At 33.1% G+C, this 144,179-nt stretch overlaps 2 protein-coding genes across 10 annotated transcripts; both read left to right on the top strand.

Annotated features, from left to right (window-relative positions):
* The first annotated feature begins 30,541 nt into the window (after positions 1–30,541).
* On the top strand, positions 30,542–54,698 carry LOC143063088 (1-acyl-sn-glycerol-3-phosphate acyltransferase alpha-like). The gene is made up of 6 exons (XM_076235045.1): positions 30,542–30,786; positions 41,458–41,591; positions 42,726–42,901; positions 49,326–49,421; positions 52,762–52,834; positions 54,134–54,698. The coding sequence occupies exons 1-6, from the start codon at positions 30,596–30,598 to the stop codon at positions 54,286–54,288; spliced, it is 825 nt and encodes a 274-aa protein (XP_076091160.1). The 5' UTR covers positions 30,542–30,595; the 3' UTR covers positions 54,289–54,698.
* A 17,054-nt stretch (positions 54,699–71,752) lies between these two features.
* On the top strand, positions 71,753–117,427 carry LOC143063086 (uncharacterized). Of its 9 annotated transcripts, none has more exons than XM_076235040.1 (39): positions 71,753–71,914; positions 74,951–75,125; positions 75,429–75,569; positions 77,085–77,212; positions 81,120–81,393; positions 81,847–82,112; positions 82,506–82,579; positions 83,174–83,341; positions 83,684–83,725; positions 84,446–84,482; positions 85,640–85,732; positions 85,942–86,040; positions 86,279–86,512; positions 87,125–87,253; positions 87,542–87,755; positions 88,237–88,374; positions 89,604–89,688; positions 89,949–90,137; positions 90,642–90,928; positions 91,218–91,420; positions 92,117–92,193; positions 92,737–93,452; positions 95,020–95,146; positions 95,579–96,154; positions 98,668–98,777; positions 103,033–103,217; positions 103,686–103,905; positions 104,174–104,454; positions 106,382–106,453; positions 106,769–106,930; positions 107,377–107,630; positions 107,887–108,373; positions 109,013–109,237; positions 110,448–110,739; positions 111,190–111,397; positions 112,288–112,405; positions 112,623–112,868; positions 114,168–114,390; positions 116,675–117,427. In XM_076235040.1, exons 2-39 carry the CDS (start codon positions 75,011–75,013, stop codon positions 117,085–117,087), a joined length of 7,908 nt encoding a protein of 2,635 aa, XP_076091155.1. In that variant the 5' UTR covers positions 71,753–71,914; positions 74,951–75,010; the 3' UTR covers positions 117,088–117,427. The 9 variants fall into 9 exon arrangements, with proteins under 9 accessions (XP_076091155.1, XP_076091154.1, XP_076091153.1 ...); XM_076235039.1 differs by having other exon boundaries at positions 86,261–86,512; XM_076235038.1 differs by having other exon boundaries at positions 84,446–84,521.
* The last annotated feature ends 26,752 nt before the right edge of the window (positions 117,428–144,179 follow it).

Below are 144,179 nucleotides of genomic sequence, written 5' to 3'. Positions count from 1 at the left end.
TTCAATGTTGTCATTATGATTAGGTTTCTTTTTGTCGAGCCTGCGACCTTTGTCGCAAAAGCGAGACAGAGCAAACCATTCTGTCGTTAGCATCATCCAGAAGTATTCACTATGTGGTTAAAGGTCTTTAAATTTTGATAACTTTCTTAAATTATCCTGGATTTCTACCAAACGTGAACAGAAGCTTGACTATAATTATGAGATAATTTTCAAGAAGTAAATTTTGTGAAAATAAAATCAAATTTTCCGTATTTTACTTATAAATGGAAATATATGCCAGTTAACATTACATTCACATTGTGGCTAAAGTTTTAACTTTCTCAGAATATCCTGGATTTCTACCAATCTTGGACAGAAGCTTGTTTATGATCATAAGATTATATCCAGAAGTAAATTCCTTATAAATGGACTTGTTTTTCCCCAGTTAACATTACATACACTCTGCGGTTAAAGTTTTTTTTAAACATTTATTAGATTTCATAAACCATCCTGGATTTTAACCAAATTTGGACAGAAGCTTCTTATAGCACTAGTCAAAAGATTTGATATTTTCCCCCATTTTTGTTTAGCCTGTGACTAACAGCTAAAGTAGACGAGATACTGGGTTCTGCGAAACCCTTACAATTTTAAATCTGAATACATCGGTAACCTATCTCCAGCTAGGTGTTGAATTGAAGGTCAAATTATAATTCACTTTTAGCAGTCAATCTGGTTCTATTTTACTGAAATGAGCAGAGAAACATGGTTGATGATTTTTGCACTTGCAAGTGAATAATTTGACCTCATTGAATACGTATTCATGTGACCTTCAATTCAACACCTAGCTGGAAAAAGATTACTATTGAAATCTCAAAACAAACACATTAAGCTGTGATCCTGGTAAAAATATTATAAATAATCATGTTCTTAAAATAAATAACACCATAAAAGAGGGACGAAAGATACCAAAGGGACAGTCAAACTCATAAATCTAAAACAAACTGACAACGCCATGGCTAAAAATGAAAAAGATAAACAGAAAAACAAAAGTACACATGACACAACATAGAAAACTAAAGAATAAACAACACGAACCCAACCAAAAACTAGGGGTGATCTCAGGTGCTCCGGAAGGGTAAGAAGATCCTGCTCCACATGCGGCACCCGTCGTGTTGCTTATATGATAACAAATCCGGTAAATAGTCTAATTCGGTAGGTCACATTCAGGAAAGGGAAGGGGACTGTAGTTACGACGTAAGGAACATATCCGATATCATTTGTGATACGGTTATTCCATAACGGTCAACCAACTCGTGATGGCGTCCGTAAAATTTACGAAGGGATGATTTCAACTTCACCATTTGGAACTCTTGGTTTAATAGCTTCCTTGTGAGCAGCAACCCTCTATCAAGAAAATCATGATAGGAAATGCAAGCACGGGAATATCGTATCAATTTGGAGATATATACCCCGTATGCAGGTGCTGCTGGAATGTTGCTACTTAGAAATGGAAAGTTCACAATTGGAAAGCTGAAATCATCTCTTTTGTCGTAAAGTTTTGTTTTCTACCGACCCTCATTGTCAGTTTCTAGATGTAAGTCAAGATATGAGGCCGACTTAACTGTATCTGTAGTATCCTTTATCTCTAGCTCGATTGGATAGATGCGTTCCATATAGTCACCAAATTTTGAATTATTTAGTGAAAGAACATCATCTATATAGCGAAACGTAGAGTTAAAGGATAGTGCTAACTTCTTATCTTTCTTCCTAAGAAGTTCCTGCATGAAGTCAGCCCCATAATAATAAAGAAACAAGTCGGCAAGTAGAGGGGCACAGTTTGTTCCCATTGGAATGCCGACAGTCTGTTGAAAAACACGTCCTCCGAACGTAACACATATGTTGTCAATCAAGAAATCAAGCATCTTGATAATATCAGTTTCAGAGAATTTTTTGTTCGAATCAGAGTGATCCTTTACAAAGTATGATTTATCCCTCCCTAAGACAAGATACTTGTATCTTCGTTGGCCATTCTTTTTTACGAAGCAAAGCAATACCAACTCTTTCAATTTGTCTTTTAGTTTGGAATGTGGAATACTAGTGTACAGAGTAGAAAAGTCAAATGTATTAATACTGTTACAAGATGAAAGAGAGTTAGATTGTATGTACTCTAAAAGATCTTTTGAATTCTTAAGTATCCACATCTGATTCGCGCCCCCTCTAGAATAGGCAGTTTCACAATAACTTTGAAGCCCGTCTTTGATTGCTGATAAAATAGATGTTAATAATTTAGAAAGAGCTTTCGTGGAGCACTTGGAAGACCCAGCAATATACCGTTGTTTGTAAGGACACTTATGTAGTTTAGGTATCCAATACAGTGATGGCAGATCCAGTTCTTCATCTTTGGTCGAAATTCCAAAGGAACACAGAACAGACCTATGATTATCCAGGATTTCCTCTTTGGTAAGTGTCGTGAGTGTATATGTTGAGTTTCCAAGTGAATTGTCAATACCTAATTCGTTTATCAAGCAGTTAATGTAATGAGTTTTACATACAAAAACGATGTTGTTTGGGGCTTTATCTGCTGGAACAACAACATATTTGTCATGGAGGTAGGTTAGGTGTTTTGCCACATTTGGGTCTTTAAAGATTGACGTAGCATGGGCATTGATAGACCCATTCAGTTTCTTAATTCTGATTTGTATCAACGTAAATGTATCCTACTTCGCCAATTAGTATTTTTGCAGAAAAATTTGCTAGTAGATTTTTGGCAAATTTCTATCTTCAACTTTACTTTGAATGAAACTTACTGCTGATATCAAAATATGGAGATTTGTAATTGCAAATGAGACAACTTTCCAGTAGAGACCAAGTTCCGAAGATCACCCGTACGGCAATCAACAATGAGAATAGTGCATAACTAATTATTGATAGTCAGCATTCAAATCGTCGTAAAGGTATGACAAAGTATAATACAATTCAAAGTCAAACGAAAATAACAGCAGTCTAATATATGAACACAACAATGAACGATAGCAATATGAAATTAAATTGGTAACTAGAAAATAACAACCACGGAATTTCAAACAACTACCCTCCCCTAACCTGGGGCAATTGTGTGACCAATATAAAAAAGTTATGAATGAGGTTGTTAAATTTGATATATGTTTTTTTAACTTCTTTGTTAAATATTTGTTTTGGGGTTTTGTTTTTAAGATTATAACACAATGTTGACTGCTGTACCCCTAATTTTGACATTTTCAGACATAATGACTGGGTTTTGTTATCGCATCGTTGTCAATAGAATAGAATTTATTGCGACTTTAAAAACAGGTTCAGACCACCATGTACCAAGTCAGGATTATGACAGTTGTTATCCATTCGTTTGATGTGTTTGAGCTTTTGATTTTGCCATTCGATAAGGGACTTTCCGTTTTGAATTTTCCTGGGTGAATTTACTTTTTAGAACAAAACAAACATCTAAAGATGCTTGCAGTTACTAAAATCTAGTCCATAGACAATTGCAAATAACAAATAAATAATCTTTCACAGCCTAAAATATCGATCAGTATACATCATTCAAAAGGCATTAGTGTAAAAGTCTGAGATAAAGCATGATCTCGTCGAAATACCAAAATATAAGTAAACATTAGATTAATTGTTCACGAGTTTGTTTTGTTTTGATGACTTTTCAATTTACTTGCCATAGATGTGGAAGTGGTGTTCTTTTTTGTCGCTTCCATCCAACAAAACCTAAAAGTAGAACCTTGTTGTATAGAGCAAAAATATTAATGTTTTAATGACGGTCCGAAATCAATTGTTGTTTTTTTCTATACATCCTGAACATGTTGAAGGGGTTATTGTAGTTTATGGAATTAAGGAAATCCGTCATCATCTGATTCTCTGTGTAATATATTTGGCATTTTTCTGGGTTCTTTGCAACTAAGTGATTGACACCTTTCATCAAAACTTCTGTTATGTAAGATTTATTATGCCGCTCCCCTATCGTTTTAGGTCATTGGACCGTCGTATTGATGTAAACATCACTTTCATTGATTTATCTGTTATGCATATAGTCGACAAATATTTTTAAAGTCTATAAATTATACTGACTGGTCTCAGTTTAATGTCATAGCTTGTACAAAAAGATATTGACATGGTTATTCGAAAACATTTATCTATTTGATTCAGCCATTGTTAGCTGCATTTTTTATTATGGTAAATGAAAGTGTCTGCTCTACTTTTCCCACAAAACATTTACAACTCGAAAGGCATAAAGACATCGAATTATAAACTCGTTTCAGTTTGTTAAAAATTAAGTTCTATCCATCATGCCATCCCTCCTTATTTGTATATTATGTACATCATCTGCTTCAATAGATAATGATAATCTTACTACACCGAATGACACAAAGTTGATCAACTGCACCTTTACTTGTTTTTCTGGCTTGAATGTTTCATGTTGATATTCGATAAAATGTGAGTTTACCCTCAGCATTGGCGTAGCAAATCTTCAGACTTGTAACAACAAATAACGAAGGATTTGCGTTTATATAAGAAAAATACGTTATTGATAGATCATTTGAAAAATAAACAACACGTTCAGATTGAACGCTTTTAGGGTTTCAAATGTTTCATTGATACATTTAAGATTTTAAAATTAATCTATCTCATCCAAATATACTTGTGAATGTTTCTTCAGATTTCCAGTTTACTATAAAAGGCATTTTTTAGTCATTGTTTTTGTTATCCTTTTTATATATGTTTTCTACTTGTCTTTCTGATATCTTTTCCTGTTTAAATAATTTAGGCAGGTACATTTGTTTTATCAGCCAATTATTGAAATGATCAAAGAAATATATCTTTCTCGTCTGCACTTATATCATATCTTCTTATACTTACACACTCCAAAAACTATTTTAGATATAACTTTGATGAATGTCTGCAGGAATGACTCAACCATTTGTTTTAAAATTGTATACGCCATTAAAAGTTGAGTTGAATAAGGACCTAATTTCAAAATATCAAAGTCACCAAGAATAACAGGCTATTATTTGGTACGTCAGACGCGTGTTTCGTCTACAAAAGTCTCACAACTGGCACTCGAATCCAAATTGGATAGGAGCAGTCAGCAGAGGCGTCACTTTGTATTATTTTGTGAGAGGATAAATAGCTGTAGTTTTTACTGTAAAACTTCACATCTAAATTACTGCAGTACATTCAAGCTTATATATAGAAATAAGAATATGCTGTATGAATGCCAGCGTCACAATGTGTATAAAATAAGTAACAATTATAGGTAAAAATACGGTCTTCAAAACGTCACACTGAACAGATATCTTAAGGTAATTGGGTTGTGTCATATATATGTAATACTCAGATCGACATCCGGTCTCTAATCGACGTCTGTTCTTCAAATCGACATCCAAATATGAATTCACAATAAAATATCGTTCCAAATCGACGGCCAATTGTATACCTATCTAATCGACGTCCATTTTTTAGGCTTCTCTAATCGACGTCCAGTTTTTGCTTCTCTAATCAACGTCTGTTTTGGACACAGAATACAACATTGACCAGAACCGACAGCAGCTGAAACTTTTAGACCTTCAAACATATTATGTGACAAAAAGGATCTATTTACAAAAGTGTTTTTTTTTAATTTATAACATACTAGACCAAATAAAAAAATTATGTAAACAGGTTGTGATATCATTTTTTTTTTAATTTTAGACATCACATTAAAATTAAAATTAAAATGTGGTATGACATGAATAATGTAAACAATTCAAATTAGAAAAAAAAATCCGAAAAACAAATATGACAGACATAAACCATCGAATACCACTGCACTACAGGCTCATTAAGAATATGTCGGGATTAAACATATGTGTGAGCACTTAACCTAGAACAGTTAACAACACAACATAAAACATAATGCCAATTTTACGTATATAAGAACAGTTGTGTAACAGCACAACATAAAACATAATGCCAATTTCTTGCGTATATAAGAACAGTTGTGTAACAGTACAACATAAAACATAATGCCAATTTCTTGCGTATATGAGAACAGTTGTGTAACAGCACAACATAAAACATAATGCCAATTTCTTGCGTATATGAGAACAGTTGTGTAACAGCACAACATAAAACATAATGCCAATTTCTTGCGTATATGAGAACAGTTGTGTAACAGCACAACATAAAACATAATGCCAATTTCTTGCGAATATCAGAACAGTTGTGTAACAGCACAACATAAAACATAATGCCAATTTCTTGCGTATATCAGAACAGTTGTGTAACAGCACAACATAAAACATAATGCCAATTTCTTGCGTATATGAGAACAGTTGAGTAACAGCACAACATAAAACATAAAGCCAATTTCTTGCGTATATGAGAACAGTTGTGTAACAGCACAACATAAAACATAATGCCAATTTCTTGCGTATATGAGAACAGTTGTGTAACAGCACAACATAAAACATAAAGCCAATTTCTTGCGTATATGAGAACAGTTGTGTAACAGCACAACATAAAACATAATGCCAATTTCTTGCGTATATGAGAACAGTTGTGTAACAGCACAACATAAAACATACTGCCAATTTCTTGCGTATATGAGAACAGTTGTGTAACAGCACAACATAAAACATAATGCCAATTTCTTGCGTATATGAGAACAGTTGTGTAACAGCACAACATAAAACATAATGCCAATTTCTTGCGAATATCAGAACAGTTGTGTAACAGCACAACATAAAACATAATGCCAATTTCTTGCGTATATCAGAACAGTTGTGTAACAGCACAACATAAAACATAATGCCAATTTCTTGCGTATATGAGAACAGTTGAGTAACAGCACAACATAAAACATAAAGCCAATTTCTTGCGTATATGAGAACAGTTGTGTAACAGCACAACATAAAACATAATGCCAATTTCTTGCGTATATGAGAACAGTTGTGTAACAGCACAACATAAAACATAAAGCCAATTTCTTGCGTATATGAGAACAGTTGTGTAACAGCACAACATAAAACATAATGCCAATTTCTTGCGTATATGAGAACAGTTGTGTAACAGCACAACATAAAACATACTGCCAATTTCTTGCGTATATGAGAACAGTTGTGTAACAGCACAACATAAAACATAATGCCAATTTCTTGCGTATATGAGAACAGTTGTGTAACAGCACAACATAAAACATAATGCCAATTTCTTGCGTATATGAGAACAGTTGTGTAACAGCACAACATAAAACATAATGCCAATTTCTTGCGTATATCAGAACAGTTGTGTAACAGCACAACATAAAACATAATGCCAATTTCTTGCGTATATCAGAACAGTTGTGTAACAGCACAACATAAAACATAATGCCAATTTCTTGCGTATATCAGAACAGTTGTGTAACAGCACAACATAAAACATAATGCCAATTTCTTGCGTATATGAGAACAGTTGTGTAACAGCACAACATAAAACATAATGCCAATTTCTTGCGTATATGAGAACAGTTGTGTAACAGCACAACATAAAACATAATGCCAATTTCTTGCGTATATGAGAACAGTTGTGTAACAGCACAACATAAAACATAATGCCAATTTCTTGCGTATATGAGAACAGTTGTGTAACAGCACAACATAAAACATAATGCCAATTTCTTGCGTATATATGAGAACAGTTGTGTAACAGCACAACATTAAACATAATGCCAATTTCTTGCGTATATGAGAACATTTGTGTAACAGCACAACATAAAACATAATCCCAATGTCTTGTGTATATGAGAACAGTTGTGTAACAGCACAACATAACACATAATGCCAATTTCTTACGTATATTATTCACTCCAAGTGTAAAACTCAGAAATTTGTTGAAAAATATCTCACTGAGTATTAAAAAAAAAATTGGCTGTTCTTTTTTATTTTGTCTATTGTTGAAGATTAAATAATGCTCTCTAGATGTCGTTTGGTATTCTTTGTCATTATGTTGCTTTCTCCTTGACATACAGTTACATGCATGTCATTTATTAACATGAATAGGAATGACACACTACTATATAGATCGATTTGATTAACTTTTTATCAAGATAAACTTTAATATGCATGATACCTAATCGGGTTGACAAAAATCTATATATGGAAAGTATGTATAAATGTTTGAACCCTACAAAACATGTACATGTATGAGTGTTAACAATTAAATCCAGTAATTTATTATTTACTGATATTGGACATCGATTAAAGACGACTACAATCAATCGGGCGTAGTTTTGGCAATACATGCCGTAACATTGGACGTCGATTAGAGTATCAAAATATTGGACGACGATTTGAGAATGTGACGTCAGATTTGGAAGTCGATTTGAGGAACGAACGTCGATTAGAGCCCGGTCATCGATCTGAGTCTAACATATATAATTGTTCAGTATATATTACCGAAGAACTACTCATTGGTCAGACACGTGTGTATATTGTTAGTAAGATAGAAAGTCCTTTGAAAAGTGCTACTTACGTAATTGACAAATGTAAAAGAAAACAAATAATATTTTGAATAATACTAAAAATTTTATTTGCATTTACCGCCTTCAATGTGTTAAAATAAACATTTTTCAACCTTATAAATACATTTGTTATTATTAATAAGGCCCAGTTCTTCCATATTCTCATTGGTAAACGAAAACAGATGGTAAATATCTCACTAAAATCTTCTTGGGAAACAGTTCCTGTCGTTTTCTTTTCTCAATTTAACAAATGAAGTTCTATAATTGGAACTATTTATATGTATACTGACCAATTTATCAGGAACTCAATAAAAGCAATGCAAAATATGTAAGGTGCTGTTTTCATGCATCGTCATAGTGCACACAACAGACCCGTAGTACACAAAGCGTAATGATATAAAAACGATATTGTCTAATATTTCATTTTAAAGTGGTGCAACATTAATCATTATTTTTTTTTATCAACTTACGGTTAAATTCAAAAGCAAAGCATTGTCCGATCGTTTCTGTCCTTCGTCAAATATCCGTATGGTGCAATTTCCGTCTCATCAAGATCAAAAGCCAAGGACTGGTAACTTTTTTAATTTTCAAGGTGTCAGCAGTGTTGCATATAATGTTTTTTTTTATTATTTAATTAATGAATGAAATTTAGGAAAACTTTGAAACAGAGATAAAGTTTCATTTTTGGAGACTCTCGGGAAGATTAGTTTTATTTGATATGATTAAAGTCTTGAAATGAAGGGCAGCAGTCCTTTTGCGTCAATTACTGTTTTTCAGGGGTATCATTTGCGCCAAATTTTGTTTTCCAAATGTATCATTTGCGCCAATAATCGGAACTCATTTGCGTCAATTTACCTGTACACATATCTATCATAAATATTAATGATTAATATGTATTCTTATTTTTGGCTTAAAAAGTATCATATGATCGGAGACATTTCACCATGAAGATGGGCATCTGGAGAGAAATGACTTGAAATGCAGTAGACAGTCCATGTACAGAGAGAGAAGAAAACTTATTGCTTTGCTGAATATTTAATACAAGATATTCTAAAAGAGAAGAAAATATAAGCTTTTGCTGATTATGTTTAGCGAAATACGTTGATGACACAGTGCTCTGCCCCAACCATCCGCATTGGCTGAAACTCTATCTACCGCAAGACGTACTAGTAATGGAGCAGAAGCATTCCGTGGGGAATTATTATTAACTGTTTTATGCATTTCATCCTCCAATGTTTGTATTTTTGCACAATAAAGTGAAGTCATAAGCTACTACGTACATTAAATTAAGAAGTACCCATGCAGCAGCAGTAAGAAGAAAGTATGTTTCAGAAAAGAAAAAAAATGCCGTGTAAACTGCCAGTTCCAAGTCCGAATAAAGGTGGAAGGAAGTCATTTGTCTTCTAATTGGCGCAATCGTATGTTTTATTTTTGGCGCAATCGTATGTTTTATTTTTGGCGCAATCGTATGTTTTATTTTTGGCGCAATCGTATGTTTTATTTTTGGCGCAAATGATACCATGTAATTTTAAAACAAGTGGCGCAAACGTAGCATTGGAGAAAAAAGTTGTGGCGCAAAAGGACGCATTTTTGGCGCAAACGGATCTCTCCCAAATGAAGATTACTTATTTGTTAATTTGTTGACCTACTTATTTTTAAACGTACTATATCGGGTATTCAACAAAACGTGCCTTTTCGACAAATTTCAGTCAAACTGGAAATGAGCTACCATTCAAACGGCGATCAATTGCAAGGACAGTGAAACATATTTTGATTACGAGATCACTTAAGGGAAAGCAGAAAAGTCTTTACATAAACCAGGTAATCTTTTATACAGGTTCAATCTATATTAAATTCGCTATAGAGGGACCTTAGTTTAATGATCTTACATCATGATTTTGCTTAATACATATTGTCTGTTTACCAGGTTTAACTTTACCTAGTTTCAATTTTGAAGCCGATTTAGAGAAAGGTCAAATATCGGGAGGGATGAATATTCAGCTATTGCAGTTTAACATGATGAAAACAAATTCCGAGAGAATTTCCTGTGAAATTATATGCTTTTACACCAATTTTAGAATACTAAAGAATGGAAATTGGGAATGTGCTAATATTGGTTCTTCAACGCAGGGACAAAATCTAGCACATGGAGGTGGGTTTAAGCTGACCCTATTTAATAATGTATACTAATTCAGCGTAATGGACACCACACTCAACTCCGAAACATACCAATAAACCAAATTAAAAAAGAAATTCACACATGACTATTAACGGCTAGAGGTCACTGACTAGAGACGGGTGCAAAAATGTGGCGGGATTAAACGTGTGTTGTTAGATATCAACCCTCCCCCTATACCTCAAGCCAATGTGGAAGAAACAAACACACGGTAAAACACACAATAAATCTCATTTTGAAAGGCATCCTAGTCCAATGCAAGAGTAGGTAACAAAATAAACTAATTAAAATAATGATATAAATAAATTTACAAAGGACTACTAGCATTTGCTGACATGCCAGCTCCATACCTCAATTAAACTAATTATGTCTTCATCGTCCGAACATCAACTACAATCTCTCCCGTTAGAGGTTTAGTATCTTGAATTATACGCGAAGAATATAACCTGTATCATGCCAACAACTGGTTTTAGAATAAATATGTTTATTTCGCTAGTAAAGACCATATGAGTGAACCAACATTCCAAATGCCTTGACATCATCATCGTAACTATATACTTCTTGTGAATAGCTCTATTTATATAGGTTTGGTCAGCTTTTGAGGAGAATGACGACCTTTTGTTCTTTGTTTAAAATATTACCATAAAAGATAGGATGTGAATATCCTGAACGTATAAGATGTCTGCACGTTGAATATTTACAAAGGGTGTCCCTGCACTGATGATGAAATTTGGTAAGTTTTGACAAATTTGTGATATCGAAAACCTTGGTGTGATAATTTTTCAGTAGTACAGCAATTTTTTTTTGTCAACATCAAATACGTTTTACATACACGAGCTTTCGAACAAATTAAGATACATAAACACCATACGAGTGTGACAAGGTAACGTCACTATCTAAGTATAATTGATGTCTGCTGTTTTTATAAATAGTACTAGTAATTAGGTCCGAAATCTATGTATTATTCGTATGAAATTTTCTCTAACATATCTATTGTGATTTATTCTACGTCCATGAGGATAGTGCAAAAATCAAAAAAGTAATTCATGAAGGTATACGCTTCCTTGTACATTTCGAGAGTGTATATCAACATTGTCCAAACTTTACAAATCAACGTAAGAATTAACTTATCTATAGCATATAAGGCCCTAAGTACCGCCTCAGTGGTCTCCTCTTAGCATTTTTTCCCGACTGTGATGTTAGATAGCACCATAAAATTAACAATTAGCAAAATAAACGATACTCAACCATGATGAAATGTAATAAATGAGAACAATTGTCAAATTATCCAAAGAAAAACATTCATTTGCAAAGCAAATACATATGATTTAGGAAATCTTAACAAAGTTAGATAATGAAAACATATCTCGTACACAATGCATGGTCATCTTGCGGAAAGTTATGACAAACACTGGCTATTTAGACAAAAAAAAATATCAAACCATAAAATTACTTATTGAAACGGGGTGTGTGTCAAAGAAACAAAAACCTGACCGATGAGCAGAAAATAGTTGAAGGCCACAAATGGTTTTTCACATTTTAAAAGTTTCAATAAAAAAATGTTGTAATATTCTTTGTATTGTACTTATGACATATCAGAGAAAAATTATGCAACAAAACGGCTGTTTTATTGCCGTTCTGATACAATGTAAACAAACCCACCAGCACAGAATAAGGACCGAACGTTAGGACAACCTTACCCACCGTGTAAATAGTCAACGATAAATTTTACGGGGCAATGGATCATATAATTATGATACAGTACACTACAAAATATAATATATAACAAGTCTAAAAGGGTACAACATCACCAAAAATAACAATAAAACAAACAATATGTTAATTATTTAGGATAACAGATATCCTTCATCAGTATGATCACGATGTAAAATGAATCATGTCAATCTATTATGATTATAGTATCACAATCTTGAAATTTATACAATAAAACAGTTAAAGCGAACATCAGAGACGCTGGTACAATTTTAAAATTTCCAAACACGACGCAAAGATATGCTTAATTAAAATAGTTATTTGCGATATGAACTGGCACAACTCTAAAATTCCGAAGGTGATGACAGTTAAGATGTATAACAACTGCGTGGAATATATAAACGTACTTAAAATGATTAACTTTGTGACTGTACGATCCTTTAGGATAGATATCTTTGCTAATCTGCAATCAATGCCATCTCCAGGCTAGGTTGCCAAGTGGTCTAAGCGATGGACACAGTGCAGGCGGTGTTGTCTCGATTTCTCAATAGCATGAGTTCGAATCCTGGCGAGGGAAGAACAAAAACTTTAACATTTTTGTGCTGATATTTAGAGTAGTTATGAATATATATATATATATATATATATATATATATATATATATATATATATATATATATATATATATATATATATATATATATATATATATATATATATATATATATACCGTTACTCTCACCCGACACCGTCGAATATTTGAAGATCAACGCCTTTAAACAAATGCAACATCATCATAGATATTCCAAAACTAGGAGTTACTATAAACCTCATTATATTTAAAAGGAACTAAATGTTCTTCGTGGTGTAAGGCGAATATTTTGTTATGTACGTTATTTCTGATGATGTAAATAATTAATAATGCGGAATTGGAAAAGTTCACTATTAAAACCTTAGGTTAACAAATAAGGTAGCCATTTCAAACAATTTCAGTTGAATCATTTAGTGTCGATAATGTTCATTTGTTTTCTTTTTCTTTAAAAGGTCTGATGTTTGGAAAGGATTGATTTGGAATACAGCACCACTTACAAACTTTACATTGGTAAATTGTGAACAGCTGGGCGTATGGGGTAACTGGGATTCAAAAAATTTATAAAGGGAAATCTAGAATTGACTTATTTTTGTATCCTATAACATGAAACCAAAAAGTCATAGACAATCTAATTGCACGAAGTCGCTGTCGCTGTCTATTTTTATTTATGTTTATGTTCATATCGTGTTACGTGACCGTCGGTATAGTTTTCGGAAGTCAACTCGAAAGTGTCTTTGATAGTGTCTAGCCTAATGCTGCGTCCAGACGTAAATTCGAATTCGAATTGCAATGCGCGTCAAATTCGCTTTACTGTCCGAACGACGTTAACTGTTAATAATTTGTATAAAACAAAAACGCATTTCTAATGCGAATTGGATAATGCGATTTAGCCAATTCGAATCAATTCGAAATAAAAAAAAAAAAAAGGAGTGTGTAAACTCGATTAGCGAATTATTTGCATTCGATTCGAATTAAATGTACGTGTGAACGAGGCTTAAAATACACACGAAATTCTGATGTACCGGTATATTATCTAGTATATGTATTGTTAACTGTTTATTTAAGACTTGTTATAATTTGGATTTTATTGCAGAGATCAAAGATGTGTGTTCCCTTATTTTGCCAATTACGATGCATCTTCTGCATTACGATTTGTTACTTGATATAGCAAAGCATTCAAACTTCTACAAACATATTTATAGTCATGAAGTGGACCAATTTTTACAGCTCGTAAAAATGCCAAAGTATACTATTTTGGGCGAGTTTGCTGTTCTATGTTAAAATACCAATTGAAGCTTCAACCTGAAAGGGTTTCTATTCTATAAAGAAATCAAGTTGGTATAGTCCTGGAACGCGACTGATACATAATATAGTGATCACCACATGTTCGTCTCGCCACTATAGATGCAATAAATGAGCATATAAATACTATAAATATGAAATTAGAAGATGTGGTATTATTTCAAATGACAATGATAAATCTATTAAACAAAATCGAAATTAAGTGGATTAAAAACTGAGCGGGTGTCTTCCTCTGTGTAGCTCTCATGAGCATGTTGCAATTGTTTTTGATTAAAAAATGTTTACCTAATATCATTCAATATTCAAAAAATACATCAGTAACATGAAATTTTAAGATTAAGCTATACAAAAACTAGGTCTCGTTAAGTTTGTATAACACGGAAGATTTGGACAATTGGAATTGAAAATAAAGGAAATTCAAACAATATGTTTTCATTGCTATAGTGACAGTTTTTTTTTTTTTATCTGTCAAACTTATACCTTTTATACATTATTTGTGTTTAATTAATTCTATTGTTAAAAATATGTTTGTCGTAATGGAAACCACTTTGAAGATAACAAATTAATCTATTGGACACTAATCCTTTTCTATAGATACTGTTGGTTTTTTTTTATATATTATAATATATACTTTTTTCTGAGGTTTTTTAGGTCAGTTTTATGTTTAAGGTCTGGTTAAAATCATATTTGCTTATGAACTGTCGAACTTTTAATATTGATCAATTTTATTTTGAACAGTGTCAGCAACTTTTATAACAAAGAATTGCCCTACTATACAACCACTGAATCAATAACAATTACCGACTTGTCCACCAATATTAAAACCACAGCAAATACACCGACTACAAGTGAAGAAAAAACAACTGAATTGCCCACCACTATTACAACTATGAAGAATGTACCAACTACCAACTGAATCAATGTCAACTGAATCAATTTCATCTGACTTGTCAATCATGACGAGAGCAGAAATGATATCGACCTATACTCTGAATCATATATGTATCATCTAAAACTAACACAACAACTATAACAGAACCTACAGAACAACCTATGTATACCACAAGCAAGCAAAACACATCATTTAAACCAAGTACAGAGTCTCTACCAGTAGGTAATACAACGCTTGGAACTTTTTCAATCAACAACAACCAGTTATGCAGCTGTCAATTGCTCGCTAATCGAACTATGCCGGAAGAAAGTTGGAATTCTAAAATAGACAAACGATTAACGACCGCATACATCCGACGACATACGTCTGCTTATGATGGTCGGCTATCTTCTAGAATCATGGGATATACAGGAGTTTTTATCGTTGATGGAGTTTTATTGTTTATACTTTTTGCTGATTTAACGTCCTTTCTAGATAAGCATAAAAGGGACCAATTTAACTAAATATATACTTAAGAGGCCAGAAAGTCCTCGTCCGTGTGTGGAATTTGCACGCTGCGTTGAAGACTCGTTGGTGGTCTCGGGATATATTTTGCTATTTTGGCTGCGTTGTTGTCTCATTGACACTTTCCCTGTTTCCATTCTTTATGTTACTTTTATCGTTTTCTTGTATTGTTGTTATTCAATATTTTAAGCTGCATTTTATTTTCATTTATTATTGACTAGATGGATTTGTTTGGGTCTTCTCCACACTACAATATATATAACAATACAAAATGTGAGCATGCATTATATAATATAAACAACATAAATATTACTAAACAATACTGAAAAAAGGAGAGGGAATGAAGAAAGAACGACCGAGCTTAGGATGACGATGATAATGATGATGATGATGTGCGTTTTACCTATAGATGTTGATACATCCCTCTGATATGTTTTGCCTCTCATTTACATTTTATTTAGATGTATAAATCCATGGCAGAAATTTGAATTTATGAAAAGAAACAAATTAGTTAATGATGATAATAATACAATTTTGAAAACATATCTAGCAGAAAACATGCATGCTGTCATATTGCTGATCATAGTTGATAAATATAAACACGATTGTATTAACAAATGTAATGCATTATGTATGAAACTGCTCCTTTATTACTAAAAGCAAAACCGGTACATTACAGACTAATAGGGCATAAATACAGGGCCATTATGAATAAACAAGGCTTTTATGAAAAAATAACATTGCCAAGTTATGAAAAAACCGGTACCATTATAATAAATAATCAGGGTCCATGCGGATTTTCAGTTCTTATCATTTCTGGGGAAGAGGACCATTCTATAATGTATTTCAACTTATCTAGTTTTAAGTTTTGGATCTAGAATAGAATTCTATATTGTGAATGCCATAGGCCTGAATTGCTTTGAATAGGACAACAATGAAACTTTTTACATTTACATGTCTTAAATGTTATATCTTATAACCTTGAATGTTTCTTTTATATATTGCATTTGGTATATCAATAAGAAAGGTGGTGTACCTTTCCAGATAAACATTGCCAGAATGGCTTTGAATGGGATTCCGTCTTTGGGAACGATTCACAATGCGGGGTACTAGTTTAAACATAGTTTAAACATATTTATTTATAGTGGATTCGGAAACAAGTTATTGAAACTTATATTAATCCCTTTCCACTTTGCGGGTGCGGGTGCTGCCTTGTAGCGGCATTATCCTGCTCTTTTTCGGTGTCTTTTACGTGCAAGAGATATGGCTCTCTCTTAACACGGGTCAGCCGTTTACGGTTTATCGTTCCCTTCCGATTGTTTCCTCAAGACCATACTCGAAAATGGTGTCAAGGGAGAGCCGAAATTGTAGTCCCTGAAATTATTATCCCGGAACGGGAATCGAACCAGGAACCTTTCAATTGTGGGGTACTAGCTCTTTATTCACACACAAGTCGGCAGTTCAATACAATTAACATATTAAACAAATTGGTAAAGTCCAAATTCATTTAATTAAGTCCACATATAAAATATCAGTGTTACAAATTAGTTGTGTTCAACCAAAAACAATATGTATGATTGCGATGGAAAATCCGACCGCAGTTCATGTGCTCTCGTTGTCATATCCAAACACATGCAATTGCTTCTATCCATTGAAAGACCCACTATCAACTCGTAAATATACGTTGATAGTGGGTCTCCCAATGAATAGAAACATGGGCCTGTATATCCAAACGGAGGCAATGACTATAAAATCTTTCTGTAAATACCAAATAAAGTGTCTATAACAACACAGTTTGTTGGGGTCATGTTGTAAACAGAAATTATATTATTAAGTAATTTAATTCATCAAAGAGAATTACGATAGATGATCAATTCATCAATCAATTGAATTATGTGTGTATTTGATATGTATTTGATATTACCGAATAAAAGTTACATAACGAACTTGTAAGATGTTTGCATAAGCTTAGAGTTTAAAAGGTTATCGACAAATATAAATTTATAATCTTACATGTTTCAGATGTAAACCAATATTTCGGACATTTAAAGTCATAGCGAATTTCGAGATCGTTACATTCATTTTGAATAAATAAAATATGCCTGCTGCATACGAAATGTACACAATAGCAATCGATATAATATAAATAGAAAATTTAGTACCTAAATAATGTGTGACATATCATATATTTATATATGTATATATATATATATAAAGTGCCTAGAAAATCAATCTAACGATGTTAGAGTAGATTTGATTCGTAACTTCCTCCCCGGCGCCGGGGCTATAACCTATACTTTTTGTTCTAACTTCTACAACACCGCCTAGCATTGCGCAGAGACCTTTTTCTCTTGATAAAATTTTATTGCACATATATATTTATAATCTACATCAATTTACATTTACAAGATTAAAAACATCAAGTCCTTATACTATCAGGCACCTCACTCTAATCTCACATGCAGCTCACTCATTCAACTTATTTCCGAAACCTACACAGAATACAAATTAAATTAAAAGATAAAAATGACTGATAAATGTCTTTTGTTTCAATGAAAAGACGAAACGTTAATCGATTAAATCAATTGTTTGTATGGGGTTGGATTCCATTCCACCATGAAAATTCGAGATTAAAATCGTTGATATTCATCGATATGAAACACTGTTTATGAGACTTCAGTCATAAGATATTCCGAATAATAGCAAACTTTCATGCACTCTACTTTACAGATTCGTACTCATATTCTCACCAAATAATTATTAACACATTATTTACAGTTTTTTTTTTTATTTTTAGCATATTCAATCATCATCAGTATTGCCTGGTTCACTTCATCATTCATAAAATTCGTACTCCGAACATCATTGAAATCTTTTTTCAAAACTTTATTGAATTTACGGTAATAGCGATCACCATAAATGAGTTCTTCGTATTTCTTTCGGTGCATACTAAATATTATAAGTCGACCAGTATTTTCTATTTTTCCGATCAGTTTATCATCATCATACATACTTCGTTTTAACACAAATTTAGAGAACAAGTCCGAATTTTTATGAGGGGGGACATGGGTAAGGGAGACAGGGAGAAAGGGGATAGGAGATAGGAGAAAGGAGAAAGGGGGTGGGAGAAAGGAGACAGGGGTAGGAGAAAGGAGAAAGGCTGGGAGAAAGGAGACAAAGTTGGAGAAAAAAATAAAATATGAAAAAATAAAATATCTCTATTTTTTCCGGTAAATTAAAAAAAATAAAATAAGGAGAAGAGCGGTAGGAGAAAGGAGAAGAGGGTAGGAGAAAGGAGAAGAGGGTGGGAGAAGGAAGAAGAGTACCCCCTGTCCTCCCCCTCTTTTATCACTAGACACATTGTCGTCATTGAGTATATCACTGTTGTCTGATTTACATTCTTTTGTACTTAAAGTTTTATTGTCTCAGTTTATTACCGTATCACCATGGTGATTACCGTATCATTACCGTATCACCGTCTGATTAGTCAGAGGCTAAACGTCAGGTTCGGGTAAATCTGTTAACGGTATTTCTGTTATTTCATTGGTTATAAATACTATCTAATGGCTGCTTCGTGGCTGTTTCCGGAATGATTATGGGGGAAATGAAGGTCATTTTAACGTCTGATTGGCTATTAATGAGTGGCATGCATTATATGTTCAACGCGTCCGTAAGTGGGGTCGGATTAAAATCATGATACTAGGTTATAGGTACATATTATGATAAAGTGTTCATTTGCTATAGTGATTAGTTATGATGATAACTCACCACAAACTGTCAATTTGGTACAGATTATATAATCATGTGACAATGTGATGATTTAATCTTGAAATTATGTTGCTATTTTGGTAAGAAACTGTACATTTATGTATTATTGCTATTCTCTAAAAATAGAACAGTAATGTGTATAATTTACACTTTAAACTGCGTATTAAAACGGTTAAATGATTGAGATACTTTTGTGTTAGATTTCTTCGTATAAAGCCTTAGATTTTAAATAGTTAATACACAAAACGCATGCTCTATGTATAAAAATAATAACCATTTATTTTTCATTGCTTGGACATATTGATTAGAAAATATTAAAATCACGGAATTTACCGAAGATGTAATTTCGTTTCCAGCACTTTCATCGCTTCATTGATTTCTGGTGTAAATAAACAAACCCGACGATACTGATTAGAAGAATACAAAAATTACAAGGTGAGCAATATGGTTTCTTATGTGCAAAGAAGCCTACACCAAGCATCACGGTATTGTTATTGGCAAGGGTTTCAGTGCACTATAGGATACTATAGTGTCAGCTGTTGCAAATTATATAATTTAGCTTTTTACAATGCACAGCTCTATATAATTTTGACAATGACCCCAAGGCAATCATTTTATACGATCCTTCGAACCCAAAAAACTTGCAACACAGTGAACTCCCAAAAAGATGTTTGCATGTGGGGTAGACAGTTTGATGATCTTTGATGTACTCGTACATGATGATTTATTCTTTGGAGTTGTCAGGAGGCTGATTTAGAAGGGGCCGGGCCAGGGGGCTTGCCATCCTTTTCTGGGAAATTTTGTGGGCCTGCACTTATGAAAATTTCTGGATCCGCCACTGGTTGTTGGACCATAATAGTCCCAGTATGGACACAGTGGTGATCAGCAGTCATTATAAAAAAGAAGATGTGGTATGATTGCCAATGAGACAACTGTCTACAAGAGACCAAAATGACACAGACACTAACAACTATAGGTCACCGTACAGCCTTCAACAATGATCAAAGCCTATACAACACAGTCAGCTGTAAAAGGCCCTGATATGACATGTATAACAATTCAAACCAGAAAACCAAGGCCTTATTTATATACAAAAATGAAGGAAAAACAAATATGTAACACATAAACAAACAACAAACACTTAATTACAGGCTCCTGACTTGGGACAGAAACATACATAAATAATGTGGCGGGGTAAAACATGTTAGCGGGATTCCAATCCTCCCCTAACCTTGGACAGTGGTACATGTACAAATGTATAACAGTACAACATAAGAACAAACTATAAAAATCAGTCAAAAAAGGCTCATCAGATTGCCCATTGATATATCAAAAGCACTGAAAACTTCATTTGATATGTCTGATTTCAATTTATTCACATCATCAGGTCTAACACTTAGTATATTTTTTCGTGATGAACATTACTATTTGGTTGATTATGTAGGAAATCACTGAAGCATGACTGGAGAAGTCGCCCCCTCCCCCAGCCCCCCCCCCTTATTGTCCCAGCTGACCTGAGAATCTGTCCCATATTAAAAATTAACGTCATACAACAATTACTTTTCCATTGTGGCATCATATATTTTGTATTAAAACATCAAAATTTTACATGGAATATATGTGATGTACATGCATGTACAGTTTGTAATGGCAGACATATACATATTGTAGCAATAAGGTGTATCCAAAGCAAAATAATTAATAATAAATCAACTCAATGGATAGAAGCATACTGGTAAGTCAATTTTTTTTTTCACACAGCATCTGCATAGAGTGATGAGATATAAATCAGGAGATCAATCACTGGTTTTAGAAGTCAAGAATTTTTATATTTTACTTATTTGGGTAGATACATGTTCATGTAACACAACATTTATCTTGTCATAATACCTGTACGCTCAGTGTTCTTCATGAAAACTATCACACTGATTTTAAATCATTATAGGAAAGCACAGTGTATAAGCAAACATTTCAGGAGGCAAAGAGTCTATTATAGGCTGACTGCAATAGTCTGTATATTATCTGAAAAAGCTTAGTTCTTGTCAACTTTCTTATTATTTCAAACATTTAAATAGATGTCTCCCAAATTTTGGTGTATTTCTATTAGCTTTTTTTAAAGTCATTTTCATTTATTTTTCAACCCGGCCCAGAAATATATAATACTTCCATGGTTTAATATAGCTGATTTAGAGAAAGGCGACCTGGGTCACCTCTAACAAAGGCTATATTTATTGTCACTGCAAACATTTTACCTGTTCAACACCAAATGCTGTCAAGTTTGGGGCCCCTGGCCATGGCTCTTTTTTTCATAATTCATCTTACATGTACATCTCCTTTGAATTGTTTGCTTATTTGTTCTATGGTCTATCTATGCATATCTATCTATATACCACATTTTCATGGTCCCACAAAAATGTTTAAAATGTATACATTTGACTTTTTTTCTAGCTTCTCTCATGTGATAGCCATACCTTTTTGGTCACTATTTATGTGTTGCGTTTAAATATGAATTGTAACACTTTACAGTGACTGAACAGGTAAAACAAATACTTCTCAAGAAACAGAAAAAAGAAGACTACTTGAAACAGCACCAGACTACATGTATGTACATGTATGAATAAAAAACTCAGATCGGAATAGCATGGAGGATATGATATGTCCTTGTGAATAAGCAAGGAAAGCTTTTAATAATAGTGCCTATTTTTTAATTGACTAGATTTTTCATTCATTATCTGTGCAAATTTCAACATAATTTGTCATAAATCCTTATCTAACTTTACTCAAACTTTCAGTGGTGGATCCAGAAATTTTCATAAGCGGGAGCCCACTGACTGCCTAAGAAGGGGCCAACTCCAGTCATGCTTCAGTGATTCCCTATAAAAACAACAAAATTTTTCCTAAAAAAGGGGTGGCCCAGGCCCCCCGAAAAACCCTCTAACTCCACCTCTGACTTTAATTTAATATGACAAGTGTTTCATTCACCAAAATACTGGTGCGTTTCTGTGATAAATATCATGCACAATTTTATAAATGAGAGGGGAAAGAAGATCCACATGTGGTGTACCTGCACATGACAATTGCAAACTGTCCCATTTTTCTTATCACAATCAATCAACTGATCATGCTGATACTGACATTACCAGAGAGTACACATCAAATGAAAAATCACAAATAACTGATACATATTATCAGATATTACAGAATTAAATATGTTTTAAATTTATTACAAAAAAATGTGTTCTCAATCTTGTAGATAGATATTACTGGATCTCATATACATGTAAGTACCAAAGACAACTGTCTATTCAAGTCACAATTTATAAAAGTAAACTATTAAAGGTTGTAGTTTGGTCTTCTGACAACGCAAAGCTTGGTTCACACCAAACAGTAATTTTATATAGTCCATATCAATCATGACAATGGTGTTTGGGGTTAAACATGTTTTCGTAGGTAAATAATATTGCCATGGAACTTTTTTCATGAGAGTGTTATAGTCTATAGAGTATTACTTCCTGTTTGGTGGAATAGTGAAATAGAAGTCAATACGTTCTTGCTCAATCCTATGTCGCTTTGAAGGTGTCATGATTGTAATCCTCAGCTTAAGCAATGTGTTACTGTAATTTGAATTTCAAAATGACTGAGCGACGTTTTTCGAAGCACTGGTCAACTCCACCATAGCGAATCACATGACTTTGACAATCAGTAAATTCCAGCGAAAAATATCTCTATAAATAAAGAATTGTCGGATAAACATTAAATAATAGAGTACACAGGAAATGGCAAAGTTCACATAGTCGCGTATGATTAATCATTTTAAAAAAAAACGAGCAAAAAGGGGGGGATGGGGCGTACACACTTTACGTCCCCCTCTGGATCCGCCACTGCCTTCTGTTGTTGTCCATTTTGTCAAGTAGTAATCCTCAAAAGTATGTGTAGGTTATATGCTATTTTTATCAAGTTGATTATAGACACAGAATACATTTTATTATAATATCATTCCCCATTTCCATTCTCAATTTTATTAAGTCTCCTTCCATTATAACACGGGTCCACCAATAATACAACAAAAATGACAAATTAGTAGAAAAAAAGCGCTATGTTTTCATATTGCTTGAAGTGCAATATTCCAATAAAAATAAACTACTCACAAACCACTGATCTCAATATAATCAGCTAAAATACGGCAAGCTTTTTAGAAAAGCTATTACTTGTTGTTATTATCTTCAATATTCACCACGCTACATCCTCTAACTCTAGCTTATGAAAATAAGCTTTCGTTTCGGGAGGTGTTACCTACTTGTAGGAATTAAACAAGGATCTCTGATACAATCCACGAAGTATTCTTTTTTAGTGTACAGAAATGATCATCTACTCCTCTCTTCACTCTTGCAGGATGCTTATCTATTTTTGGAAGCATATTATATTTATGTAATCACTGTAAATAAATATATGTATATATCTGCCTGTGTGTAGCCGTGACAACTGCAAATTGTACCTTGTCCATCGGATTTCTTATGATATATATATATATATATATATATATATATATATATATATATATATATATATATATATATATATATATATATATATATATATATATATATATATATATATATATATATAATATATAAAAGTGTTAAGAAATAGGTGATTTTAAATTGACCATGTTGTTGGTCCTCTGTCAGTAAGTAAGGCCTCCAAAGGTGTAATGTCCCTAAAGCATGCTAAACGTTGGTTCGTGCCATTACAGACATTTTCAACCATTATAACTGACCTTGGACATATAACAGAGCCATTGTGATAAAACCAGAGACATATATACACATGTGATCATATGTCTCTGATAAAACAAAACATCAGCAAAAATGAAAGATAATACAAACAACACATTGACGGGATGCATAAGTATCGAGCCACGTCAAATGGATACCACCAAAAACAGACCAAACAGTAAAAGTTCTATTAATAATAGAAGAAAGACAAATAAAAGAACAATATAACACGTTTTTAAGATGATAAACAGTACGCAGAATCTATACACCAAGACCATCAAAAATTGATAAGAAATATTTTATCAACAATGCATTGGCACCTTCCAATGAACTTTTTTAGAAAAAGGAAGAGACTTTCTTTGACATACCCCTGGTTCCTCAACTGTCTGATCAGACACTTGTGACGTTTTACAAAGTCCGAGTAGGAGCTGCAAGCTCTTGAACATCGAATTATTTGGGAAATGTATCAGTATCCCATATGCAGATAAGGTTTGATTGCAAAGGTGGGGGTCGTTTCGTTTGTCATAGATTCTGGTACTGAGATGACTGTGTATGTCATATTCGAGGCACAAGTCTAAAGATGAGGCGGAGGAAGCCGTGTCTGTTGTTGCTTTAATTAATAGTTCTTGGGAATACTGAATATTTTTTTTAAACTTTTTTGGATTCGAGCGTCACTGATGAGTCTTTTGTAGACGTAACGCGCGTCTGGCGTAAATACAAAATGTAATCATGGCCTGGTATCTATGATGAGTTTATTATTAATGGAACCCAATCAGAAAAGTTCGGATTGGTAATGGAACAAATGGTTGAAAGTCATCATGAATATACCTAAAAGTGAAATTAGATAGTATGACTTATTTAATCTCCTTGGAGCTTTTGACTAGTGTCTGAAGGAACTCCGATTCATATGAAAATAAGAAGAGGTCGGCAAGTAGAGGTAGTGACTTTATTCTGATCTAAATAAACAAAGCCAATACCAATCAGAACCCCTATATATTTTCGAATCCGGGTTCGTTCGCGCCCATTCACGTTCGCACCCACTCATGTTCAATTTTAATTAGTTTTGTGTTTAATAACTTTGTAATCAAGTTTTGGCAAGTAGTATTCTTATAAGTATATTTTTTTTTCATTGTCTCAAATTAAAGTGAGACAGCATTTTTTTTTTTGTGTTGAATAACTCATCATGTTTTGGTTAGTAAGGGGGGGGCAAGGGGTTTAACTGTTATGCTGTTATGGGGCATTTTAATTCTTTGTTATCTGTTATTCTGAAAATATATTTACTGTTAGCTGTTATTGTCTTATTCTTTGTTAGCTGTTATAGGACTATTATCTATTTTGTTATCTGTTATTGTGAGAATCTATTTGCTGTTAACTGTTATTGAAAATTGGAATGTTAGCATTTTGACAGCCAGTCTTCCGTAGAAATTGAAGATAATTGAAAATTGTGATTTGAATGGATAATAGTCTCATTGACACGCTTACCACATCTTCTTACAATGTATATCTATTGGGGTCTTTCTACTGGTAATATCGGGTGGCCCTGCACGATATTTGCAGAAGAATTTCAGTAACATACATCACATAAACATATAAAATTTATTGGACCCAGGACCATTCCAGTATATATTATTATTATCCTTTGTAATAAATTCCATTGTCTGTGAACATGTAGCATTTTGAACAAATTATAATTCACTTATTACTTGTACAATAACTTATAGTATGGATTTTGCTGTAAAAAAAAAGCATTGGTACACCCTATAGATTTTTTTATTCAATGATCACAAAATAATCTTTATGTAATGTACTATTACACCACTGTCCCTGATTAGGGGAGGATTAGACACCAACTAGCATGCTAAAGTTGACGCAGTCACATTCTGTATGTGCCTATTTCCAAGTCAGGAGCCTGGATTCAGTGGTTGTAGTTTGTTACTGTGTTACTAAGTTTCTCGTTCACTATTTTGTGGATAAATTAAGGCAGTTAGTTTTCTCCTTTGAATTGTTTACATTACTAAGTGGTGTGGGTTTGAATTATGGCTTTTGGAATTATACATCATCTTTTTCTTTTAGCATTTATATTATAAGTGCTATTCCGACTCTTTCCAATTAACATGAAAGAGAACCCTGACTAACAGACCACCATTTTTTTAAAAGCTTTTTAACTGCTTCACATGGCAAAAATTGAAGCTCAGAAACCATTAATGCAAATACAGATGTGTCTTCAGTTTAATTTTTCGACAAATACCCTTTTTAGCTCACCTGGCCTCACTTGGCATCCGTCGTCCGTCGTCGTCCGTCGTCCTTGTCGTCGTCGTCCGTCGTCCGTTTTCGTCGTCCGTCGTCGTTAGCTTTTACAAAAATCTTCTCCTCTGAAACTACTGGGCCAAATTAATCCAAACTTGGCTACAATAATCTTTGGGGTATCTAGTTTTAAAATGTGTGGCGTGACCCGGTCAACCAACCAAGATGGCAGCCCGGCTAAAAATAGAACATAGGGGTAAAATGCAGTTTTTGGCTTATAACTCAAAAACCAAAGCATTTAGAGCAAATCTGTCAAGGGTAAAATTGTTCAGATGAATTTTCAGATGAATCGGATAACCTGTTGTTGGGTTGCTGCCCCTAAATTGGTAATTTTAAGGAAACTTTTCCGTTTTTGGTTATTATCTTGAATATTATTATAGATAAAGATAAACTGTAAACAGCAATAATGTTCAACAAAGTAATATTTACAAATAAGTCAACATGACCGAAATGGTCAATTGACCCCCTAAGGAGTTTATATTGCCCTTTATAGTCAATTTTTAACAATTTTCATAAAATTTGTAAATTTTCACTAACATTTTCCACTGAAACTACAGCTACTGGGCCAAGTTTATTATAGATAGAGATAATTAATTGTAAGCAGCAAGAATGTTTAGTAAAGTAAGATCTACAAACACATCACCATCACCATAACACAATTTTGTCATGAATCCATCTTTTGCTATGTTTAATATTCACAGAGACCAAGGTGAGCGACACAGGCTCTTTAGAGCCTCTAGTTAAACGGTCTTACAGCTTCTCCAATGCTATACCCAACTTTTCCATATTCTATAATTTCACATAAGATACATGATTGGTGTTTCACTTGGTGTCATCCAAATTTTCACTAGGTCCTATTTCTATAATACTATCAGAAGTGTCACTTGAGTCAATTTCTATTATCAGAATAACCATAACTGGCATGCGTGTTTCAGTTACATGTCCTGTCTCCACTGATCTGGGTATTTTTGTATTTTATAAGTAAGTTTTATCATGAGGTCATTAAATAAAAAAATATATATATTGTGCATCAATGTTTTTTTTTTATTACTTGTAAAGTATATATATATATTGCTTTTCAGAAGAAAAAAAAATCTAAAAATCAAATTGATAATAAAGTATCACTGGCTGCACTATTTTCAAAAATTAAATAAAAAAAACTAAATCCTTAAAAATTGATCTAGATTAAAAATATCCCTATATCAAAAACAGAAACTAGTAATTTCGTTCAAAAAAATTCAACATCCAGACATTTTTGCGCCTGTCCCAAGTCAGGAGCCTCTGGCCTTTGTTAGTCTTGTATTATTTTAATTTTAGTTTCTTGTGTACAATTTGGAAATTAGTATGGCGTTCATTATCACTGAACTAGTATATATTTGTTATGGGGCCATCTGAAGGACGCCTCCGGGTTCGGGAATTTCTCGCTACATTGAAGACCTGTTGGTGACCTTCTGCTGTTGTTGTTTTTTTCTATGGTCGGGTTGTTGTCTCTTTGGCACATTCTCCATTTCCATTTTCAATTCTATAACTTATTGTACAAGTTACGGAAAAAAATCAACCAAGGCAGAACTGCCTCAACGGCAAAAACGTCTTGTTTACACAAATTACAATTTTCTAGGACCATACCACAAGTTATATATACTAAGATCTACGAGTCATCAACTGGATTGGTCCTGGACAGATTTATTTTCATATTTCATTTACTGTTATCTGTTATTATCCCTTTTCAATTCCTTGTTATCTGTTTTTCACCAAATCAATTCACTGTTTTGCTGTTATGGGGACCCCCCTTGCCCCCCCTCGTTAGTGTATTGCTATAACTTTGTTTCATTGACTTGATTCAAAATGAAGTGAAATTCTGACTACGTTTTTTTTTGTGTGCAGGGGCGGATTTAGGCGGGGGCGTGGCGGGCGTGCGCCCCCCCCCTAAAATTTGCAAAGCATGGGTTGTCCGCACGTAATAAGTTTCCGAAGAGACGACGAAAGCTAGCCTAATGTCGTTGCATTCAATCTGTTTTAACATTCAAACAAGTATTACTATATAAAACAGTAGTTTAACAGAATTATTACTATTGAACTACTAATCAACTGACCTACTGTTTATTTAAGTTCTATAAACATGTTACACTTCAAAGGAAGGTGTCAAACGCGGTACTGCGTTTGATGACAAATATCATAGGCTTTCAGCCGTTAGAATAAAACAATTATTTTTGTGACATTGTAGTTGCAGTTTTAATAAACAATTTCTTTGATAATCGAAGTTCAAAAACATCCCTACATCACTTTCCCACGAAGAAGGTGGAAGTGCCCTACCCGCTATTTGGGTTATTTCATCATGGCACGACCAAGAAAGCAGTCTAAGTTAGATTCTTTCTTAAGGAAAGATAAAGATTATGGTTCAAGCGAGAGGTTAGTTTGTTAATTTGACTCATTATTTAATATCTCTGTAACAATATATGATTCTCACTTGCAACATATAAAATTTGCCGAAGCATGCATAAACGGTCAAGGACCAAACCCGTAGGTACTACAGTATTACATGGGATCCCAAGAAAATAAGCACAATTTTTTAAGGATCTCATTTTCATTTTAGTGGTTAGCGGCCAATTTTTTTTTACAGTAAGTAAAAAGTCTAGTACGACCTCCGAAAATAGAACAAAAATAAAAACACGTATTATGAATTGACAAATAAAATGTACCAGTTATAATTTTCGTTTTCAAAATCTTATATTGGTCAGATGAGCTATCGTCATTTGCTTCGTCTCACTTTGCGTCTGTCGGTCCGACTGTCTATCTGTCAACTCTTCACATCAAGTTCCTTCGTCTTAACCAAGAAATTGAAGTTTGGCAGGGCTAGTGGTTATGGAGAGTTAAAGTAATTTTAAAGTTAACCGATTTAATTCCACATTATTGAAACCACGTACAGTTGGCTTAGACACATCGACTTTGTGCAAAACAAGAGATCATTATTTTTGTGGAAATCCTGTATCTCTTTAGGTCGCAACTACCGGCCGTGTAAGGCCTGTTCAAACGTTTAAAACTTCGATTTGTTGTATTGCCAATGAGACAACTCTCCACAATGACCAAATGACACAGAAATTAAAAACTATAGTATAGGTCACCATACGGCTTCAACAATGAGAAAAGCCATATCTTGCAAGGTTTAGTGTAGATTTTACCTAATATTACTATACAGATGAGTTTACAACAAGTGCTGATGTCATGATTGTAGATTGGTTTGCAAAGGATCACAACATCAAGGTATGCTAGTAGATGGTGGAAGACAATGCGTTTGTGTCTCCCTGTGTTTCATGGCATCTGTTACCCACGAACCATCTACTCCATCTGACGTTGATCATATCCTTCAACTTGATACAGATCTTTACCACTCAATATCCACAAATAGGGGTTATATGCTTATAAATGAAATACCCAGTACCGTTAATCTTGCGGGAAGAAGTTTACACTTTCGTGTTATAGAGTTGAGAGGTGGATAAACAGCTCATGCAATAACTTTGATTATTTTAACCTCAAAAAAAAATTTCGCCTCGCTCCGCTCGGCGAAATTTTATTCTGCGCCCCCCCTAACGTCAAATCCTGTATCCGCCCCTGGTGTGTGTTGAATAAATTTTATCATGTTTTGGTTATAATTGTGTATTAATGCTATATTTTATTGTTTGAAGTTTCATTGTTTCAGATCAAAGCCTGGACCAAGCTGTTAAAAACAATCATCTTTTGTGTTTTTCATTTAAAATCTTCAATCTTTTATACCAAGCTATAAATACATTCAGTATTTACACGAAAGCAATTAAAAACAACAATCCATGATTTTCCAATTATTCAACTGGAATTTGAATTAAAATTGGGTGTGAACGTGTAAAGATCGAACGGACCTTGGGTGCGAACGTGCGAGGTGCGAACGTGTAGGGTGCGAAAGTATATTGGGCGCGAACGGACCTGATACCTATATTTTCCGCAAAATGTCCGTCTCCGATAACGCTTTTACAATATTTGTACTTTGATCCTACTTCCGTTTTTGCGATGAACTTTAAAAAATTGTGATTTTGAGATGTTGATTGGATTAGACTGGTTGCAGTGGGCTGTCATAGCCTGTCTGTTGACTTTACCTATAATTTATGAGTTGAACAACACTTTTAAGTATTATGCAAAGTTTATCTTATATTATATACTTGTTATGTTGGTTGGCATAGTGGTAATGTTCTACTCTTTGCTTCGTCCACGACGACCAGAAAATGCTCGGTAAGTGCTTCTCCGTTTTCTTCTTCCAATAATTTGCATACCACCTCTGCCTCTGGTGTATTATCGCAAATGACTATTTACACATGCCCAAAGGAAACATCCTTCCGACAAACTATGTACACAAATTCAGTTAAAAGCCATTGTGGTAATATATACAATTTAAACTGAAATGTCTAACACGAAGCAATACACCTTATCGCTTATCCCGGCTGACCCGTCCGCTTGAACTTTTGACGTTAACAACAATCACTTTTCCATTGTGGCGTCAGATATTTTGTTTTATGATGTCAAAATTTTACAGCAACCTGTGTGATTTCCAGCAATGGTGGACAAATAGCGATAAGGTGTATAGTCTGAGGTTACTCTGACGTCCAGCGGCTCTTTTGCCAGACAAGCTGGGACCATGGGACGTCAGACCTCGTCCCATATCAAAAAGGGGATATTTGCCTGTCCAAAATAGATGCGCTGCTTCGTCGCTTCTTGTGCCAACTAACGGACTTGGAATTATATAAATCGGGTATCAATTTGTTCATTTTTCATTTATCTCTTTATTTATCATGTTTATGTAAGCTTCACCTACCTGCCACCCTTTGTTTTTGCATATTTTAAAAACACTTTTCACAGTGACCCATCGATTTCTGTGTTTTGCCTTTCATTTTCAAAGATTATCATGTGACCACGAAAAAACAGTGATGATTTATGCAAATGAACATAATCTAACAACTAGTTCATTTACAATGCAAGTAATCTAAATGTCTGAGAGTTTTCGATTGTTATCATGGTTGGCACTAAATGCTTTTAATACCAATCTGAGGGCAATCTCCTGTCATGCCTGTAAAGGAGGTGAAAAATCTTGTTGGCTACTAAATGTTAAACATCAATCTCTTATAAAGGAGGTGAAAGAAGTATAAATATTTGCATATTTGAGCAGACTTGGGGTAATTGTAATCGTTAATCAGCTGTAATTGATTACATTTTTCCAAGTAATCATTGTAATCATTAAAATCAGCCAAAAATCTGATTACATGTAATTTAATTTAATCAATTACTTTTCAAAATACCCTGTAATCATGATTACTTTTTGATTACATTCTGATTACAATGACAAAAATCTTAAACTGTGTTTATGTTCAATAAACATGATAAATGAACCTTTTTGTTATTCTTATTTGATAAATATTGAACATGTTTAAATAGTTTTGTTTACTTTATAAATCATGTTAATTGATCTGTAAACTTCTGTTAAAAAAATAAACTTTTACAGAATTGAAAAGTCATCATTAGCCTAAGAAGAGACATACTACAAATATATGTCTCTAGCCTTAGTAAAAAGATATTATTCATATATTCACAATTTAAAGATATACATATATACATGTATTTGATAATATTTAAGTGAAACCTTTCTTTAACCCTGAATTATAATCTTTTGTTCATATTGTGATTTTTGTCAACTTTGAATTGGTAGGTAGGAAACTAATTAAGGTTTGTTTTTATTGAAATTACCAATTGAGTATAGCTGCAGGACAATATATTTGGACTTGACATGTGAAATGCACTGATTTTAGTAATTGTTTATGTTTACAATTTGATTACACATTTCTATTAAAATTTTACATAGTTTTTAACTGGTAACTTTGTTTCATCCATATTTTAACTTCCATAAACAGAACCTTGACCTACATATAAAGTCTTGAAGAGATCAGAAGGTGAACAGCAAACTGCTTATCAAGCTATATTCAATTGAAGTCAAAATAATTCATAGATCAATGATGATAAAGTGTAATGGGTCATAACCAGTGACACAATGTTCATATATGTATGTAGTGAACTTTTTTGGTTTATCAAATAGATGAAGTTTGAAGTTGTTTATAATATATCAAACAAAATCGTTTCTAAAAATGCTCTAGATATTAAATGTTTATTCATTCACATCATTCAAAATGTTTTTTGTTTTGAATTCATTGTAATCAGATGTAATCATGATTACTTTGCTAATATAATCATTAATTTAATCAGACACTTTCAGAAATGATGTAATCATTAATTTAATTTAATCGTACAAATGACAAAGTAATTGTAATTTAATCAATTACATTGAAAGTAATTGGACCCATCTCTGTATTTGAGTCTCGAGCTCGCAAAGTCTCTGAACTTGACGTTCTTTTGAAAATAAAAGTAAAAATGTCTGAATCAATGGGTCACTGTGAAAACTGTCTAATTATGAGAAAATAAAGGGTGGCAGGTAGGTGAAGCTTACATAAATGAAGAGATAAAAAAAAAATGGACAAATTGATACCCGATTTATATAATTCCAAGGCCGTTAGTTGGCACAAGAAGCGACGAAGTAGCGCAGATATTTTCACACGTTAAATGCCCTTTTTCAGGATTAGCACCCTGCCCTTTTGAAATCGTAGCTTGAACACTGTACTAGTGTGGTATAACATTGTGCTTTGATCTTATTTGGACAGGAGCTGATATTTTTTTTCCAGAAAGAATTGATGTTATTGGCTTTCTTGGTTACTGTACCTATATGGTGGTTCCATGATAAGTTGTGGCTGATATCAAGGCCTAGGTATTTAGCAATTTTTACTACTTCTAATGTCTTTCCATGTATAGTGTAGTTGATGGTTATTGGTTTTCGTTTGCTGGTTACACGTAGTACTTCGCATTTGTCAGGGTTGAATTGCATGAGCCATGTATCCTCCCATTTCTGTAGATTGTCAAGGTCTTTATGGAGTAAGATGGTATCCTGCTCTTTACATATCTTTCTGTAAAGTAAACAATCATCTGTGAATAATCTAGCTTTAGATGTTACTAGTTCTGGCAAGTCGTTAATGTAGATAAGAAAGAGAAGAGGCCCCATTACAGTTCCTTCGGGAACTCCTGATGTTACGTCTGATGTTTCTGACTTCTTTCGATCTAGGACAACCTGCAGTGTTCGGCCCTGAAGGAAACTAGCTATCCATAGAAGTGTATTTCCTCTGATGCTTGCAGAGACATATCGTAATATGAGGAAGGTGCTACCTGATAATCTACAAAATGTATAATTTTTGGTAATCATGTTAACAGATTTGAGTAAAATCAGAACAGTCAAATAGACCGTTAGACAACCTGAAATAAACAATGATAAATAAGCTATATTTAGTTTAGGCATATATTGCATACAAACAAGGCCATAACATACATACACCTTATCACTAATTCCGGCTGACCTGAGAATCTGTCCCACTTGAACTTTTGACGTCATACATCAATCACTTTTCAATTGTAGCGTCAGATTTTTTTTTATGATGTCAAAATTTTAAGAGAACCTGTGTGATGTCCAGTAATGGCGGACAAATAGCAATAACGTGTATTGTAAGCTCTAATGAGCCTTTAACTGACATACAAGACAGCAATTTAACACATAATACACATACAATAATTAATACAACACAAAATGAATCATGCATGGTGGTAAATAGTCCAAATAATTGTGACGTCTTGAATTGTTGTTAATCTTTTGCTTTAATGCCTTACTGCAAAGTCTTAACAAACAAATTATTTTTCAGTTGGACTTTGAGAGAGAATTTACTGCTTTATTAAAGTGGTTGGCTGATCTCTACTCAAGATGATTGAACGTAAAAGTATAGAAAACTTTTGCACCTAACTTGGTAAATCTTGATGAATGATATAATATATATATGTTAGACTCAGATCGACGTCCGGCCTCTAATCGACGTCCGTTCCTCAAATCGACGTCCTTTTCTCAAATCGACGTCCAAATCTGACGTCACATTCTCAAATCGACGTCCAATATTTTGATACTCTAATCTACGTCCAATGTGACGGGATGTATTGCCAAAACTACACCCGATTGATTTTAGTCGATTGTAGTCGTCTTAAATTGATGTCCAATATCAATAAATGGCATAACTAAGGCTGCTAGTTTTCTCGTTTGAATTATTTTACATTGTCATTTCGGGGCCTTTTATAGCTGACTATGCGTTATGGGCTTTGTTCATTGTTGAAGGCCGAACGGTGACCTATAGTTGATAATTTACGTCATTTTGGTCTTTTGTGGAGAGTTGTCTCATTGGCATTCATACCACGTCTTCTTTTTTTATATTAATTGTTTACGCTTATACATGTACATGTTTTATAGGGTTCAAACATTAATACATACTTTCCATATATTTTTTTTTCAATCCGAAATAGAAATCATGCATATATTGTAATAGAAAAATGTAGTTTATTTTATTTCATATGGTTTATTAGTTAATGTATGCGGGTTTTACTTTGTAAACTATTTTACATAGAATTATTGTTTAAATGTTCTATACATTTTTCAAGCGTTGAATATTTCAAATATGTCAAACAAGCATTTTTATAAACCATTCAATTTGTCTGGACAATGAGACTGCAGCAGTTACCAAATTATATAAATGTCTAGTAAAGTTATAAAGAGCATCTTAAAAGTTCGGACAACGGTCAAGCGACGTCTGCAACTTTATTTGCGTATTATACATGTTGTCGATAACTCATAAATCATACATTCTTTTGTTTGTTACTTGCTAGTACATTCAAAACTTAGTATATAAACGTATCAAGCCGCTATGAAATCAATAGCGAGTTTCTTGATATTCTAGGTGAGTCTCTTGATTTTGAAAATAATTTAAATTTAAAACTATTTTTCTTTTAATTTTATTTTGGGAAAAAATAAATAAAGTTTCTAAGTAACTAATATTTTAATTCAGAGGTTTATTTAAACAGTAATCTTTATTGTTATTATTTAATAGGAAATCTGAATTGTTGTACTATTTTATCATTGTTTTAACTTAGTTTGACTTCAAAATGTATACTTTGAAATTATATTGTATTTATCTTAATGCTTTCATTATTAAATTAATAGCGAGTTTCTTGATATTCTAGTTTGGTTTTCTTTCTCGTTGCTGATTCCGGCCTCCTACCGTGAGCCTCCCCCTAGATTGTGCCATAGAGCTTTACAATTGTTGGGACACCAAAACACCACAAAACACCAACACAATATAATTTCAAAGTATACATTTTGAAGTCAAACTAAGTTAAAACAATGATAAAATAGTACAACAATTCAGATTTCCTATTAAATAATAACAATAAAGATTACTGTTTAAATAAACCTCTGAATTAAAATATTAGTTACTTAGAAACTTTATTTATTTTTTCCCAAAATAAAATTAAAAGAAAAATAGTTTTAAATTTAAATTATTTTCAAAATCAAGAGACTCACCTAGAATATCAAGATTTATGTACATCTGTAAATAATTAAAGGCCTTTAGATCATTAGATATATGATATTCATTTTTATATATACCAATATTTAAATTGTACTATATATATGTTTTATTATTCAATGTGTATTTTATGATTCTTGAAAAAAAAAAAAGAAAAAAAAAAGGTGTTTTTATTGAGTGTTTTTCTTTGTGTTTATATATTTTGATTGGTGGAACAATCTCTTTTTCAAAGGGAGAGCGATTATTGTAATAGAAAAATGTAGTTTATTTTATTTCATATGGTTTATTAGTTAATGTATGCGGGTTTTACTTTGTAAACTATTTTACATAGAATTATTGTTTAAATGTTCTATACATTTTTCAAGCGTTGAATATTTCAAATATGTCAAACAAGCATTTTTATAAACCATTCAATTTGTCTGGACAATGAGACTGCAGCAGTTACCAAATTATATAAATGTCTAGTAAAGTTATAAAGAGCATCTTAAAAGTTCGGACAACGGTCAAGCGACGTCTGCAACTTTATTTGCGTATTATACATGTTGTCGATAACTCATAAATCATACATTCTTTTGTTTGTTACTTGCTAGTACATTCAAAACTTAGTATATAAACGTATCAAGCCGCTATGAAATCAATAGCGAGTTTCTTGATATTCTAGGTGAGTCTCTTGATTTTGAAAATAATTTAAATTTAAAACTATTTTTCTTTTAATTTTATTTTGGGAAAAAATAAATAAAGTTGCTAAGTAACTAATATTTTAATTCAGAGGTTTATTTAAACAGTAATCTTTATTGTTATTATTTAATAGGAAATCTGAATTGTTGTACTATTTTATCATTGTTTTAACTTAGTTTGACTTCAAAATGTATACTTTGAAATTATATTGTATTTATCTTAATGTTTTCATTATTAAATTAATAGCGAGTTTCTTGATATTCTAGTTTGGTTTTCTTTCTCGTTGCTGATTCCGGCCTCCTACCGTGAGCCTCCCCCTAGATTGTGCCATAGAGCTTTACAATTGTTGGGACACCAAAACACCACAAAACACCAACACAATACATATATTAAAGTGTATCTTGATTAAAAGTTAATCGAATCGATCTGCATAGTAGTTTGTCATTCCTATTCATGTAAATAAATGACATGCATGTAAGTGTATGTGAAGGAGAAAGCAACTTAACGACAAAGAAAACCAAACGATATTTAGAGGGGAATTATTCAATTTTCAACAATAGGCAAAAAAAGGAAGTACAGTCAATTGTTGTTTTTTTAGTATTATAATTCGGACTATATGTAAGATATTTTTCAACATTTTTTTTAGTTTTACACCTGGAGTAAAACATGTACGCAAGAAATTGGCATTATGCATTATTACACAACTGTTCTAGGTTAAGTGCTCACACACATGCTTAACCTGAACATAATGTTTATGAGCCTGTAATGCAGTGGTTTTCGATGGTTTGTGTCTATCATATTTGTTTTTCAGATATTTTTTTTTAGAAATAAGACCGTTAATTTTTATAATTTTTTATATTATTCATGTCATACCACATCTCCTTATTTTTATGTAATCTCTAAAATTTAAAAAAAAAATGATAACACAACCTGTTTGCATATTTAGTCTAGTATGCAATAAATCTTAAAAAAAACACACATTTTTTTAAATAGATAAAATTGAGAATGGAAATGGGGAATATGCCAAAGAGACAACAACCCGACCATAGAAAAAAAAACAACAGTAGAAGGTCACCAACAGGTCTTCAATGTAGCGAGAAATTCCTGCACCCGGAGGCGTCCTTCAGCGGGCCCCTAAACAAATATATACTAGTTCAGTGATATTGAACGCCATACTAATTTCCAAATTGTACACAAGAAACTAAAATTAAAATAATACAAGACTAACAAAGGCCAGAGGCTCCTGCCTTGGGACAGGCGCAAAAATGCGGCGGGGTTAAACATGTTTGTGAGATCTCACCCCTCCCCCTATACCTCTAGCCAATGTAGAAAAGTAAACGCATAACAATACGCACATTAAAATTCAGTTCAAGAGAAGTCCGAGTCTGATGTCAGAAGATGTAACCAAAGAAAATAAACAAAATGACAATAATACATAAATAACAACAGACTACTAGCAGTTAACTGACATGCCAGCTCCAGACTTCAATTAAACTGACTGAAAGATTATGATTTCATCATAGATCCTATTTGTCACACATATATTTAAGGCTCTAGAGGTTTCAGCTGCTGTGGGTTCTGGTCAATTTTGTACTATGTGTCCAAAACGGAGGTTGATTAAAGAAGCTAAAAATTGGAGGTCGATTAGAGAAACCCAAAAATGGACGTCGATTAAATAGGCATAAAATTGGCCGTCGATTTGGAAGGATATTTTATTGTGACGTCAGATTTGGACGTCGATTTGAGGAACGGACGTCGATTAGAGACCGGACGTCGATCTGAGTCTTACATATATACAGAATTTTTTTGGCTAAATTTCATCTCAAAGACCAATATTCCCTCTCTAAATCCATCCAAAAAACATAGCTTCATCATTATGACGTCGCAATAAGGCGTCAAAGCAGTGAATTAAAACAGCCTTTCAAGACAACATAATTGTTTGGAGTAGGTGGTAATAAGCAGGCTAAAAGCATACTAGGAATTAAAGCTTAAAGCATATTAAATGTAAACTAAGCATGATTAGAAAGCTGGTAAAATTCAAAACATAAAATATTTAAAAAAAGACTAGGTGGAGTTTATATAATTAGTTATCAAAGTTACCAGGATTATAATTTAGTATGCCAGACGCGCGTTTCGTCTACATAAGACTCATCAGTGACGCTCATATCAAAATATTTATAAAGCCAAACAAGTACGAAGTTGAAGAGCAATTAATTTCCAAAATTCCAAAAAGTTGTGCCAAATACGGCTAAGGTAAACTATTCCTTTTATGCACCCCATAAAGGTTATGTGAAAATAATTAAAACACATATTCTTGGAGTTTTGGGGATGTGACTATTCTTCATTGCTCTATGTCATTCTTTTGTATTTTCAAGAAGTATGGTTCCAAATTGTAGATTAATAACATAATAAGTTTTCTTATCCTCATTTAATAAGACTTTACCCAAAAGTTTATTGACACTCTTTGCTGAGTAACAAGAGATGCAACCCAATAGCACAAAAAAAAACTATTTCAGTGAGTAGATTGTCTTCAATTAAAATGCTCAGTGCTAAATTGTATGAGCATGGAAAGTTGACAATGATTTTATAACAGATACTAACAAAGATTCATTGTGTAATTTTCAATAACTTTGTAACAGATTCTAGCAAAGATTTCCCATGTTCTCTTTTTATACGACCGCAAAAATTTTAATTTTTTGGTCGTATATTGCTATCACGTTGGCGTTGGCGTTGTCGTCGTCGTCGTTGTCGTCCGAATACTTTTAGTTTTCGCACTCTAACTTTAGTAAAAGTGAATAGAAATCAATGAAATTTTAACACAAGGTTTATGACCACAAAAGGAAGGTTGGGATTGATTTTGGGAGTTTTGGTCCCAACATTTTAGGAATTAGGGGCCAAAAAGGGCCCAAATAAGCATTTTCTTGGTTTTCACACTATAACTTTAGTTTAAGTGAATAGAAATCTATGAAATTTTCACACAAGGTTTATGACCACAAAAGGCAGGTTGGGATTGATTTTGGGAGTTTTGGTTTCAACAGTTTAGGAAATAAGGGCCAAAAAGGGCCCAAATAAGCATTATTCTTGGTTTTCGCACAATAACTTTAGTATAAGTAAATAGAAATCAATGAAATTTTAACACAAGGTTTATGACCACAAAAGGAAGGTTGTGATTGATTTTTGGAGTTGTGGTCACAACAGTTTATGAATTAGGGGCCAAAAAAGGGCCCAAATAAGCATTATTTTTGGTTTTTGCACCATAACTTTAGTATAAGTAAATAGAAATCTATGAAATTTGACCACAAGGTTTATGACCATAAAAGGAAGGTTGGGTTTGATTTTGGGAGTTTTGGTCCTAACAGTTTAGGAATAAAAGGCCCAAAGGGTCCAAAATTGAACTTTGTGTGATTTCATCAAAAATTTTATAATTGGGGTTCTTTGATATGTCGAATCTAACTATGTATGTAGATTCTTAATTTTTGGTCCCGTTTTCAAATTGGTCTACATTAAGGTTCAAAGGGTCCAAAATTAAACTTAGTTTGATTTTAACAAAAATTAAATTCTTGGGCTTATTTGATATGCTTTATCTAAATATGTACTTTGATTTTTGATTATGGGCCCAGTTTTCAAGTTGGTCCAAATCAGGATTCCATATCAAGTATTGTGCAAATTTTCAATTGCACAGTATTGCACAATAGCAAGAAATATCTAATTGCACAATATTGTGCAATAGCAATTAATTTTCAATTGGAGTTATCTTTCTTTGTATAGAATAGTAGTTGATAATATATGTTGGAAATTTGCCAGACATGACTATGATGTCATTTTCTATTTTTATTTGCCAATAACTTTATGTATATAACTTCATTGGAAATTTGCCAATATAAAATGTTGCTGATGAAGCTTTTTTTCCTTATCTTATCTAAAAAAAAATTTGATAATGTATGTTGGACATTTGCCAGACATGACTATGATGTCATTTTCTATTTTTATTTGCCAATAACTTTATGTAAATAACTTCATTGGAAATTTGCCAATATAAAATGTTGCTGATGAAGTTTTTTTTATTGTTTTATACAATAAACAATGTATATTCACTTTTACTACCAACCAATCTTTACCATTCAGTGATAACAAGCACTTTATTTTACATTTTAATATTTTATGATGTATTTAAAAGAGTAGTTATTGTTGCAAACTCCATTAGAAATTTGAATTGATATCAGTTTTGGAAAAAGGGAAACGGGGATGTGAAAAAAAAGGGGGGGGGGTTAAATTTTTCTCATTTCAGATTTCATAAATAAAAAGAAAGTTTCTTCAAACATTTTTTTGAGAGGATTAATATTCAACAGCATAGTGAATTGCTCAAAGGCAAAAAAAACCTTTTAAGTTCATTATACCACATTCATTCTGTGTCAGAAACCTATGCTGTGTCATGATCAACTATTTAATTTTAGATTTAAAAAGTTTGAAGAAGAAATCTTTAATTGATTTGTAAAATCTTGACATTTGTTTTGTGTAAAAAAAAACCATGTAATGTCAAAAATTTGATCACAATCCAAATTCAGAGCTGTATCACGCTTGAATGTTTTGTCCATACTTGCCCCAACTGTTCAGGGTTCGACCTCTGCGGTCGTATAAAGCTGCGCCCTGCGGAGCACCTGGTTACCATTCAATATCTGATATTTACTTTTCTAACTTTTACGATAGTTATTGACTTTCATTTTCTTTTTAACAGATTGGCCAACTGGTTAGTCAATCATATGAGATGTTTGTTTGGTTTGTCTATAGAAGTTAGAGGAAGAGAAAATCTCAAATACGACGAGGCATATATTATTGTCTGTAATCATCAAAGCTCCTTAGATTTTTTTGGTAAGTAGGTACATTGTATAAAATGAGGGTCCTTATTACACAAGCTGTGTCCTATCATCATCAGATATTTTTTTCAATAGAGGTATTTTTGTATTTTGTAACAAAAAAAAAACAAAAACAAAAAAAGAAAAAATGTTTTTTAATCATTAGAGAAACAAATTCTCGCTGAGGCTCTGACTTTAAAATTGATAATTTAACTATCTCGATTTGATAAATCCAATAATCCACTGGTACCAATGTAAAAATCTATATTTATTCACCTTTTTTTTTAAACCACATGTTTTACTGTCAAGTACTGTTGTCAAAAGAAGCCATAAAAATAATTATCAAAGATTGCAAATTCATGTATTTAATTTAATAATTACATTTTATTATGCACTGGTTACCAAGTAAACAACTGTGATTGATAACCATGATAACCCTGGGTATTAGTTCTAATTTCTATAATGCACTGGTTACCAAGTAAACAACTGTGATTGATAACCATGATAACCCTGGGTATTTGTTCTAATTTCAATGTATTAGACAGAAGGAGCAAATGTTATTTATAATGTGAAAGTTGAAATAAGATAGGAAAATATGAAGCTTAAAAAACAAATTGCATATATTTATTTTACACTAAACTCCAGTATTTGTACTTTTCATTGTTTGCAAATTAGCTATTTTAAATAATTTCATCTGTGATATATCTGATAGAAAGAAACCAAGAAGAAAAATAAGGACAGAATCAGACAGAAAATATTGCAAGCAGAATACTGTTTTAACTAATTCACTGTGCAACATCGTCAAAACCATTATCAGAAGTCTTTGCTAAAACAGATATGCTAATTCAATTGAGTCACAAACCCTCAATGTCTAGGATGTGTACTAGTAATATAAAATAAGGAGATTTGGTATGATTGTCGATGAGACAACTAATCATAAATGACATGGATTTAAGAAACTTTAGGTATATCTGTATGGTCTTCAACAATAACTTAAAAACCCTTACAGTCCACTATCAAGAATATAAAAGACCCTGACAGGACAAAATGTGAAACAATTCATATGAAAAAAACATGGTTCTGTTTTATGACAAAACAATAAACAAAAACAAAACATACTTGTAAACAGACATTTTATATCTATTTTTAGCTATGATGGAGATTTGGCCTGAACGCTGTGTGCCATTTGCTAAAAAAGAGTTACTTTATTTGGGACCATTTGGACTGGCACTTTACTTAGTTGGAACTGTTTTTATTGACCGTGGAAACAGAGAAAAAGCTGTTGATGCAATACAAAAGACATCAGATGAAATTAGAAATAATAAAGTATGTACTTGATGAAAAAATTCATGGCCATGTCACAAACTATATAAATGCCTCACTTTTGACTATAAATACATGTAGATGTTGTATTTTATAGATTCTTGCAATATTTCGCAAGACAAACTAGTTCCATCTGACATGTGCAGCCCTCTAGGTGAAATCAGAATCTGATAGGAATTTTTTAAGCTACATTTTTTCAAAAAGATCTTATTGTGGTGTGTAAAAGTTCAAGATTTATTCCTTTTATTTATGATTAAATAATTTTTAACCGGATTTTTGTGACAAAAATGTCGGTTATTGATTTGGGGATGTACGTCGGGCGGGCGGTAATCAAATGTTGTCCGTGCATTAACTCATGAACCATTCAACCAAAGCTTTTAAAATTTTAATATGTTGTTACTGACAACTAAATGAAGGTCAAGATCAATAATGGCGAGTTTGACTTTTACCTTTCAGGAGTTATGGTTCTTGAAAGATTGAAAAATGGAGTTTCCAGTCGTGTCCGTGCATTAACTCAGGAACCCTTCAACCAAAGCTTTTAAAATTTTAATATGTTGTTACTGACAACAAAATGAAGGTCAAGTTCAATAATGGCGATTTTGATTTTTACCGTTCAGGAGTTATGGTTCTTGAAAGATTGAAAAATGGTGTTTCCAGTCGTGTCCGTGCATTTTCTCATGAACCATTCAACCAAAGCTTTTGAAATTTTTATATGTTGTTACTGATGACAAAATAGAGGTCAAGTTCAATAATGACGATTTTGACTTTTACTGTTCAGGAGTTATGGTTCTTGAAAGATCGTAAAATGGCGTTTCCATTCACGTTGTTGCATTTACTCATGAACCATTCAATCTAAGCTTTTCAAATTTTAATATGTTGATACTGATGACAAAATGGAGGTCAAATTTGATATTGACGATTTTCACTTTCACATTCATCAGTAATGGTTCTTGTGATATTGCCAGGACACAAATAAATGTTAATAAATCCGGTTTGCTGTCGTTGTGACAGCCTCTTGTTCATCTTATCTCATAGAGTCATATTTCAATTGCATTAAGATCATTTAAAGTAGAGTTTAAGATACTGAATTAAGGTGCTGTGAGGTACATTGTATCCTAAATTGTGATGGTTGATCTAGATTTGTATTGTTATTTTCTCATTTAGGTTACAAATGCAATAAATGTGCATACATTGTTATTTACATGAAATCTTTTGTACTTTATTATTTTATGATTATTTCCTCTACAAATACAAAGTCTTCTTTTTTTTATTAATATAAAAAGAAATTAAAAAGATTTCAATTCTAAAAGGGGGATAAGTATGAAGAATATGTTTGTGATTGATTTTACTATTTTATCTACATATGTATTTGTTGACATTCGTAGTAATTTATGAATAGTTTTCAGGGGTCATTTATCAATTTTTCAACAACTATATGTGGTTCTATAGAATCTATTAGGTATACATTCCTTTCTGACAGGGTTCACCTGACCTTGATCTCCCCAATATGATCCACAAATATTTTCTTCAGAATAAGGTCATTATAAATAAAAGTATGTTATTCAGTACAATTCATCACTGCAAGCTATATCTGTTTAGTGCATCTGTTTTTTTGTCATACCAATTTTCATAATGCCCCTGTGTGGCAGAGGGGGTATTAAGGTATATCCTTATCCGTAAGTACTTCTTGAAATTGGTTACTGTTCTCTAACTTTTATACGACCACAAAAATTGAAAAATTTTGGTCGTATATTGGTATCACGTTGGCGTTGTTGTCGTCTGTAGTCAGCAGCGTCGGCGTCCGAAGACTTTTGGTTTTCGCACTATAACTTTAGTATAAGTGAATAGAAATCTATGAAATTTAAACGCAAGGTTTATGACCATAAAAGGAAGGTTGGGATTGATTTTGGGAGTTTTGGTCCCAACAGTTCAGGAATTAGGGACCAAAAAAGGGCCCAAATAAGCATTATTCTTGGTTTCCGCACAATAACTTTAGTATCAGTAAATAGAAATCATTGAAATTTAAACACAAGGTTTATGAACACAAAAGAAGGTTGGGATTGATTTTGGGAGTTGAGGTCCCAACAGTTTAGGAATAAGGGTCCCAAAGGGTCCAAAATTAAACTTTGTTTGAATTCATCAAAAATTGAATAATTGGGGTTCTTTGATATGCAAATTTAACTGTGTATGTAGATTTTTAATTTTTGGTCCCATTTTCAAATTGGTCTACATTAAGGTCCAAAGGGTCTAAAATATTAACCTAAGTTTGATTTTAATAAAAATTTAATTTTTGGGGTTCTTTAATATGCTGAATCTAAACATGTACTTAGATTTTTTTATTATGGGGCCCAGTTTTCAAGTTGGTCCAAATCGTGGTCCAAAATTAAAATTTGTTTGTTGATTACAACAAAAATTGAATCCTTGGTGTTCTTTGATATATGCTTAATCTAACCATGTATAAGATTTTTGATGTTTGGGCCCGGTTATCAGATTGGTCCACATTGAGGTCTAAAAGGTCCAAAATTGAACTTAATTTGATTTCATCAAAAATTGAATTCTTGGGGTTCTTTGATATTCTGAATCTAACCATGTATTTAGATTTTAGATATTGGACCATAATAGGTAAATGTCCAATTTAAAATTTAAAGTTTTTAAGTTTAAGTTCTTAGACCACATTCATTATGTGTCAGAAACCTGTGTTGTGTCAACTATTTAATCACAATCCAAATTCAGAGCTGTATCAAGCTTGAATGTTGTGTCCATACTTGCCCCAATGTTCAGGGTTCGAACTCTGCGGTCGTATAAAGCTGCGCCCTGCGGAGCATCTGGTTAGCTATAAAAATGTTATGAAACTTATGCCCAATACTAATGCTACCAAACACAGATCAAGTTCAAATTAAGGGGATGTCACCATTCTCAAGTTATGTCCCTTTAATAAATGGAAAAATAGCTGAATTTGTTGTTTTAAGCACTCTTAAGCCCCAGTCCCACTAGACCACGATCGCACCACGCTCACCGCGATCTAAAATAAATTTAGATCGTGGTGAGGTCGCGGTATGAGCGGCGTGAAAATGTTAATTTTCGTTGCTTTCACGATGCTACTACGTCCTAATTACGCTTCTACAACGATCCCGCTACGATAAAACCACGTTCTCACCCCGCTTATTCTGCGACCTTCACGTTCTCACTACGACCATACCACGAGTTATCCGATTGCAACACGATCTTACTGCGATTATAGCACGTTCTTATCACGATTATAATACGTTCATACCGCGATCTTACTACGTTCTCAGCAATACCGTCAATATCGTGTTTCATATCAATAGAGTTCCATTCCTTCTATTTCTGATTAAACCAGAGATTTCTCAGAAACAATACAGTCATGCCACCAAAATCTACTAGAACACGTGGGCGTGGTGGTAGGGGTTGGTGTAGAGGCAGAGAGAGCAAAGTATGAACGCCATACTAAACTCCAAATAGTACACAAGAAACTAAAATTAAAATAGTACAAGACTAAGGCAGCAACCATTTGAATTTCTGGGGGGGGGCTATGGTTTTTTTTTCTGTACAAACTTTTTTTTTTCGCCTGCGGCGAAAAACAATCTATTTTTTTCGCGACAAGTCGAAAACAATTTTTTTCTTTCAATTTTAGCATTACATATAGTGGCAGCTGAGGGTGAAACAAACAATTTTTTTTTCTCAGAATCAAAGACAAATTATTTTTTCCTCCAAAAACTGGAAACAAACTTTTTTTTCCAAAAAAAACCATAGCCCCCCCCAGAAAATCAAATGGTTGCTGCCTAACAAAGGCCAGAGGGTCCTGACTTGGGACAGGCGCAAAAATAGTGGGGTTAAACATGTTTGCGAGATCTCAACCCTCCCCCTATACCTCTAGCCAATGAAGAAAAGTAAACGCATAACAATACGCACATTAAAATTCAGTTCAAGAGAAGTCCGAGTCTGATGTCAGAAGATGTGACTAAAGAAAATAAACAAAATGACAATAATACATAAATAACAACAGACTACTAGCAGTTAACTGACATGCCAGCTCCAGACTTCAATTAAACTGAAACTATACACTTAAGTAGTGTAATACTTGTCATCAGGAGATGTCGGAACGACCAATCAAAACTAAATACAACCTATTGCTGGTCCATAAAGCTCAAATGACGATATTTTAGTGAACGATAGCAGAGATGACACAGATGTGTCAATATATATAGGAAGATGTGGTATGAGTGCCAATGAGACAACTCTCCATCAACGTAAAAATCTATAAAAGTAAATCATTATAGGCCAAGGTACGGCCTTCAATACGGACCGAACAGCACGCTAAAAAGGGCCCAAACAAATACTAATGTTAAACCATTTAAACGGGAAAAACCAACGGTCTAATCTATATAAAAACGAGAAGCATAGATAAATACATTCAGACAAACAAAATCTAGGGATTTTTTTTCATATATTTTATGGGAAAATGACAATAAAAATGATGGTCGTAGTGTGAACGTAGTAAGGTCGTGAGAAGAGCGTGATGAGGACGACAAGGGCGTGCTAGAATCGTACTATGGTCGTGATCAGCGTGGTTAAGTCGTAGTGGAAGCGTAGTTGGGTCGCGGTGAGAACGTAATGGTCGTAGTAAGGTCGTGATAACGTCGCTGTGAGATCGTAGTGAAATCTCTCTGAATAGAATCACGCTTTAGCTACGATTGTACAGCGACCTTTGCGATCTTACTACGATCTTAGTGCGCTCTCACTACGCTTCTACTACGACCTAATTTCGCCACGACCGCACCACGATTGTTTTGAACATGTTCAAAGTTGGCCACGCTCTTCACAATCTTGAAGACCTCACCACGACCGTGGTACGACCTTACTGCGACCTACACGATCGTACCACGATCATCAAAATTTGCATTTTTTTCACAGATCGTAGTGCGATCGTGGCCTAGTGGGACTGGGGTATTACTTTTTTTTTGCTGCAATCCAATGTTTTTAAACTTATACACAATGCCATACATTTGATGGACTGTGAAACTCAGATCAGGAGATTGGGAAATTTCGGTCAGGAGATTAGGACTCGGATCTGGAGGTTTTTTATCGACATAAATTTTGTCCAAATGTATCGTATGATGTAGAAATTGTCTTCTAAAGTGTTTTTCCTTCAACTTTCCATCCGAAAGTAATAGTTAACCCTTGTACCCTTTTTATTTGAATCATGAATGATATCACATTATTAAAAAAAAAATTGAGAAGATTCCGTTTTTTTGTATTGTTTTGTTTTTGATAATTGATTGTTGACTGCTTGTAGATAAAGCTTATGAACTTTTTTTTGTGTATTCATTTCTCCATCTCCTTTACATTGGTATAGACAAATAAGAAAGAAATATGCTATACATGTTTATATTTAAAACATGATTAATAAATAAATATAACAAACAATGACAGTAGTAATGCATGATTTTTATGCACTTGAGTAAGTCATATTTCTACAAAAATTTAAGTCTCAAACCTTGTTAAATATTTCACTATTTATAGCTCAAACACTGGTCTAATGACAAAAACCTATATTTCTCAGGAAAAATTTGAATGGTCAGACTTATTTCAATTTAAGCCTTGAAAAAAGGTCTAGATTCCTCATATAACTTTTAAAATCATTTAATTACCATCTTTATTGGATTATTTGCTTAAAATATAATTCATTTATATTCTTTTTACAATTTACATTATTGATAGATAAATAACTTAAAACAGGATAAATCAAAGGGAAGTAACCCAAACTTTATTTTAATTATTTTTCAATACACATAGTTTAATTACACAACAGCAGTTATCCAGAGGTAAACATCGTTGATTACCAGTATGTTTGACACTCAAGCTGTCAAGTGAAGCCATATAATTATACATCATTTTGATTTACAGGTATAATTTAAGACCCGTTTCAGTTACATGATCTTACATCTGTAGTAAGAAATTATCAAAATTGGGGGCTGAAAATTTTCATACACAGGATTTTTTTCTTCTTAACGGAAGGACAGGAGGAGACCACTGAAAACTCGATTATTGTACTCCCATCGGGAGGTTCACATGTATGCAATGCTTATAACCACCAAAAACACAGATCAAGTTATAATTTTGGTTGCATGACTTTGACTATTCTCAAATTATGACCCTTTATAAATAGAAAAATTGCTGAATTAGATGTATATTTATAAGCAGGGGCATTCTTCTTTTATTTTAATTATAATTGGTATAAGCAATACAACAAATTATCAGCTGCTTTAACAAGAGCAAATGGTCAAATCAGGATTACATTTCTTATCCATGAAAATTAATGTTCTATTTTATTGAATCTGCAGTCAAATATATTGATTGTTTAAAGAAAGAAAATTATTATTAATGTGCTGAATTTATTTTGCAGGTAAAAGTTTTTATATTCCCAGAAGGTACAAGAAATCATGAAGGAGCGATGCTTCCCTTTAAGAAAGGAGCTTTTCATTTATCTGTGAATGCACAGGTAAGAAAGTTATATTTAAGAGAGAAAAAAAGTAAGAAGTGTATGTTTTAGGAAACAAACAAAAACTACACATGTGCCTTTTTAGCAATTTTATTTACAATGAAATATATTTACAAATTACAGTCTAAAATTCATAAAAAATGTTTTAATTTAAAGTCAGTCCGAGTGTACTCCAACAAAATATTCATCAGACCACAAATACAATGGGGGCCTTGAGCACCAGGTGGTCTTAGTATATTATCTACAGTACTCCCTAGACTGTTCACTCTTATGTTTTGAGGTGAAACACTGCTCATGATGCAGTGCATTAACTCTGATCATAATTGATAATTATTGTGTGCTTTTCTGCCAAAGGTTAGTGGTTCTCTTAAGCTTCCTCAACTAATAAAAAACAGGCCACCATGATATAGCCAAGGTTGTTAAACAGGCCACCATGATATAGCCAAGGTTGTTAAACAGGCCACCATGATATAACCAAGGTTGTTAAACAGGCCACCATGATATAGCCAAGGTTGTTAAACAGGTCACCATGATATAGCCAAGGTTGTTAAACAGGCCACCATGATATAGCCAAGGTTGTTAAACAGGCCACCATGATATAGCCAAGGTTGTTTTTTAATTACGTTGACGCTTGGACTGATTCGGATGTGTGTCTATTTTGTGATAAACTTGGGTTTAGTTTTCTGTAATTAGTTAATATTTCAGTTTCATTATGTATTTCTCTTTCATATTCATTTGTTAACATTTACTGTTTGCAATAGCATTAAGTATTCTATATAATAAGGATGTTCTTATCCCGTGCATAAAAACAATGCCGTATTTGTCAAAACCTTTTCAACTTTTAATCTTCAGTGCTGTACAACTTTGTACCTTTTTCACGTTCGATCTTTTATATCTAGGCGTTATGTATTCAGGTTTAGTTTTCTGTAATTAGTTAATACTTTAGTTTCTTTGTGTATATCTCTTTCATATTCATTTGATAAAATTTACTGTTTGCAATAGCATGAATTGTTCTATATAATAAGAATGTTCTTATCCCGGGCATAAAAACAATGCCGTATTTTGCGAAACCTTTTCAACTTTTGATCTTCAGTGCTGTACAACTTTGTACTTTTTTCACTTTCGATCTTTTATATCTGGGCGTCACTGGTGAGTCTTGTGTGGGCAAGGCGCGTTTTTGGCGTATTGAATTTTAAACCTGATGCTTTTTGTTATCTATTAATCATGTTTTTCTGTGTCTAATATGTTCTCCTATTTATTTGTATTGTAGTCCTGTAATATTATGTTGTCATTTCAATGTTATATTTAACTTTGCCATTAAAGTGCGAGGTTTGGCATGCCTTAAAACCAGGTTCAACCCACCACTTTTATTCCCCTTTAAAAGTGTCCTGTACCAAGTCAGGAAGATGGTCATTGTTATATATTGTTCGTTTCTCTTTGTGTTGCATTTTAACGTTGAGTCGTTTGTGTTTTCTCTTATTTTTGAGATATTGAGATAAGACGTGGCACGGTACTTGTCTATCCCAAATTCATGTATTTGGTTTTCATGTTACATTTGTTATTCTCGTGGTGTTTTGTCTGATGATTGGTCTGTTTCTGTGTGTGTTGCGTTTCGATGTTGTGTCGTTGTTCTCCTCTTATATTTAATGCGTTTCGCTCGGTTTTGGTTTGTTACCCCGATTTTGTTTTTTGTCCATGGATTTATGAGTTTTGAACAGCGGTATACTACTGTTGCCTTTATTTGTTAAACAGGCCACCATGATATAGCCAAGGTTGTTAAACAGGTCACCATGATATAGCCAAGGTTGTTAAACAGGTCACCATGATATAGCCAAGGTTGTTAAACAGGTCACCATGATATAGCCAAGGTTGTTAAACAGGTCACCCTGATATAGCCAAGGTTGTTAAACAGGTCACCCTGATATAGCCAAGGTTGTTAAACAGGCCACCCTGATATAGCCAAGGTTGTTAAACAGGTCACCATGATATAGCCAAGGTTGTTAAACAGGTCATCATGATATAGCCAAGGTTGTTAAACAGGTCACCATGATATAGCCAAGGTTGTTAAACAGGTCACCATGATATAGCCAAGGTTGTTAAACAGGTCACCATGATATAGCCAAGGTTGTTAAAACAGGCCACCATGATATAGCCAAGGTTGTCAAACAGGTCACCATGATATAGCCAAGGTTGTTAAACAGGTCACCATGATATAGCCAATGTTGTTAAAAAAGGCCACCATGATATAGCCAAGGTTGTTAAACAGGCCACCATGATATAGCCAAGGTTGTTACACAGGCCACCATGATATAGCCAAGGTTGTTAAACAGTCCACCATGATATAGCCAAGGTTGTTAAACAGGTCACCATGATATAGCCAATGTTGTTAAAAAAGGCCACCATGATATAGCCAAGGTTGTTAAAACAGGCCACCATGATATAGCCAAGGTTGTTAAAACAGTCCACCATGATATAGCCAAGGTTGTTAAAACAGGCCACCATGATATAGCCAAGATTGTTAAACAGGTCACCATGATATAGCCAAGGTTGTTAAAAGTCGCATAAAACACTAACAAACAAGCAGACTCAAGAATATTTTTTTCTTTAATATATTCATCTTCAGCTATAATTCTACTTTGAATTAAAAAAAAAAATGTTTTAGGAACTATTCCTAAGGTGTCAGACTACCAATTAAAAGTCCCTACATCTGTTCAACCAAATTTTGCAATTTTCACAGCTTTCTAAATATTTTACCTTATGTTTAACTTCATAGAAACCAGGTATATCCTGAATTGTACATGTATCAGCTTTCAACATGGCAATTTTCAACATACCTTTAAAATCATATAAGAAAGAAGAGGTCTCTGGAATAGAGGTACCACTAAAAATAACACATGGTTTTCAGGAAATCTTGAATTAGTATACTATGGAGTGCATTAATTCTCAATGTTGAATGCAAACTCATAGGCAAGTAAATTTTGGCTCAAAATAGTCTAAATATATTTCTCTTTCATCAAAAGTTTTATTTCTGCCAATTTGTTGGTTAGTTAAGGTAAACAATAACAACAAATGCACTATTTTTTGTCCGAGTAGACCTACTTTCACACACGTTCTAAATTGGAGGGAGTATTTGGTTGCGTGACACGGAAACAACACAAATAATGCTCCACTTAGTCTTATCACTTTATGTGGGGTAATAGAACCATAATATAATCATAACATAAAACCATTACATGGACTTGACAAAACCCATATACAATAGAACAGCTGTTCATCCCAAATTAACAGGGATGCTTGTGCCAAAGACATTAAGCTAATAAATAACATTTTTATTCCATAGGTCCCTATAGTACCAGTAGTCATATCATCATATACAGATTTCTACAGCAAAAGAGAAAAGAAATTTGGAACAGGTTTGAAATTTGATGTCTTCCTTATTATTCAAGAGACAAACATGCTTGTTTGATCTGATAAGATCAAAGCCATATAAATGTATAAAAGCTGCTTCAAAAAAATGTACAAACAGACATCTACTGTAAATTCAGAAATTATTGAGATGTTTTTATTATTGGAAAAAATGTGACAGGGTTATAATCGCAATTATTTGCATTTTGAAATTTTTTATAAAAATTAAACAGGATATATCTCAATATCACATAAATTAAAATCACATTATAGTCTAAATGGACAAAATCTCAATAATAAATGCACTCAATAATTTCTGAATTTACAGTATACTAAAAAGAAGAGGTTTTAATTCTCAAAAACCTAGTTACAACTGCCACATTTACATCTGCCTGTCCTAAGTCAGAAAGCTCATCTGCAGTTTAATAAAAAAAAGTTAAAACTGAATTTGTTTTTTCTTTTAAAGCTTTCATTTGAAATAGAATTAACCAAATGTTTTAGTTTTTGACAAAGTAACAGCTATAAATAAAATTGAGAATGGAAATGGAGAATGTGCCAAAGAGACAACAACAGCAGAAAGTCACCAACAGGTCTTCAATGCAAGGAGAAATTCTCGCACCCGGAGGCGTCCTTCAGCTGGCCCCTAAACAAATATATACTAGTTCAGTGATAATGAACACCATACTTAACTCCAAATTGTACACAAGAAACTAAAAATGCGGCAGGGTTAAACATGTTTGTGAGATCTCAACCCTCCCCCTATACCTCTAGCCAATGCAGAAAAGTAAACGCATAACAATACGCACATTAAAATTCAGTTCAAGAGAAGTCCGAGTCTGATGTCAGAAGATGTAACCAAAGAAAATAAACAAAATGACAATAGTACATAAATAACATCAGACTACTAGCAGTTAACTGACATGCCAGCTCCAGACTTCAATTAAACTGATTGAAAAATTATGTCTTCATCATATGAATATCAGGCACAATCCTGCTTTTTGGTTTAAGATATGTACCTCTTTCTTGTAATTTGTGTGTGTCAGGGCCAGAATAAGTGATTCTATTCCTTTATTGAATAAGTTTTTTTATGAAAGATCTCTGATAATAACCAACGTTGATTCACAATTCTCCTTTATTCTGGAAGATTTAGACCTTGACATTTGAAATTAACACTTGTAGACTAGATTCTGACTACTTTTTTTTTTTTTTTTTTTTGGGGGGGGAGTCCTTCTATCTCATTATTTATATTTCCCATATCTATTATTCATGTTTTGACAATGTGTTATAATGTTTATATATATTTACAGGTAAATTCATTGTCACATGCCTGCCAAAGATATCAACAAAAGGCCTAACAGAAGAAGACGTCCCAAAACTTGCAGACTACATCAGGAAACAAATGTTAGACTGTTTTAATCAGACTTCATTAGAAACAACACAGTCAAAACTTGCCAATCATTAATTGTTAGGGAAACAAATAAAAAATCCTGCATCGAAAGTATATTGTAGATTTTGAAAAGTGCTTAAATTTTTGTTATGTATGAACTTTTTTGTTATATACAATGTCACGGGAGTGACGACCATGTAAGGAAGTTAAGTTTTTCAGGTATTTTACATTATGCAGAAAATATTATATTTTTATTTTTTTCCCTTACAGAGTTGAGGGGACTATTACAGTTGCCTAACATCTTCGTGCTTACTAAGTTCTATTTCAGTAGGTGGGCTATAATGTGATAATTAGGTTATTGGTGAATCTATATAAGTATGACAGCCTTCTGCATACAGTAATCTGTCTTACTTTATCTCCATTATAGAGTAACATAAAGTTCTGTGTCCAATCTTTAAATAGCGAATACATGAATCCATATTAAGGTGGTACCCAACACCTTAACTAAAATTAATTTGGCTCGTTTAATTTTCATAAAATTTTGACAAAGTATTTACTTTGACCCTTTGACTAAAAAATAAAAATTACAAAAAATTTTAACCAACCGTTTTATCAGAAAAAATACACTGTTTATATAGCAGTTTGACAAACACTTATTTTGATCATCGAGAAGCTTAATATTCCCTAAACAACACAACGTAATTAAAACGTTTAGCTGATTTTACAGAGTTATCTCCCTGTAGTGTTAGGTACCACTTTAATGAGTATTTGAGTTCAGATCTCCTATACATTTGTGTACTACTTATCCTCCTATAATGTAACTTGGTAGAAACCTGCATATTTAGGGCTATAGCAGCATTAAACAAAATGGAAGTTACTCTAAAATACATTTTATGTTTCATTGTTTATCTGTTTTCAGATCTAAGATACAAACTAACCTACAATCATTTTATTTGGTGAAAGGATGCATCTAGGAGAAAAAAGCAGACTTTTAAAAAAAATTAAACAGGTCACTCTGATCTACATTGTATGTTTCATTGACTATTTATAAAATGCTAAGTTCAGTTCTATGATACCACTCTTCTATAACATGTTTTAAGTATTATATATTAAAGTCATATGAAACCTCAACTTAAAAAAAAATTATGCATATGTTTTTTATAACTAAATGGATAGTTTTCATTATACAACTTATGTACATATACTTTTTTTCTGAGGAAAATTCTTTAATTTGTCCACATTTAGAAGAAGTTTACTTATTTTTCATTGCACGTTTCAAGGAAGCAATTCGCCGACATGTTTTCCGTATGCATAGTGACTTTAGCGTGACCCTCCTTGTAAAAATCTTGTGATCGCAATACGCATGGATCTGTCATTAAAATAAGCAATTATCTGATAAAATCGTGCACAGTTTATGATATATACATGCATTGGTTCAAGAATTGGATAAACATTATTTTTCACCAGTCACTCGTTTCATATGACTTTAAGTTTCATAAACCTAAATTTGGAAGGAGGCAAACTTTGTATTTGCAGAATATCTATGCTATTAATTTTTTTTCCCCTTTTTTCAAAGCCATGGCTCATATTAATGATATTACATCAGGGTAATTTTCTTTGCAATTTTTTTTTATAAATGATAGATTCATTTCTTGAGTTTTAGTTTTGCATTGTATAGTATTAATTCAAGGTGGTCTACAAACTAGATGTGCAGATAATGGGAGATAACTTAGAATGTTGTCATATTATTTTTAAAAAAAAAAATGAAATAGAAAAGTCAGTACTTGTATTGTCTATTTGACTTCTATATATTTGTAATGAAAAAATTCTTAAAAATCAATTTTTCTAAATCAATATATATGTTCTTTATGTATGTTAATATATAATGTATATCATCTGACTATTAATTTCATCACTTTGGTCTATAATCAGATAAGTCTCCTATTAGGTCTTCATGTTACATTTTATTTTTTGAAGTGTTGATATACCTGATAAAGTTAGTTTAAATAGTGTAACAGCTAACAATTAAAACAAAAACAGCATACATTAGCTCTGAATGTTTGTTTTTAAAGAAATTTATTCTGCAAATATATAGAATTCAAATGGACAATATTGTGTTCATTTAATCAAACTTCAATACAAATTGGCATTTTCAATTACATCTTATTTAGAAAAACTTTTACAAACTGTTCTTTGCATGAAAATTTATATGATTGGAATATTGTATTAATGCAAAATTTTAAGAGTGAAGTTCGTTCGTTCAATTATAGGAACTAAAGCTTCTCTTTTGAAAGGAATATTTTCTCAAATAAAAATATCAATTACAGCCTCAAGATTAAATTTATAATTTTTAGGTGAAACTATAAAAATAAAGTTTTGAGCAAATATGGTGCTCAAAACTTCATCAAATATTTGAGAGGGAAAGCTAAGGTGCGTATTGATGAGAAATATAAGGGAGGAAGACTTTCACACTGGAATATATCTTATTGATTCCTGCATTTATGTCTTGTAAAGACTTTTTTTAATGTGTGAAATGCTTTTATATATACAGAAAGTTTTTTTGTTAGCTTATTTTGTTAAACCTATAGACTGTTATATGTTTTGAATTCATACATACATGTATTTTGTTATTTCTAACTTTGCAGTAATTTCTTTTTGTAAAACCCCTAACGTTTCAATTTCAACTGCTTAAATCTGTTCATACTGTATTAGGGATGTTTAAAAAATAAAGGTGTTGAAATATAGTTTGCTCAGGTAAACCTCAGGTAATCTTTACATTCCAAGTGCATTTGTTTACCTCAGCAAATTTTATTTCAACAGTTTACTGCTCCCTTTTAGATGCGATACCATCAAATCAAAGTATGTCACATCTGGTTGCATATGAAAAAGGGTTCAAAAAATTCCCTTGAATTCAACAGTTGCAGGGAATTAATCCTAAATTTCATTGCAGTAAAAAGTATACATTTTGGTTGTTTCAAAGCACCATTTTTTTTTTATTTGGAGTTTCTGTAGAATGTTTTAAGAACTTTAGGTTACATGGTTATTAAAGCTTGTTCACATCCAAAAAGGGATGAACATTTTATCGGTTAACTTTCAGTGATGGTTATTATTATCTTATATGAAACGAAAAGTTATGTGGAATTTTGCCTGTAGTACTGGACAGGATAAAACTTGACTAATACCAAGTATTTCTTTATTGGAAACAAAAATAAATTCTGCACATTTTTTTGCATTCAGAGAGAGAATGTTGGGAAACTCAAGCTGATATCTGATAGTTGAGACATATGCATAATATTTAATATTTTCACTATTTTTATAGTTCCATGAAATGCAAAATTAAATCAGTAATGCAGTATTGGTAAATAAATTGTTTTCTGGACCTTTTAATTCAGAAATTTTTACAATGTTTGTATTAACACAATAGAATAAATTACATTTATGTCCACTTGTATTGACAATCTGCATGAAATAATTAACACATTATTTTCAAAATTTGTATTATTTTTAGATATCTAAAAACCTTGTTATGAACAAGGAAAAATTGTCTTTATATATTTATTGTAAAACTTAAGATACCAGCAGACTAATTGTTTTCCTTTTTTCAGACAAGAATTTATGATAATGTTGCTTGTTGCTGTAGAACCTTTACCACATTCTTTTGTGTTGTCAACTGTTAAATGGCAAATATTAGTGCCTTATAAAGAAAGACTTGAATGACATTTTTGTAGATAGAATTTAGAATTTTTACATCATTTTATATTTTTGTCATACACATGAAGCACATAACCAGAATTAATGATAAAATCAATCAGTATTGCTCAAGTGATCATAAGTTTCAGTGGATCCATTATTATTTGTGGTATACTAATTTTTATGAATTTTGAGAGTAAATATGAACAATGAATTTGAATGTTGAAACAAAGTACAACTTTTTTGACTTTTATTTAAACTTTTCTGACTTGTATTTAAACTTTTCTGACTTGTATTTAAACTGTTCTGACTTGTATTTAAACTGTTCTGACTTGTATTTAAACTTTTGTAAAACCATGAAATCACATATCGAAGAAAATACAATTTTCCTTATTTCATAAAATATTTGTACCCAAGAAAATATATGAAGCTGCAGTATTTTTAACCAGCTAATTTTTGCTAGCAAGTTATTCACAAGACTTTCTAGAGTAGAAAAAAATATGCAAATTTAAATTGTTGCAGATGCATCAAACATGATTCTTCCTTTATACATTGTATAAGTATATGAATTAGATTTTTAAAAATGGTATAATTGTTTTCTGCTCAAGTCAGTGTGACACTTGTGATAGACCAATGATATTTAATATATCAGTTAATATCTGTTTGACAACTATGTTGGCCCTTGTCCATTAGTACATGGTCCTGTGAATTTAAACTAATTAGAAATTTTCTTACTGTCTGAACATCTCCGTTTGTCTACATGTTTGTGGCCCTGTTTACTTGATTGTAGTCCAGCAACTGAATTATTAAAAAAGCCATGTAGCTGTCCATCAGATTGTCGTTTTCTGATTTTTATGGTGACAGGCAAGACATATCTATGTGACAGCAGTTAATTCTATTGAATGCAATTTGAATTTCAATCCAATATAATGTTTATGTATTATATTTATCCTACAGTTTCTAAAACTATTTCACACTCTACAGCAATGCCTTTGGTTTTGCTTAAATCTTCAAAGTTTGTGTACTCACTTAGTTGTGGTTTAAATAGGCCAAGTATTATTCAATCATACTCATATTTTCTTTTTTTTTCTTACTTTTACTTTTTTCCTAATAATCTAAGGGTGAAGGGTTTTTATCTTTCTTTTGTTTTGTTTTTTATTTATCTTTCTTTTGTTGTCTTTTTCATTTGTGCTACTGTTAATACACATATACATGTAGTACTAAATTGGTGCTCATTAAATAACATGTGACAACACTGATAATGATCGAGGGCTGATCCAGGGTTAAAGGAAGAAGGTGAGGCGAGTGGAGGGCGTAAAAATAACTGAATCTACCAATTTGAATAATTGACAACTCTTTTTTTTTATTTTTATCAGAGTGAATTATTATGCATGCCCACTTGGCCCTTACCTGAATTTGCCCCTGAGCATGTTAAAGCTATATTGTAATGGTTGATTAGAATCCATAACTAATTGAGGACGGGGGCAATGGAAAATACTGTTGAATGGGGTGGGCAAGCATTTTATCTAAGAATAAAGGTGAAATAGAAATGAGCTATGCCAAGTATTTAATAACTTTTAACTCATTGTTTTAAAAAAAAAAGCATATTGAAGACTAAGGCTAGAAAAAAAGTCTTGTCCTCTGTGCCCTATAGAGTTGAGGAAAAGGGGGGGGGGGGGTTTATTCTAAATGGTGTTTACAGATTACCATATAAAAAATAATTATCTCCAAAACCTAATCAAGTTCTGTCTTTTACTATTCTGTTTTTTTTACTATGGAAACTTACGCATCAACCACATGTTTCCTGTAGCTGTTTAATTATGGGTTTTTGGGTCAGGATAGTTTTTCTAAAAAAAAAAAAACTATACTCAAATATATTTTTTAAATATTTTGATTTTGATAAAGCTGATCAAAAATTTAAAAAGTGACATAAGTTTTATTTAGCTTCTGATGATTTTCTTGTTTTGACCAATTTGTCAGCTGTCAAATTTATTATGTCGGAGAAGAAATTCTTATTTAAATCTGCAAGCAAATGTTTAGATGCTAGAATTCGTGTGAATATGTGTGTGCTACTATTGATAGTTGTGCTATTGAAATATGTGCAATGTAAAAGATAGCATTGCTATATTGTGAAAAATAAAAAAAATTAAACAGAATGCTATACAGGGATTTATTTACTGGCCAATTACTTTTGAAAACCAGAATGTCCAAGGGATCTTGTTATATCAGACAATGATTTTCAAATTTAGAATTCATTAGAAATGAAGGTAATGTAGTTAGTCAAATTAGGAAAGTTAAAAGCCTCAGTTGAACTTTAAAAAGTTTAATACAGAAGCATTTTAATTAATGATAAAAGGTTTAAGATTTATGTCATCACTAAAGATATTCTTCATATATAAAAACTTTTTAATATATGACAGAGTTGTCTTAAATTTTCTTGAAACAAAGTATATAGTTATTTTATTGCTTCTCAAATAGGTCACATAAGCAAAGACAGGTCCTCTAGGAGTTAGAATAATGTATTTGGTAAGGTGTCATGTCTCCCTGTGGACTATTACCTTTTTACAAGCACATTAAATATTTAGCTCAGTTTGTCAATCTGATACACAGTAATGCTAATATTCATTTCAAAACAACCTATTCTCATTTCTTTATATTCATGTGATATTTGGTGACTAGCTTATACAAATTTAACTCAGTGTGCCAATCTAACACACAAGGATTTATATTGATATCAAATCAACATGATTTCGTCCTGATATTCGTGTTATATTTGCTACTGGAGTTTAAACACAAGTTTTCCATCCCTTAATTTTTTATAAAGATAAATTAGTATTGCAACTGATCATCTGTATTAAGGTATATTCAATTGAAGAGAATGGATTTGATGTAAAATACTTGGCGTGCAATTTCCACGGGCACATGAAACAGTCAACAGCCAAGTCTGCAACATGGAGCAAATACGGTCCCTACTAGTTGATCGAATTTGTTGACTAGATGTCGATCACACTACATTATTACATCAAAAACACAGCTGGATATACGAGTGTTTATTATAAGTGAAAAAAGGTAAACATTTAACGCTGGATATATCTTGTAGATCATGTAGGTAATGATATCAATAGTAATAATAAATGAATGATAGCACAGGCGCCACAGTTCCTTAGTAGCCCACAAAGCTTGAGCACGATTCCCTACCGACATAGCTGGGCGCCCTAGCTTTTATTGAAGAATGATGATCTCTTAGCGGAGCCCGTAGCCCATAAATGTAGGACAGAAATTTGCAGACAATCAGTTACAGGACAAAAAAAAAATTTGAGTTTTGAGAATCTGAATTAAAAAAACACTTATTTATTAAACATTTTTGTCTTTCTCATTACAAAACATAAAAGGTAAAATCACAAAAATACTAAACTCTGAGGAAAATTCAAAGCGGAAAGTCCCTAATCAAATGGCAAAATCAAATGATAAAACACATTAAACAAATGGATTACAACTTCCTGACATGGAACAGGCATTTTCAAATGTAGAAAATGGTGGATTGAACCTGATTTTATAGCGCTAAACCTCTCTCTTGTATGACAGTCGCATCAAATTGCGTTATGTTTACAACGATGCATGAACAAAACAGATATAATCGGTAAAAATATGGTTACAACAGTCATCACTGTAATACAATCTCAAAACAAACATTTACAAAAAAAGGCACAAAAAGCAATGAACAGTTTTCTAAACTATAAAATTAATATATTTAAAAAAAATAAATTGCAATCAAAAAATTACAAGCGCATTCATTGAGATTTTCTGTCCTGTGACCTTTTTCAAGTGTTTTACGACTTTCTTACTTTGCCTTTAATGTGGAGCATATGTAGCACAAAGATAATATTGCAATGGAGTCCAAACCCAGAGTCTTTGTTATATCCCAAAATTACATTACAGAAAGAAAAAAGTGTTAAAAGATACCAAATGACATCAAATACCACGACTGGAAGAGAACAGACAACATGGATACAAAGGATGAAAAGACAAATTACATCAGTCTAGAAAACTATAGATTGAGCAACACTACCCCCAACAAAAAACGGGGTTAACTCGTGTGCTCTAAAATAGACAACAGTTCCTGCCTCATTTGGTAGTATCCGTCCTGTAGCTCCTGCAGGTAGTGTACGTATTGTAAGGTGTTTCAATTCGTTCAAATAACAGCATTGTATGCAAATGAAACAAAGTGAATATTCGTCGCCAGGCAAGGAGGATATGTGCATGCAGTTAAAAATTCATATCCACTAAATGCTAGTTTTCGTCGGATAAAAATTAGACAATTATATATGGATGATTAAGATGGATTGGCGTATTATAGAACTACATGGTGCCAGAACTGGTGTCAGTGTGTGGTCAATCAATAGCCATAAGAAACAATAATAACTAGTTGAAATTATGGAAATATTTGTCGATTAATTCACAGTTTTTACGACTGCACACATGTTATTTTTTATAATTAAAAATATCTGTTTAATCTTATTATTATAATGCTTAAAATGGCTTAAATGGTGGTCTGCAGTTTAAAAGTATATATGGTCACCCCGACTTCCAATCGTCCAAACGACACAGAGGCGTCGATGTAACCATGGAAGTATAAATTATTAATAGGCACTTGTCTCAGAAATTTTTTTCCTATATCCCTTTATATTATATAAAGGGATATAGGAATTTTTTTTCTGAGACGAGTGCCTGTGAATACGTCCATGATGATACTTATAAGGCACAAAATTCGCACCATAATTTTCAGAAATTCAGTGGTAGTAGGAACTGGGAGATATATAGGCGGCAACGCAACTATGTTACAAAACTTAAAAATAAATCCATTAACCAATACTTTGTAGATCTTTGTAGAGAGGTGTGCTGGAGGCCCGAAATCGAAAGATTTCTAGACAACAGTAGAACCTTTTCTTACAAATAAGGGAAATGTACACCAAAAGAAAACTGTCCTCTAAAAATAATGTTTTATTTATTTATTACAAAACAGGAGGAGGTGTGTGAGATATTTAATGAATATTTTGTAAATGTTGCAAAGAATATAGGAAGCAGTCAAATAAAGGTTGAAGATGATCACCCGATTATTTTGGCCATTAAAGATAATATCCCAGATCTTGATCAAAACAATTTTACCTTTTCCCCTATTGATCAAGACTTTGTTGAAAAACGTATACGTAAAATTAATGTTTAAAAAGCCACTGGTATAGATCGATGGTATCTCACCTAAATTACTGCATTTTGCTAAACCTGCTATTGTAAAACCCCTTTCAGATATTGTTAATTTATCTTTATCATCATCGACCTTCCCTGACCGTCTTAAGGAAGCTCAAGTTGCACCTTTTCACAAAAAGAATAGTGTATAAGAAAAGGGAAATTATAGACCGGTAAGTGTATTACCGGCTATTTCAAAATTTTAGTACAGTACTTTGATAAAATCTTCAGTCCTTTTTTGGCAGCTTTTAGATCTGGTTTTGGATGTCAGTCAATTTTATTAAGAGTGATTGAAGATTGGAAATTAGCCTTAGATCAAAATAAATACCTTGCAGCTATCCTTATGGACTTGTCAAAAGCTTTTGACTGTATCCCCCATGACTAACTGCTTCTGAAACTAAAAGCTTATGGTCTCTCCAAATCCTCACTTGATATGTAATATAGTTAGTTATTTAACAAAAAGAAAACAGTATGTGAAAGTAAACCAAAATTTAAGTGGTATGCTTGACATATTTAAAGGGGTACCACAAGGTTCTATCCTTGGACCCATCATATTTAATATTTTTATTAATGATTTGTTCTTTTTTGTAAAAAATTGTTCTTTATATAATTATGCTGATGACAATACTTTGTCAAAGTCTGGAAATTCCTTACAAGATGTAATTTCTGCTCTTGAGGAAGACAGCAATTATTTAATACAGTGGTTTTCTTCCTATAAAATGCAGGCCAACCCAGAGAAATTTCAAGCTATCTCTCTTGGCAAAAAAACACATGATAAAAAGATTGTGTTTGATTTGAATGGTATTTCTATATTATGTGAGGATGAGGTTAAACTACTTGGAGTTACGATTGATTTTAAATTAAACTTCAATTTACATATTTCAAATATTTGTAAAAAGGCTGCAAGGCAATTAAATGTTTTGAAAAGAATTGGGAAACATCTAAACAAACTAAGTAAACTTACAATTTATTACTCTTTTATTATGTCAAACTTTAGTTACTGCCCTTTGACTTGGCATTTCTGTGGGATACAAAATACCAGAAAAATAGAAAAAATACAAGAACGAGCGCTTCGATTTATTTATGAAGACCATCAGAGCTCATACGAAACACTCCTGCAGATTTCAAACCTTCCATCATTAAAAACTCGTAGAATGCGCTCAATTGCCGTGGAGACCTTTCAAATAATTAATAAAAAATGTCCTTTATTTATTCAAGATTTAGTTGTAATAAAAAACAATTCTTATAATTTCAGGTATGTAAACACTGCTGAGGTACCTAGACCTAGAACCTCAAGTTATGGTAAAAGATCTTTTAGATTCGAGGCAGCACAAGTATGGAACTCACTTCCTAATGAGGCTAGACTCATGACTTCTTTTGACCAGTTTAGGAATTATATAAATTCCTGGTGTGGGGGTCAAAAATGCTACTGCAGTTCATTTCGTTTCCACCAAGTGTTGTCTCAAAGCTGAAATTTCTTCCTTTCTTTTTATAATGGCCTTTTGCTCTGCTTTTTATGCATTTATTGAATATACCTGCCATTAAATGCTAGTGCTTATATTTATTTATTTATTGTTTTTATGCTTTTAGTCTGTTATATTTTATGATCTTCAAGTGATTTGCTGATTCCCCCGTTTTGCTTTCATTATTTTGCATGGTTCATTTTTATTTCATTTGTATTTAAGGATTGAATGCTGCTTTTTGTAAATTTATTGGGGTGTAAAAGCGTTGACCGAAGTACATTTTGTATGAAGCGCGGAAGCGCTTCATACTAAAAATGTGCGCACGGTCAACGCTTTTACAACCCTATAAAGTTACAAAAAGATGCATTCAATACTTATAATTACATTTTCTTAGCTAGAATCATGAAAACACGATTTTTATCAAGTTTTCATTTAATTTACCTGTGCACTTTATTGTGGGACCTCCTGTGATCATGAATGATAAATGTTATTGTATAAAACAATTGTTCCAGGAATAGCACGTGATGTGCAGTTAGCCAATCAGAATAACGTATTATAATGAAACATACATTTAATGTAATTATTTGGTAGTATTGCATGATACTGCATGATTTTTTATGTGATAGTCGGTTAAAGAGCTCACCAGAGCTCATGTTTTGCTTGTTATTATATATAAACGCCTAAAAAGTGTACATAACAACACCAATGATATAAAAAGGAACTATAAATGTAATTATATATAAATATTTCGGATAACAGATATCCTTCGTCAGTCAGATTCTGATGTTCTGATTTAGAGTCGGCATATATATATATATATATTGTTGATGTTTAGACGAGTTGTATATATATATATATATATATATATATATATATATATATATATATATATGCCGACTCTAAATAAAATTTACTTACTTACTTACTAATTCAGTTACCATGTTTTTGTAACCCCCATTGACATAATGGTTACATTGGTTACACTGGTTACACTCACACAAACTATCATAAATCACCATATTCAGAAATTCTCAAATCCTTGTACATTTGTAACCTCCATTGACCTAATGGTTACATTGGTTACACTGTGTTATCAGACGAACCAAGGTGCCAGATGACCATTTGTATCTCAGTGGCGGATCCAGTACTTTTTATTTACTGACCTAAAAGGGGGCACCAGTCATGCTTCAGTGATTCCCTATATAATCAACCATTTTCCCCCGCCACCCACTGGATCCACCTATATGTATATATTCCCCTATTATAAACAAACCAGTTGTCTCTTATTGGTATTGATTAAGAAACCAGGAATATCATGAAAATGTTTATCTTATAATTAGTCTGCAGATCACTAATTGATAACTCATTATATAGATCATCAGCACTTAACCACGGGCCTATATATATTACAAAACAACCCGTATAAACATTCACTGGGGTAAAGCTGATGACCGTAACTGCATTCACGGTCATCCCAAGATGTCGAATGAAAAATTAGGTCAGTTTCTGTATTGTCTGTTAAAGTGTTTCTATATCATTTTCTTTACAAATCATACATTGAAACGATGTAAATTTATAAAAGAATCAAAATCACTAATTACTTCCGAGAAATGTGCATGGAACGGGAAATTCGATTTGAAAAAATCGTTAAGATGACCGTAAATCATAATCAAAATATTTTCAAGATGACCGTAACATAAAACAAGGATGACCGTGAATGGTAAAAAGATGACCTAACTTGTAAAGGATGACCGTAATTTGTAAAGACTGACTGTAATTTATATAGGACGACCGTAACTTTTATAGGATGACCATCAATTCTAAGAAATATCCGTATTGTATTCAAAGCTTTTTTGTTGGGTTTGTCGATCTCAATAGGGGCTCGGTTAGCGGATATAAATATGTTTCATAAATTTCTTTTTTTAAACTATAATATAATTGGCCATATTTAGGATTTATAACAATGATAGTAAATTGCATATTTCTCGTAAACAATGAAATATTTATTGATATCGACGTTAAAATTTTATCACAAATTGACAGCGATACGACGAAAATTTGAAGAAACATGAATGTGTCCCTAGTACACGTTGCCTCATCTACACTATCATTTTCTATGTTTAGTGGACTATGAAAATGGGATAAAACTTAATTTGGCATTAGAATTAAAAAGATCATACCATAGGGAAAATGTGTACTAAGTTTCAATTTTATTTAACTTGAAGCTGGACAAACGGACAAACAAACAGACGAACGGACGCACAGACCAGAAAAACATAATGCCAATAAATGGAGCATTAAAAACATTAATAATACATACGAATATTTGGTAATCGAGCCCATGTGTATGGTTCCAGAGGAAGCAGATTAAAATCTTAATTTGTTTTGATATATGCAGGCGGAAATACTTTTGAAATAGAACAAAAAAATCGAAGCTCTGTGTTTATCGAGAAAGCGATAAAAGTTAACTGTAATGTTTGATATAGTCACAAAATTTTAAAAAGTTAATAGAAATAAATAAAACGACAATTTACTTTTTTTAAAAACACCATTTGCATAAGTTTTCAATGTATCTATTACATAGTAATGCAAAACAATAAGATATCAAGTCGACATGGTTCTTATCGGGGCCTTTTATAGCTGACTATGCGGTATGGGCTTTGCTCATTGTTGAAGGCCTTACGGTTACTTATAGTTGTTAATGTTTGTGTCATTTAGGTCTTTTCTGGATAGCTGTCTCATTGGCAATAATACCACATATTTTTATATATAGTATCTATAAGTTGGATGTAGAAAATGCATAACCTCCGAATTTTTTTTATCACGGACGGAGAACATATCAATCTTTTAGTTCAGAAATTTTCGTGTCTGCCTTTCCATTATGTGAATCAAGAAAAAAATCCCCAAAACAGGTAACGATTGTATCGAAAAGAGAAAAATCGAGTGCACCTTTTTATGTTAGGGCATGTTTGGGGTGTATATTTTGTCTTTAAAACGTACAAAGCAAGAGTATTTTATATAGCATCTCGCTTCAGATTCTATCATTATTATATATCAAAGCTACAGGTTGACTTTATAACGTAAAAAAATGACAGTACAAAAAGATGAAATATATGGGTCAATTGAGATACCTATCTAATGAATCACAAAAACAGAGTAGGTGTGTTCGAATCGCTATTTTTTTTTTCTAAAAGTATTTGACGACAGTCTTTTAATAATTTGGATGATGAAAATGGATATCTTCGAAAAAATATGATTTTGAAGAAGTAGAATCCTGACTGTATGAATAACATTTCTGTATATATATAAACAAATTGACAACGTTCCGCCTTGCCCTTGTGATACGCTTTTCGTACAATACTATTTTAAGGATCTACTTTGCTGGACCTCACCTTCACTAGTTTATTCGAATGATATTTTCAAAATATTTCTGTTATTTTATTTGCACGACAAAATGAAAGACGATATAATATCAATGGGTGTACATGCAATTTTTTGGCATTTTTAAAAATGTGTATTTATTATATGTCATTAAAAGGAATCCCAGAAACAAAACAAAAATCTTCTGTCGAGCAGTTGAAGGCTGTACACCGCATTTTTTTCATTATGCTTGTAAGGTGTCATTTTATCGCGCTTTTGTAGCATGTTTTCCCTTCCTGTTCATTTGCATGTCTTTTGGCATATTCATTTTAAAAATTGAACCCTCTACTGTAAAAAAGATACATATGGTAATCTTTGCATTTGAAGCACGTCTTATTTTCTTCTACCTATAAGATAAAACTCTAATATTAATATGTGTATACCAACACGATTAATCATTTGATACAAAAAGATAGTTATATAAATACGGATATTTCTTAGAATTGAGGGTCATCCTTTAAAAGTTACGGTCATCATTTACAAATTACGGTCATCTTGGCGATTTTTTCAAATTCATGCACATTTCTCAGAGGTAATTAGTGATTTCCGAGTGATTCTTTTATAAATTTACATCGTTTCAATGTATGATTTGTAAAGAAAATGATATAGAAACACTTTAACAGAGAATACAGAAACTGACCTAATTTTTCATCCGACATCTTGGGATGACCGTGAATGCAGTTACGGTCATCAGCTTTACCCCAGTGAACATTACCGTTTATGGACCACATTATATAGAATCATTATTAAAACATTATAAGTTGCCTATTTGTACTTGGCACAATCATTCGGAATTTTGGTCTTCGATGATTTTCAAAATCGTACTAACTTTCATTTTCGGGGCCCCTATAACTGAGGCCCCTCATGGGGGGGTCCTAGTAATCACATAATCACCATTTTTTTGCCAATATAATCACATAATCATTAAATATTTGCTTATCTTTAGTAATCAAATAATCATTAACTAAAAATACAGTCCTAGGTAATCAAATAATCATGAAATATTTGGCTTAATAATCAAATAATCATTAAAAAAACGGCCAAGTAATCACATAATCAAAAACCCCATGAGGGCCCTCATAACTAGCCGTTCAGTTTGAGCCAAGGCTCCGTGTTGATGGCCGTACTTTTACCTATAATAGTTTTCTTTTACAAATTGTGCCTTGAATTGAGAGTTGTCTCATATGTACTCAAACGATGAATATCTTCTTACATCTATTTATTTGGCTTGCCTTCTTTACTTTTTTGTTCGAGCGTCAATGATGAGTCTTTTGTAGACGAAATGCGCGTCTAGCGACAAGTTCAATCCTGGTATCTATGCTGAGTTGTTTTCTGTTCATTATATTGTTTATTTTTATTTCACCAGATTACTATAGGTACGCACTCGTATGCATGCACAAATTTAAAAAAAGCTCTTGTCGTTGTTAAATAAAAATCAAGCAATCAATCAATCAATCTATCATCCTGTATAAACAGGAGCTTTTCGCACTTGTAGTTATTTTCTTCCCAGTGTGTAGTCAGTGCTTTGCCTCGGATATGATTTATAACGCATTTGAAGCAAAACTGTTGTTAAAAAAATAAGAACTAATTGCACTCTAAGATTCTAACACCCTCAGATAAAATTCACCTTAGACGCATTTTTGGTTTAACCACTCTAACATGTCTATCAGCAACCGATTACGAACGAGTTATGCAGCAATGTGCACGTCTTTATTTCATACTGTAAATTTAGTTCTGCACTATAACTTTTTGAAGTTAAAGAAACTTTCAATGGTTACCATGCTTCAGCTGAAAAATATTTTTTTTATCGTCTTGCGATGTTTGTATTTTCGTCCAATATTTTTGTTTGAATCATGTGTATCATGTATTCATGGTATCTTAATTATAATATAAATTCATTGAAGTGTTTTGAAGAACTCAAAACAATTAATACTTAAAAATATTTAAACGATATTAGGTGAATATTAATAAAAATAAGAAATGTATTGCTTTTACTTGTATCTATAGTACATATCGAAGAATTAAGTAACAGAACTATAGAATGTTTAAGTTTAATAAAACTACAGGACAAAGAGGAAGATGCGGTGTTTTAGATAATTCTTTATATTTCCTGTATCTTTTCTCGTCTTTTTCAAAAGGGGGATTTCAACCATACGGTCCCCATTCAAATGCATACGGTATATGGATTGAAAACAATAATCTTGTCAACTTCACTGAGGGCCGTAAATTATATAGAGGCATGTAGGCAGTTGCCTCCTATTGTAAACCGAGAAAAAAAAAAGAAAAAAAATGAAGAAAAAAAACTTACAAAAAATCAACAAAAGGTTAAAATTATGCTTTATGTTTTTAATAGTACTGGTTGTTACTCTTAATTACGCCTATCAAGGAGGTTGGGTAAAAATATTCGATAGAGCAAGCATTCAAACGCAATGTCATGCAATTCTACCCAAATACAGCACACTGAATACTATTGCTTCTGTTAGCCTTGCCAGTTCGGACTTGCAGTTGTTAGAGACCTTTTTCTGCCCTGTGGCGCCTTAAAACATGGAACAGGTGAACGATCATCGGACGGAAAGCAGTTTGTGTAGTCTCTCTATGCTACAAATACATCTACATAAAAATCAGAATGTTGCAATATTGAATGCATATAAGTGTTAAAGAGATGGGATTCGACCAGGCACAGAAAAATCCCTTTAGCATTTGACAAAGCCTAACCGAATAAAACTTCTTTCAGTGTAAACAAACTGTGTTACGCTATAATAATTTGAATTCGATAATTAAAGTTTTGTTAAGTATGCATTTTCATTTTAAGGTTTGAAAATTGTGTCTCTGAAATGAAGTAAAATAGCTCCATGATTTGAACAGCCAAAAATCGTGATAAACCATTAAAAGAAAATAACTCCCCCCCCCCCCCCCTTTTTAATGGGGAGAATACGGCATCACAATTTTCCAACCCTAACACTTCAACCATAAAATGTACATGCCCCGCGTCAAGATCCGTTAAAAAAGTGCATTTTACACTTATTTGATGTCTTTTAGCCAAAAAAGGTCCAAAAAATTATTACACACTTTCCAAAATCTAGGATCGGCCCCTCAAGAATCTTGTAAGCTTATTGTACTTATGAGATCTTAATTATTGACAGTGCATATCAACTGAGAAAATTATAATATTATAAATTATAATATAAATGAAATTTTATTATTCTCGATATCATATAATCGATAATTAGACAGATTTTTGGAAAGTAAGCATAACTCGAATAATTCAAGCCCTTTCCGTGTCCGATTTTCTCCCACACGAGGGCTTGAACTCCTTGTGATCATTGGCCGCGTCGCCTGCTCTCTGTGAGAGAGAGCCAATCAGCGGCGATCAGGATATGAGTCTGCGCAACTCTATTGAAATTGTCTTACCAAACACGTGTGTTCAATTAACACAAATCCGATAATAATTCATTAACATCAATTAACATCAGTTTACATCATTTATCATCAATTAACATCCGGAACTCCTCCTTCTTTAGCTGCCAATTTAAATCAAAATTCCCATATTGCAAAGCGGTGTGAATTTTCCGGTTGACGGTCTTGATCGAGGAAGACGTTCAGGCGTTAATGTAGCCTTCGTAGATCAGCGGAATATAACGACTGAATTATTCGGGTTAAAGTAAGCAGTGAGTCCAAGAGGGGAAATAACTTTGAAAACCATTTGGATTGTGGGTAATGACATCACGCTCATTTACATATTCATAGTGTTCGCCATTTTGGTAGATCAATTTTGACGCTACCAAATAATCAATCCACGCATTATCAACAACCATCCGTTAATTTAGGAGAATCCTTAAGGATTGTTTATCTCTTTAAAACATCACCCACTAGAACGGACCCGTGTAAGTAGCCCAAAAATGCATGTTTGGTACATTTTCCGTTCAGATGCACTGAATGCATCTTTGTTGCCTCCATGATAATGAATCATTATTCCCTTTCTACGATATGCACTCATGCAAAATTTGTTGTAGACGCATGAGTAAAAAGTTCAGAATATTAAGAATGAAAAAAGTTGTCAATGCACATTCAAAGCTATAAGAAATATTCAAATTGGTCATCCGACTTTGTTATAATTTGTAATTACGACTCTTGTGAAAACATGTCCGCCGATCGTCTTTTGTGTCTTCAGACGAACGGTGTGCATACAAGACACTGAGACAGCAACATTTGATGTATAAAATGTTTATTTTATGCCTAATATAGTGCGTTCGCAGTGAACATATATTTTTTTAAATAAGGGATCAAAAGTTGAAGACCCGGCACCTAACAATTTCATACAGGCCCATTGTCTTGATTGCATTTACTATAACCATTCTTTTAAGAAGTCTTAAGTCTGTGCACCATTCCTGGTTTATGACTGACATTTAGTCAGATGACCTTTTCAGCTTAAAATTGCATTTTAGAAAAGGAGTTAATAAATTTTTTAAACAGGATCCCGACTGCTGTCTGGTGTATCTACGCACCAAGGACTTCTGACCACTTCATTCAACTGATAAAAAAAAATGATCAGATAATATTGTGTGAACAAATTCATAACAAAATTTTATTTTATAAAATCTATTGTATGTATGGTTTCACTCAAAGATCTTTTGTAATTGGTGCCAAAATTGCTGTTTTGAGAGTTCTTCAGATGTCCAGTGATTTCGTGCAAGCCTTCTTAAAAAAGACTTATTTTGAATGTGGAAACAAATTATGATACAAAATATTGTTGAACCAAATAGAATGCCAAGGATGCTGAGCTAGATTTATTTCAATTTGATTAAATTTGAGATCAACACACCTTATCGCTATTTGAACGCCATTACTGGTTATCACAAAAGTTCCCATAAAATTTTGACATAATAGAAAATATCTGAAGCCACAATGGAAAACTGATTGCTGTATGATGTCAAAAGTTCATGCAGTACAGATTTCCATAAAGGGATAAGGTGTATGAAACAATAATACATGTACCATAGATTTTGATGGAAATTCATCGAATTGGAAAGTTGACTATTTTTACACATGTTTATTTCATGACTTTAAAAAGAATATTTAAATTTAGAGCATCACATAAGTGTTTGGATTCGTAAATTTTGAAAAACATTTAAGCTGTAGCCATAATAACTTGTGCAAACTTCTCATGATATCAGGTTCTTTATGTTGTGGAACTTCAGCCATTGTCTTTTGACCTGCCTGTTATTATTGAATATTCTCTGGTCTGCTCCTCATATTTGCACATTTTATCATGATACTTGTGAATGTAGCTTTCTTAAATCATTATCAATGTTTCCATTACTTACTGAGGATGGCCCTTGAACATACTTCAGAGTTATCATCTTGCCAAGAAGTTTATTTCTGTCGAGCAGTGCGCATCATGCATATATACAGTAATAAGTCACAGAACCAAGATCAGAGCTCCAGATAAGCTGCGTATTTGCGTGATCACGCAATACAAATGATAAAAAACCCAATGCAATTGCCCATTGCAGGGTTCAAGAACCCAATTAGTTCAAAGGAAAACCCAATCATATGCCAAAACCATGAGTGCTCAACCCTTTTATTGGCTACCATTTTCGTTATTTACCCTTATCTGTTTAGTCGTCACGTAAATCTATTTGTATAATATTTATAATTGGAAATGTCCTTTTGTTCTAAAAATAGATCCCTGCATCAAGTAGCTGAAATGGGTCCCTGCTGGAATTTTCCGTTGCCCAAAGGTACACATGTTTTTGAAAACATTTCGATCTTCTCGCCGTTTATCCAATTAGCGTGTGTCATTTTGATATATTTTTTTCGAATTGCTCGGGATTTATCATAACATACATTGAATTAAAACGAAAGTGAATGTCCGGTAAAAATATTGAATAGAAGCATGTTTTCAGCTTCTTTTGAATAGCTGAGGGAAAGTTATGATGATAACAAGACTCAGCCAGTGATTTTAGGAAGCGTCCATCTAACGCACGGGCGTGTTTGCGTAACTTAACGAGAACATTGCTAATAAACACGGGGTTTCGTCAAAAACAAACTCAGTTGGAAAAAGTGAAAGGCCAAATCATGATATGTAGTTGGAAAGCATCGGAAACCAAAATTTCTAATAAGGGATCACTTAACCCAGATTTATGTAAATTGAATAAAACAAAAACATTCAAGTATAGTTAGAGTTTATATACTAGTTTTTTTCATTTTACGGTTAATGAGTGATAAAAAATTCTGAGATGAGTGCCTGTGAAAACACATATCCATTTTTTACAGTTTATATAAGTTGTGAGAAAATACAAAACTAGCAGAAGGTTTGAAACTGGACACAAATTAAACCTACAAGTGCTCTTCAGTGAATAAACCAAATAAAATAGCTAGCACGTATACAAAGAAAGAAACATATTTAAGATGGAAAAACATCTGGGGTTGATATTGCCTAAATATTCAATATTGTGTTGATGTAAAAACCCAATACATTAAGGAGCTTGGTGGTGAAAAACCCAATTTGATATTAACTTGAGGGGTGAATTTGAATTGATAATGCAATAAAAAACTTAATCACCCAATTACATAAGAAAATGGTGGGTAAAAACCCCAATTTGTGAATTCTTATCTGGAGCTCTGCAAGATGATGAAATATTGACAGGGAATGACATGATTATATAGGCCTGCATTTTTTTTTCAAGTGTTTGACTGGTCTGTTCAGACATCTTGTCATAATTGACACTTCCCAAACTACTGTACACCTTTTGGTCTTATTGTCTTTGGTTCCAAAAAAAAAAAACATTATAGTTATTTGAAGGAGCAAACAAGTTGTGACAATTGTAAAATTTCAGAATATCTGCCAATGTCATTTTGTTGAAACAATATTAGAAAATCCAATCAAACAACTGAATAATTTTTCTCTTTGTTCACAGATCACACGGTTCGTTCATAGGGTACGGTGACTGAAGATCTTCAATGAATTGTCAGGCAAAATGTCATCGTTCTCGGGGATAGGAGGAAAGAATGACAAGAGCAAGGGCAAGTTCACTGCAATCAACTTAAATAATTATTTTCAAGGGAAACCTACTGCACCAGCAAAAAATACAGGTAAGAACAGTTTATTATTATAATTATATGGCTAGTTTTGCATACTACTTGCTTCATTTAACTTGATCCAGTGAAAAAATGTCTACTAAACTGTATACATGTATGTTTTCTTGTCATTACACCCTTTCCTTAATAGGCAAACTACGACATAACTATATGGTTTTTCAAATTCTTTTAGAAATTTCTTAATCTGAATCTGAATTTTGAAAAATGATACATCTTGCACTTTAACGTCCGGAGATGCAATAAAAAAAAAATGTGAACCAGATTGAAACACATCAAAGAAATATTTTTCTATTGTAGTACCACGACAGCATGGGTTACAAAGCTTGGGAAAAGTGGGTAATGTGCGGCGTATGCCGCCTCCGGCTAATTTACCAAGTTTGAAAAGTGAGAATCTAGGAAACGATCCGAACGTTAATTTAGTACCAACTGGAGGATCAGGTAAGTAAATCTATAACAATAAACCTTTCACTTTACAAATATCTCTTTTCTTTTCCTTTTTTCTACATGTACATAAGTGACAGTTTAGTACAGAGCATAAAATTTTAAATTGAAAGATAAATTTAAAAGGTCTCACGACTCATCATCATGTTGCTCTTTTTAAGCTGAATAATTTTTTTAAAGTACAAAATTCCATATTTATATGTAACAGATATTACAAATGAAGTCGACTTTGAAAGTAATAATGCTGTTTTCAAGTTGAAAATGTTGACCAACATATTTGAACTACTCTTGGCTAATTGAAAACATCGGGGACTGAGGCTACTCTGAAATGTTAAAAACAATTGCATTTCAAATTCAGAGTTAAAACTATAATGCATGCACAATGCTAAGAGAAGTAAGAATGAATAGTCATGATGCATTATTGTTATTTGATATATCATCAGTAAGTTTTATACGACATTTGGTATGAAGTTGGCGTCATTGTCCTCCAAAGACATTTGGTTTTCGCACTATAACTTTAGTATAAGTAAATAGATGTCTATGAAAATTAAACACAAGGTTTATGACCATAAAAGGAAGGTTGGGATTGATTATGGGAGTTTTTATCCCAACAGTTTAGGAATTAGGGTCCAAAAGGGTCCAAAATTAAACTTTGTTTGATTTCATCAAATAATGAATTATTGGGGTTATTTGATATGCCAATTCCAACTGTGTATTTAGATTCTTAATTTTTTGTCCTGTTTTCAAATTGGTCTACATTAAGGTCCAAAGGGTCCAAAATTAAACTTAGTGTGATTTTAACAAAAATTGAATTCTTGGGATTCTTTGATATGCTGAATCTATACATGTACTTCAGGTTATTTTTTATGGGCCCAGTTTTCAAGTTGGTCGAAATCGGGGTCCAAAATTAAACTTTGTTTGATTTCAATATGCTGAATCTAACCATGCATTTAGATTTTTTATATTTGGCCTGGTTATCAAATTGGTCCACATTGAGGTCTAAAGGGTCTAAAATTGAACATTATTTGATTTCATCAAAAATTGTATTCTTGGGTCTCTATGATATGCTGAATCTAACCGTCATGTATTTAAATTTTGGATATTGGACCATTATAGGTAAATGTCCAATTTAAAATTTTTAAGTTTAAGTTCTTAGACTTGCCCCAATTGTTCAGGGTTCCACCTCTGCGGTCGTATAAAGCTGCATCCTGCTGAGCATCTGGTTTTTAATCAAAATGCATAATACAAATTTGAGAAATAATTCTTAAAATTGAAAATGAGCGCTCTCTTCTTGGTTAAAAAACTTATGATAGAAACATAAACAAGCATAGTGCAATGACTTATATAGTTTTCCTTGTGATATATAATTACCCCCTTATCTGGCAATTTGAATTTGTGGTAAATTAAGGTGGATTTTTCATACCATAATTTGGTTATCTTGCTACAGGAATAATGGTCTTCTACATACATATTTTTGTGCATAGTGGGTATAAAAATATTAATTGCTTACAGGATGGGGCAACAAGGAAGACGAGAAGAAGACACCAACAACAACTACAACCACCACCACTACCACCAATCAGCAGCAACAGCAGCCGCAGCAGCCGGCTACAACAGCACCATCGGGGCAAACTGTCAAGGTAAATTAATGATTGATTGTAAAGAAAAAATGTGATTTAGAATCACTATCAATGAAGTGGGGATATGGAAGGCACACAAATAAGCTGTGTTTTTTTGTCATTTTCCTAAGATGATTTTTAGCTCACCTGGCCCAAAGGGCCAAGTGAGTTTTTCTCATCACTTGGCGTCCGTCGTCCGTCGTCCAGCGTCGTTAACTTTTACAAAAATCTTCTCCTCTGAAACTACTGGGCCAAATTTAACCAAACTTGGCCACAATCATCATTGGGGTATCTAGTTTAAAAAATGTGTCCGATGACCCGGTCAATAAACCAAGATGGCCGCCACAGCTAAAAATAGAACATAGGGGTAAAATGCAGTTTTTGGCTTATAACTCAAAAACCAAAGCATTAAGAGCAAAACTGACATGGGGTAAAATTGTTCATCAGGTCAAGATCTATCTGCCCTGAAATTTTCAGATGAAACGGACAACCCGTTGTTGGGTTGCTGCCCCTGAATTGGTAATTTTAAGGCAATTTTGCTGTTTTTGGTTATTATCTTGAATATTATTATAGATAGAGATAAACTGTAAACAGCAATAATGTTCAGCAAAGTAAGATTTACAAATAAGTCAACATAACCGAAATGGTCAGTTGACCCCTTTAGGAGTTATTGCCCTTTATAGTCAATTTTTAACCATTTTTAGCTCACCTGGCCTAAAAGGCCAAGTGAGCTTTTCTCATCACTTGGCGTCCGGCGTCCGTCGTCGTCGTTAACTTTTACAAAAATCTTCTCCTCTGAAACTACTGGGCCAAATTAAACCAAACTTGGCCACAATCATCATTGTGGTATCTAGTTTAAAAAATGTGTCCGTTGACCCGGCCAACCATCCAAGATGGCCACCATGGCTAGAAATAGAACATAGGGGTAAAATGCAGTTTTTGGCTTATAACTCAAAAACCAAAGCATTTAGAGCAAATCTGACATGGGGTAGAATTGTTCAACAGGTGAAGATCTATCTGCCCTGAAATTTTCAGATGAATCGGATAACCCGTTGTTGGGTTGCTGCCCCTGAATTAGTAATTTTAAGGAAATTTTGCTGTTTTTGGTCATTATCTTGAATATTATTATAGATAGAGATAAACAGTAAACAGCAATAATGTTCAGCAAAGTAAAATTTACAAATAAGTCAACATGACTGAAATGGTCAGTTGACCCCTTTAGGAGTTATTGCCCTTTATAGTCAATTTTTAACCATTTTTTGTAAATCTTAGTAATCTTTTAGAAAAATCTTTTTCTCTGAAACTACTGGGCCAAATTTAACCAAACTTGGCCATAATCATCATTGGGGTATCCAGGCCATTCATTAGGAGGCGGTACCCTGTACTTTTACCCTCCTATGCTATTGACAAGTACCGCCTAAATGTAGGAATTTTTATATAAGATATTCATGGAATAAATTGAAAAGTACCACCTAGAAACGTGGAAAGTACCAGTCAACATAAAAGATAATGAAACCCCTGGGTATCTAGTTTAAAAAAATGTGTCCGGTGACCCAGCCAACCAACCAAGATGGCCGCCATGGCTAAAAATAGAACATAGGGGTAAAATGCAGTTTTTGGCTTATAACTCAAAAATCAAAGCATTTAGAGCAAATCTGTAAGGGTAAAATTGTTCATTAGGTCAAGATCTATCTGCCCTGAAATTTTCAGATGAATCGGACATTCCGTTGTTGGGTTACTGACCCTGAAATGGTAATTTTAAGGAAATTTTACTGTTTTTGGTTATTATCTTGAATATTATTATAGATAGAGATAAACTGTAAACAGCAATAATGTTCAGCAAAGTAAGATCTACAAATAAGTCAACATGGTCAGTTGACCACTTTAGGAGTTATTGCCCTTTATAGTCAATTTTTAACCATTTTTCGTAAATCTTAGTTCATTATAGATAGAGATAATTGTTAGCAGCAAGACTGTTTAGTAAAGTAAGATGTACAAACACATCACCATCACCAAAACACAATTTTGTCATGAATCCATCTGCTTCCTTTGTTTAATATTCACATAGACCAAGGTGAGCGACACAGGCTCTTTAGAGCCTCTAGTTCGTAAATCTTAGTAATCTTTTACAAAAATCTTCTCCTCTGAAACTACTGGGCCAAATTTAACCAAACTTGGCCACAATCATCATTGGGGTATCTAGTTTAAAAAATGTGTCCGATGACCCGGTCAATCAACCAAGATGACCGCCACAGCTAAAAATAGAACATAGGGGTAAAATGCAGTTTTTGGCTTATAACTCAAAAACCAAAGCATTAAGAGCAAAACTGACATGGGGGGTAAAATTGTTCATCAGGTCAAGATCTATCTGCCCTGAAATTTTCAGATGAATCGGACAACCTGTTGTTGGGTTGCTGCCCCTGAATTAGTAATTTTAAGGCAATTTTGCTGTTTTTGGTTATTATCTTGAATATTATTATAGATAGAGATAAACTGCAAACAGCAATAATGTTCAGCAAAGTAAGATTTACAAATAAGTCAACATGACCGAAATGGTCAGTTGACCCCTTTAGGAGTTATTGCCCTTTATAGTCAATTTTTAACCATTTTTCGTAAATCTTAGTAATCTTTTACAAAAATCTTCTCCTCTGAAACTACTTAGCCAAATTTAACCAAACTTGGCCACAATCATTATTTGGGTATCTAGTTTAAAAAATGTGTGGCGTGACCCGGCCAACCAACCAAGATGGCCGCCACAGCTAAAAATAGAACATAGGGGTAAAATGCAGTTTTTTGCTTATAACTCAAAAACCAAAACATTTAGAGCAAATCTGACATGGGGGTAAAATTGTTTATCAGGTCAAGATCTATCTGCCCTGAAATTTTCAGATGAATCGGACAACCTGTTGTTGGGTTGCTGCCCCTGAATTGATAATTTTAAGGAAATTTTGCTGTTTTGGGGTATTATCTTGAATATTATTATAGATAGAGATAAACTGTAAAAAGCAATAAATGTCAGCAAAGTAAGATTAACAAATAAGTCAACATGACCGAAATGGTTAGTTGACCCCTTTAGGAGTTATTGCCCTTTATAGTCAATTTTTAACCATTTTTCGTATATCTTAGTAATCCTTTACAAAAATCTTCTCCTCTGAAACTACGTGGCCAAGTTAATTGTAGATAGAAATAATTGTAAGCAGCAAGAATGTTCAGTAAAGTAAGATGTACAAACACTTCACCATCACACAATTTTGTCATGAATCCATCTGCGTCCTGTGTTTAATATTCACATAGACCAAGGTGAGCGACACAGGCTCTTTAGAGCCTCTAGTTTGTAAATTTTATATTATGGTGTGTGCAGTCTATTTAAAAGTGCCTTCCATGCATTTATGTCTGAAACATTAAGAATTTTTCACCAAAGTTTGAAAAAAAGATGCTACCAATTTTGTACAAGACTTCTTTGTACAACAGTTATCAAGCAAGAGCTTTGAAATGTATATTTCAGTTGTAAACATACTTTTAGGGAGTTGTCAACTAGTTTTGACCTTTTTTTATACACATTTTCCTAAAAAAAATTGAAATTACTTTTTTTTGAAGTGTCAAGACGAAATCTCTTAGCAGTCAAGTAATCTTTAATTGAACAATTGCACAGTATTGCACATCATTTCAAATTTTTTAGATCGTTGACCACATTTATTTTGTGTCGGAAACATATGTAAAAAATTTGATCACAACCCAAATTCAGACCATATCAAGTTTGAATATTGTGTCCAAACTTGCCCTAACTGTTAAGGGTTCAACCTCTGCATTTACACTAGGCTGTGCTCAGCTTGGTTAGATAATTAATGGGAACAAACATATTTAGATAATTAATTAGTCGCTTTGGCCTTTATCAGAATAAATTATGAAAGGTGCATTTGAATTTCAGACAACTGTTGCTGGGGGCACGGCAACAACAAGTACAAGTACACCAACACCTACACCGACGGGATCCAGTTCTGCATCAGGGGGCAAGCCATCATGGAGCAGTGTAACTGTTGGGGACACAGCAAGGGGCAAAAATGTTGTCGGTCAACAGTCGCCATTATTTCAAGACGAATTTCCAACTCTAAAATCTGCTGGAGAAGAAAAACCAAAAGATGTCAAAAAGGAAGAAGACAAGGATACACAATATGGACCAGGGCCAAGTTTGCGACCACAAAGTAAGCTAATCAAAGTGAAATAAAGTGTGGATCTGGTGACTACAAAGTCACTTTCTGTTCTCTTTTCTAGAAAATTTGGGATTGAATTGTAAATCTTCATTGTCTTGTAAATTCTAAAATATTCAAGAAAAGAGTTGTGAGTTGTCTTATTTAACAACAATAACAACCAAGTATACACTCAAAGATTTTCTTGTATCAAATGTTTAAATTTTTTACTCTTATCATTCATATGTCCCAAAACTGATTTCTGTTCTCTTACTTCAGTGACAAATGTTATGAAACTTAGACAATGCTTCTTACGACAAAATTGTGGATGGGAACAAAACATATTTAGCCACAAGTGGACTCATTAAATATTGAAAATTAGACGAAGGGTATCATTTCATCAACTTTTCTTGCAAACATCTGTAGTTGAATCTTTATGTGTAATACAAAATGATTTTTTTCCTTTAGATGTAGGGAGCTGGAAAGAAGGAGGCGGTCGTGGCGTCATGCTACAGCAGCAGCCAAAAACAGACACACCATCATCACAACCTTTGACCTCGCCAAGCCAGACAGAAACACAACAGAATGGCCCCCAGATTACCAGTTGTGCCTCGGAGACCCAAACCCAGCAAATGCCACCTAGACCTGGGTCTGGGCCCGGTCCTTCACAAGGACCAGGAATGCCAATGGCACCTATGGGGATGCATCCACAGTACAGAATGATGCCACCTTTTGTATGTTCCTTTTATTGTAAAAATAATTTGCTAAAAAACCATGCAAGTCCCAACTAATTTAAATAGACCACTACATTTCTGCATGTTTAGGTATTTGTGACCCACAATCACTGATAAATGATCAAGAGAATTGATCATTCATTTCAAACTGGAGCATATCCTAGTGTTAAACAATCAGATGTAAAGTATTAGTGATCAGAAAAATACAATTTCTTGTAATATTCATCAGAATTAAGTATCTGATCTGCGTTGGAAAAAGAAACTAGTGTCAACTATATTTTTCAGTTCAGTTTGTTACCGATTTCAGGTTTTATGAAAGTTGAAATAGTTGTAGTCGGAAGTAGTGTAATGTTGAATGTTGCCACATAAATTTTAAAATAATTTCAACTTCAGATGTATGGGAGATTTCCACCAGGATATCCACCAAATTATCAAGGCATGCCACCAAGATTCCCGTATGATGCTAGGTATGTTTTAGTTTTAAAAAATCTGTCATCAGATGTATTTTTACACATTTTTGGTTGTATCCTAATTCATTTTTAGTTTTTACTTGTAAAACTCATTGTTATTGCCAGTTACCAACAGTGCAGGAATCGGGGTTGACACAGTATTACACAGGCAGGAAAACTAATGTTTTAGATGATGTTTACCTTTCTTTTTCTGTTATGCAAAAAGATTGTGTTCCTCCTACATGTATGTGATGTCATCAGATAATAATGGCTTTTTTATGACGTCAAAATAGCAAAAAAAAGGGACAAGCAAAAACTTAGTCCTTATTGAATTTTGACCAATAGATTACTGCAATCTGAGTACTGAGTGAGCCATGTGTTGAATTTAAAACAAAAAAGATGTAATCGTCTGTTCAAGGAAAGTGCAAATTTGCTTAGAATGAGAGGAAGGTGATTTGACATGAATTTAAGAATTGTTTGTGAAAAAAAAGGCATTCTAGATCTCCTTTCAAACTTTATATGATATATTAGATATTGAAGGCTTCATCACACACTATAAAGTAGGCATTCCACTAAAGATATTTATTGATTGTATCAGTTTTGTTCTTTAAGATTTAGACCACAACATCCAATGCAACAACAAAGGCCTGCAGGAGATGGTGGTGATGATGCTCCCAAGAGGGCAGCAATTATTTCAGATAAGGATTTGAAAGACTTTGAGAAATTGCGCATTGACCCTGAGGATGGATGGGCAGGAGCTCATGAGGAAATTGACTATTCGTAAGTAAATAAAATATTTGGGGTAGATAAATATCAATATCTAGAAAGATTAACGAGCTTCTAGTGAAATTGATATTAAATAATAATGCAAAGTTGGGTAAAATAGAAATAAATTGATGTTTCTGGTAAAGGGTTCAACAAGTGGAGGTTCTTTTGTACTTTTTCAGTCACTTGAGCTGTTTGAGGCAATATGATTGTAGTTTGAATGGTGTCTTTCAGTTCATCAAACTAACTACAATTTTTTTTTTATATCAACTGATATAAGGGTTCATCAGAAAAAATGCCTGCAATTGCTTAATACATGAGTTTATTAAAGCTTTATCTTTTAAATTCTTTTTACAGTGAGAAGTTGGTATTCAGTGACGAAGAAGGAGAAGATAAAGAGTGAGTTTAGTCATTGCAGATGTATCATTATTACAATTCATATCTCTGTTAGGCAACTGCATGTACATTGTCTGGGTAATTTATTTAAGGATTGAGATTTCAATAATGTTAAAAATGGCATATTTGTGCATTAACGGTTCTTTAATATGGGTTACATGCCACATGATGAGAAGTGATGGAACATAGTATAGATACTGGGATGACAGTTTTCTCATCACTCACCGAACTGATGACTTTCTATCTATGAATTAGGGACTTCACCACAATGTTTTAAGCTGTTGCTTAAGCAGTTACCTTCATTATAATTAGCAGTGAAATAATTTGAAGTAGTCAATAGAACTTCATTTTATTGATTCCAACCACTGAAGGAAATTGAGGAAATGTTTACATCCATGGTCAATACAACAAATTTTTTTATAATCAATGAGGTTTTGTAGATGCTAAGGTTTATGTTTCCTATATAGACTACAATGCATAATATAACTTTCTTTAGAATAGAATGGTAGTGGGAAATTGATTTTACTCATTGTAGACTAGAGGATGTTTTTAAACATGTATGCTCTTAAAAACATGGTCTAGAATGCATTCTGAAACTGTGAAATATGTTGCCCATACACATTTATCTCTTTAAGACTGATGTGGTTGTGATCTCTTTTAGATTTTTCAAATGCTATTCTTTAAAAGGAGGATTTATTGTTTAATGTATTATGTTGATTTCAGTGGTAAAGGCGAGAGAAAAGCCAGGAAGTCATCAAAGGCAAGTGAAGAGGAGAAAGGAAAAAATGAAGATGTTAAGGTATCTCCAGAACATGTGCTTCAAATTTCTATTGTCATCAATGTATTGAAGGTGTTTCAAAGACTAAACTTATTCATATCATCTGTATGGCCACGCTTATATATCAGATTTTTCTCATCACTATTGCAAACTCCACCTTTAAGGGATCCATTTTTTACTTGTCTGTTGCAAAATGCGAGTTGCTTGAATGCTAATCTGGTGACAGCTCAAAGCATTTGTATAAAGCTTAATATTTCTTGGTACCCCAATTTGATAATGTATATGTAATGTACAATTGCCTCCTGGTCTAAACTTAAGTAAAGTTAAACAGAATATATGTTTGCTTTTCATGTAAGAATCATATCTCCAAATGCACATATTCTGGATTTATCAATGAACATTTTGCATGTATTGTATTTAAAACTGTTTAATCTTTGTATTATTGTCCTACCTGACTATATGAATAACATTTCTATAAACTAATTATCCTTTTTCATTGTTTTTAAAAAAATGTTTAATTCTTGATGTTAACATCTATATTTCGAATACTTTGCATGACTTGGATTTCATTTTATTACTTGAGGACTATTTCATTAAAATATAATATCTTTCTCAGAAGGCAAATAGTTTTTTAATAATTGATTGTTTGATGAAGCACTTTTATTATGCCATGCTGAGTCATGGGCATGTTTTCATTAATTGAAGTAGTCCCACAATGATTGTCTTTCAATATTTTGATTTATTCAGTTATATTTAAACATAATTGTGATAAAAACATCAGTCAATGACTCATCGAATCATATATATATATAGTTGTAACTTGTTGCTTCATCAATTGACAAACGATGTGCCTTATCGTTATCTAACAGTTCGATGAATGATCCTGAGAAAATAGTAGAAAAGTTCTGAGAAAAACATTGAAATCCCATCATATTGATACTTGTATTTTAGCTCTTTTATAAAAGAATTAAATTGAGGTTTTTTTATGGGTTTACATATTGATATTGATACACCTATTCAATTGTGGTCTTGCATGCAATACAAATATGAAGAAAAAATAATTGCAATTTTTATCTTATTATTTCAATTTTTTGTAAAGGCTTATAACTTAAAATATAAAATATTGTTTATACAAACAGAATGATCATGGTCCCCCACAATCCAGAGAAGCATGGGGTCAAGGACAAATACCGCCACAATTCAGAGGTCAGCCACCACCGCCAATGGATGGGGTAAGTTTGAGACTTCAAAGCCCCTACTTATTTCATTTTGCAATAAAGTTAATAAAAAATTCGTTTAAAGTTCTTTGTATTCTTTTGCATGTATGTGCCTAATCTGAAAAAGTTTCCATGAGTTAATTCAAATGATCTTGATTACCCTGTCATTAGGAATTTTTCACACAAAAAGGAATGTGTATAAAACTTAATTGTTCTCGTTTCAGCGCTGGCCAATGAATCCTTACGATTTTATGGGACCACCACCAAGAGGACATCCTCCATATCCACCACCTTACAGAATGCCTCCTGGACCACCTAATCAGGTAGTTTATCTTAATTCCTTACAGCAAAAAATTGTCAAAATTATAAAGCCGTTTAAATAGCTCTTTAAAAATATACGGTTATGGACAAGAAAATTGTTGAATTTTTTAAGCAAAGTGTAGACAAATTAAACCTGTTATGATCAAATATTCAGACTAATCATTTCAGTTTAGTTTTAGAGTAAGAAAGTCAAGGATCAATTTTGAATTATTATATTTTAAGCGTCCTCCATTTTCCCAGCCTCCCCCATCAATGAGTCCTGCAGTTACACCTACAAAAAAGCCAGTAGAAGACGACGATGAAGTGTGGCGACAAAAAAGACAACAAAGAAAAGAGGAAAAATCTGATGCTATAGAGAGAGCAAGATTAAGGAGGGAGGATGAAGAGAAGAAGATTGAACAAGACAGAAAAGCTGCAGCTGCTGAGAAGCTGAGACAACTTGATGAGAGGACTGGGAAAAAGAAAGACGATTCAGTAAGGGTTCATTCTTTTACAGTTGCTAGTCTTGACTCTTCAATTGCATGGAAAATAAAATACAATTATTTTGTCCAATATTTTTAAAATAATACAGAGAAATATTATGTGTATTTTAAGTAAAATATTGACACTTGAAATGTATATTTAAATTAAAACACTAACACTTGCAAATGGTGTTTTATTATTATGAAGTTGAGGATTTATATCACGGTTAGAAAGAACATGGGTCTTTAATTGAGATTTTGGACATAATACTGTTATGTATTCTAAACCTAGCCATCTGCAGCAATTTTTATATGTAGAGAAATTATTCTTGGAACAGCCCAACAATTATAGAAATGTAAATTGGAAGATTTTATTATTTTGTAAAACAATAAGTGTAGATAAGCCTTGTGATTAAAAGAAAAAATAAATAAGATATGATTTTTTAAAAATGGGTTAGTCGTGGAACGATTTGACAATATTTTGATCTTAATGATGATTATGATGAATCATAGTCTTCAGTGACGAGATATTTATCATTCGCCATTCTGAAAGATCTGATAGAATTTATAGAGTTTCAGCATTTAACCCTTATCTTTGATTTAATGGCATGTGTGTCTTTTTTAGGACAAAGAGTGTGAATCTGACACTAAATCTGAGGGGAGATCAAGTAGAACTCCCAGTGAAAGCAGTGAGAAAGATTCCAGAGAACGCTCATACAGCAGAGAACAACATAAATTCTCCCCTGGAGAAGGTGTAAGTAATTTTATTTAAATATAAAAATTAGTTATTTGTTACGAAAACCAATGGTTAAGAGCAGCAACTAACATTTAAAAATCAATTGTCATAGAAAAGAGCCAATCATTTTATTTATAGACACAGCTGATCTTTAAGATGATAATGATGATGTATAGTTTGGACAAAGATGAGATATCCATCATTTACCATACTGAAAGATTACCAAAGTTCAAAATTACATATTTAACATCAGTTTTCTTTATTATTAGTTTGTATGAATTTGAATTGAATAATTTTATATTCTAGACCAACAAAACATCTTCAAGAACTGTACCGCCACGTTTCCAGCGACAGCAATCTGATCAACAGATGCCTCCAAGATCACAGCCCCAACAACAACCAGGGTCACCTCAGCCACATCCAGCTCAGATGAGACCAGGCCAACCACCACCACCTTGGGGATTTTGGCCACCAATGCCTTTCATGGGTTATGGTCCTAGGCCCCCTATGGATATGTCCAGTAAGAATCTGAAAACAAATTAGTGTGCTGTTGTAAAGTTCCCTGTACCTGCGAAAGCATGAAAAACATTTATAGTTTAATGCTTGAAAATTAACTAAAAACTTGGAAAATATTTTTCCCAAACTTTGTATGTTTCGGTAGTAATGATACTTGAAACTAGAAAGAAAGGGTTCCAAAGTTCAGCTCATACATGCTCTGTTCTTGCCTTGCATAAGAATAATATTATAATGTTAATACCATTTTAATATGATAACAATCAAATTGACAACAAAGTTCTATATTTAAGGAGAGGTTGCTCTATTGCTTTCACCTCGCGGGTCCGATGATTAACTCGACATATAATTTTTCAGTGTTTTTTTTTTTTCAGATCTGAACGACAACCACTTCTATTATTTTATGAAAACAAAATGGTGTATGCTTAATTTGATAATGTGTACAAATTTGTTTCTTGATACAGTGACAAATATTTGTTTATATTTAGATATGCCGATGTATCCCCCTGTGAGACGACGCAATGATAGCCATGGTTCAGGAACAGAAAGTCAAGATAATGATGGTAAACATGACTACGAGAGAGATCCAAGGGCTTGGCAAAATTATCCTGTACCTCCTCATCCAGGTCAGTACATATTAATGAATATTCAGAAGTTTTTCTGATTCCTTCCACTAGTTAACCGGATTTTTGTGACAAAAATGTCGGTTATTGATTTGGGGATGTACGGCGGGCGGGCGGGAATCAAATGTTGTCCGTGCATTAACTCATGAACCGTTCAACCGAAGCTTTTAAAATTTTAATATGTTGTTACTGACAACTAAATGAAGGTCAAGTTCAATAATGGCGATTTTGACTTTTACCGTTCAGGAGTTATGGTTCTTGAAAGATTGAAAAATGGAGTTTCCAGTCGTGTTCGTGCATTAACTCATGAACCGTTCAACCAAAGCTTTTAAAATTTTAATATGTTGTTACTGACAACTAAATGAAGGTCAAGTTCAATAATGGCGAGTTTGACTTTTACCGTTCAGGAGTTATGGTTCTTGAAAGATTGAAAAATGGAGTTTCCAGTCGTGTCCGTGCATTAACTCAGGAACCGTTCAACCAAAGCTTTTAAAATTTTGATATGTTGTTACTGACAACTAAATGAAGGTCAAGTTCAATAATGGCGATTTTGATTGTTACCGTTCAGGAGTTATGGTTCTTGAAAGATTGAAAAATGGTGTTTCGAGTCGTGTCCGTGCATTTTCTCATGAACCATTCAACCAAAGCTTTTGAAATTTTTATATGTTGTTACTGATGACAAAATAGAGGTTAAGTTCAATAATGACGATTTTGACTTTTACCGTTCAGGAGTTATGGTTCTTGAAAGATCGTAAAATGGCGTTTCCATTCACGTTGTTGCATTTACTCATTAACCATTCAATCTAAGCTTTTCAAATTTTAATATGTTGATACTGATGACAAAATGGAGGTCAAATTTGATATTGACGATTTTAACTTTCACATTCATCAGTAATGGTTCTTGTGATATTGCCAGGACACAAATAAATGTTAATAAAATTGGTTTGCTGTCGTTGTGACAGCCTCTTGTTTTTAGATATGATATTCATGTTTCCTTTCATTGAGATATAACTTCTTGTATGTTGAGAAATGAAAAATAGCTTTTGGAAATGTTATTAGACCTCAATTATATATACTTAAAAGTAATACCCACCCACGATTTACATAAATCTTGAAAAAACAAAATTATTTTTGAATATGGGAATTTTTAAGCAGATTAATTTAAAAAAATAAAGTGTAATCATTAAGGTTTCAAACTGGAATAGGATTTTAGAACTATCATTGTTTTTCAGGTCAATTTGATGGACGCCCACCATTCTTTGATGGTAGGTCGATGTATCCAGATTATGATAGAGGTTTTCTAGAATATGATCGAAGGTACGTGTTCAGCAGATATGTTCTGCTCTTAAGTGTTAACTTGTATGCATTTAGTTGTAAAATCAGATTATGAATGCAGACTATTCCTTTTTTCCAAATCTTCAAAAAAAGTGCCATGCTTTCTGCACATCAACTATCCTTGCAACAACCTACCTATAAAATGGTCAATTTTTTTTCTTCCTGAACATGAATACCAAATTTGCCCCAGAGGTAAAGCAAACAATGAATTGGTTATATAGTTTAAATTTTCCACTTTTCAGGGAGCATGAGAAAAAAGAAAGTGGGAAAGATAATAAGAGGGATCGATCATTTTCTGGTGATTATGAAGAAGATGAAGATCTAGATAGACCTACTAAGGATCAGGAGCCTAAACAACCAGTCATACAGAAAGATCCTTTTGATGATACACCTGAGAAGGAAAGTAAAGATGACCGAGCTACAACACCAAGGTATGTATTATTGAGGATTTAAATTCTGCATATTTTTGTATGACAGGCACATGTCCTCTCATAGTGCACATCATGACTAGCATTGTTTTTACATATCATAGGTCAATTGTTGTGTTACCTGACATGTTCTACCTGTCACAAAGCAACACAGGGATAACTTTCTTTAATTTATCTTGTCCATGTCAAACTTTATGTTAATTTGCAACTCATATAAAATGGCTCTATGCAAAAAAATGAAGAGATTTTTCCACAGGACATGAAAGGTTTGCACCTGCTATTTTCAGAGATTTTTTGGGGGGTTTCCCATACAAAAACATTGACTTGGCCATTGCTGCTTATATTACCAGAGACAACAGACAAATGGCTCTTCCTTGAAAAACTGCACATTTTAAAAGTTTTTTATATGAAGGAAAGGGGAAACAATATCATATATCAAGCACTGTAAATGGGTTTTATAGAATGCTGCAGATGAGTTGCTTGATATGTGAATATTTTACGTTTTAGGGAAGAAAAGAAAAAAACAGAAGAAACCTCTAAACCAAAGGTGGAAGAAAGACCAAAAGACAGTTCAGTCAAAGTAGACAAAGAAACAAGTAGAGAAAAGAGGTCTGATCGACAAAAAGACAAGGATAGAAGTAAGGAGAAGTATGATGATCGAAGGGATCGCTATGATGATAGAAGACGAGACCACAGATATGATGATCGACAAAGAGGAGACAAGTATGATGATTCACACAGTAATAAACACACTGATAATTACTGGAACCCTTCCTCATACAACAAATATGGTAGTAAGTATTGGTTACAAACTTGAAAATTTACTGTCACTATTAGCAATATCTTCGAAAAGTATATATATGTTGCATTAAACTATCAGGGTTCGTTCATTTATACAAAGAAAAAAAACCATAACTGCATGGCCTGTGCTTCAGAATACTGGATGATTAAAGAACAAATATTGTTCACATTAAATGCAGGGTAAATTTTATCAAGTTTACAGTTAAAAAATTATTTTTGAAAATGAAATTCAGTTCTTTTATATGGATAGAATTTAGAAATTGATTTTGTTTGACATTTCAGAAAGAGAACATCCAGCTTGTCCACCTCCAATTACACCACAACAGACACAGCAGGTGCCCTCCAGAGGCAGCCATTATACATCACTCAAAAGAAGTGCATCCAACATGTCAAGTGGAGCATCAACACCTAGTGATCGCAAGACAGAATCTCCTAAAGAATTTGTTGATAAATCAGATTCTAGTAAACAAAAGTTGCTCAGCAAGGTAGATAGTTTAAAATGGATTTGGATAACCAGTATAAAAAAAAAAAATTTGTGGAGAGTGGGATAATATAACTAAACATGGACTTTGTATTTTTTGCTTTTATTATTTTGAGACACCAGTCTTCTTTGGTTAACTCCCTTATGTTTAAAATACCCCTTGTGATTTTTTCTTAATATATACTGTTGAAGTGAAGTTATCATATATTCCCTAAAAGTCCCCTTTCTTAAAAATGTTTTAATATATTGATATTCCAAATTTTGTGGTATTTTAGAATGCAAAATTAGGGACCATATTATAGAAAAAATGTTATGGGGTAGAGGACATGTTTGCTATGATGATTAATTATATCTGTCAATCCCATGAAACAGATGATTACAAAAAAATCTGAGCGAGCAATGAATTCTGCAGAATTACATGTCAACATTTCATCCAATGTCATATAACATAACTATTAGATTTTCCCTTAAAATACATGAAAGAAATAGATTTTAAAAGCAGCATATATTATTTGGGTTTGATCAATACCAGCATTTATTATGGTTATGATGGGTGATTGGGAAAAGGGAAATTTAGTTTTGATATTCCAAATGCCAAAATTAAATTATAATAGTCACAAGATTGATGAAGACAGATTTGTTGGTCTTATCTGGTTAAGTTGGTCAAATTCAATGTTTTGAATTTTCATTCAAATTTCAGCAGGATTCCAAGGAAAGCAAGCCAGTACATAAAGAACAAAAACAAGAGAAAACAGAAAAGGCTGACAATGTTGAAAAGTAAGAGATAAAAATATATTGCTTTATAATGTGGCAATGTTCATGTAAAATGCATAAGGCGGATCAAGAGGGGTCCATGCTTTCCTTTTGTGGGAAAAATTTGGTTGAATGATTAGAAAATCACTGGAGTGGCCCCCCTTTTTCTGGATCCACCACTGGAAATCTGAAGCAGTATATAAAGTATGACAAAGTCTGCATTGCTACAATCCTAGTTCAGTGATTACATATATAAACCAAAACTTTGACAGGAACAATTACTGGCATGATATTACTCATTCTGGATATACACATGTATACTTGTCTTGTGTAGTTCAGCCTTCACGCTAAACTTGAGTCCACACGCCAGAAGCTCAATATTTTAAAAATTTTAGTTGGATTCTGTTGGCTTGTAGAGAAGAATTTTACAAGCCCTTGATCTAGGACTTGTGGTTAAGTGTGAAGAGTGGTATTTTGTGATAAGCTTAAATCTTGACTCTCACTCCACTTAAATATTTAACATTTAAAGGTTGTCTATTCACTTTATATTATTTGTCTATTTTCTAGGAGCAAAGATGAAGGTACAGATAAGAAGGAAGATAAAGAAAAGACTACTAAAAAAGAGGAAAAATCTCGTGAGGAGAAGAAATCTGAAGTTATTTTGCTGGATGACAAAAAAGACCGAATTCCACCTCCTCAAAAAAAGAAAAAGGAAGATCCATCAGATCGCTATAAGAATGGAAAGACCAGAGAATTTGTACGAGGTAGAGGCCGTGGTGCTAGAGGAGCATTTCCTAGAGGCAGAGGACGAGGAGAATATCGAAGTTATGATAATAGACCTGCACGTGGTGGCTTTAGACCAGATAGAGGTGGTCGACCATTTAGTACAGGTAGATGGGGTGACTTTGAGCCAGAAGAACGAGAAGAGTACCACCCAAGTTCTCACCCAAGTTCTCACCCACCAAGGAAACTTAGGACTGAGGAAAGTGAAGAATCATTCGAGGACTTGAGTGATACTAGTGATAAAGACAATAGAGACAGGGATCATAGAAGTGATCGAGGATTTAGTAGAGGTCGTGGTAGAGGTGCAGGGCCAGACAGGAGAAATAAACAATATGAAAGTGACAGGAAGATCAATCATTTTGAAAGTAATGAGAGGAAAAATGTATGGCACGATAGAGCTAATAATGACTTTGATAATAGGAGACGGGAAGACCGAGGAGAAAATGGGAGAAGTTCAAGTGGCTTTTCTCCACGTGGAGAACCTTCAAGAAGAGGTCGAGGTAATTTTGATGTTTTTTATGACTGATGTGTTTCTGAGTCTGACCAATTCAGAAAGTAATTATATAGGGTTCTATAATACACGTGTTTAAAAAGTTCAAAATTTACAGTCAGGAAGTACTTAATCTATTTATTTTCTTAAATAGTGGAAATCTGCATTTTCTTTGATTTTTATTTCATGCTTTTTCTCAAGCCTTCATTCATCTATTTCCATGAATCCATGAAAACCAGTATCCCACTAATTATAATAAACCCATACTGACAGTATGTGAAACAAAAGTTTGCCTAATATTAATATAACAAAATATTAAACCTCTTGCATAAATTAATATATATTATTCCATATCCATAAACAATTGGCCAATGTTATTGGATAAGTTGGGGCCACATGACTTTATTCTTTAGTAAAACATTCAATTGGTCTTCGAACTGAAAAATAATACTGGTTCATGGGTAGAGGACATGTTTGCTATGATGATTAATTATATCTGTCAATCCCATGAAACACATGATTACAAAAAAAATCTGAGCGAGCAATGAATTCTGCAGAATTACATGTCAACATTTCATCCAATGTCATATAACATAAATATAACTTTTTGTTTTAAAATGGCAGCAAACTAGATTTGCCTTTATATAACATGAAAGAATAGATTTTAAAAGCAGCATATATATATAAAAAGTGCCTAGAAAATCAACCTAACGATGTTAGAGTAGATTTGATATATATATATATATAAACAAGTCTAAATTGAAAATATATATATATAATTATGGTGAGGATTGGGTGGGGGTGAGGGGGAGGGGAGATTGCACACATATTCAAGTTATGCAGTTGTTATTGTGGAAATTTCTGGTTTTATACACCTGTTTGCAGGACCTATAATGGTATACCTCTGTCCATCTGTCATCAACACATATGACATTAACTCAGAAAAACTAATTGTTTTTATCTTTTGACGTGAGTTCCCTTATGTTTTATTCTTTTTAAAAAAGGAGGATTTTCCGGTTTTCAGGCAATAACTCAAAAAGTCTTTCAGCAATTATCATGAAACTTAGGTGAATTGTTTATATCTATTGATGTAAGCTTCCTTTTGAATTTCATAAGTTTCTTATATAACATTGAGATGTAATTGAACTTTATTCCTTGAAAATGTGACGAGCGTATCATGCACATTGTTTATTACAAGATTACTTGTTAAATTATGAAAATTACATTTATTATCTTTAAGAAAAAAAATGTCTTGCTTATATTGTTAATGATTATTATCATGATGGAACTACTGTTGATTGTTGGTTTCAGTTGTGTATGCAGATTTGGTTCAATAATATATAGTTGCTTATTCAGTGGTATTTATGTTTGCTGTGATGATTAATTATATCTGTCAATCCCATGAAACAGATGATTACAAAAAACTTCTGAGCGAGCAATGAATTCTGCAGAACTACATGTCAACATTTCATCCAATGCCATATGACATCACCATAGTTTGGCAAAAGATTTTAAATGCTAGCAGTGTAAATTTGCAATTTAACAAATAGATTTTTAAGACGTTACATGTTTTGCAGGTGCTTCAACTTCTACAAGGGGAGGAAGAGGAGCTGGAAGATACAATTCCGCCCCACCCCCTCGAGGTGGATTTGGTAGACCCCCAACAGCACCAATGAATGATGGTGAAAGAGGAGAAAGACCAAGGTAAATCATTTGTTGAATTTGTTAAAATAAACATTACAGTTTGTTAGTGTAAAGCATACTTACAAAAAAAGTTTAAACATCTCATTCAGTTTGCTATGATGACTTCTTATATCTGTCAATCCCATGAAATAGGATGATTACACAAGGAATCTGAGCAATGAGATATTAAAAGACACAAGATAACTTGAAACTTTTAGAGGCATTTATTTATTTGTTTGAATTCACATGTAATTTACTGTAAAAAATGTTTTGCTACCCAGCCAGGGGTGAGATTTGAAATTGTCCGAGTATAAATTTCAAGATCAACTTGTGCTGTAATCCGAGTTTTCAAAAACATTCCTGAAATTAGAAAATGCCAAAGGTACTTAAAGCTTTGTAAATGTTTTTTTACATGTTAATCATTGAACATTTGAATATCTTTTTTATTTACAGGAAAGACAAAAAGCCAGAAAGAGCACCCCCTCCACCAAGATTTGCTGCAAAAAGGGGTTTAAACGAGAGGGGGAGGGGCACTGATCGTGGCAAAGCCCGTGGTAAAGGTCGAGGAGGAAGTGCCCCTCCTAGCATTGGTTCAAAGCCGCCACAGCTAGCACAGCAAAACTCCTCGGAATATGCCGCAGTAGAGGGTGAAGAATGGGAAACAGCCTCAGAAAGTAGTGATTTTTTAGGGAGAAATGACTCTAGAAATGATAGAGATAATGATAAAAGAGATTCTACCCCTGGAAGAAAGAGCTTCTCAAGCCAGCGTCCTGCAGGTGATCGCCAGAATAGAAAAGGTCAATCAGATTGGAGGAAGCAAAATGGTGTTGACAATTATAGAAATCCAAATAAAGAAAAATCTCCAAATCACCTGACAAAAAACGGGTTAGCTAGGGGTAGCAATGGTGCCCCGCGGAAATCAAATTACTCTAGCAAGAAGGAGAATGTGTCTGATGTATACCGAGTAGATCATATGGTGGCAAATGATCAAAATGCAATCAATAATGCATTTAACAATTTGAGTTACAAGTAAGTTGATATTTTTCAATAACTGCAATAGATTTGATTTGAACAGGAAAATGATCCAAGATTTACATAATGACCTTTTATTGTTGTTGGTAACATATATATGTAGATTTACATCCCATGGTTACTGTAAACCAACTTATATTTGGGAGTATGGGATAAGGAAACTAAATATAAGTCATTGTCAACTCAGAAATAATGCTAGCAACCTTAAATCTCATTTGTTTAATCAGTTCTTATCCGAGAACACTTTTTGCACAAACTGTAACCATCCTGTTGAGGATAACCAACATTTCTTTTTTATTTGCCCTAAGTATAATGATGTAAGACAGATCCTTCTTGATTCCATTTACTCCATTGTTGATAATGTTGACATAAATATTGAATTACTACTTTTTGGAAACAGATTATTTTCATATGATATGAATATTGCTATTTTTAAATCTGTTCAGAAATATATCAGTGACACTCAACGTTTTGTTTGAAACTTACTTTAATTTTTGTTTCATCTATTTTTAATTTTTATTTTTTTTCTACACTCCAACATTAATTCATTTATTCCACTAAGCAAGCTTAGTGTCTCTTTCAAGCCATATATATATTTCTAATGACTTATAAAGGATATTTGCATCAGACTATGCGAAATACGTCGGACCGTCGGACAAATCCGGTGAATAATGGATCGGTCTGGTAAAATTTTGTTGAATTCCGGTCCGAATGTCCGGTGTTTTTTTTTATGGAACATTCTAGCAAAATTGCCAAACGATCTCAAATTCATTTTCATCTTTATTATTCACCACAGCGATGTTTGTTTTGTTCAACCGCTAGCTTTATGCCGAACATCGACAACCAGTAATGTGTAAATCCGGGTAAAAACATATCTGACTGTCAAAAACAACAATGGATGCCATCATTGGCACAACCGGAAATGTAAATAAAACCGGATCAGATTCTGGGAACGGATAAGGATAATTCCGGGTTTGCTGATTTAAATACAATAAATGAATAAAAATCCAAGCAGATCACAAAATTTAGCTATGAAATATAACCACAAGAATTGAAAACCAAAAGATATATGAAAAAGAAAGAAGAAACAGGAAATAATATTTTATACAGAAACTCTAAATTATGTTTAGTTCACAAACATTGTCAAAATCCAATAAAATGGGACATTACTCTTCACTGAAATGCATTCAAGCAATTGTGCACAACTTTCATAACAATATCCCCTCTTGTTACATCATTTTGTTTTAATTTTTGCATTTCGGGGAGGAGTAGGGCACAACAAAGTCATACATATGTTTGTTGTTTTTTGTCGGATAATATACAATTAGATGTAAAAAAAAATTGGTCTGGTAAAATTTCATTCGGTCTGGTAAAGCTAGGATGCTTACCAGACCGAATGTCCTGTAAAAATAAAATTCATTCGCATAGTCTGTTGCATGTTTCAAGGTACTTTAAATAACTGATGATTAATTGCCTATATATTTAAATATATTTTGCATTTAGTAAGTAACACTGTTAACATATATTTGCTCGTGTGTGCTCACAAGTAGCATGCATGTTCCACTATATTGCATTATTTTAAATACAGTTGTTGTGATTGAATTATACCTTGTACATGTAATATGGAGAGAGCTTTTATAGGCTGTGCCTGTTGCTCAATCCTTTTCATATCTTAATGAATAAAATATGTTTAAAATCAAATTATATTTGGGAGTAGAAAGAAAAGGTGAATATAAATCGTCAAGAATATGTAAAACTTGGATCAAGTAAATATGAAAATAGCGAAATAGACTAATAAGGGCTAACCATGCAATCATGTAACCACAAAAATAAGTTGGTTTACGGTATTTTTGTATCAAGTTTGGAAAAACCTTTTCATTATGTTTTACCAAATACATGTGTAGTTAAGTTTGGAAATACAAATACATATACTTAGGAAGAATATACCATGATAGAGACAAATATGGTATGGACTTTGTGTACTTGGTAATGTCGGCACAACAGTCTTGTCTGTTTTTGAAAATATATGGTTTGTAGTGAAAAAACCATATGTAAATGGTGTAGAAATATCGCCCTTGACATGATTACATGTATAGATAAAGGAGGACCTAAGTGTCATATGCTCATCCTTCACGATAATCTTTTGAGAGTACAAGCCTGAAGCTCAATTTAAAAAAAATTAGTTGGATTATGTTGGCTTGTAGAGGAGAATTTTACAAGCCTGAAAGCAATTCTACAAGCCAGGGCCTTAGGACTTGTGGTTAAGCATGAAGATTGTATGCTGACTTAGGCTTCAATTATAACTAGTATGAGGAAATTAAAAAAAGATATACATCAGTTTTGCTATGATGATTTCTAATATCTGTCAATCCCATGAAACAAATGATTATACAAAAATCTGAGCAAATGGTTGTACTGCTATAAAGCGATCAATTGTATTGCATTTATTGAAAGAATGGAATGTACTATCTCCAGAATTTAAATGAAATTTATATTTTTATCAATTACAGAAATCGGTCCACAAAACCCTCTGACTTGACAGATGTATCAAAACCATTGAAGCCAGAAGAAAGAAAGGAGAAAAATGTCTTGGAGAACATTGACATAAATAATTATGCTAGTATGTTTATCTAATTATTAAGTTTGTATGAAAGGGTATATAGAGGAAATTTATTGATGATTTAAAGTGCTAATGGTCATAGCTGCCTACAATTCTTTAAGAATGGACAAGATATATATCAGTTTTGCTATGATGATTTCTAATATCTGTCAATCCCATGAAACAAATGATTATACAAAAATCTGAGCAAATAGTTGTACTGCTATAAGTGATCAAATTGTTTTGCATTTATAAGAAGAAAAAAAGGCATTTATTTGTAAATGATACATATCTAGGTCATTAGGTTAAACTGTTGCAGGTGAGACATTTCCAATGATCTTCGAAAATTTTCATGTGCAATTGAAATTGTCGAAGTCCATGATACTTGAAATGTCGTAATATGCTTTCAAGCACTTTTCAAAAATGGAAACAAATGATGGAAAATAGTTTTGACCCGGTTGGGTTGGGGGAGGGGAAACGAGCATTTTTTTTTTATTTTGGCTCCATCCCTATTTATGCACAGACCTGCAGGGTTTAAAGTTGATATTGAGATTGTTTCATTAGACGTCATGAACTTAACTTGACCTTGATGATGATTATGACTTTCTTATGTCAAAGATGATGATACATTTCTCATTCGCCATGCTGAAAGGTCTCAAATGGAAAATTAACCTAAACCATAGTATATTAAATTATTGGATCTTGAAGACTGTCCCCACCTATGTATTTAAGGCAGGTTTGATTATGTAGTGTTGTTATTTATCCATCTTGTATTGGAAATGAAATTATGCGAACAGAATATGATGTCTTATTGATTTTGCAACTGCTATAGGTATCTTATTGTGGTAGGCTGGGTTTTAAATTGTCCGTTAATCTCCCAAACCACCACAACCCACATTCCCACACATAAAATTCTGGAGCTGTGCAATACAATATTTTGGAAAGGGGGATCTGAAAGTTTATAATTTTAATGACATGAACTTAACTTGACCTTGATGATGATTATGACTTTCTTATGTCAAAGATGATGATACATTTCTCATTCGCCATGCTGAAAGGTCTTGTATGGAAAATTTACCTTAACCATAGTAACATTTAATTATTGAATCTTGTAGACTGTCCCCACTAAAGGTAGATACTGTAGATTCATTTATTTTCTTGGATTGAGGAAAACTTTAACACACTTTCGTGGATATTTGATTTCGTGGTTTTGCTAATGTCTGCACACAAGTCTATAGAATATTTGTTATTCGTTGAACATAAAATTTGTGGTTCACCTGAACCTATGAAAAATCTACAGAAATTGATATCCATTGAAAAGTAATGAATCCACAGTATTTGGGTGAGGTTGTATTATGCAGCATTGTCTGTTTGTCTATCCTGTAATGGAAATGTAATTATGCGAACAGAATATGATGTCCTATTGATTTTGCAACTGCTATAGGTATCTTATTGTGGTAGGCTGGGTTTTAAATGTTTGCACCTGTCCTAAGTCAGGAATCTGATGTACAGTAGTTGTCGTTTGTTTATGTAATATATACGTGTTTCTCGTTTCTCGTTTTGTTTATATAGATTAGACCGTTGGTTTTCCCATTTGAATGGTTTTACACTAGTAATTTTGGGGTCCTTTATAGCTTGTTGTTCGGTGTGAGCTAAGGCTCCGTGTTGAAGGCCGTACTTTAACCTATAATGGTTTACTTTTTAAATTGTTATTTGTATGGAGAGTTGTCTCATTGGCACTCACACCACATCTTCCTATATCTATGTCAAACTCCGAAACCACCACAACCCACATTGCTTCACATTATATTCTGGAGCAATTCAATACAATATTTGGGAAAGAACGGGATCTGAAAGTTTATATTTATGTTGTTTTATTTTATTTCATGAACCTTTACTTGACCTTGATGATGATTATGACATTCGTATGTCAAATATGATGATACATTTCTCATTCGCCATGCTGAGAGGTCAAATATGGAAAATTACTGGAACCATAGTAACATTAAATTATTGGATCCTGAAGACTGTCCCCACCTATGTATTTAAGGCCAGTTTGTTTTTTCTGTGTTGTTATTTATTCATCTGGTATTGGAAATGTAATTATGCAAACAGAATATGATGTCCTATTGATTTTGCAACTGCTTTATGTATCTTATTGTGGTAGCTGGGTTTTAAATTGTCCATCTCCCAAACCACCACAACTCACATTGCTACACATAAAATTCTGGAGCTGTGCAATACAATATTTTGGAAAGGGGGATCTGAAAGTTTATAATTTTAATGACATGAACTTAACTTGACCTTGATGATGATTATGACTTTCTTATGTCAAAGATGATGATACATTTCTCATTCGCCATGCTGAAAGGTCTTGTATGGAAAATTTACCTTGAATAGATATTTTTCGTATCACACCGTACGGAGTGTGATATGAAAAAGTGATATCAAAATTACGTTAATTTGATTGGCTTATCTCGTAAATTTCCAATATTTTCATTGGCCGTTGATCAGGTCATTATTCACTGGAAAAGGTCATGCCGTACTACTTGTTTTCTTGACAACTGATTGTTTACTTCCGGTAAAACAGATGATGCCCGTAGCAACAACTCTCGCCACGAAAATAATCATAAAAACATTTGTTTTTTTACCATACGTTTTACAGCTTGTGATAATTCAATATCGTTTGAATTAAACTGAGTCATCTCATTTTTAAATATATAAAATCAGCCTTGAGGGAATATGATAAAACCATATTAGTTTTAAAAGTATACAGATCAGTACGTGTTGCAAAGAAAAATGGCCGTAGCAACACAACTCGCAACATAAAGGCCACGCACATACAACTTTTTTCCATAAGAGAAATAGGTTTAACAACTTGTGAGAATTAGATATTGCTTGATATCAACTCTTGTTATTTAATTTCAATAATAAACTCGCCATAGGCTCGTTTATTATTATTGAAATTAAATAACACGAGTTGATATCAATCGATATCTAATTCTCACTCGTTATGAAACCTATAAGTATGGAAAAATTACCTCCTGAACCACAGTGTATTTAATTATTGGAAAGTAAATCTCTGTTGCCTTACCTGTTTTTTGAAATCTTTTTTTTATACCCCACCTATGTATTTGGGAGATGGGGATAATTTATTGTTATAGAATGTCCATATTGTATCTAAAATGTAATAATGTGAACCGAACAGAACATGATGTCCTTTTGATATTCTGATATTTTAAGGATTCTATTATGGTAGGCTGGGGCTCAACCCACAAATAAACCTACATTTAACACTTGACAGTCCTGTGCAATGTTTTTTGGGGGAAGGGATGACAACAAAATTTGTATAAAAATATGACTGACACTGAATCACTTAAATTGACCTTGATGATGATTATGACATCTCTTATGTAAAAATGAGGATACATTATCATTCGCCATGCTGAAAGGTCATTTTGTATCTTATGAACATTTTCTTCTAATTAAAATTTAATTGATGTTTGTACTATTTTCAACTGCTTTAGGAATCATTGTTGAAGGCTGTCGTTATGATTTAGTTCCTCACAACACATGTATTCTCCACATACATGCACATAATTTGATAATTGAACAGTTCTATGGAATATTGGGGGAAAAGAGTGATCCAAAAATTTGACTTATAAAAGTTTTTTACAATCAGACCTTGATGATGATTATGACATCCGTATGTCAAAGATGATGATACATTTCTCATTCGCCATGCTGAAAGGTCAAATATGGAAAAAAATCCTTTGAAGCAGTTGATTTTTATTGTGGCACTGAAATCAGTTGCCTTTTATGGCTCTTGACGACTGTTTGTATGCCGTCTAAATTGGAAGGGAGGCCTTTACGTTTTACCTTTTGTACTTTCTTTTACTATTCCTCCCATCCTGTATCAAATTAAGTATTGGTTTTAAGAAGGTTACATAAAGTTGTGGTCCCATCATCTTGAAACTTGGTATATATATCAACCTGACTATTGTGTGACATTGGGGGGAGATGTGATCATGGAAATATGATGGTGTGATCAGAACATAGTGTCCTTTGATTATATTCTTTAAAAGGTGTGATCAGAAATTGATTGTATGCTAAATTGACCTTTATGATGATTATGACAGCTCTAATGTAAAAAGATGATGATATATTTATCATTCGCCATGCTGAAAGGTAGCATCTGGGTAATTTACCTGAAGTGTGGTGTGATAAGTTACATTTACTTAGTACAACTTTTAAGATGTATTGTTGTGTTTTACAGGTGTTGTGGTCATTGATGACATTTATGGAGCACCAGTAGATGACCCAGAGTTCTCTGTTGAAAATGAGGGCTTTCAGGAAGTGACTTCCAAAAAGGCTATGAAACTGAGACAAAAAGCTCAACAGGAAGCTGAGTTGAAAAGGCAGATAATGACTGAAAAACAGAAAAAGGATGCTCACAACAAGGTAATCAAAGTTATATGGTTATTTGATGACTTCTAATGGAGATTACTTATGAATGACAAAAATCCACATTAGTCCAAAAGATTTTAATTGTGTGCAACTGTAGGTCTCTTACAATGAGCAAAACCCATACTATGTAGTCATTGAATGGAGATAACAGTTACTTATAACAACTGTCTGCAGTTTGTATTCCAAACCGACCGAAATTCAGTGAAACTGACTAAGTCTTGAATACATCTTAATATTATTATTCTCTATTTGATATACAAAATGACTTTATTGTCATAGAAAAATGTGTAGTTTGACTTATGTGTATAAATGGGGAATGAGGTATATATTTGTAACCTCAGCTCCCAGTTATATAACTAATGCATGTATTAAACATACTAGACTATATATATGTGTTATTGCTAGTAACTGATCCTACTCTGAAATGTTTTGAATTAACATCTGGGTTTTTTTTCCAAATAGGTTTTGGCTAAACCAAAAGGAGTACATAACAACAGTGGAAAGTCTCGTAAAGGAAGTAAATTGCCTCCAAGGTTTGTGAAGCAAAAGGAGCAAAGAGACAGGGATAGTGATACTACTAGCCAAGGATTTGATATGAAGGTTGATAACTGGGACAATGATCTTGCCAATAATATTCCAGCTATTTCTCCTGCTATCAACATGGAAATGGACACACGTCAAGGTAGTGTATTATTATTTTTAACAAACATTACAAGTGCTTGTCATTTTAGGCATATTTGAAAGTAAAGACATTTAGACGAGGACAGGTATCAAATGTTTAGATATTTGTGTTCACTATAAGGCATTTAAAAACATGATATTTAGAGTTTAAAAAAAACATAAACCAAGCGATCTTGGTGATGAAATTGAATTACAGATTGGTCACAGTAAAAGTTATTCATTGTCTGTAAATAGTCTTTGAATGTAAGATATATATTATATTTCTGCAGCCCAAAACATGTCTGATCAGACATCACAGCTAGCTATGTCCTCTCAGATGTCAATGAATACGATCCCTGCACCATTGCCACCAGTGAATGCCTGGACGGCAAAATCCACAAGTTATGCAGCTGCTGCAGTGACGGGAAGTTCTCTGCCACAGATGGTGGACAGCAAGTTTGACAAGGGAGACCAACATGACAGTGGAATTGATGTTAGTGACCAGCCTAATTCGGCAGGCTCTTCAACTCGAAGTTCCCCAAGTGCAGAAAATAAATTGAGGACGGAGAAGGTGACGCCCAGCATTGTGGAAATGAATGTCAAAAAAAATAATACTTGGTTCCATCTTTTTTTTGTTAACTTTTTTTCAATTAATTGAATGTTTGTCAAATTCAGTTTTTAATAGAATGAAAAAAGAAATTGAAGTCCAAATTAGACCTATAAAGTTGTATTCTATAAATGGTCTTATGACTTTAATGTTTTTGAAGGGGGTTAAAATGACAAGTTTTGATTTATTCTTGAGAAAGGGGGACAGCCATTTTAGAATAACATTTGATAAAACTCAAATGTGATTTAATTTTAATTCCAATTTCACTATGTTTTGAATTGATATAGTGAAAATCAAAATAAAAATTTAAAATCAAGAGACTTTATTTAAAAAATTCTAAAGAAACAAAACAAGGGGGACATTTGTTTTCATTATAGCCATAAGACTTGAGAATACAACGATAATGTACCAATTGATTAAGTATGGGATGAAAATCAATTATTTTTCTGCACTTAAAAAGTATTTGTGTTTAAAATTTTATTCTGTATTCATTGCTTGATACTGCTTCTGGCTTACAATCAGTTTTCAAGTAATTCTTATTTGAGGGGTCAAGGTTGTTCACTTTTTCAGTAAAAGACTGTTGGCATTTATTAAAAAGCATACACATTTTATATTTTTGGGGGAGGGGGATAAATGTTGAGTCATTTAAACTAGGGAGTTGAAATTGAGCTAGTCTTGTGTATGTTTTTAAATATCTTCCACTGTGCAATACTGAAGTTGTGATCTTTGGTTATTGGACAGATTTCTTTGCATGCTTTTTTGTCTTGCTGGTCATGTATTCTTACCTAGTAACTAATTCTCCATTTATAATCTGCATGTATGTCAATAGTACATTATTGTACAGAATGGGGATAATGTTTATTCAAATTCATCCCATGTTTTATTAAGAAAAGACTTGCGAATTACTCCTGTAAAATTTTGATAATACATTATTGAAAAGTAAGTACAGGGAAGATTGATCATTTGCATAGAAACTTGTCACATGGTATGTAAGACTCTCTTTAAAAAATGTGATTTAAATCATTTTGTTATTAGTTTATTTGCAAAACGTCTTATTTTATATTGTTATGGCATGCATTTAAAACTCATCGAAATGTTACTCGTTGCGAATTTGCCAATTGTAGATTGATTCTAAAACGGTTAAAAATTGTCTGCTGCCCTTTCAAAGCATAAGTCTTAAGTGATATATAGAAACACAACACACAAATTCATTTTCTCTTTCTGCTAGCTCTTCATTTGTGTCCCTTTAAAAGAAAGAAATTTTAAAAATGGATCTCTATTACTGATTTATTAACCCAATTGGCTATTATACTATTCTGTTCAATTTCGTTTAAGTCCAATATTACTTTGTGTGTTTGAAATAATCTGAAATGTCATATGGTACAGTAAAAATTATTCATGACAGTTTCTGTTTGAAAAATTATTAGAATTACTATATAAAAGTAGGAAGTTTGATGCATGCACCATTTGTATTAGAGAATGAGGTATTAACTGTTAGAGAATGCCATCAATAGAAGGATAAATTTATGAAGTAGTTTTTTTATCCAACTTGAGACGTTGAAGCAGCATTCTGGTTATCATTATGTGTGACCAATTATTCAAATTTTATACTAAAACATCTGAACTTAATTGGAATACTCAAAATATTTTCTTTAAATTCTGAGAGGTGATGGGAGTATTATGTGAAGTTATCAAAAAATGATCTACTTGTAGGTAAAGTATGAAATTTGATCAATGAAATGAATATCAAAATACTTGTTGCATGGATAAATAACAAGAAGTTAGCAATGAAAGCTGGTAATGACTATATGAAATGTTTGTACATGCAGATATATTGAGAAGAAAAAAACTATATCACACTTAACTATTTGAATAATTTTGCCCATTTCAGAAGAATGAACATATGAAAGTAGACCAACACAGAGGGGCATTTGAATCTCCAAAACCTCAAAGACAACCAAAGGTATCTTTTTACAAATTTGAAAAGATTAATGTTTAATTTCAGATTTCTGTTCACTATCGATTTACCTTTCTGTAACATGCATTAAAATTCGGCCAGTCTTTGAGGGTACAAATACAAAGCACAACTAGGTGCAAGTAGTTTCAACTTGTTGGTATATTGTGTGACAATAGCATACATTTTATTTGATAAAATTAGAATTGAATACAAATTTTGGGACATCTGCATGACAAAAAAAACTTCCCTCAGAATGAATCTAGTTTCAAAAGTGTTAAGGGTTATCTTGTAAAATAAGTGTATTGTTGTTTTGACTTGTAGGTTGTAAGAAGTGAAAAGGTCAGTGTTAAGGATACAATGGAGAGAGATGGAAAAGCAGTCAAGAAACCGGAAGGGTTGAAAGACAAATCCAGGAGTACCACAGCCATCGAAAAACCGGAACCTATTCAGCTACCACCAAGCTTTAAAGATCATTTGTTTAAGGTATTTTATATTGAATAATAAAACTAAAGTGGAATTTTTACACAAGTAGTGATTGATGCCAGATCTTTTCGGCTGTAAGCAATAGATTCCATTCTGTATTGTCTTCAAATGTAGGAAACATTGCTGATTACACATAAACTGGTTTTTAAAAAAACGTTTAAAAAATAGCGTGTCAGAAAGGGAGCAAAGATAATTAAACCCTGGTTTTGAAAAAAAGAAAGAATTCAATTAGTATAAAGGAAGTGCAGCACAGTACAGAATGACATTGCACCTGGATTCTTTGTTTAGCAGGCTTTAAGTTAGTGATCATTGTTATTTCTATTGAATAATTTGAATAACTTGCTTTACTATCAGAAATAAAAAACATAGTTAATGTAAACCATATACTGTTGTCAGATTCTGCAGGTAAAATTTATAAAAACCTGTTGATATTTGTTTTTTTTTAGGGAGACGATATGAGCGAGTTGATCTTCATTTACGACCATGATCTGGCAAATTATCCAGAAAACAAACTTGAAGAGGAGGAGCATGCTGTTACATCTGTACCATCCATGAGTATCACCAACAGTTCGGGAACCTCACAATCAGTTGTTAATCTTCCCCCATCTCCTGCTTCTCAGGATCTGGACTTGAAAATTGCTTCTGTCAGAGGTTTTTGGGATGTTGACCAGATGCAACCAGCCATGGGATTTGATCAAGGGTAAGGTTTTGATCTAACCAAGGTGTTGAATGTTTAAACTTGGTGGATTAGCTATGAAATAATTATGAGAAAGGACTAGGTTAAATTATATTATCAGCAGAATTTTCTCATTTCAGATAGCACATAAAATGTATATTTCAACACTGTATTAAAACGAATCCATAATTTGGTTGTAAAAATTAAAAAAAATTGTGTTTGGAATTTTATATTCATTATTATTTTTTGAATTAAAGCAAAAATGTATTAATTATTGCAGAATGAACAGCAGCTCAGCATTGGGGACTACTGTCTCATCAGAATCAGACAATGTGATGGTGACATCTTCCTATCCAACATTCAGCTCAGGAGATATGGATACTGATATAGTAGAGCACAAGACCATGGAGCTGGATCAGAGACAAGATGAAAACTCCTTAGTAGGTAATGGACCTATGTCAACAATGTCTCCTAGAAGTCAAGATGGCAGGAGTTACGGTTCTAACGGCTCCTCTCAGGATAACAGAAGTTTTAATGCTTCTGTACAGGACAGTCTAAACTTTAGCAGTCATGTGTCAGTACAAGATACACTAGCATTCAGCTCTAATGATACAGAATGTCTCACCTTTGTACCACACTCCTCTGTTCAGGATACCATGCAATTCACTAATCAAACTGTCTTACAAGACAGTCTTGGTAACTACACCTCTACAGAAGTCAGTTCCACCATGGATATAAAGGCATCAGAACAGAGTAATGTTTGTAAGGTAACCATTTTATGATTGCTTAAAATTTCTCGAGTTTCTTGGCAATCAGTGAACCACAAATTTATAATTTCAACGAATTACAATTCTACAATGGCTTGAAGGGAGACATTGGTAAAACCACAAAATCAATTATCCTCGAAAATGCAAGTTTTTCTCAATCCGTCATTTTTGATACCCACGAAAATAAAAGAATTCACAAAAATATAGATGTGTTTCTCGTTTTTATATAGATTAGACAATTGGTTTTCCGATTTGAATGGTTTTACATTACCAATTTTTGGGGTAATTTTATGTCAAGTATGATTTAAAAGTGGTAAATTGAGACAATTGGAAAACAACACAAGTAAACTAAAAGAGGCACCATAAACAAGCCTTAGCACCTGGAATGAAAACTTGTATTTATATGAGAAATAATTTATTTGAATTATAATGAAATCGTGAACACCAAAGGACAAATCAGACGAGACAATGTACATCACTTGCCCAACTTATGACAGAATTTAAAAACAACTTGATTTAACCATCATATGATGATGTAGGACAGAAAACCTTGAAACATGTCACACACACTAAACAACTCTTATTGACTTTTAAGAAAGAAAGAAGATGTAATTATAGGAATTTCTTGAATTATTTGAGCAGGTAAAACCACAACAGTTACAGCAGCAGCTGCAGGCTGCACAACAGTTGGCAGTGGAATTGGATATTGTTGATGATGTGGATATCCCTCCAAGTCCACCAAGCCCACAGTTAGAAAGTATGATGTCAGTATCACAGCCTCCTTTTCAACCCTTCCACATGGGAGCTAATCAGTTTGTTCCTCAAGATCATAGAGGACAACATTTTGTGGCTCCAGAACCTAGGGTAATTATTTAATCTAACAAGAGGTAGATGAGTTATTGACTTTTAAATGAACTATAATAAAAACGTAATATTCCATTAAAATTCTGTATACATGTGTGTATATGTTTATAGGCAACAGAACATGTAAGCGTTCTAAAGGAAACTATAAAATGCAGATTTTTAGATGAGTTTATTCCTAATTTTGGAAAAGTAACTTGTTCCATTTATCATCACAATACATGGATTTTTAAGTCCTGTGTAACTTATGTTTCATTCAAGATAAGTAATTATTATAATGTTAAGCAGTTTGTCCTGAATACAATTTGGCTTCTGATACTTTATAATCTATAACTTATTTATGATAATGTTCAAAATTGACAAAAACACTTCAAATGGTCTGCAATTTTATTACATGTTTCACCTGCGAGGCAGGCGTCTTCAGGACAATTTATATACAATTTATTCTGCCTGAGGTACTCAAAGTGGTGCATATAAAGTGATGTGATAATTAACAATGGTAGGTATTAGGGTCCAGTTGAAGGACCACCATTACGTTACTAATACCTACCATTGTTAATTATAACATCACTTTATATGCACCACTTTGAGTACCTCAGGCCGAATAAATTGTGTATAGAATAGACACCTGCCTCGCAGATGAAACATGTAGACCTTAGATAATAAAATTGCAGACCATTTGAAAACAAGTGTTGTTGTCAATTTTGAATATTATTTAAGTATTGCATTTATTTGCATGATTTGACAACTCGGCATACCAAGGTATCCACTTCGGGGACTCTACCAAAACGATTTCAAAGGCGTTGGTTCACCACATGGAGTTTAATTATTTATAAGTTTTATATATATATAACAAAATTCAAATAACCATTTCTGAAACTGTTGCCAACCACAGAGGAAATCAGTAGAAGATTTTATCTGCCTGTACTCTGCATATAGCATTGTTATGTATAGCCAGCCATATGATGACCTTGATGAGCTTATAAGTGTTCTACACAAGGATGACAATTCACATCACTCACCGGTCTGATGGCACAATTATTTTATACTGTGGATTATTGTACATCAAAACAGCTTCATTGTTGTAAAATCTGACTCACCTACAGAAATCCTTAGAACTCTTAATATTGATATAGATTAAATGTATTTTAAGGCAGACAATCCTTTATTTGGAAGTGAATTAAATAACAATTGTAATTTGTATATTTATTAGCAACAACAAAGTCAGCCTAACTATGGATTATCTCAGACAGCATTGGGACAGTCAGCATATGGGTTATCTCAAACTGGGTTAGGACAGTCTGCATTCTCTCAAAATAGTCTGTTTCTACCTACAACACCAACTCCAGATACTTATCAACAGTTATCCTACCAGAGGAACCAGCTTCCAACACAGCCTCATGTTCCACCATTTGGTCAGCCACAGCCAAACACAATAATGGTGTCATCTGCAACATCTTCTCTGATGTCTACTAGCATAAAACCACCAAACCAGAGTACATATGGTAAGCTGGAAACAAACACTTCACATAAATAGGAGTAACCCAAACAAAATATCAGAAAGAATGAATTGTATAGAATCAGGGGGGGGGGATTGTACGAAATAGCATTCTGTCAGAAGTAGACCTGAGGTTTAAAAAGATGCAAGAGTGACAAGTATCAAGGAAAATGATAACTTTCATTTGCACATCTTGGATAGTCCAGTAGGTCCATCAAAAATTTAGGTCACCTGGATTACATTAAAATCATGATATTTTTTTTGTTGCTAATAAAGTAGCTGCAAGTCTGACATGACATAATTGAACATGAATTAACTGTACAGTCCTGATTTAATAAAAAATCTTCCATCGAAGGATTAAATCATCCATGAAAATGAATTAAACAAACAAGTGTTACACCCAACTACTGAAACTGTACTGTGTTGATCTGTTTTCATTTAATTTTGTAAATTGCAGGTACATCCATGCCGAAGAACATCACACCAAATTCGTTATCATTTGGACAGAACATGAACAACAGTTCATTACAGCCCTCTCCACAGATATCCTTTATACAGTATGATCCAAATCAGCTGTTTGGTGCCAATGCATTGTTGGGAGCTACTCAAACTCAACAGAATAATGCATCTTCACAGTTATTAGGCTCACAGCTTGTTCAACCAAGGTATGAAATATACTAAACAGCTTTTATATGTTAAACATTATATTGTCCAACTAACAATTTAATTATTCCAGTTAATATCTTGGTGAAAATATTAGACAACAGTTCAGAAATCATTTTTGTCGAGCAACTTTTTTTGCAACTTTTGTCGCAAAAAGCTCGACATAGGGATAGTGATCCGGCTGCGGCGGTGTGAGCTAACTTCTTAAAAGCTTTATATTTTAGAAGGTATAAGATATGGATGCTTCATGTTACGAAGTTTCCGTCAGTCACTTGTCCAATGTCCTTGACCTCATTTTTATGGTGCAGTGACTACTTGAAAAAAAAGTTAAAATTTTTTGTAATGTTAAATTCTCTCTTATTATAAGTAATTGGATAACTATATTTGGTATGTGACTACCTTGCAAGGCCCTCGTGCCCGTCAGACCCCGACCTCATTTCATGGATCAGTGAACAAGGTTAAGTTTGGTGGTCAAGTCCATATCTCAGATACTATAAGCAATAGGTCTTGTATAGTCGGTGTATGGAAGGACTGTAAGGTGTACATGTCCAACTGGCAGGTGTCATCTGACCTTGACCTCATTTTCATGGTTCATTGGTCAATGTCTAGTTTTTTTGGTTAATGTTAAGTTTATGTGACAGTTGTAATAAAGCTTTATATTGAAGACTATCAACATAATATCAAGGATTAGTAAAGAAGGTGAGACATTTCAGCGTGTGCACTCTTGTTCAGAATTTAAAGAGTGAAAAATTGGTTATTTCATTAAGTCCTATTGAGATTTGTTTACTTAAATGTATTACTTTTCAAATCTATGAATATTTTGATACTTTATTTCTAAGGTACTAAGGTACAACTTTTTAAATTTCTATTAACAATTGTCAATTTATTTCAGACCTGCAGTACAAAATGTGCAGCAAGTACAGGGAAATAACTCATTTTACCAACAACCCCCTCAACAGCAGATGCAGCAAACCAGTTTTTTCTCGCAGCCAAATACATCAAATTTCCAGGTATATTGAGTTAAGATAACTTAAGATAAAGTATAAAATGTATGGATCCTTATTTTTAGCTTATGAAAGGTATTAATGTTATTTTGAATTGTTTTGGAAGTCATGAAAGTCATCAGATAAGACGGAATCTTGTGCAATCTGTACCAGAATTGTTGTACTTTCAAAACTATACAGATAATAGATAGAACATAATAAGTAATTTTGACAATATTTTCAGCACATGAGTAACACTAAGAGACAACAGAATGAACAGTTGGTGTTGCAGGCTTGTTTACTCCAAGCAGCTGCTGCAGGGGCTGGTTCTCAACAGTTCCCACTACAGTTTGGTAATCAGCCTGGAGCTAATCTGAACTTATCCTTCCAACAACAATCACAGATGACAATGCCTCCATGTCAGAGTTCATCAACTAAATCGTCTCAGTTTAATCCATCAGGACAACAGGGCTCTCCACAGAGTACACCTGTAAGTACAAACAAAATATTAGAATTGTAAAAACAGATATTACAATTATTAACTGTTTATAAAAAATAGATACCAATAGTCATTATTTTATAAGAATGTCTTTCTAATAAGTTGCACTGTACTATTTGGTGCCAAGAAAATTTCTTAAGGGTATGCTTTAGGTGTAGCGATAGGTAAAATGGCCATATTGACATTTGTTATGAAGTTTGTCGTAGATAATATAATAATTAATTATAATAAGTTAGGTATAGCAAAATTCATATGGTTATTTCTGAAAGTGTTGCCACAAGGCAGAGGTAATAAGTAGAACATTGTTATGTAAAGCCATATGATGACCCTGATGAACTTATAAGTGTTCTGCACAAGGATGACAATTCACATCACTCACCGGTCTGATGGCGTTATTTGTTTTACTGTGATACATTGTACATCAAAATAGCTTCATTATTGTAATAGATCACATTAGGGTTTGCAAGTGCTATTAAACACATGGTAATAAATTCAAAATTAATCACTTTATCTGGTATGTAAAACGACCTTATGCAATATAGACTGAGAAAACAAGAAACACTTGCATTATTGTGGATTTCTTTCTCCTTTTATTTGTTCACATCCTAAATACGTATATTGGTCATTAAACATAATGCAAACAAAAGCTGCATTTTGTAAAGGAGATAAAGACTTTTTCTTATGCCCCACCTACAATAGTACAGGGGCATTATGTTTTCTGGTCTGTGCGTCCGTCTGTTCCCGCTTCAGGTTAAAGTTTTTGGTCAAGGTAGTTTTTGATGAAGTTAAAGTCCAATCAACTTAAAACTTAGTACACATGTTCCCTATGATATGCTCTTTCTTATTTGAATTAAAATTTTGATCCCAATTTCATGATCTACTCCACATGGGAAATGAAAGTGCGAGTGGGGCATCCGTGTACTAAGGACACATTCTTGTTTTCTTCAAATTTACCAGATATTGCAGCAGACTTTATAGCTAAATTCTTTTGTTATTTCTGAAACTGTTACCCCATAACAGAGAAAATAAGGAAATGATTTTGATCTACATTGAACCTGCTTATAAAATTGTTATGTAAAGCCATATGATGAACCCGATGAACTTATAAGTGTTCTACACAAGGATGACAATTCACATCACTCACCGGTCTGATGGCGTTATAAGTTATACTATGGATTCATTTTTCATCAAAACAACTTAATGTTTATAATATCTACAGAAATTTAATTCATTATTAACGGTTTTGCTATTGCTAACACATGCAACAAATTCTCATCTTTCTTCTTGCAGCTGAAATCACCTCCACAGAGCTTGACACCTACAAATAGCTTTGGAGGTATATCGTCTGTTGGACAGCAGAATCAAAATTCCAAATTGTTTGGACTGGGTCAGAATCGTGCTGGTTCAACTCAGAGATTCACAAATGTGGGCTTTACAAACTTTAGTAATAACATGCCACAGTTTACACAGAAACTGAATACTCAATTTGTGCAGCAACCAATGCAAACTGGTGGTAAGTATTATGATTGCACAAGAGACTATTTGAATTACTATCAAAAATAATTTACACCCTCAAGTACATATTTTTTAAGCTATTTTCTATTTGTATCAGCTATCATGTTAAAACTATTGTAATTTATAGCATTCTACTGTATTTGATTTCATCAGGAAAACCAAGAGTAAAGAGTCTAGAAATAAAAAGACATATTATTATAGGGGGAACTACATTGCCAAATGGGTCTAAATGAAAACCCAACGGTTGACTGAGATATTGATTACAGCCAGCTAGACCTTTCCCTTTTGTCAAAAAAAAAACCCCCCAATGCAATAAAGAGGCACATCTGGCTGTGCTGGTTTTGAAAATAGACGATTTACTTCTGGTAGGATTGAGGTAGTAAACTCTTTCTTGTCTGGTTTAGGAAAATGTCACTTATTGCCTGTTTGAAAACCCTTGGAACAATTGGTGTCGTGTTGCAAGGAAACATTTCTGGTCCAATACACCATACCCTCATTTTATTGGTGGCTGTTTCCTTTGATTTGTTCAACTTGATTACCGGCCACAATGCAAACAAATTCAATCTCATCTTTAGCTAAAGGAGATGTAGGCCTAGTAATGTCAAATTCAATCTCATCTTTAGCTGAAGGAGATGTAGGCCTAGTAATGTCAAATTCAATCTCATCTTTAGCTGAAGGAGATGTAGGCCTAGTCTTGTCAAATTCAATCTCATCTTTAGCTGAAGGAGATGTAGGCCTAGTCTTGTCAAATTCAATCTCATCTTTAGCTGAAGGAGATGTAGGCCTAGTAATGTCAAATTCAATCTCATCTTTAGCTGAAGGAGATGTAGGCCTAGTAATGTCAAATTCAATCTCATCTTTAGCTGAAGGAGATGTAGGCCTAGTAATGTCAAATTCAATCTCATCTTTAGCTGAAGGAGATGTAGGCCTAGTAATGTCAAATTCAATCTCATCTTTAGCTGAAGGAGATGTAGGCCTAGTAATGTCAAATTCAATCTCATCTTTAGCTGAAGGAGATGTAGGCCTAGTCTTGTCAAATTCAATCTCATCTTTAGCTGAAGGAGATGTAGGCTTAGTAATGTCAAATTCAATCTCATCTTTAGCTGAAGGAGATCTAGGCCTAGTAATGTCAAATTCATTAGATTTTTCTCAACTGAGAATGAAACAAAAACTCTAAATGATCATTTCTGAAGCAGTTTAAATACCACAAGGCAGAAGAAATCAGTAAAAGATTTTTGAATGCCCATATTTTGTATATAACATTGTTATGTATAGCCATATGATGACCCTGATGAGCTTATAAGTGTTCTACACAAGGATGACAATTCACATCACTCACCGGTCTGATGGCGTTATTTGATACATAGTTTCAAGTTGTCAACAAAGTCTGCATAAAAGTCTTAAGGGAAATACCTAAAAAAAATTAATAAACACTGATTGTCATTGTTATAGATATCCATAATAATTAGCACCCCCACAAATAATAACACTGATTGTCATTGTTATAGATATCCATAATAATTAGCACCCCCACAAATAATAACACGGATTGTCATTGTTATAGATATCCATAATAATTAGCACCCCCACAAATAATAACAAATCCACAGTAAGGCCATTAGTTTGGTATATATTTAATTTTTCTGCCAACAGGTCAGAAGCTATGTTTTTAGTACTTGACACTACTCTTCTTAATTCCATCAGCATCAATTATTGGTAATATAAACATAACTTGCATATATATATATTCAACAAGAAAGAGCAAAGAAAAAACATTCCTCATGTTTTCTTTGGAGAGACTCAAATAAACATTTGTTAAGTTATAAACTAAAATTCGAACGAGAAGAGAAAGGACATAAAATAAAGTTGCAACTATGTCGCCTTATGCTTACCTTATGAAGTGTGTTTAAACATATTACAGTTGGGATTTTTTTCAAACCTTGGCTTAAGAAGTTGTTACCTTATTAATTGAGAATTAATAAATATTGTGATCACTAAATGATTTTGATCTGCACGTTACATTGTTATGTATAGCCATATGATGACCCTGATGAGCTTATAAGTGTTCTACACAAGGATGACAATTCACATCACTCACCGGTCTGATGGCGTTATTTGTTTTACTGTGGATACATAGTTAAATGGTTCTTATAAATTTTGCTTAAACATGTATGGCTATAGGAAACTCCTAAAAAAAATCACAAAAAAATACCCAACAAACATCAGTAATAACCTGTTGATGTACTTTTTATCTTGGCTAATTATGTGTATGTGTATTGTAGGAACAGTTATAAGACCTCAGATGATGATGAACAACTTCAGACACAACACACCAACAACATCATTTCCTAATCCAATACAAAGACCAGGGCTACAAATGCCACCTAATCAGAGGCCACCAAGACCATTAGGTGTACCTACAAATCAAGCTGTTGGTCAGCTAAGGCCAAATGCAATTGTGCCACAACCTGCACCTATTAGCAGTTCAACAAATACTTCTGTATCACTGAGAGCTCAGCAGGCAAAACAGCGACAGGAGTTGCTAGCACATGCTCAGAGTTTCCTTAATCCACAGAACAAACCCAGTATAAAACAGGCAGGCAAAGTGGAAGTGTCAGCTAGTGATAAAAAGCCAGGAGAAACTGGCGGCAATAATGTGAAGTCTGATGATGGCAAACCTACTGATAAGAAATAATGTGTTTTATCTAATCATTTTTACTGTAGAAACATTGTAGATGTCTACATATTAACTCTTTAGTAGTTGTTTATTTTATTGTATTATAACTTGACTTTTATGGCAAAGGAAGGAATTGAGCTTTTAAGCATGATGGACAAATTCCATATGTTCAGAAGGAACTTTATGTGTATTCTAATGTGGGTGTATTGCATAAATTTTTCATGCTTGCATGTAACAGTTTGTAAGAATTTGCCTTTCTTTTGATGAAAAGACTGAGCATGCATTATGATGCTAACTAGGAAAGATCAAAATGAACATAACTTGTTTAAATTTAATGACATTATACATTTTATCTTTAGTACTAAATCTTTACAAAAGGTTGTCAAGATATTTTATTAAGTGTATGAATCTCATTTATTGTAATTCATATTAAATATGGTTTTGTGACAGAATAAAGACATATCTGATAAATCAAGGCTGAAATGTAGTTTTCATCATGTTGATGAAAATTGCCTTTATTTTTTAGTAAGATTATCTCCTGCTGTTTTATTGATGATTATAAGAGACGGGTTATTTTTCATAGGCAATTGTGAATTTGCTTTGACCTAACTCTTACTCAATGATACTCTTGTCACTTGAGTGTTTGTAAATAAGACTTCTATTTAAAATAGAAAGGAAAGTTATTTTTCAAGCATAAGCTGTGTAATTATGAAAATACATATAATAGTGTATAAACAAATCAGAAGAACACATGCATGAGGTTATACAAATGATATAACCACTAATAGATATAATCATTTGAATGGTCGTATTGTTTCTTGAAATTACTGATTTGAATTCAAAATGTAACGAATAAATGATGATTTGGATTTGCATAGGTTATGAAGAAAAGGGAAGATTTTTGTAAACCTTGGAAAGATGTGATCAGCATTTGTAAATAAGGCTTAAACTGATTGATCTTTCACATTGAAAGAAAGGCATAATTCTTAGAACATAGATTTTTGTACATTTTATATTGTTATATATTTTGTAATTTTATTATTTATTTATTTACCTTGTTGGTAGTATGGAGATTTAATGTCGATGTTATTTGTATGAAATTTTATGTCAGAAGTGGTACTTTCAGTGCTGTGAAAAAGGCAGAAGGATACAAGACCTTGTGTTACTTAAGTAGCAGGGCATAAAGTTAGGAATGTTACTGTGAAGGACATCAGATTTAAGGACTATAATTAACCAGTTGGTTATTTAAATGAATGATGAAATGTTGGTTTCTATAAATGGGTTGTGTATCTTGACAAGTTCAATGGGATACTGTTATGAGTATTTAGGAGGAAAAGGTAATGCAGAGATATTTAATCTACAAGTTGTTCAATGCTGAATGTGGTTTGTGAAACCAATTCATATAATGTTTGAAAACTATAATGCTATCAGCTTTCTTTACCTAGACCAAACTATCGAGAAAATAAAAAGGTTTATAAGATAGTAATTGAAGGATTCTAAAAAGGTAGATTAGTTATAAAAACAATATTAACTTGGAAAATGTGAGTCTATAAAAATGATCAGTGTTGACTCTTGAACTTTTTTTTATAAGATAATTGAAACACTAAAATGGCGAACATTATAAAAAATAAGAACAGAAGTGTTGGAATTGTCCCTGAAGATCAAATGAAACCACTATTGCCCCAGTGGTATTCATCAATTAAAAAAAAAAAAAAGCTGGTTTGTCAACATTAAACTGTGCTGCCCCGACAGTGATGGTGTATGACATTCCTGTAGTTCGCATGGTGACACTAGACCTGTCTATTAGCTGCCCCCTAACAAGGCAGGTAATAGGTCACACAGTGTGAGGTGATAATAATGATATATAGGTAGTTGTTGTTTATTCACTTGTGATGTATTTACATTTTTGATCGTTGTTTGATTTTTATTTTAAAAGAAAAATAGGCACGAGAGGATTTGTTGAATGGCCGAAGGCATATCACAGATTTAACTAATGAGTTTGTGTGTTTGTCTTGAATGATGTTTTATTAGAATGGTTGGCATTTCATTCATTTTAAGAGTTATGTTAACTGGAAATGGTGATTCTAAATGTTTCTTGCGACATTTTTCATTTTATGTAATCTTTGAAGTACATTATATACAAAATGTCATCATTATTTCTGTGTTTATTTCTTTTTTGTAGTAACTGCCAAATAGCACCACAAATTGTTTGTTTAACCTAATAAAATCATAGTATATATTGAATTGTGTTGCTTGTCCAGCTGATAGCTGGTACAAGTTTTACATAATTGCCGTATATATATATATATATATACTGCGAAATTTCCTGAATTGCAATTGCATTTATTTGGTAGTTACAGTAAACCAAGTGTATCAAATTGTAAAAGGATTTATTTATTTACACCTCTCACAATATTGAATAAAAGTATTTCAGGTCATTGTAGATGTCCTTTTATTTCAATTTTCAGTGCCAAAACAAACACTATGGATTGTAGTTTATGGCATTCAAAAATATGAAACCTTTCATTAAATAAAAGGTAGGATTTGTACTATTATTGCTAAAGAGAGCAGAGTAGAAGAAATTTTCACTTATAAAAGTGGCAAACTTTCAAAATCTGTTGACAATACTGAACAAGAATTAGGGAAAATCAAACAAAGGCAATATGGCCCTTATTTGATTCAAATATTCATGCAAATAAAAAAATGACCGTCTGTTTAGGTGCAAAAATATGCTGTAAACTTGCGATGTCCTGACCAACTTCATATTTAAAAAGTAGAATTGTCAAAAATAGATAATTATTATTTTTGTTTAGGTCATCCTCAAAAACAATACCTGCAGCAAGCAACCCATGACCCTTTACTTTCTCAATCACTGCAATAACAATTATCACTTGTATACATGTTCTCAAGTTGTATTTTGTTCATTCATTGGAAGCAAGTTAATAAATAAATGAATCGTTTTACTCCATGTTGCATATGGTTTACATAAAAGAGGATGTAAAACATATCAGGAATTACTGTTCAGTTGCGCATTATTTCCCTTTTTTATTTTGGTACCTCTAGATAGATTAACTTATGTCAATTCAGTGTTCTTTTTGCTTCCATTTCATTTATTCATGGCTCTGTATTATTGAATAAAGGAGCTGTCTTGTAATAATCTGTCTTTTTATTTCCACCTGAAAACAATGTACAGGTTATTAGAATGCCTGTCAATTTGTTCTCATTAAAAACCAATAGTTAGGAAAAGATTTAATATAAATGAGAGAAAAACGTTGGAAACTTATTAAAGGCATGCCAATATAGCACACACAATAGTATTTACCATGTCGAGAGCTTATTTGGGTCAAGTAGAAGTTGCACATCAGCTCAATATTTTTAACTTGGTTGATGGATTATTTGTTGTGAACGGCACACTTTAAAATGGAGTGGATCAGAGGATTGAAGTACTTAAATTTTACGAAAGCCAGGAGTTGGTTGACCATTATTGGATATCAGTTTCATAATTGATAGCGGATATGTTCCTAATTTGGTAACTACAATCATGTCCCATTTCCACGAATGTGACCTACCGAATTAGTACTTGTTACCAGTTTCAACATGAAGGGTGTCACTTGAAGAGCAGGATCCACTAATCCTTCAAAGAACTGGATATCCCCCCCTAGTTTCTGATGGGGTGCGTTTTGTGTATTATTGTTGGTCTTTTTGTCGAGCCTTCGACTTTAGTCGAAAAAGCGAGACTAAGCGATCCTACATTCTGTCGTCGTCGGCGTCGTCCACAAATATTCACTCTGTGGTTAGTTTTTGAAATTTTAATAACTTTCTTAAACCATACTGGATTTCTACCAAACTTGGACAGAAGCTTATTTATGATCATAAGATAGTATCCAGAAGTAAATTTTGTGAAAATAAAATTCCATTTTTTCCGTATTTTACTTATAAATGCACTTAGTTTTTCTGCAGGAAAACATTACATCACTCTGTGGTTGTAAGTTTTTGTCGAGCCTGCAACTTTTGTTGCAGAAAGCTCGACATAGGGATAGTGATCCGGCGGCGGCGGTGTTAGCTAACTTCTTAAAAGCTTTATATTTTAGAAGGTGGAAGACCTTGATGCTTCATACTTTGTATATAGATGCCTCATGTTACGAAGTTTCCGTCAGTCACATGTCCAATGTCCTTGACCTCATTTTCATGGTTCAGTGACCACTTGAAAAAAAAGTTCAAATTTTTTGTAATGTTGAATTCTCTCTTATTATAAGTAATAGGATAACTATATTTGATATGTGCATACCTTGAAAGGTCCTCATGTCTGTCAGACATTTTTTACTTGACCTCGACCTCATTTCATGGATCAGTGAACAAGGTTAAGTTTTGGTGGTCAAGTCCATATCTCAGATACTACAAGCAATAGGGCTAGTATATTCGGTGTATGGAAGGACTGTAAGGTGTACATGTCCAACTGGCAGGTGTCATCTGACCTTGACCTCATTTTCATGGTTCAGTGGTTATAGTTAAATTTTTGTGTTTTGGTCTGTTTTTCTCATACTATATGCAATAGGTCTACTATATTTGTTGTATGGAATGATTGTAAGGTGTACCTAACTAGCGGGCAGATGTCATGTGACCTTGACCTCATTTTCATGGTTCAGTGGTCGAAGTTAAGTTTTTGAGTTTTGGTCTTTTTATCTAATACAATATGCCATAGGTCATCTATATTTGGTGTATGGAAATATTTTATGATCTTTATGTGAGTCGCGCAGGTTTTATTTGACCGTGACCTCATTTTCACGGTTCATTGCACAGTGTTAAGTTTTTGTGTTTTGGTCTATTTTTCTTAAACTATAAGTAATAGGTCAACTATATATGTTGTATAGAAGCATTGTTAGCTGTACATGTCTTCCTGGCATGGTTCATCTGACCTTGACCTCATTTTCAAGGTTCATTGGTCTTTGTTTAGTTATCTTGGACTTGGTTAATGTTAAGTTTATGTGACAGTTGTATTAAAGCTTAGCTTTATACTTAGGACTATCAACATAATATCAATGATTAGTATAGAAGGCGAGACATTTCGGCGTGTGCACTCTTGTTAAAATTTTAATAACTTTCTTAAACTATCCTTGGTTTGTACCAAACTTGGACAGAAGCTTGTTTATGATCATAAGATAGTATCCAGAAGTAAATTTTGTAAAATGACACATCCATTTTTTTCCATATTTTACTTAAATGGACTTTTTTCTGCCAGGAAACAACACATTCACTCTGTGGTTAAATTTTAAAAAATTTTGATAACTTTCTTATACTATTTTTTATTTGTACCAAACTAAGACAGAAGCTTGTTTATGATCAAAAGCTAGTATCTAGAAGGAAATTTTGTTAATATTTTGTACCTGTGTATCTGTATTTTACTTATAAATGGACTTAGTTTTTCTTCCAGTTAACATTACATCCAGTCTGCAGTTAAAGTTTTTAAAACATTTATTAGATTCATAAACTATCCAGGATTTTTTACCAAACTTGAACAGAAGCTTCCTACAATCCAAACATGGTATCAAATGGAATATTTTTATTGATTTTTTCCCTCATTTTTGTTGATCCAGCAATTTACAACAAAAGTAGGCGAGACACCGGAACCCTTACAAATTTTTCTATTTAAGCCATGGCGTTGTCAGTTATTTTTGACTTGAGAGTTTAAATATCCCTCTGGTACCCTGCTCTTCATTTAATCAGCAAATAATAATTAAATTCCATTCATATTGAGGTTAAAAGTTCAGTCAAAACAACAGATGAAACTTAAGGTTCATAGGATATTTTATGTATTCACCACTCTGAAAGAGAGTTGTTTGCAAAGTCAAAATTGACTTAACATCCGATTTGAATCAAATTATGTTGGTAATGTACTTTTAAGAACATCCTTTTTATACGACCGCAAAATTTGAAAAATTTTTCGTCGTATATTGCTATCACGTTGGCGTCGTCGTCGTCCGAATACTTTTAGTTTTCGCACTCTAACTTTAGTAAAAGTGAATGGAAATCTATGAAATTTTAACACAAGGTTTATGACCACAAAAGGAAGGTTGGTATTGATTTTGGGAGTTTTGGTCCCAACATTTTAGGAATTAGGGGCCAAAAAGGGCCCAAATAAGCATTTTCTTGGTTTTCGCACTATAACTTTAGTTTAAGTTAATAGAAATCTATGAAATTTTGACACAAGGTTTATGACCACAAAAGAATGGCTGGGATTGATTTTGGGAGTTTCGGTTTCAACAGTTTAGGAATTAGGGGCCAAAAAGGGGCCCAAATAAGCATTATTCTTGGTTTTCGCACAATAACTTTAGTTTAAGTAAATGAGAAATCAATGAAATTTAAACACAATGTTAATGACTACAAAAGGAAGGTTGGTATTTATTTTGGGAGTTTTGGTCCCAACAGAATAAGGGGCCCAAAGGGTCCAAAATTAAACTTTGTTTGATTTCATCAAAATTGAATAATTGGGGTTCTTTGTTATGCCGAATCTAACTGTCATGACTGTGTATGTAGATTCTTAACTTTTGGTCCCGTTTTCAAATTGGTCTACATTAAGGTCCAAAGGGTCCAAAATTAAACTTAGTTTGATTTTGACAAAAAATGAATCAGTTAGGTTCTTTGATATGCTGAATCTAAAAATGTACTTGAGATTCTTGATTATTGGCCCAGTTTTCAAGTTGGTCCAAATCGGGGTCCAAAATTAAACTTTGTTTGATTTCATCAAAAATTGAATAAATGGGGTTCTTTGATATACCAAATCTAACTGTGTATGTAGATTCTTCATTTTTGGTCCTGTTTTCAAATTGGTCTACACTAAAGTCCAAAGGGTCCAAAATTAAACTTAGTCTGATTTTAACAAAAATTGAAATCTTGGGGTTCTTTGATATGGTGAATCCAAAAATGTACTTAGATTTTTTATTATGGGCCCAGTTTTCAAGTTGGTCCAAATCAGGATCTAAAATTATTATATTAAGTATTGTGCAATGGCAAGAAATATCTAATTGCACAATATTGTGAAATAGCAAAAATTTTTTTAATTAGAGTTATCTTTCTTTGTCCAGAATAGTAAGCAAGAAATATCTAATTGCAAAATATTGTGCAATAGCAAGATTTTTTTTTAATTGGAGTTATCTTTCTTTGTCCAGAATCAACTTAAATCTTTGTTATATACAATATACAATGTATATTCACTTTTTACTACCAACTGATAAATTAAAATAATCTTTACCTTCAGTGATAACAAGCAGTTTTTTTACATCTTAATCTTTTATGATGTATTTAAATGAGTAGTTATTGTTGCAAACTCCATTAGAAATTTTAATTGAGATTAGTTTTGGAATAAGGGAAAGGGGGATGTGATTAAAAAAATTGGGTTCAATTTTTCTCATTTGAAATTTCATAAATAAAAAAGAAAATTTCTTCAAACATTTTTTTGAGAGGATTAATATTCAACAGCATAGTGAATTGCTCTAAGAGAAAACAAAAATTTTAAGTTCATTAGAACACATTCATTCTGTGTCAGAAACCTATGCTGTGTCAACTATTTAATCACAATCCAAAGGAGAAGGTCCGGTAAGACCCCTTTTTGGCCCCAAAATATAACAGTTTTACAAAATTGTTAAAATGTAAACTTTTAGTTATTTATTGGACAGTTGAATGCTTCTGCTACATAAATATGGTCTGTTTTTGACCATACAATGCACATATATCGGGTTGTAGCACCATTAAGTCATGCTAAATTACTGAAATCTTCAAAATTCTAGCATTTTAGGTAAATTTTAGACGGTTTCCGTGTAAAACGAAAGTGGCCGCATTCGTGTTCATCCTTAATATTGAAATGTAAGTTGTATTTTATGATAATGCATAACATATATAAAGGTTGTGGATGAACACGGATGCGGCCACTTTCATTTTTGACAAAAACCATCTGTAAAGTGACAATTTTCAGCACATTTGGTAGATTTTTCATATTTCAGCTTGAATCGGATCGTTTTTAATGACTAAATCAGTTGAAATCTTTCACATTAACTAATTGAATCAAGTGAAATAGACACTCAAGTGTTTAAAAAGTGGTCAAAATCTTTCGTCAAATGAAACTGAAATTTGAGGCCAAAATGAGTCCTTACCGGACCTACTCCTTTAGAGCTGAATCCAGCTTGAATGTTGTGTCCATACTTGCCCCAACCGTTCAGGGTTCAACCTCTGCGGTCGTATAAAGCTACGCCCTGCGGAGCATCTGGTTATGATTTATTCCTGTGTAAATAGCTTATGTATATCTTTCTTTAATCCACTAAATATGGCCTGGCTGCTGAACAGGGTTGAACAATAGTCCCTCCAGATTGTGTGAGGATATTTCTCTATGCAAACAAACAAATTGATTTAAAGCAATTGGTCCCTGAATCATAATAAGGTGTTGTAATATGGAAAAGATGAATTATCACAGATGTCTTTTGCATCAGCAATGGAAAATGGAACTTGTTATATATTTCAGTTACTTTAATCAACAAATGATCCATTGACAATTGCATATGATTGTCTCATTTTTTATTGTCAAAGAGTAGGACACTTGTCTTGAACAAGTTTTAAAGATTTGAAACATTTCATGTACATAGAACGATGTGGTTGATTGTTATGAAATGAACAGTGTTTTTGATAAATTTTCTTTTTAATATCCACGAATATCTACATGTAGCCACAATCCTGTAGGTGCTACTAGTGTTGAAGGAACAGATTAACCTTCAAATTCACCTGAGGACACCCAGTCCTATTTTGGTTCATGTTGCTCATCCTGGACGTTATCTTTTGGTCTTGATGTTTGCTGTTTGTAGCTAGTTATGCTTTGCTTTCCAGACTTTAGATCTTTTAATAATATAGCGGCACATTTCGTTTCCTTCTGTTTAATTTGTACACTAAGCTAAGTGGTCTGAAATTAGCTGCGATGTTAATATGCCAGTTAGAATCGTATCCGTTTTGCTGTGTTCACTTGTTTTAAAAAGCAGTGTCGTTACCTTGGCTGTTGATTCACAATAATCTCCACAAGTGATCATTTTGAACCTGAAACTCAATATTGTTCCTTAAGTGTCGGCTGGAGTTGCTGCTGCACTGTCATTGAGTTAAGTTTTCATTATTAAATATATTTGCTGGTTTTTTTTTAAAGTATCTATACTATGTCCGTTAGTTTCATTTTAATCCTTAATAAACATCGTCGGCATTTTCCTTAAATTTTTCACTTTTTGAGATCTCACCCGTTTTCCTCCCTACCCAGTGATGACACTTGTGCTAGTCTTTACGCTTCTAAAAAAAAAAACCTATTACTCCCTGTGAACAGAATATTTGATATGATGTATGTATATTCCTGCCACCCATACGGTCTAAAAAGCTCGCCACTGTATTTGCCAGTACAACGCCCTTGCAACTTCCTCAATCTCCAAACACCACGTCCTCCATCAATGCTGCTGGCAGTCATCTACAAGGTATTTTGCGGCTTTTGTCTTATTCCTTTTGTGCTCCTGATACATCCTTTCTTCACAAGAACCTGTGTGAGTTCCAGCAATGTAGACCTTGAAAGGATTTGGTTCTTTTCTTTCATTTCATGCTATTTACTAAGTATACCTCTTCAACTGTTTCTGTTCTGGTACACCCTTGGCTTTCAAATACATGTACTAGTATTCGGCCCTGAGAATTCCTGATGAAGGTAAATTTAGAAGAAGTAGTATACCGCTGTTCGAAATTCATAAATCGATTGAGGAAAACAACATCTGGGTTACAAACTAAAACTGAGGGAAACGCATTAAATATAAGAGAACTACGACACAACAGAAACACAACATTAAAATGTAACGCTCACAGAAACGAACTATAAAATACAAAATGGCCATTTTTCTGACTGGGTATAGGTTATAGATAATGCATATTTTAAGGTTTTTCTTGTCGTAGAACACACCTCGGGGTACATTGAAATATGCATTATCTGACTTGTATACCGTCAAAAAAATATTATGTTTTATAAAGATTTGCAAAATTTAGTAGGCACTGGCTACGGTTACATGGAAATGTAACAATAAAAAAAATATTATTGTTACATCGGAGACTAATTGCCGGAATGCAAAGTTGGGTATAAAGGAACCGATTAATTACGAATGTAACAATAATCATTGAGGCTACGGTTACATTGTGTTATTGTTACATGAGAAACAGCAATGTACGCTAGATTTATTAAATTTAAATTTTCTATAGTTATGTTGCTTAATTCTTTCATATGTAATAAACAATTATACTTCTAATAATGATAAATAATAAATATTATTATTCAACAAAATGGCGTTTAAATAGTTTTATGTATAAATGGTTTTGATGTTCTTAAAGGTACAACTTAAGATTAGTAGTGCAAAAGGCGAAAAATGGTTTGTTGTTGAGAACTCGGGCTGAGAAAGGTGTTCACTTTTTTAAGTATTAAACTGCACATCTACTCTTATTACTGTCATTATACTTTGAACAATGGATGAAGAGATTCCTATTACCAATTTTGTTTTGGATGAAAAATTTAAAACTTGGGATGCGTCTGAAACGAAACTGAAACAATATCAAGACACAAAATTTCTTACAGCTATAGGAACAAACTCTGAAAAAATGATACATCAAAAGCAAGGTTTGCTAACTGCTAAGTTGGATACTGAAATTTGAGGTAAACCTAAAATCCGTAATGGACGACAATGCGATCATATTGAAAGACGACATGAAACTATACCACATGCTTTCAACCAAAATATTGGATGAGAAAGTATTTCTCACCAGAAGCCTGGCAAACATTAAAGGCTGCCTTATCTTCTAAAAGGAATATTGCAGAATAGAATTGCACGGTATGCAATACAGACGTTCGCAGGCGCGGATCCAGCCATTTTAAAAAGGGGGGATTCCCAACCCAGAGTAAAGGGGGGTTCCAACTATATGCTCCCATTCAAATGCATTGATCGGCCAAAAAAAAAGGGAGGGGTTCCAACCCCCGGACCCCCCCCCCCCCCTGGATCCGCCACTGACGTTCGTAATGCGGCATCACTGGTGTGTGATGGCTGCTTGGAGTGGATTCATCAAAAATGCGTCGGACTTAAACATGCTCCAAAACCACTTACTCGGGATATGTAGAAACTGTCATTGTAAATACAAAAATAAAGAAATTGTATGTAATAATTGTATGTATTGTAAATATAAAATAAACCTCATCAATTTTTATTATTTAGTACATATTACAAGTCCCATCGTACATTGCTGTTTCAAGGTCATGTAACAATAACGCTATGTAACCGTAGCCTCATTATTTATTGTTACATTCGTAATTAATCAGGTCCTTACCCGACCATGCATTCCGGTATTTAGTCTCCAATGTAACAATAATATTTTTATATTTTTATTATTGTTACATTTCCATGTAACCGTAGCCAGTGCCAATTTAGTATCCTATTTTACTGACAACACTATATGGGATATTCCTTTCTAATGCGTTCAGGTTTTAATACGCCCCACGGCTCATTTAGAAAGTGAAATAAAAATCAATAATTAATCTAGATATAAACCTTTTAAAAATTATTATCCATACACAATAAAAAAATATTACTGTAACTGCATGAAGTAAGACACAAATGTAGTGTTACCATCCGATAACGATGTATGACAAATAGAAAACACATTGTAAGTAATTTATTGTACCACTTAGTTTATGGAAAAGGGGGAAGGGTATGGTTTTTTTTCTATTTGTAATGTCATTTCTATCGCGGAAAAGTGGTTATTTTTTTTAACAATTTTAATTGAATCGAATGAAAAATTCAGAAAGATTGTCTTTTGAATAGCAATACATTTTTGTCGAGCCTTCGACTTTAGTGGAAAAATCGAGACTAAGCGATCCTACATTCCGTCGTCGGCGGCGGCGTCCACAAATATTCACTCTGTGGTTAAAGTTTTTGAAATTTTAATAACTTTCTTAAACTATACTGAATTTCTACCAAACTTGGACAGAAGCTTGTTTATGATCATAAGAAAGTATCCAGAAGTAAATTTTGTAAAAATAAAATTCCATTTTTTCCCGTATTTTACTTATAAATGGACTTAGTTTTTTCTGCGAGAAAACATTACATTCACTCTGTGGTTAAAGTTTTTAAAATTTTAATAACTTTCATAAACTATCCTTGATTTGTACCAAACTTAGACAGAAGCTTGTTTATGATCATAAGATAGTATGAAGAAGAAAATTTTGTAAAAATAAATTTCCACTTTTCCGTATTTTACTTATAAATGGACTTAGTTTTTCTGCGAGGAAACATTACATTCACTCTGTGGTTAAAGTTTTTAAAATTTTAATTACTTTCATAAACTATCCATAATCCTTGATTTGTACCAAACTTGGACAGAAGCTTGTTTCTGATCATAAGATAGTATCAAGAAGAAAATTTTGCAAAAATAAATTTCCACTTTTCCGTATTTTACTTGTAAATGGACTTAGTTTTTCTTCCAGTTAACATTACATAGTCTGCAGTTCAAGTTTATAAAACATTTATTAGATTCATAAACTATCCAAACTTGGAAGCTTCTTTCAATCAAAAGACAGTATCGAGAGGGAAATTTTTATTGATGTTTTTCCTCATTTTTGATGAGTCTGCGATTAACAGCAAAAGTAGGCGAGACACTGGGTTCCGTGGAACCCTTACGAATTATATTAACAGATAATCAGGATATAATTATATACCCTCCGCCTGACCCTTTTGTGAGTTTTATAAGATTAACTTATTAGTTGATCAGTTGATAGAGTAAAAGGTATAGATTTAAAAAAGTTAAAAACTGACACGAAGACGAATATAAATACATGTAGGTCACAGTATGATTTCCTATTCAGTGTGTATCGTCCTGAACATGCATGAAATATGCATGAAATATTTGTCACTGGACGTTTAGCAAGCAACCAAAAATCAATCAACCTATTCAGTATGACTCAACAAGATTTTCAAAATCTTACACACCAATATGTTAAGTCTTGCTTTATGTTATGAAAGTCTACATTAAAATTCATCTCACATATATGATAATGTTTCTTTATTGTAGCGATAAATTAACAAAACTTCACGTTATTTGTTTCTAAAATTAAAATGCGGGTTTACACCTATCATCGATTGAACTTTCAAAAATAAATTTCTAAATCAGCAACAAAAAACTATTAGACGAATGAAATTTTGAAGTAAATTATAGATTGCATTTTTATCAAGGAAAATAATGACCTCACACAGGTCATTATTTTATGCCTTGGAGCATTTTTCATTGAAACATGGTATCGTCCGGATTCTGAAAAAGAATGACTTGTCGTTCTGAAAGAAAATAAATCCATATAGGTATATAAGATATTTTTTTTCTTAAATGGTGGGTCGAACTAGGATTTGTGGCATGCCAAACCTCCCGCTTTAATGGCAATGTTAAATATAACATTAAAATGACAACATTACATGACAGGACTACAATACAAATGAATGGGAGAAAATATACGACAGAGAAACACGAATAATAGCTAAGAAAATGTATCAGGTTTAAAATTTAATACGCCAGACGTGCGTTTCGTCCACACAAGACTAACCAGTAACGCTCAGATGAAAAAAAGTTTGAAAGCCATAACAAGTACAAAGTTGAAGAGCACTGAAGACCAAATATTCCAAAAAGTTGTGACCAATAGGCAATACTGCAGAAGTTAAAAAACGGTCCGGACGCTGCAATTTTTCAGGGTTTTTTTTTTTTGCAGTATTGAGTCTCCCATGGAGTCATTAGCTCATAGTCAGTACTTTTCTGACATCTGATATTTATTATTATTACAAACCTTTCTAAAAGTATCAATTTAAGAATTTAGAAATTAATTAGAAAAACGGAGTTTTTTTTACTGTAGATGGATTTGGCTATGTTTTCGTGTCCTTTTTGGTCACATAGAGCTCTTCGATTATTTCTGTTCTTAAACATGCCATGTCATGGCCTGATGCCTGGTTTTTGAGCGTTTCTATGGAGATAACTACAGAAAAGCGCATTTGTTTCCAGCAAGACTCTACCTAGTTCCCTGTGACAAGAGCACAGTATCAGGTATTAGCGACGTTGCGGCTATATCTAATGGGAAGATCCTCTGTTGCTGAATGTCTGCAGTCATGTTGCTGTTGTAATGACCCCAAACCCAATGTCTTCTGCAGTGCGGTCTTTCCTCTCTCCCAGCCTGCCTTACGTTTACAAATGTCAAATGTTCGTCTTGACTCTTCTCTTTTTCTTCCCGATACCCTACCTCGCTGCTATTGTTTTCGATACACTAGCCTGTCTCCATATATACCGACCACCTTTCAGATCCCTGGACATGATGCTGCTGTTTTTTTGTCTTTGCATTAGGCGCACATTAGGTCTTCTATTTATCTCATGTTAAGATATTTGGTGGACAGTTGTCTCATTGGCACTCTTATCACATCTAGATCTTTTTATATCTATATATGGTAGTACATCATACCCTGATCTTATTAGAAAGTTCAAGCGGTATTCCCTCATACTGCACATCTCACTCCAGTTCAAGGACATTTTTTCTTCTATCCAATCAAACCAACTACCTTGCTGTGTTATGCCTACTTCCTTATTATTTCTGTTGTATCAACTCTCCACTCTCCTTCTTTTCAGCTGCATCTCATCTTGGTTTTATTGTCATACTAAATCCTTGTCTGCCCATTGCTGTGACACCAGCGATGACAAGTTGTGTCTGCTTCTTTCACTTCTTTCTCTGCTTTCCACTTTCTTCCTGTCCTGATCTGTGCTTTGGATATTCATACATTTCCATCTTTCCTGTCCATCAACATCATAACCTACCATGTTTTTGTTTGTGATCTTGAAATTCTCTGACAACGCACTTAGTGGTAATTGCAGCTTTGTCCCGTAAATATATCAGCCAATACTGAGCCATTGCCTGAGATATACACTGATCAAACTCTCCTAAACATCAACTTTGTATATAGAAAACTCATATGCCAATAACAGTCGCAATTTAGGAACCTGTTGTTCGGTGGTTGTCGTTTGTTAATGTGGTTCATAAATGCTTCTTATTTTTCCTTTTTGTCGAACCTTCGACTTAAGTCGAAAAAGCGAGACTAAGCGATCCTACATTCCGTCGTCGTCGGCGGCGTCGTCGTCGTCGGCGGCGTCGTCGTCGTCGGCGGCGTCCACAAATATTCACTCTGTGGTTAAAGTTTTTAAAATTTTAATAACTTTCTTAAACTATACTGAATTTCTACCAAACTTAGACAGAAGCTTGTTTATGATCATAAGAAAGTATCCAGAAGTAAGTTTTGTGAAAATAAAATTCCATTTTTTCCGTATTTTACTTATAAATGGACTTAGTTTTTCTGCGAGGAAACATTACATTCAATCTGTGGTTAAAGTTTTTAAAATTTTAATAACTTTCATAAACTATCCTTGATTTGTACCAAACTTGGACAGAAACTTGTTTATGATCATAAGATAGTATCAAGAAGAAAATTTTGTAAAAATAAATTTCCACTTTTCCGTATTTTACTTATAAATGGACTTAGTTTTTCTGCGAGGAAACATTACATTCACTCTGTGGTGAAAGTTTTTAAAATTTTAATAACTTTCATGAACTATCCTTAATTTGTACCAAACTTGGACAGAAGCTTGTTTATGATCATAAGATAGTGTCAAGAAGAAAATTTTGTAAAAATAAATTTCCACTTTTCCGTATTTTACTTATAAATGGATTTAGCTTTTTTGCCAGAAACAAAACATTCACTCTGTGGTTTAAGTTTTTAAATTTTTTATAATGTTCTTAAACTATCCTGGATTTCTACCAAACTTAGACAAAAGCTTGTTTCTGATCATAAGATATTATTCAGAAGTAAATTTTCACAATTCACTTTTTCCGTATTTTACTTATAAATGGACTTAGTTTTTGTCGAGCCTTCGACTTTAGTCGAAAAAGCGAGACATAGCGATCCTACATTCCGTCGGCGTCGGCGTCGTCGGCGGCGTCAACAAATATTCACTCTGCGGTTATAGTTTTTGAAATTTTAATAACTTTCTTAAACTAAACTGGATTTCTACCAAACTTGGACAGAAGCTTGTTTATGTTCATAAGATAGTATGCAGAAGTTAATTTTGTAAAAATAAAATTCCATTTTTTCCTTATTTTACTTATAAATGGACTTAGTTTTTCTGCCAGGAAACATAACATTCACTCTGTGGTTAAAGTTTTTGAAATTTTAATAACTTTCTTAAACTATACTGTATTTGTACCAAACTTATACAGAAGCTTGTTTATGATCATAAGATAGTATCCAGAAGGAAATTTTGGAAAAATAAAATTCCATTTTTTCCGTATTTTACTTATAAATGGACTTAGTTTTTCTGCCAGGAAACATAACATTCACTCTGTGGTTAAAGTTTTTTAAATTTTAATAACTTTCTTAAACTATCCTGGGTTTGTACCAAACTTATACAATAGCTTGTTTATGATCAAAACATAGTATCCAGAAGTAAATTTTGTTAACAAAAAAATCCATTTTTTTGTGCATTTTACTTTTAAATGGACTTAGATTTTCTGCCAGGAAACAACGCATTCACTCTGTGGTTAAAGTTTTTAAAATTCTAATAACTTTCTTATACTATTTTGGACCTGTACCAAACTTAGACAGAAGCTTGTTTAGGATCAAAAGCAAGTATCTATAAGAAAATTTTGTTAAAATTTTGTACCTGTGTATCTGTATTTTACTTATAAATGGTTATAAATCTTCCAGTTTACATAACAGACAGTCTGCAGTTAAAAGTTTTTAAAACATACTGTATTTTTACCAAACTTGGACAGAAGCTTCTTCGAATCATAAGATAGTATCAAGAGGAATATTTTCATTGATTTTATTCCTCTTTTGTTGAGCCTGCGATTAACAGCATATTAAAGTAGGCGAGACACTGGGTTCCGCGGAACCCTTAAGAATTTTTCTTCCAGTTAACATTACATACAGTCTGCAGTTAAAGTTTATAAAACATTTATCAGATTCATAAACTATCCTTGATTTTTTACCAAACTTGGAAGCTTCTTTTAATCAAAAGACTTTTTTACCAAACTTGGAAGCTTCTTTTAATCAAAAGACAGTATCGAGAGGGAAATTTTTATTGATGTCTTTCCTCATTTTTGTTGAGTCTGCGATTAACAGCAAAAGTAGGCGAGACAATGAGTTCCGTGGAACCCTTTTTTTTTTTATATATATATTAGACAGTTGGTTTTCCCCTTTGAATGGTTTTACACTTATCTGTGTGTCCCTTATAGCTTGCTGTTCGGTCATGAGCCATGGCTCCGTGTTCACATCCGCACTTTGACCTATAATTATTTCCTTTTTTAAAACACATTATGTAATGGATGGAGAGTTGTCTCATCGGCACTCATACCGGATACCACATCTTATTTCTATATAATACCCTTACATGGCAAGACACTTGCTGATTTAATCAAGCTTTGTATCCTCCTGGCTCTATTGTATATCTTCGACAGCCAACCTTCCAACAGATTTTGTATTTCTATAGTGTTTTCAATGGCTGCTAATCACTTTGTATTTCCTTCCAACCAAACTTCTTGATGTACCGGCTTGGTTTTTATTTTCAATCCGGTCAATATGAGATGATAAAGATCCAAAAGATTTTCGAGCTGTTGAATTGTCAAATTTGTAAATGTCAACATTTATAGTCAAAGTATGACCTTCCAACACAGAGCCTTGTTTAACACCGAACAGCAAGTATAAAGGGCCCAAAGAAAGACTAGTGAACAACACATTCAATTAGGGAAACCAACGGTATAAGCTATATTAAAAACGAGAAACAAAAAACACTTATGAACCACATCAACAACCTCCGAACATCAGGTTCCTGACTTCGGACAGGTGTAAACAAATGCAGCAGGTTTTAACGTTTTAGTAGGCGCCAACCATCACCCAACCAGAAACAATAGTGTAACATCAAAACATAGAAAGACGCACTAAGGGATATCAATTGTAATAACTTAACTCAAACAAAAGACATGTTAATAACACAAACAAATAAACATTCACTGAAAGAACAAATTAATAGAAAAATTAATAAAACAAGAGGATTGGATGTAAAAAATATAAGAAAGACGACCATAACCTTGGACATATAGATAATAACTTACACTGGTAAATAAAAATGATTTTGTAGTAAGGTATACAATGGAGTATATATTATACAAAATAAATAATTTTGTTGTTCATAGTACGAAAACAGAAATGAAAAAGGTAGATAAAACACAACATAGAAAGCTAAAGACTGAATAACACGAATCTCATCAAATCCAGGTGAACTCAGGTGCATAGTTAGGGTAAGTATTCTGAAGTCTGCTATTGAGTTTTTTACACCAACTTCACACAGTGAGTTTTATGGCTGTTGCTGGAAACAATACTATGACTCTGTACATCTTGATAATATTCCTACTTCTAGTATCGGTCATCCTGTGCAGTTTCTTTCTGAAATCACATCTCAATATGGTACTCTTGTAGCATTGTGATGATGATTGGTCGAACATGGTTCTTTCCCTATGTCTAGATCTACCTGTTTGTGAGGTAAGGATCAGTAATTTTTGGCAAGATCAAGACTAAGAACTGCTAGGCCGCTTTCTTCCTTTTGCACCTTTTGAGATTTGTTTGAAATAATAAAAAAAAACAACACTAGTATGTTCTATAAATCCTGATACTTCTGACATGTCTTGTTTCTAGTATGTCTATATATTAAATATATCATTGCATAGCAGGAACCTTGTCGTTCGCTTCGATTAAACTACGTGGAGATAGTTCTAAGCTGTTCTACTTTCCTGGATTTTTTTTTTTACTTTGCAATAAAACACTCTTCTGCTATATACCATACATCTTTCATGCTTCTCCTTCTCCAAATAAAGACAACAGTAGTATACCGCAGTTCGAAAGTCATAAATCAATTGAGAGAAAACAAATCCTGGTTACAAACTAAAACCGAGCGAAAAACATCAACTATAAGAGGAAAACAACGAAACAACAGAAACACTAAAATGTAACAAAAAACCAAACGACAATGTAACACACACAGAAACGAACTATAAGATAACAACTGCAATTTTCCTGACTTGGTTCAGGAACTATACTCAACAACTTCAACAATATTCGGATCAGATTGGGACAATTCTAACATACCGATATGGAATACCATAAGAACTCGTCAAATTGTTCTACTTATTCACCTGCAGCTATTCCAAATCTTCCACTCGCCTTTCAGCACTATTGGTTTTCCTGAGATTCTCTTCTACGTCTTTGTGGGTTTTTTTTTACCAGATCCTATTCCTCCAAATAGTCTTTTCATATACTGAAAAGGTAGTGAGTTGTGCTCTTTCCTTTCTCGTTTTCTTTCTGTCTCTTCTGTGAGTCTCATTCTCTTGTTAATGTCTATTTTGTTCCTTATTTACTGTTGTAGATGTAACTTTTGCTCCTCGATAGCGCATTTACCTCTTCATTTACATTATTTATCATCTCAATTCTTAATATTCCGCTGTCTTCGGTTACTCTGCACTTGAGTTCTCTCTTTTCCTGAATGTTAATAATCGAAATCGGTTCTCCCTTCGCTGTAAATAATTAGCATAACTCGGCTCTGAGTCTCGTCTTTTCATCTACACTTCCCTGTCTTGGCTCTCACACTCCCTTCTCTTCGAGCTGTCGGTTCTGTCAGATTTATCTCTATTGCAAAGTTGGTACCTTTCTGTTAGAAATATGTCACTTTCCTGTAATTTATTTATTTTTTCAATCTTTATGATACCATGTTTGTCATTTGAAAAGGCATCTAACATCTAAGCAAAGGCATGTTCGATTTACCCAGTGGTTGTCAGATCCACTTTTAAATTGCCTTATTGCCTTTATACTATAATTTTCTCGAACAAATTATTGCAAATATCCACTATCCGTCGGTTAATTAGAATCTTCTTGTGCTTAGTTTGTCAGTATGATTTATTTGTTATCTTGTTTTGTTATGCCTCTAAATTGAACTTGAAAATAAGGTCAGTTCGAACACACCTTCGTGTAAAATTTTCGTCATATCCCTCAAGACATGTTTATTTATCATGTTAACTCTATTATTTAGTTCTATGGCAGTTTCATACGATGAATAATACGTCGTTTAAGAAATTGAAAACAGGCCTTTCTCATGAAATAGAAAATCCATCATAACATAAGTTAAAATGGTCCAAAAATATAAGGAAATGAAAGAATATATAATTTTTTACAGAAGGTTCATGACCGCTTCTGTACGCAGGCCTGTGCAATACGTAATTTTCAAAGTGCAAAAAATAACAAAACAGCTTAATTACTGAATGCAAGAGACGTACCATATTTTATTTTTTACACATACCATAGGGAAACGTCGTTTACAGCAATACTTATTGTTTCGTTGCATCAGACACATATACACAGAAGCAGAAGTGATACAGTGGCAGTTGTGCAGATGGATAAAAAAGCAAATAAATATCTTGTGTTCAACTTCATTTGTCTTCTTTATGTTTACAAAGTATACATGTACATAGTTTTTACATACATGTACATGTATAACAATATGATGTTGTAGTATGATTGCTAATGAGACAATGATTTACATGTATTACTATCATTGGAAGGCCACTCTATAATATCTTTGTACATCATGAGAATGGAAAATGCTACCCTTGTAGCATAAAGGTAGCATAATGTAAAAAAAAGAGAAACTGTTCATTTATCCAACAACACCTGTGAATATATATCTTGACAGTATTAAATAGCAAAATATTTCGTTTCACAAATTCCTTCCTCTCCATGGAAAGTAGCATATTTAATTGTTTACATGAAATGACCAAATGAGTAGAAAAAGAAGCAAGAAATAGTAGTCAACCTCATACGTATAGACCACTTTTTCCCGCGTTTTTTTTTTCTTTTCTTTTTAGATTACGTAATAATGCATATTACTATTATTGTGTAATAATACATATTGCTAATTACTTATTGTGTAATAATGCATATTGCATTAATTGCGTAATATTGATAATTGACTTATTGCATAATAATGCATATTATAAGTTTTATGTAATACTATGTTTTTTTAGTAGGATAAATATGTAATATATGCATGGTGAGTAATTAGGCTTATTAGTACCTTATGTATGCCCTTTTTCACTTGACCATTGCGCGTGTTTGTTTAAAGATAATTATCATGAATTAAATATTTAAATGATTTTGAAAGAAGAATATCATACTTAAAAGAAAATAAAAACATGTAAAGATATAATGATCTGTTGAATTAAATTAGGTGTAAATTGTTATAGTTAATGGTTGTTTTTTTTAATTCAATGTTTTTCGTTGTAGCTTGACGATAAAGGTTTAAATGATTTGTTTCACAATTGATTATGAAAACATCTGTCCTTGCAGCTTCCAACACGATTGTATTGTGAATTGAGGTCATCTGGCCTGAAGCTTTGTAACTGACAAAACAAATAGCAGTATATATATATATATATAATCAAACTTTGAATATTAGTTGAATATTTATCAAAGCCGATAAATTGATCTTTTAAATTGACTATGTGCATTTAATTTTAATTTTCGTATTTAATTTAATAAATAATTAGATACTTTTTTAAGTTTGAATTATATAGGAATTTTATTTGAACGAATAACCTACCGTTATTCAATTTAGATAATCCTTTTTGATTATTTCTAAACATTATTAAAAACAAAACCTCTTTGTAGTTAACATTTAAAATCTGTCGTATATACTCATAGCAAAATTAAAGTAGATATTTTCCCACAACTGCAGCTATTTAAGACAGATGTCCTTAATCACCCATATAACTAGCGGGTCATGCCATGATTAACATCAATGGTCATGATTTAAAATTGAGTGGTTCCTATGAATAAAAGCCAATGAACAGATGATTATCTCTTTAGCCACTTAATTATGTCTAGTTAAATACACCAGCTGCATTTGTTATTACCAGTTTGAAAACAAAATATTTCAAGCATACTTGACTTCGTATTGCTAAATTGTTTGAATTCCTATTGCTAAATTATTTGAATTCTCATTGCAACATTATTTGAATTCTCATTGCAACATTATTTGAATTCTCATTGCAACATTATTTGAATTCTCATTGCAACATTATTTGAATTCTTCTGCTAGATTATTTGAATTCCTTAGAATCAATATAAATGCGCATGCCTCCTTATTTTTGCGCAACATTTAAACGTGTAATAAACGACGACATACACGGGGAATTGATGTATGGGATAACTTGGACAATTTATTGCTTAAGGTAAGATTTATTATAGAAATTGTTTGACATATCAAATATTTCAAATACAAAGACAACAAAACCTTTTCGAGAAAAACATATTTTATTAAACTAGTAATACAGTATTTACAAGTCTTGTAAATCGCGTGTGTTAACCCATGATGAAAATCTCTCTGGCCAATAAAGCCATTTCACAAAATATTGTTTGTTAGGGCCCTTTCCTCTGGTTTTCACAATTTTTTCGATTTTCCATAAATCATCATCTTTCATGGTAACCTTCTGGACCTCACTCTGGTAAAAGGTCCCAACTATTTCTTTTCCGTTGTAATCCTGGAGACGATAGATTGCAGCATTGTTTCTCCAAAATCTACCAGATATTGTAAATATCTCCCCGGTCCATTTTTCTTCATATTCACGAGTAAAAACATTTTTAAGATATGTTATTCTAACACGAGTTCCTATTGAAAATCTAAATCTCAAATGTTTTGGCATTTTCTTTGAAGGTTCCCGTGCAAAGTATGTAGCCAGATGTACGCTTTCTTCATTTTGTTTAGACACTTTATTCGGTGGCATATCTATGGTTCTATGTACAGTCTTATTATAACCTTCAGCATAATCTTGCAATTTATCAATGTATTTGTAAGATTGTTTATAGGCAAAGTAACGATATATCCTGGTCTTAATGGTTTTGATTGCTCTTTCTGAAATAGCTGCTTTCACCTCGTTTAAGGCATAGAAATGATTAATTCCCTCGGATTGAAAAACGCGTTGTACATTTCTTGATCTGAACTCTTGGCCTTTATCGGTTCTTATTCGGTTTGGTTTACGACCCTCCTTAAAAATGTCTTTAAATGCCGAAGCAACGGTTTCACCCTGTTTGTTTTTCAATTTTCGCAGCCATATGTATTTGGAAAAGGCATCAATTACGACCAAAACGTAAGAGTAATCGTCGTTATATTTTTTAAATTTCACCATATCCATGAGATCTGCAGACCACTGGTCGTCTATACCGGCGACATTTATATGAGTTCGATTTTTAGGTCGTCGAACACCTCTCTGCATTGAATAAGACTCTTGGTTCTGTAACCATTTTCTTATCTTATATTTACTGAGTTTGTATTTTCCATCTCGCATTACAAATGCGTATAGTTTATCCGGTCCAGCAAAACTAGCGGCATTTGATGGCTCATAATAAATCTTCTGTAAATACTTTTCCCACGACGCCATGTGCATTGGTTGAATGTCGGAAGTAAAATGAAACATAATTTGAGTTTTCATATTATAATCCTCCTCCTCCTCATAAAAAACGAGAGAACGAAATGATTAACACTAATAGTTCTAATCCGCCTCTCCTCCTCCTCCTCCTCCTCATTAAAACCGAGAGAACGAAATGATTAACACTAATAGTTCTAATCCTCCTCTTCTTCCTCGTCATCATCAATGTCATCATCTCCCTCTCCCTCCTCTTCATCATCGTCATCATCACCCTCCTCACCCTCCTCATCACCTTCATCATCAGCCTCCTCACCATCCTCTTGTTCCCAATCCTCTCCTTCTTCCTCTTCAATGACTTCATCAAGATAATTATCAAGTTCATTTTTGTATTTTCTTATCGCCATTTTTATGGCTTTCTTATATTCAGTTCCTTCTTGCACCAGTTTTTCAATGAATTTTACTACCTTTAAATGCAGTCTACCGACTCTAAGTTGTAAAATATAATGTACCAAGTTTGCATATTTCCACATAAACTTATCAAGTTCATCATCTCGAAGTTTTCGGTTAGCTCTGTGTTTTGCTTCAGTTTCACTCATTCCGTTTTTCAAGTACTTGTCAACTTTCTCTTCCCAAAGGTCTTCTGTCTCGTCTCTTGCATATTTAGCTAATTTCCTAAAAACATCGTCTTCCCCGTCTTCAATCTGTATTTCTTTCTTGAATTTCTTTGAAGGAATATCTTCATATTCCTCGTTGAATTTACGCTTTAAATCGTTATTTTCTGGACACCATGTCTTAACATGCCTCATTAAATCAGATACGTTTTCGAACATCAATCCACATTCGTCACATGAAGGCATTTTTTCTTCTTTAGTTTCAAACAGTTCTGAATAGTCTCCTAAAAGCGACTGCTCTCTTGTTCTTCTTACTTCAAACTGGTCAATATTTTTACCTTCATCGTTTTTATACTGCGCCATACCGCCACCAATCATGACATCCGAACTGTCTACCTTTTGGTTTTGTTCATTAAATATATCAATTTTTAATCTCTCTTCTTCTAATGTGTTCTGCTTGAGGTCAATAAACAGGTAGCCGTATGGTCTTTTAACTCCTTCTATATATTTGTTCATGAATCTTTTTGAATTGTTTGGATACATCTGTCTAGCAAATACAGCAGGTGTTACTTGATCACGTGGATTTTTGAAGAGAACTATGTACTGACTATTAATGCTCATCGTTCTATTTTCCTTTCCTTTCGAAAAAGCATTTTGCATAATACACGCTACACTCAAGTTACGGTGATGACTTCCCTCGATAAATAATTCGCACACATCTTTACTATTTGTTGCGTCTTTCATGAGATCATCTATTACGACAAGACTAGGGTATTTAGGGTCTACAAATGAATCGTTGTTTAGGTCATCGGGAATCCCCTGAACGAAAATAATGTTCTTTACCGTCTGTTGCATTTCAGTAAATAATGGCTGCCATCGTTTATAACACCATATTTTCCTCTCTGGTGTTGGTTTTATCATTCTCCTTGCTCTCTCTAAAAGCGTTTTCATCCAAAATGTTTTCCCCGAGCCTGTAGGTCCGGCCAACATCATGGTAAATGGGTGACATAAAATGACATTGTCAACAAGTGTCAATGTTGACGGAGAGAGCATTTCTGTATTTGAATGTTCCTTCTGTTCAAGGTATGGTTGATTCTTCCCATGGTTATTATTTATATGTCTTTGCATATTGTCCTTTCTGGAAAAGGATATTAAACAAGAAGGACACTGGTACATCTTTCCACTTTGAAATCAAATATTCATATGACAGTTTTTATCAAGACATATTTGTTTTATAGATCTGTGTATTCATTTCATTTATATTCCTTTAATCTACAGGAAATCATCATTTAAGAATGGATCGTCAATCAGGGAAGATGTCACAAAAGTATGAATGTTTGCATTGTGGGGCAGTCTTTTCCAAGCGGAGTTTTTTAGAGGAGCACAAAAGAATACTTGGGCATAGAGACTTATTTTCCTGTGATGTTTGTCATAAGAATTTTTACAGAAAAGATAACTTGGACACTCATAAAAAGAAACACGACAAAATCAACAATATATGCTATCAACACTATTCTGAACCCGAATCTCTAAAGTTACATCATATACATACCCATCATGGTCAGACTGGAAGAGGTCAAAAGCGAAAGGGACAAGAAAATTATGGACCCCCCGTGAAAAGAAAATTAACAACCTTCGACAATCCTGAAGATATGTATACCATTATGGTCACAGGGGAGCATAGAATGCCAACATTTAACACAACGTCAACACGGTACAAAGTTACCTTTAAGGATTTAGATATCAGAGGGATTCCTAATATTTTAAAGAGTTTAAAAGTGCTTTTCAACTCCATTATAAGGAACATAACAGAGTTTATGGATCAATCTGATCTCGTTCGACTGTCAGTTCAATGTCCAGAACTGGACTTTCCAATCTCTTTGCCGTTTATGAAATTATCTCAACTGCATACCGAACGCCTACTCTCAGAAATAGAAAGGGTTCTTCAATCATACGAACAATTTGTTCTTGACGAAACACTTGAAATTGAACTGATTCATGTAAGTCTCCCATCTGGTGGTATTGGAAAGCGTTGTAAATATGTAGACTTGGAAAAGACATTAAATGAAAAAAGATGTTTCCTCCAAATTCAAAACAAAGATGATTTATGTTGTGCCAGAGCGATAATGACAGCCAAAGCCAGATTAGATGGCCATGAAAAATGGAATTCAATCCGACAGGGCAGAAATATACAAGGGGAACTAGCCAGACAGTTGCACAATAAAGCTGGTGTTCCATTTCGCAGATGTGGGATAGAGGAGATCAAGTCTTTCCAAAGAATATTAGATGGCTACCAAATACATGTAGTCTCTAAAGAGCATTTCAATGCCATTATATACGAAGGACCAACTGCAGAAAAGAAAATTTACCTGTACCTCCACGATCATCATTATGACGTTATAACAGCAATGCCTGCTTTTCTCAGTCGGAATTATTTTTGCACAAAATGTAACAAGGGGTACGATCATAAAGTAGATCACTCCTGTCTGTCACCAATGTTACAAAACCCACGAGTCTGGTGATGAAGATTGGATATACTGTAATGATTGTAACAGATACTTTAAAAGTGCTAAATGTTATGAAATGCACAAGCAGGAAACTTCAACAGGGAAATCAACCTGTTACACTAACTTCAGATGTAGAAAGTGTAATCAGTCTGTATATACAAAGCTACATAAAACAGCCCATAAATGCGGTGAACATTATTGCAAGACATGTAAAGATTATGTCCCGGAAGAACACAAATGTTACATGTTACCAGCATGTCCTGACAATATAGATACGTTGAAGCATGACGTCAAACCTGGGGAAAATGCTAAACAACTAAAGAAGAAACACACAAAAACTTTTATATTTTTTGACTTTGAATGTACACAAAACAAAGTCTTACAGTGCGACATGGGGTTCGAAAA

Source organism: Mytilus galloprovincialis, chromosome 2, assembly GCF_965363235.1.
Source record: "Mytilus galloprovincialis chromosome 2, xbMytGall1.hap1.1, whole genome shotgun sequence".
Taxonomy (NCBI): domain Eukaryota; kingdom Metazoa; phylum Mollusca; class Bivalvia; order Mytilida; family Mytilidae; genus Mytilus; species Mytilus galloprovincialis.
This window is presented reverse-complemented; position numbering and strand designations above follow the sequence as displayed.

Excerpts from the sequence above, each read along its gene's own strand:
- LOC143063088 (XM_076235045.1), top strand. The coding sequence starts at position 30,596 with ATGTTGATTGGATTAGACTGGTTGCAGTGGGCTGTCATAGCCTGTCTG. Across the intron at positions 30,787-41,457 it reads CGACGACCAGAAAATGCTCG|ATTGGCCAACTGGTTAGTCA; the intron begins GTAAGTGCTTCT and ends TCTTTTTAACAG. Across the intron at positions 49,422-52,761 it reads ATTTATCTGTGAATGCACAG|GTCCCTATAGTACCAGTAGT; the intron begins GTAAGAAAGTTA and ends TTTATTCCATAG.
- LOC143063086 (XM_076235035.1), top strand. The coding sequence starts at position 75,011 with ATGTCATCGTTCTCGGGGATAGGAGGAAAGAATGACAAGAGCAAGGGC. Across the intron at positions 110,740-111,189 it reads ACCAAACCAGAGTACATATG|GTACATCCATGCCGAAGAAC; the intron begins GTAAGCTGGAAA and ends TGTAAATTGCAG. Across the intron at positions 111,398-112,287 it reads TCACAGCTTGTTCAACCAAG|ACCTGCAGTACAAAATGTGC; the intron begins GTATGAAATATA and ends AATTTATTTCAG.